Consider the following 109,683-nt stretch of genomic DNA (forward strand, 5'->3'; position numbering starts at 1 on the left):
GAAAGAGTACATAAAGTTCAAACTTTCAATTGTGACCCCAAAGTTTAAGCAAACTCCAAAAGTAATAATAGGAAATTTATTACTAATTTATTATTGAAAAGAGATCTTTTGCCAATAGCCATAACTCAATATATACTAGGAAAAAAAATGCAATTTCATAACCTAGAATGAAGTTACCCACTCAAAACAAAAAGTCTAATAAGTCCAAGCATCAAAATATTCCAACAAGTTGACAGAAGAGCTTGGATCAACATTTTCCTTAAAGCACCGTTTTGAATCTTATACAAAATTTTTTTATTGACAAAATTCTCCATGGACTTGGAGATGTGATCCTAGACAAGATCAAATAGCTATACCAACTTCAGAACAGATTTTCAACCTTTTTAACTTGTTCATTATTGAAAAAGCTTAATATAGAGAAGTATCTTGATATCTTCACATGCCTCACCTTGTTTTGAGGGTAAACTTTTTCCTTGTACCAAGCAGGTCTATTTTGAAGGTTCAAAGGAACCAATTTGATCTTGTCTTGCAATCCCTGCAACCCAACAAAAATCATGACAATTAATTACATGAAAAAGTGGGGACAGGAAAAAGTAATCAACAATTTCATGCACTAAGGCTATAAAAATCAGGGAAAAAAAGAATAATGTAAACAAAATCAAGGGAATTTGACAACCTTAGAATTCCTGGTGATCCACGCACGCTGTGCATAAGGGCAAGTGTAAGAAATGTACAACCTTTAAAAGAAGAGGAAAAATTATCAACTTTATCATGTGGCCAACAAACACAAGCGAACAAGATAGCAGTAAAAAACTATAAAAAGAAGATTCAAAAGAAAACCCAGAAAAGAAAGTGTGAAACCTGGTGGTTCCATCAAAGAGAGGGGGTTGCTCAGCAGCAGCATCCAACGGAGGAGGCAAAGACTCTACATATCTAAAATTAGAAACCAAAGAAAAAGACATGATTTTTAGAGAAACCTAGAAGCTAAACTCGACAGAGAAGCTATTCAAGATACTTACTCAGTAGCCATTGCTGTTGGGTAATTCTGGAGTGCTCAGCTTCAAAAGTTTAGCTCTTATTTTGTTTGTTGGTGTGATTGAATTTGGTGAACAATTGTGGCCACATGCAAAGAGGAAGTACTTACCATTATATAGCGTAAAGAAGTGTTCAGGTGATAGTCAGCAGTGACGAAATTGGAGTTTAGGTGGCAGGATCTAGAGGGAATGGTTTGCATTTTTTCCAAATCCTATCCGTCATTTTGCCTTTTTTCCTGGGTAGGTGAATTTTCCTCTCAGCTGTTCGGTCTGGAAACTGACCGTTTATCTTTTCTTACTTTGACCAAACAAAAGATAAAGAATTATGAAAGTCGTCAGCAACGACGGCATCATACCATCATTGGCTTTTGGAAATTTTGTGTTTTGCATGTAAAGTTTGGACTCTTCCTTATGTTTTGACTACCGAAAAAGCCGACCCTAGGTAAGGATTCTATCAAGTTGAAAGTTACGAACCATGAGAGCTTTTATTTGCCCTCTAGAAATGTTCTCCGCCTCCTTATTTTGTTATAAAAATATTCTGAAATAAAATTATTTAATTAATTTTCAACAATTACTTTTCAATCTTTTATACTTCCATTTTTATTTCTTCTATTTTAAGTTTTTAGATTTGTATTTTTTTAAAAAACGTTTAAATGTCTTTGAATTTATATTTTTAAAAACCTTTAACAATTTTTGGATATTTATTTTCGAAAGCTTTATTTGTATTTTTTAAAAAAAAATTTATATGCATTTCATTAACTTTTAAGAGCTTTTAAATTTACATTTGTGGATAGTTTGATAAACTTCTTGAAATACAAATATGAAAACTTTTAAAAACTATTGAAAATCCAAATCCGAAACTTAGGATTTCATGCACAATCCAAAAATGAAGGAGGAAAGAGAAGAAATGGTGTGAAGGTAATTTTAAAGAATAAAAAATATATGTATTAGGTGTAATAAGTAAATGGTTGGTTCTCTTTAGAAATTGAGTGTGAATAGCAAATATTAAAGTACATTTAGGCCGCATTTGGATTCAAACGTCTATCCAGTGAGGATACGTTTGTTTTGAAAAATCATACTCTACGCACCAAACATCCATTTTAATGTATAATTTGAGGTGCAAAAATCAGTTTTATTTTTACTAGAGGTTTTAGGTCCAGCCAACAAACCCACAATTGATTTTTTTTTTGTACTTTTTTATCCTTTTAATTTGACTCATTCTCCTTCTTTTTTATTTTAATTTTGAAAAAAAGTATAAAATAATTATACTTTAATATAATAAAAATACTATTTAACATATTATTTTTACTTTTTACTTTTTTATTTTATTAACAAAATTATTATTTATCATAAAAGACTATTTAATATATTTTTGTTATTTTTTATTTTTTTATTTTATTAACAAAATTATTATTTATCATAAAAATATTTTTAAAATTTTTTATTATTTATTAATTTTTATAAGTTAAATAATTTAAATTTTTATTACATATAAATTTTAAACTAATGTCCTTAATAGTTATTTTTTATCTTATTAAAATTCATCTCATCGTCACCATTGCTTTTGTATCATACACATATTTTATTATTGATTTTAATTTCATCACTATAGTAACTAATCACATCTCTACTATTGTTTTTAATCTTATTGAAACTAATCTCATCTCACTATTGTTTTTAATCTTACTGAAACTAATCTCACAATCTATCCAAATGAACCTTTAGAAGTTCTTGAATAATATTTATTTTTGATTCTTTCTTTTTCAAAAAATGAATGAAAACTTTTTTTTCATTTATGATACATGGGATTGTGTAGAATATCTACTTTCTCTTTTTGAAAGAGTATTAATATTTCCCTAAATAACACCAATGTAATTTTATCAGTCTCTGAATGTCTTAAATAATTTTAGTAATAAAGATTTACATCCAATCCCAAATTTTGTGCAATAAATCAGAACAAATTAATCATATAATTTTTGAAATATTAGTTGATCTGTAGATATAATCTTAGATGTAGTTTAAGGTTAACTCCATTAATTATTCTCATTTATTCTTTCCATATTGCACATATATGTTTATTATAAATATATTCAAGTACAACACTCTTTGTATTGAAAGAGAATAAATCCATAGAAGTGTTTTTAAACTTTTTTATAGTATCAAAGTTTTTGGAGAATTACTCTCCCATATTATCTTTCTTGTTAGCTTTCAATGGCATTTTCTAGGTCACCCACTTCCTTTACCATCCAAATCATAGCACAAATCTTTGCTATAGTCACTGAAAAATTGACTACCAAGAATTATGTGACTTGGCAAGACCAAGTACTTTTTCTAATAAAAGGAATTTTTATGGTAGATCATATTCTTGATTTCTTGTTAACTTAAAGGTTCTTATAGCCACCATCACATCTTTTAATTGCAAAAAAGAATTAAGTCCTGCATTCTCTATATGGCAGTGAGAAGATAAGCTTGTCAAAAGTTTTATCACAGCAACATTATAATTTGAAGTTCATTATTTCGTTATTAGGTTTTCTTTAACTAAAGAAATATGGAAAATCTTAGAGGAACACTTTGCAAACTCCTCAAAACAGAAAGCAAGAGATCTCATGTAAAAATTATAAAAAGTTTAGAGGGATGATCTTCTCACACTTCAGGCATATCTACAAGAAATGAAGATTGTTAGCAATGAACTTGTTGTAATCAACCATCATGTGGATGATAGTGACAAAGTGTATTAGTCATCTAATGGACATAGAGATAAGTATGAAATTTTTTTCACTGCTATGCATGTTCTTTTCCATTTCCTTCATTTAGTGAATTCACAAACTTATTATCTAATTATAAGAAATGACACAAGATCAAGTTTGTTAATGACAAACAAGTTTTTGTTGCAAATCGAGAACAAAGGTGTTCAAACAATAGTAATTTTCAAGGCCATTCCAATCTTAAAGGAAAATGATTTTCTTATGATTATAGAAGTAGCAATAAAGGTATGAACTTTAATGTTCCATAGTGAAATTTGCAAAAATCTAATTAGATTCAACGATCCACTATTGTCTGTTAAATATACAACAAAGTAAAACTAAAGCATTGTGATGTTACAAGAGATTCAATCATGCATATTAAGAAAAAGATGCCTCAAAAGCTTTTGTTGCATCATCTATACATGATGTTGATGATTTTGATTGGATTATAGACACTAGAGTAACCTTTTATCTCACAAATGATGTAGGTAATCTTACTACTATCAAATTTATAAAAAAAAATCTAGAATCATAGTGGGAGATGGCAAGAAACTTAACATTAGTTATACAAGAGATGTATCAATTCCTAAATCTTTAGATAATTTACTACTTAAACATGTGATAGACATTCTAGAAATTACTGTAAATTTAATTTATATTGGTCAACTACTTGATGACTTACCATGTGTATTTATTAATTTCTCACCCTTTGGTTTCATTATTAAGAACAAAAATACTTGGAAAATAGTGGCAAGTGGGGTTAAAAAATATGGTCTATATATTCTAAGGTAGGATATGATGGCTTTCTTTTCAATCAAACGGAGAAAGGAGACTCAATGAGTTTGGCATCAACGATTGGGTCATCCTCAAAAAATATTGAAATATCTAAGCAATAAAAATTATATTTCTATCTAAGAAGCAAATGAAGATTCTATTTGTTCAAATTATCAACTAGAAAAATTTTGCAAATTACTTTTTATGGCTAGAAATAAATGCAGTAGCTTTCTTTTTCAAAAATTACATTGTGATCTTTAAGATCCAGCCCTAGGCATCTTCACAAAGGTTCAAATATTTTGTTACATTCATGGATAATTTCTCTAAATATGTTAACATTTTCCTTTGAAACAAAAATCTAATTTCTTTCATTATTTTAAGAATTTTATGCATATGATTGATACATAATTTGAGAGGAAAATTAAAGTCTTTAAAAGTGATGGTTGGGGTAAGTTTAACAAGATTGAGTTTTTTTTTTTTTTTTTAGCTAACAATGTCATCATTTGACATATTTTTTATTCTCATACAATTGAGCAAAATGGCACAACAAAAAGAAAACATATGCATATCATCAAATGGGCTTTGACTTTATTATTATATAACCATGCACCTAAATGGTTATAGTTAAAAGCTACCCACACAAATGCATTTCTTATTCATTGAACTCTTACAACAACCTTAAATATTAATTCACCATACAAAATCCTTTCAAGAAAAATCCAAATTATTCATTCTTAAAAAGTTTTGGTTGTCATTGTTATCCTTAATTGAGAGATTTAGTTTTCTCTTATGAGCCTTCTATAAATTTTTATTGGTTACAGCCAAAATCATAAGGGATATAGATATCTCCATGTTTCTACTAGTCTTGTATGTATGTGTGTGTGTTTATATATATATATATATATATATTTCAAAGGCATGTTAATTTTTATGAAAGTGAATTTCATTACTTGGTAGATTTTACCATCGATCGTCTAACTAAATAGGAGCTTATGAATCTTAACACACAGATAAACCTCATTGATACCATGAAGATCAAAGCATGTTGGAATCTTCATCATATATGTCTTATACACTTCTATTGGGAACTTTCATGGAGCCATATCACTTCAGTAGCCACAACACAATAATAGGTTGTGTAAACTGAAGCTGAAAATCAAAACCATGAAAAAAGACTCTCTTCAATATCCATCATCTCAAGTAACAAAATTAAATGATAATAATTCTTCTTCTCTTGATCCAGGATATCATTTACAGCTCAACACCTATCCCATGACAAGTAGAAACACGTTAAAGGTAGGTCTTTACATCTTAATTTTGATCACTCATGTGACATACCTCAAGAACTGATAACTTTGAAGATTGCTCTTACTCATCAGGGTGGTACAAGAAAAAACAAGAAGAACTACAAGCTCTCTCTAAAAATCATACTTGGACTCTTATTTCTCGACAATCTTTAATGAATGTTATTGGTTCTAAATGTGTTTATAATACAAAATTGAATTCAAATGGCAGCTTGGAAAGACCCAAAGCTAGGTTGGTTGCCAATATTTCAACCAACAACCTGGCATTAATTATGTAGATAAATTCACTCCAGTTATTATACCTTAAACAATTTGCATTGTTTTTACTATTACATTAGTAAAATGTTGGTTAATCAAGCAACTCGATATCTAAAATGTATTTTTCATGGCTTTTAAAAAAAAAAAACCTATCTATATAAAGCAACCCTTTTGTTTTCAAGATTTTAAACATTTAAAATATGTATATAGACATAATCGAGCATTATCTGGTCTTAAGTAAGCTCTTTGCACATGGTTTGAAAAGGATTAGCTATTATTTACTACAGCTTTGTTTTCATAATAGCCATAGTGATAATTCTCTATTTATTCTCTAACATGAAGACAATATATTCCTATTATTATATGTGGATGACATTATCTTAACAGAAAGCAAATATGTTATGCTCAATAATTTCATCTCTCAACTCAGTACAAAATTTTCCATGAAGAATTCAGGTAATCTCAATTATTTTCTTGGTATTAAAGTGTTGTAATTTTCATGGGATGTTTTTATCTCAACAAAAATATGCTCATGAACTTCTCTAGCATGTTAAATTGTTTAATTGCAAACCTATAGCCATTCAAATTGTCAATAAGTCTTTAGTTTTATCACATATAGAACCATTATCAAATCATTTGCTTTTTCATAGCTTGGTTGGTGCATTACAAAATTTGACCATTACAATACCTAAGTTATGCTATGTAGTCAACATAATTTATCAAGTTATGCATTCACCTTCTGTTAAACACTTTTAGATTGTAAAAAAGATACTAAGATATGCCAATGGGACTTTAAACCATGGTTTACACATGCTTAAAGATTATAGTTTGGATTTGTATGCTTTTTCTTATGATGATTAGGTAAGTTGTTCAGTAACTCGTTAATCTATCACCGATTATGCAATACTTCTTGGTTCAAATTTGATTATTTTGTGAAGCCTTGAAACAACAAACTATAATTGTAGGATCCAATCTAAAAGCTGAATATAGGGCCATTGCTTCAACAACCATAGAACTTACTTGGCTTATTTGCCTCATACGTGATCTTAGAGTTCCCTTATTTCAGTGTGACACCTCAATCTTATAATGGAATATTTTAAGGATTTGTTATGATATATAAGTTAAAACTTAATCCTAAACTTGTGAGACGTTTTTTATGGGATAAAATTGTGAGACTTTCAAGTCAAAATGGATAATACCTCTAAATTGAGTGCGAGTCTTCACAAATGGTATCAAAGCTAAATTAGGTATGAATCTCTACAACTAGTATCAGAGCAGTCATCAGTTAGATGAGAGCTAAATGTTACGCTGAAAAATCCACCTTAGAATCTTGTTGGAGCTAAGTGCTATATGGTAAAAGCTACCTCTAAAATCCTAACGTCTGATGTGATCTGTAATATGTGTGTACTTTATGTTAGACTTGCCTAATGTTTGATGTGATTCAGTAGATTTATGTGTTTTGTATTGGGATTAATGAAGACGTAAAGCTTTAATATGAGGAGTTTGTAAAACATCAATCTTATATCAAAAGATTCTGTAGATCTATTATGATATATAAATTAAAATTTAATCTCAAATTTGTGAGCGCCTTTTATAAAACAAAACATGGTGGGCCCATATGGCAAAGAAAAGACTAGAGTCATAAGAAACTGAAATAAGAATCTAAATAAATCAAGGTTGAAACTTGCACCCTTATGAAAACTGAACTGACTATATAGTTCTAAATAATCAAATAATATGTGAGCTAAAATTTCAACTATACAAAATAGTAGACAAGTTCATATTGTGAAATAATGTCCTCCCATAAAACCACCTAGAGATTCACAGAAAAACAGTTGACATATGCCCAATTGATGGTGCTACAGGATAAAAGAGATATTTAGTGGAAACATGGTGGGCTCATAACTCATAGGTCCCATTTATGGAGATCCATATCCAACCTACAAAGTATTGTTTACTTTAACTTGAAGGTTTCATGGTTTTGTCCTACATAAGATGCCTCACAAATTCAGGTTTAAACCTTTACATATATATTATAGCAAATACTCCAAGTATCCTAATGTGGGATTAAGGCATTACAAATGGTATCAAAGCGATTACCAGTTGGATGAAAATTAAGTGTTACACCATAGGAGCCACTTCTAAAATCCTACGAAAACTAAGTGTTATACAGTAGGAACCACCTCTAGAATCTCAACATTGAATGTGATTATATGATTTGTGTGTACTTTATGTTAAACTTGCTCAACTTTTGGTGTAATTTAATAAATCTACGTGCTTTATGTTAGGCTTGACATGAGCTTTAACAAAGAAAGTTTGTTACATCTCAATCTTATATGAAAAGATTTTATGGATCTGCTATAATATAAAAGTTGAGACTTAATTCTAAATCTGTGAGACACTTTTTGTGAAAAAAAATTATGAAATCTTTGGATCAAAGTGAATAATATTTCAAAAGTTAGGTGCAAATCTCCACAAATAATATCAAAGCAATCACTAATTGGACGGGAGCTAAGTATTATACCGTAAGAGCCACTTCTAGAATTCTACGAGAGCTATGTGTTACATGATAGGAGCTACCTTTAGAATCTTAACATTTTGTGTGATATTGTGATCTGTGTATGCTTTGTGTTGAGCTTGCCTAACATTTGGTGTGATTCGATAGATTTGTATACTTTGTGTAAAGCTTAATAGGGATGTTAAACCTTAACAGAAGAGTTTGTAATATCTTAATTTTATATCAGAATATTTTAAAAATTTATTATGATATATAAGTTGAGACTTAATTTTAAACTTATGAGATATTTTTTATAAGATAAAACTGTGAGATCTTCGAATCATAATAAATAATATCTCTCAAACAGACTGTAAATCTCCACATCTAACCATCTATTTTATATTATAACAATATCAGTACTTTTTACATGTCTTATAATCCGTTGTTTCACACAAACAAAACACATTGAAATTAATTATCATTTTGTTCATGAAAAAGTTGCTCAAAGGCTTTTTGGTTACTCGTTACGTGCATTCTTCACATCAATTGGTAGATAGATATATTCACCAAAACTCTTTCTAGCAATCACTTTTAGATCTGCATGCCAGATTGGGTGTTTTTTCTCTCTCGCACCTCAACTTACGGAGAGTAACAAAGATTTACATTCCATCTCGAATTCTGTGCAATATATCAGAACAAATCAACTATATAAGTTCTATAATATTAGCAGATCTGTAGCATAATCTTAGCTGTAGTATAAGGTCAACTCCATTAATTGTTTTTCATTTATTGTTTTATTATTGTACATATCAATACAAATACATTAAAGTTGTCCCTAGCAAATTTAAAAGTCAGTTGGATTAATTAAAGCCTAATTGAAACGACATTTGTCATTCAACTAGAGAGTCATTAACATTTTTTTTATTATTTGGATTAAATTAAATATAAAATTTATTAAGTTGATACGTGTATTTAAGATATATTTAAAGCAACATGTGTAGCTTAGGTATTACATTTGATGTTAGAAAAAAAAAATCTATTAATTTATGTTTAAGATGTCTTAGCTGTTAATTCATATTTTATTGTTAAATTTTTTTTTTGAAATATTTATTTGGAAGTTGTATCACAGAGATGATGGAAATTCATGTTGATAATGTTTCATTCCGTTTTTGGACTTGAAAATCCTATTTCGTTCACATCTTTCATTTTTATTTATTAAATTATGAAAATTAGCATAAGACAGATGATATATTTATACCACACATGGAAAATTATTTTTTGGGTTGATTTTACTCAACTTGCTTTTTCTTTTCAGCATGATTAACTTTTCTAATTTATAAGTTTGATTATTTTGTTCTAGGAAAAAAAACGGCTACATTTTAAAAAAAAAACTTTGTTTTTTGTTTCTTTTCTTTTTAAAAGATACAAAAAGAATACAATTTTTAGTTCAGTTTTTAGGATAGATATCATAAATGTTAATCATAAATGTTTCTAAGCAAAGTGCGAACAACCTTCTAATATGTTTATTACAAATATTTTCAACAACACCCTCTGTATAGAGAGAGAGTAAATCCATAAAAATGTTTCCAAACCTATTTATTTAGAACATTCACTGCGGAGCCCGTCAAAAAGAACTTTCTGCATGATTATCTCAGGTAAACAGGGGGAAAAGGGAATAAAATATTAGATAATCCAACAACATTTTTTTTCCAGGAAACGCTTCTGGTAAAATTCAATTACTACCCTTGGATCGGTTACTTTATTCTGCTTATAGGCATCGATCTTGTTCATCTCCTGTAGAGGGATTTATTAGCAAAAATTATGTCGAACAAGAACCTTAAAACTTTGATTTCATACCCTCCTGGAAGCAGATATGGTCTTCCAATGTACCTCAATCAATTTTGCTAGACAAGGCCTCCCAGCTGCTATGTCATACTTAGACACTTCTGCTAAGAGATTTAGAATCTTTTAACAAATGGAATGGAAGCTAAGTCGGTCTGAATCTAAAGAGTATCAAAGATCCTAAACGTTGAGTTGAACAAAACCATGAAATCAATGCAATTTCAGGGAAGGTTTATAAGAATTGTTACAAAACCAACTTATAAGCGTAAAGTGGCCAAGGAAGAATGGTCCATCACCAAATCTCTGAAGAGCATTTCATAATGCAAGTTATAGCAGAATCCTGAAATGTTTTAATAACATTACTTGGTGTGCATAAACATTGGAAATGGAAAGGAAGCTGCTCTCAAGGACACAAATGACTGCAGAGCTTGCATGAGGGAAAAGAGAAGGCCCTTCTAAGTTGCTTTCCACGTATTTAATCAAATCAAGGCTCTCCCCTATGGTTTTGCCGTAGTGTTTCAATGATGGCACCTAAAGATTAAGTCAAGGAAGTAAGTCATAGATCCAATACTAACCCAAAAGCTTACATCATGAACATCAAGCAATTGGCTAAAATAACCTTAGCAGTAAAGTATACTTTCTCCTTCTACCATGGCTTGTTTTGAAGGTCAGCAACTAATTTGACCTTGTCTTGTTTTCACCTCAGACCAATGACTTCGAAAATGAGAAATGTGTATTAGTTGAATAAAATAATAACAGAATATACCTCGCACCGTCCATCAAATAGAATATTAATTAATTGAATAACAGAATATACCTAGCATCGTCCATCAAATAAAGAATCAATTAATTGAATAGTGATTAATTTACCTTGATGAGTTAATTCATTTAGTAATAATTTTTCTCTTTGTATATCTTCCTGGTGGTAGATCTTAAATCCCATTCATAATTCATGTCATCGTTTAAGCCTGATGGCTTTAAAGAGGTCTGAAAGTGAAGTTAGGGTCATTTAAGAACTGATGCTGAAAATTTTGGCTTCACCTTTCTATCTCAAACGATTAGCTATGGATCAAATTTAATACCTCAAACATTTATAAGGTGGCTTCAATTAAAAAATTCCTGCTTTTCTGAAATAAACAAGAGTAAAAGTCATTGTGAGGAAGGTGACATGCTGACCAACTATAACTGTGATCAATAACTAACAAATGCATCCCTGTTCCTTAGCTTTTTGTATGCTGATTTATGGCCAACAGACCTTGCTCGTAGCGCCATATTACAGAGGAAAAAATGCACCTTAATTTTGCATTTCTGATTTGGAAAAATAATCAAATCCATTACTGGCAAATCGAACATATAAAGTATAAACAGTACATATGTTGTCCCCAACTCCATGCTTGCTCAACAAACTCACACAACCAAACTTTTATGAAAACTGATTCAAAACAATTTACCAAGAAATTCTGGTTCAGATCTAACCCCATAAATCGCCACATATAGGAAAAAATGTGAGAAGGAAAGGAAAAGGGAGAAGAAGATGAGAGAGAAAACAGGATAGAATCGTTCTTTCATTTCCCCATTCCATTAACCACAATTAACAATGCAAATCTTGGTAAAATACAAACTTACAGATGTTAATAGACTATGAAACACAGAAAAATAATCTACTTTTATTCTTTTTGAGACATTCAACAACAAAAAACCAAAATTAATGAGAATCAAAGTCACATGGGGCATAACTGTAGTTTGGCCTTACAGGAAACAATCAGTCATTCAATTTCCTTCATGATGAAAATGACAGAACCTGAAAGAAGATTGGCGGTTCTTGATAACCTGATGCTTTGAATTAGGGCATCAACTTCCCAGCAAGAAGGTCTAAAAGGATCATTCACTAAGAGTTTCAAAGAAGCAGATTCTGACTCGAAACAGCTTTTTTAATCTGCAGTGTGATAGCTAATTTAATTCCTCAAGAAGAGCCCAAGTCCCCCTTACAAAAGTAAACTGCTTGAAACAATATGGCTGGCCCATAAATAACATTCCCTGCACTATATCCTATAATTATAGCAAAGACAATCCCAAATCCCAAATCTTGCCATCATATTCAATCTCTACAGTTTTTCAGCTTAAGCCCTTCATAGATACATTTTAATTCCTTAGAGCATTACTGGCAATAACATTCTCCTATAAATGGCAATCTTTTAATTATTTAAGCCCACTAACTTATTCTTATAAAGCTTTTTCTGAAAACATTCATTTCACCTCAAGCCAAGAACAGAAAATGAAGGGCAAGAAAAGAATGGAGGAATAAAACAGCTATAATTAATCTTCATTATTGATGGTTGAAGAGAGGTGAGAAACAAAGAATTAGCAGCAATTTTAGTGCTCGTCTAAACTGAAGAATAAACATACGGAATACAGACTCATCACCTGCTCTTGCACTTAACCTGATTTCAGCTAGTCAGCCCTTCTTTGCTAAACTCAACATCACTCCAGCACTAAGACTTATCGCTACAAAACCAAGTGACGCCTCTGTAGATATATGAAATCCTACATAAATGCAGTTAAAACTTAAATTTGTCTTTTTATTTCTTTTACAAAATAAAAGAGATATTGACTCATACAGATCCAAAGTACAAACCAAAGAAATCCAGAATCATTTTGCACCCAACGAAACCTAGAACAATTGCAATGGAAGGCTGCCAAAAGAAGGGAAAAGAAAAACCAGTATAAAAGTTGTCATTACGAATTTGCACTTCTTAACATACAACAAGAGTCTGTGAGAGAATTACAAATTGTCAACAGAACATTGACATGGACCAATTTGTATGAATTGCAACTTGCATGAATGTATTTCTCAAAGATCCAGATAATCTTTGATTATATATGATGATTCATCACATTCTCTTCAATGTACAACTTATATTTGAAGTTCAACATATTTAATTGCATCAAGTCTAAGGCACGCATAAGGAGGTCAAGTGAAGAGAGTAAAACTTTACCTGTAGGTATTCCAAATCTGACATACCCTCAGCAATGAGTGTGTAGAGTGACCTTAAACCTTAAAGGGACAGCAATTTAGTAAATTAATCCTCCTTTATGAGAAAAAGAGAGAAGTCTATGTTGAGATGACACAAAAAGAATTACCTAACACAGCGAAGAGATTAGATGAAAAAACTATGAAAGGATCCCGTGTAACACCAAAAACAGCCGGTATTGAGTCAACCTAAAGAAAATGAAAAAATAGCTTCATTATCCTCATTGCATCATTAATCAGCAAAGGCCATATGCCAGGCATGGAAGAGGAATCATGAGAACCTACAGCAAATGCTACATCACTGAGCTCAATAACTGCTACCGTGAGAAGCAAAGGAGTGGCCTGCCCAAAATGTTTGACACCTGTTAGAATGACGAATTCATAAAACTCAGTAAAGGAACTTAAACATGTTTCAGAATTAGAAAATTTTGCTAGTTCACACAACATATGATGTGATAAAGTTAGCAACAATAAAGAATGTGAAAACTGTTATAGGATGACTTACTTTCCAAATGCCATCCTGTTTTGTTATAAATCTATTGCCATCATAATTAGCTGCAATGACAAAAGCAAAAGAAATGAAAAAACTTAACCACAAGCATTAACCAATGCAAAAAAATTATATCAAATGATTCAACAAAGCATCAAAGATTGCAGTCTGCACATAAGTAGTCAACATGTAAAAAAAAATATACAAAATAAAATATACGAACTTAGACTGAAAGTAGAAGGCAATTTAACACAAAGGTAGAACATTACATGTGACAGGGATAAATCTTTGGCATGTCTTCACTATGAAGTTCTCAGACAGATCAGTGTCATCTTCCTCGTTGGCAAATAGCTATCACATGGTGATACAAAATTATGAGCCAATAGAATATGAAATCAGTGAAGCAACATAGCACATGCAGAACTGTCATAAATTAGGAAAATAAGATACCACCGCAATATAATAGATAAATAGCAATTTGATTGCCACACAAATAAGTAGAGATACAGCACCTTGAAAGACGAGAATAGGAGTATAGCAGCCAGTAGTAGGTTGACCGCCTCAAACCTCTAACACAGCATAGGAGACTTCATGAGCCCAGACAAGCAGTAAAGTATGGATCATGGGCAAACAGATGCAAACTTAATAAATGAACAATGATCTACCTGAAGGGTGGCTGTTCCAAGTAGTATCAACAACAAACGAAAGATGATTGCACCAGCTATACCATATGAAAGTACCCGATTCTACATTTTGAACATAACAAACTTACAATTACAAGGGGTTAACATGGAATGGCTCATCTTGTGTATGTCTTTTCCAGAGATGTTATGCTAAAACTTGACAGCGTTAGGCTCTATAGTTATATGGAATCATAGCATTGACTGAATCAGATAGATAAATGTATGGCACCTGATACATATGCGGCACTTTGAAGTACTTGAAAATCAGAACAAAAACAAACAAATTGTCTACTGACAAACTTTGCTCCAATATGTACCTGAAAGGAAATAATAACTAAAGCAATAGCAGAAAAGAACCCAAGCTCGAAAGTATAAAATTCATTGAAAAACAGGTAAAAAAAGGCACTGTATGACAAGTCAGATAGATATACTGGAACTGACTAACGGGTTAACTTTCAAAACTCAGATCCTACATACCCAGCAAAATATTCTGATGCTTTGCCGACTCCCTCCTTCAATCCCAAACCAACTCCAAAAGCCACTGCGGCGCACGCCTACACATGGGAATTGATACCCCAGATGTCTTCAATCCTTAGAAGGACTGAACCAATCCGTATTCAACAAAGGATAAATAACAATAATTTTGAGAGAACTAACCCAAAAAGCAACAGTTTTAACAGACGATGCATAAGTTTTATTTTCCAGAAGTTTCTCCTTTGAATCAGCATAAGAATACGAAGCTATCCTCTCCTCTTCTGCAGATTTATCCCATAAATCCATCATTTACTCCAACAACAATGAAATTCGAAACAAAACGAATACTTCCATTTTGGAGATTAATATAAATTCATAACGTTAATAACAAATAAATTACCTGTTAACAAATCATCCTCCTGCTCCATTCCCCTGGAGCGAGCAACTGGGAAACACATTCCACGACGGTTATGGCAAACTGTAAGTTTAATCACAAATTAAAATGGGAAAAGCAAAAACTTAAATCATCACAATTGAGTAGGTTAGTTAAATAATTAACACGTGAAAAATGAGTATGGCGGAGGAAGACCTGACTGGAAAGTGGAGAGACGAGGATGAAAGAACCGGAGTGTGGTCCATCTGGGAGATTGAACCGGAGGCGAGATTGGAGCAACCCTGAGATCAAAATTTAGAGAGATTCGAATACCACCGCCATGGCGGACGGCTGAAGCTAATTCCATGGAAATTTGAGTTCCGAGCTTCGCCGAGGAAGAGTTTAAAAAAAAAAAATAATAACAATACTATGGTGGTAGGAAATTTTTAACGTGTGGGGAAAGGGTTAAGGGAGCGGCCTAAAGAAATCTTATCCACCGAAATTGAATTATTATTGATTTTTTGTTGGTTCCCCACTTCTGGGCTTTGTTTTGTTTTTGTTCGCTGGTTTTTATGGTCAAGAAGTGATGGACTCTGGCTGCGGTCTGACAGTCCACTTCTTATGGTCCAGCTAGAATCGTTATGTTGTGTTGCAAAAACGATGAAAGCTGCTCGAAAACGAAGTCGTTTTTATCTTACTCTTACTCACAATATGAGTTTTTTATTTTGTAATTTATTATATAATTGGATTCTAAAATATAAATATACTCGTCAATGATATATTAAATATTAAATTTTTAGTTAACTATTTATTTTATTTCATATATTAAAAATAAAATTTTTTCCCTTTTAAATGTTTTATTTTTTAATATATTAATTTAAATAAAAATAAAATATGAAAAATTGTCATATCAATTTAAATTATTGCAACAGTAAAAATGTGGAGAGTGTTATTTTTAAGAATGAATAATTTCTTAAAAATAGATATAAAATCAAAACAACTTCTAAATTTATTTTATCATTTTAATTTTATTTTGGTTTTTTACATAAATTCACGAATTGAATCTCAATCAAAATCATCTATAACTATATATTTAAAGTAAACTCTTAAATCACGCTGTTCATTGCAGTATTTACTAAACTAACTTAATTTTATGCCATTTGTCATTTTTTATTGATTGTCTCTTAAGTTTTGTTAGCTGTCAATTGGAGAAAAAAGAAGCTTTCTGAGACTATAAAACTAAAACACATAGGGAGAAAGAAAAAGGAAAGGAAAAAGAAAGAGGGGAAACAAAAAGAAGAGAAAAGGATCTTAGAAAGTAAAAATAAAGAGGATTCCATAAACATCCAAATAAAAGATGAAATGGGGTTGTCATAATTCTTTTTTGGAGATGAATTTGAAGGACTGATAAAGTGGGCATTGAAAGCATAATATCCATGGCCTTACAATCGCATAATTTGCATTCTTTTACTCTTCGACTTAGGGTTCCAAGTTAATATATATATATATTTTTTTTGGTTCGATTTTTTATTCTTTATTTCATTGTTAAATCATAGATCTTGACTTATTTTTTTCAGTTATAACTGATCTTAGACCTGGGCCTTTGTTATTTAAAAATAAAAAAATAAAACACAAGCTTCTGGATCTAAAGGATTCACACCTTAAAAAACTAAAAACAAAGGAAAGGGAAGAAGAAAGAGAAGAGGGATAGCAACAATATGAGTTGGATTGATCCATCGCCTCTCCATCACGTTGCCTGTATCACCATGAACTTTAATGTTTATATTCTTATCACTTTAAACTTATAAGAATTGAAGCTTATTCATTCTTTTTGCATTTTTATTTGTTATAGCATCGACGTTAAATTAAGTAAAGGCCTTTACTTCTATCACTATGAACTTTAATGTTTATATTCTTTTTTATTTATTCATTGTGATTTTAAAAAAGAAGGAAATGTGACAATAGCAAAAACTTTGATCTAATTGATTATATGCTCAATTGCTTATTCGTCATTAATTTTATTGTTTATATATTTAATTGCTTATAGACTTTTATTCTATGCTTAATTGCCTCATTGGAAAATTTTCTTTAAGTTAGAATCAAGATTGGAGGGAAGATTGGTGCACTTTGTTAAACTGTAACTCTAGCCTAATAGATTATGGTTTATTTGTATTAAGATAGAATTATGTATTTTTCTACTATTATATAACTATTTGAGGCACGAGTGTTCTTTGTTTTTCTTATCGTACACTTTGTTGTTGTATAGAAACTTAAAAATATTGAAAAAGATAGTTGATTAATCTATTTGGTTTACATATACCCAAATTGAGGTTGGTAATGTGTTGATATTCCTACATTTGTAGAATGATAGTCTGATCCTTTCTGCCGAAAGCAATGGATCATTGATTGAAATTAAAGAGCTATTTATGTTTGAAAAATTATACTTATTTTTTTGTTTTGTGTAACAGTGTAAGTTTGTTTTGCTGGTTTTCCTAACATAAATTCATCTTTTTTTTGTTTATGTTTGTTCAGGTTTTCAGGTGAGACTTTATTTTCTATTGTTTGGTTTGCATGCATGAATTTCTTTGTATGCATTTGCAAAGAATTAGCTAGAAACAATTGGTATTTGCATGTCGCACATGTATCGTTAACTAATAAAAATAATAGTTTATTGAAAAAAAATGGCCATGTTTCGTTTTTTTAGTGGTTAAGTATCAATTTAAATAAAAAAATTAAAAATATCCAAAAAATGAGATTTATTTTTAAAAAATAAAAAAAAATCATTTCATTCTTTCTTACTATTTTAAATGCAGTTTAACAATAAAAAAAATAAGAAAATAGAAATTCAAAGTTCTGGTATTTTCTGCATAATTATTAAATTTTCAATTACTCAATATTAGTCTATACAAAAAAAAAATATATACCAATCAAATTATAATACCCATGAAATTAAAAAACCCATAGCTTTCTTCTTTTTTTTTTTTGCTGAGCCAAGGTTTTATTCATTTTGAAACTAGATGATTACAATAGCACATTAAGAACTATAGTAGCACATTCCATAATACACCACTTGCAGTACAACCAAACATAACCGGATGATTACAACAAACCCCCAAATACCACTTGCAGTACAGCCAAATACCCAAATCCCAAATCTTAACTAACAAAGTTGGATAGTTTACTCACCACCAGGCCATGAAATTCTCTAATCTGTCAACCCTAGCCTCAGTCTATGCATCTGCCATGCGATTTGCCTCTCTTGGTACTTTGGAAAACTTAACATTCTCCATTGCCTTCAATAGGAACTCAATTTCCATGAAATATGGTGCAGACTCCGAGGTTTTTCCTTATCATTCTTAATCCAACTTAGGACAACCATTGAGTCTGTTTCAACAACTAGACCATTTTTTACACTGCTATCAAATTTTGCAACCACCTTAAAAACCCACCACTAAACCACATAAATTTTTAGTTGTCCAGAAATTTTGAATAAAACATGTATGAAAAAAAAAAAAACTTAAACCAATGATCTAATATCATCCCAATTATAGAGCTTAAGGATCATAAACCCAATTTTAACAAAAAAATAGGCACACTTCATAACCCTCACCCCCTCTTAATTCATTTCTTTGAGACACCTTTTCCATTTCCAACTTATCAATGATAAAATTACGAAAAAGATTCTTCCAAAATTTCAAATTTGGCAAAGATTAAGCATGGACAAGCTTCTAGCAATTCAACAAGATACGGTTTAAAATTTTTAGTTTTTTTGTATTGTGAATAAAGGAGTTACATTTAATGAGAAAAGGTAAATACTAAGAGAGAAGAGTTGAATAGAGAAAAAAAAAAAAGAATAAAAATTGAATGAAGAAGAAAGATATCCTTCTACAAGAATAGAACGATGGGAGGCTTTATAAAGAAACAAGAGTTGAAGGGAGAAAAATCTGAAGTAGTTAGGACAAAAAAAAAAATCTGAAAAGAAAGAAGAAAGAAAAGTTGTTATGTTCTTATAAAACTAACATTTTTACTTTTTTTGTTTTTAATTTTAGGTATAAATCAATATCAAAGCACACTCATAGGAGACACGCACAGATTTTTATTCAAATATATCTTTAATTGTAAATTTTTCCTTATTTGTACAAAATAAATTGTTTAATCTTAAATTAAGTAATGTTTAATCCCAAATTAAGTATTTAGCCAATAAGATTAATCACCTTGGTTTTCTCTGCGGTCACTGACGCCTTTTGCTTTGTTTTTCTGTCTTTATAGTAAGGAAATCCATAGCTCTTCTAACAACTTCAGCAGCAATCTTTTAACTCCCCAAGCTTACTGACAGTGGCATCCTTACTTTCTTTTACCTTTCTAGCAGTATAATCTGTGTACTCTTTTATCTTTTCCACGATAGCATCTTTTCCTTCTTTAGCATTCTCTGTTACATATTCTGTGCTATGTTTCGCCATTTCTGTTGCTTTCTTTGCTTTCTCAACCATCATGTCCTTCGCCTGTTACTTAATACTAAATCCTATTACTCTTTTTTATTGTTAACAAAGACTGGCTGTTTAAGATATTAACAGTTAATATCTTATTTTCTTTTTTTTATTGTTTAGGATTCTTTTTATTCCTAACTTTAGAATACCTTGCTTTTAGTTAATGTCTAGTTTTACTTAAAACCCAAAGTCAAAGTAAAATAATGAAATATTAAGATATTTATGTTCTTATGTTTTTAATTAGTAACTATTTCACACTCGTTTAAAAAATATTTGCTTTTCGTAAAAAAAAAATTACTTACATTTTACACTCATTTAGAAATAACTATTAAATTGAACTGTTGCAATGAGGATTATATCATGTCATCAACTACAAAAGTGAATTTTATGCTTTAAAAACTTCAATTGTAAAGCAATGTTTAGTCCCTTAACCTTATGTATCAACTTGTACAATACAACTTATAATCTTCAAGCAAATTAAAAAAAAAAGTTTGATTTTTTTTTTTTTTAATGTATAAGCATTATATGAAGATTGATCTCATGAGTTTGGTTTCATCTTAATCAAAACCCCATGAATTTCAACAAATCAAATTTAAATTTTAATTATATTTACTTAAAAAAAGGATAAATTTAGATCAATAAAAAAAATCATCTTATCTTATTCTTAATTTTGCACATAATAAACATGTTGATAAATAAAAATCATCATATATTTTTAATTTTTTTAACCTAACATAAAATATGATGCTATTATCTAATTTAATTCTATACTATCATTATCTTACGCCAAATATTCCCTTAAGATGTCCTTGCATGCTAATTTGTTGAACTTTAAATAAAAATGACCTTATATCATCAAACTATGTCAAGTTAAGATAAAATATAAGTTTCATTAATGATAGACAAGGTAATATAAAATTCAAATTTTAATTTAATTAATTCATATAATTATTTTTAAAAAATATATCCAAAATGTTTGAGTTTCAAATGTTAACATTTATAACTCATTTTTTATCTCCAAACTATAATTTATTTTATATTAGAAAATGATAAGATAGTAACTTTATTATTTAATATCATATAAATTTCAATTTTGATTGCAAGTAAATGTGCACTCATTTTGGTAAAAAATTTACATCCAAAAAATTTAAAGTTTAAAATTTAATATTTATAATTCATTTTTTTTATGAATTATATATATGTTTTTTAACATAAAAAGATAAAGTAATAGTTTCATTATTTAATATTATAAAACTTTCAATTTTTAATTACAAGTAATTGTGCTCCTATCAATATAATTACTCTCTTACTCACTTTAAATTATTGAAATATTAAAAGAAAATATTCATATTTGAGTTAAAAAAACTAATGTGATGAATGAATTCTAATAGTAAAAAATTTAATAAAATGCTTGAATTTTAAAAATTTCTAATATGATATTTAAATTATAAATTTAATAATTAATATAATACTTATTTTTAATGTGACTAATTTCAAATGATATCATATAGCAAATAAAAAACTATTTAAATATCACATTAATTAACAAATTTTTAGTTCAGATACTATATGATGGATTTTAAAATTCAAAAATAATTTAATATTTTATTATAGTTTAAAGTAATTCATGGTATTAATCTAAAAAAAAAAAAAGAGCCACTACATGCATCCCATATTTTTTCTCTCTACATCCCTTTTTTTTTTAAATTTTTTTGTAAGTAAAATTATTTAAATATCATTCTTACATGTGTTTTGATAAGTTGTAGTATTTCTCGAAAATATATTTCTAAAAAGTCATAATACTTCTAAAAAATGCATTATTTCCGAGAGTAGAATGATTGAAAGTTTGTGAAAAATTACAAAAAAAAAAGAATTTTGTTAAAATTTTTTGAATTAGTGTAATAAAAAATTACCATTAAAAAATCATAAATTTTAAAATTAATAAAAAATTTATATATAATACTTTGATATTATAAAAAAAAAATAAAATCTTATGAGATCCAAATTAAATTAAAGATAAATAATAATTGTAATTTTTTTATAAATTTAAAATTTATTATTTTTTGATAAATTTTTGTATTGATTATAAAATTTTATAATAACTCTAACTAAATTAATCTTTTTTAAAAAGTCTTTTTATTTACTTATCACGATGAATTTTTTTAATTAACATATTAAATTTTAACAAAAATATGTAATATTTAATAATATTACTTATACAATTTTAAATAATTTAAGCTCTTATATGTTGATAAGATATGATATTTTTTTATCACCCTTTGTGATATTAAGAGTTAAAATATTTAATTAGGACCTTATATTTTTTTTTCTTTTTCTAAGATCAAAATAATAAAAGAAATTTTTTTTATTAATTTTAAATTTTATAATTTTTCTAATAATAATTTTTTTCATTATATTAATTTATAAAAATTTTAACAAAATTTTTTTGTAATTTATAAAAATTTATTAAAATACATTTTCAAAAAGTGTAATAACTTTTTTAAAATGCATTATGAAAAGTTATTACACTTTTCATAAATGTATTTTTAAAAAATTATATTTGAAACACTTGTGAAAAAAATATTTAAGTAATTTTATTTAAAAAATTAAAAAAAAAGGTGTAAAAAGAAAAACGAGATGATTTTCTCATAGTAAAAAATGCCAACAAAACAAGTATAGAAAAGAATTAAAAACAGGGCCGGGTTAGTGCTTTGGCCAACAAAAAAATCAACCCTCAAAAGAATCTTACAAAGAAAAATAAAAAAAACCTCCCAGCGCCTTCATATATGGGCCACCCTCTGGCCTTATTTTCTTTTGCTTTCCTTTCAAAAGCATTCACTAATCTAAAAATATTAGAAGAAAAAAGGAAAAGAAGAAGAGAGAACGCTTCTCACCGCCTTACGCTCTTAAGCCGCGGTTTGTACTCTTCACATAATCCTACCTAGATACCACTCCGATGGCAACCAACACCGAGAAGTCCGTCGCTACCGCAACCTCCATCACCACCACCACTCCAACACCCGTCGCATCCGCCGCCAATTCATCGGCAGAACCAAACCCTAAGAAGACTGTGGCCCCAGCCTCACATTCCACGGATAAGTCAGATCATCCTACCACTGGTACTCTTTCCGTTTCTGAAATATCTGTAAAGGAGAGCGAGGGTTCCAAGACCTCCGGGACTAGTGTGGGCTCGGTCGCTGGAGATAGCGGCGGTCCCGTTAACGATATTCAGAAGAAGATTCGCCGAGCTGAGCGGTTCGGCGTACCGGTCCAGTTGTCTGAGCAAGAGAAGCGTAATACTAGGGCTGAGAGGTAACTTCTTTTCTTTTCCCTTTTTCCTTTGTAAATATTTAGTGTTATAGGTTATTTAGGGTTTTTCTTTGTGGTTTACAATTAGTTGATGGGAATTTGTAAAGACGAGAGAAGAAATTGTTTATTTTATTTTGATTTATTTCTGGAACTATTCTGATGATTTTCTCTAAATGCTAATTTTTTATTCTTAATGTGCTGAGAACCATAGATGATAATGCTCTGAATTCATCTCTCAAGTTTATATTCTCGTTCTATATTGTCTAGAATCTCTTAACAGCTCATAATTTTCAAAATCATTGTGTCTTAATTAATCAATTGATCCGTTAGTTCTCAAGAAATGAGTCTAACCCCTTCATAAATTTACCTAGTTGCCTTACCAAGCATGCCTGCGCGTTTGGCATGGACAGCTTCGCATGATAGTGCGAATCTTACCTTAGATTTATCTTTTATATTATTAGAAGGAAATTCTATGGCTAATTATCAATTTGTACTGGAAGGGTTTTTGTTGATGGCAAAGCTGTAGTTGTGGGTGTTGAACCTCATTTCTTGACTTTTCCTTGTGTTTCTAACTTTTTGGCTGTGGACCAATCATATTGCAGGTTTGGCACTGCACCCAGCTCAAATGGATCAGAAGCATCTAAGCAATCAGAGGAGCTGAAGAGGAAGGCTAGAGCAGAGAGGTTTTTGTTCCTTACTGCCTTTATCCAGTGATAATATGATTGGAGTTGCATTTAGTCAGTTTTTTAGAGTTTTTTTTTTTTGGTTTCTCAGGTTTGGGCTTGCTGTACCCTCTACCGCTACCGATGAGGAGGCAAAAAAGAAAGCTCGTCTTGCCAGATTTGCACCATTTTCCAAATCTGATACAGTGGAAGAAGAAAAGAGAAAAGCAAGGGCAATCAGGTATGTTTCACTGCTAAAGAACTGTTTCATACATGTTAGAGATCTATAAATGCCTTCATATATCTTTATCGAAAACATTTATGTATGTTGAGATCAAAATTTGATTTTTTTTCTGGTCTTTCCAGGTTTTCGAATCCTCCATCAAATTCTTTATCCAAGGTGAATGGCAAGGGAAATATTGAACCAGTAAGGCTTTGATTGGTTGTTTCTCTGGCAGATTTCTTGGATAGGAGAAAACCAACTGTTTTAAATGTGCTGTCTGGGATATTGATCTTTATAAGCCCTTCTTTTCAGGAGGCTCCTATTGCTGGAAAGGCTGGTGGAGGACTTTAAATGGAAATTGCCCATGTAGTATAGCTTGCAAGGTATAATTGGAGATGTACAATGCTAAAATCTTGTGCATATATATATATATATATATATGCACACACACAACTATATACCCAAATATACTTGTTTAAATGGGCCTATTCATATTATTATCAATTACTTATATTTTGCATTATTCTCTTCTTTTCGTTGTCAGGTCTAGTTTTCTAACAGCTTGTGATTCCCTCAACGGCTTCTTTATTATGTTTTCTTTCCAACCTCGGAATTCTTAGATGCTGTACTCCTTCATCCCCAGATGAATTTCCAAAACAGTTAAGGGTTTCTTTGGGCAGTTTGGAAGGTGTTCTTTCTCATTTCAGTTACGGTTATGGTGTCTATTCACATGGTGAGGCCTAGAGGAATCAACAACCACCTGTAGTGTTTACCTATCTCAAATCTTACAGAGAGACTTAGAAATTCTGAAGTAATGGTTAGAAATTTTCAACTTTTCCCCTTGATATAATTGAGAAAGTATGGAGTGGTAAGTAGTTTCCTATTAAAAAAATTAGTTGAATAGGTTCTTTGCAGTGACTAAGTTTGGGCAGCATCTTATACTCTTCCAAGTTGCATAGTATGATCAAGTGTGAGACAGCAGTAGTAATTCATGTTGAGTCTGACATCTATTTCCATGGGTTAAAGTAGCAAACAATACATGCTTCATAGGAATTCTTGGGCTCTTCTTTTTTAGATAGCTTAAAGCAAGAGGAATTTCATTTCTTTTTCTGGTTTTTATACGTTGAAGTTTGTAGGTTTTCTTTTTGGGCAGGGGGGAGTGTTTGTGGTTTGGCGTTGGCTGTAGGACAAATGATAACTTAGATGCCTTTGATCTGAGCTAACATGGATACCTTTGTTTTCTGTATTTAGATTAAAAAATTATTAGTAAGAATGTAGTGTGGGAGTTTGTAAGGGGTCTTATCTTTAGATTGTTTTTATTCGCTCGATCTCTGGCAGTCATCTTGTTAGTTTTGTTACTTTTAAATAGATTTGACATTTTTCCTTTTATTTAAAAAAAAATGGAAATAAAACCATTTGTTAGGCATGTCATGTTTATTCACTTGCTTGTGTGCAGGCTTGCATGCATGCGTTTGCATGTTTGTATGCATATTTATGCTATGTGTAATGATACTAATGGCTCAAATGGCATTAATTTTTAACTTAATTAGTTAGTTCCTATTGCAATGTTGTTGTGGATATGTTACTACTGCTGTTCAGCATTTGATCATGAGGGAAATGTTGAAAATTGGGAATGGTTTTATAATCTGAAGATTTGTATTGGACTTTTCAAAAATGAGATTATGTGATCCAAAAGCTAAAACTTTTTCTGAGTCTCTTACTTAAGAATATCTGATTTTTCTGGTTTGTATTTGAGATGAGTGAACACTGCCCTTCAAGGTGATTGCTAGCTTCGCTTGGTCTCACCGGTTGAATTGGCTGATCTGCAAGGTAATTATACTGGGAGTGAAGGTTGTTTAATGTTTCCTCGGGTTGTTGTTTAGTCATGTAATATTTTTGTTTTTGTTTTTTTTTTTTAATTTCTTTCTTCATCTAAAGTTGAAGTGTTACAACAAATTAACAACACTTAGCTTTTTTGAAATTTGTCGTTTGGTTGGATGTTTTTGTATGGAAGACCGGTTAAACATGATTGGGGGAATCAGAAAATCAAACATTCTCTTTAAACTTCTTGTAATTATCTCTGTTCATATTTTAGTTGAGTTGATTGGTGTTTACTGAAAACAGAAGTTTATTAGGCTTTCTTGGTAGGAAAAGAGGAGAAGACAGAAGGATAGACAGTAAAAGTGGTAAAATTAAAAGTGAAAGTTATTTTCAGTGGATTGTATGATGGTAGGAAGTAGGAAATATGCATAATTGGAATTTGCAAGCGAGGATAGAGATGGTTTCCATGGTTAAGGCCCCATATAGATTCCACTGCTGCAGCGGTTGAGTGTGCGTGGCAAATGCAGGTTGCTTTCGATTGGATGCAATCGGTCAGTACTTAACGTCAGGTGATCACTGGCAAGGTTGCATCCGATTAGATGCAATCGGCCTCGGATGCAACCGGTCAGCACGTTTAACGTCAGTCGATCACTGGCAATTTGGGTTGTAGTGGTCAATCGGTCTTTATATATATATATATATATATATATATATATATATATATATATTGTGTTTTCACCTTTTAACCCTTATTATTTTTATTCTTATTATTTCTTATTTTGATTTTTTTTATTTTTTTAAAAATTTAACCTTTATTTACTCTTATTTTGATTTTGATTTTATTTTTTTACTTCTTTTTTGTTTTTATTATGATTTTTTTTAAAAAATTGTGAAATAGTTTTGTTAATTTAGTATAATTTTATAAATATTAAATAATTTAAAATTTTTATTGCATATAACTTTTAATTCAATGTATTTAATATATAATCTTTTTAATATAATTTATTTTATTGTCACTTTTACTTTTATATTTCATGTTCTAGTATTGATTTTAATTTTATTATTATAGTAATCAATTTTATTTTAATCTCACTTGGGTTAATTTTATCGAATCATAAGTTAGATAATTTTAAAGTGAGGCAAGAAAATATAATTCACTTATTCTCATGTTGCTTTTAAGTGAAAATAAATTTTGATAAATTATCTTCAATTTTTTCTTTTAAAATCCCTATTTTCTCTAGCATGAGAAATTATTATTTTCTCTTTTATTTTGCACTTCTTTTTTAGTTTTCTTTTTTTTATAAATGATGCAAATATATAATTGTACTATCTATTTATATTTTTTTTTTGCAATTTTATCATTTTATAACATTTTTATGTAATTCTAGTTGTCTAGTAATTAAAATAGAATATTTTATTTAATTTCTTTTTTTTTTTTATGTCATATTGGCATGGAAAATATTTATACTTATATTTTTAAAAATTTTCACATTATTATATATATTTTTAAAAAATGTCTCGATGATATAGATTAACAAAAAAGGAAATATGGTTTTTAGTAAAAACCTTTTTTAACTTATAAAAATTTGGAAAAATGTTTAAACTTAATTAAAAAATCAAAGTTTGGTACATCAAATTAAAATGGACAGACAAGATATATTAAATATCATGATCTGGGCTGCTTGGCTAGGAGATCCCTAAGAAGTTTCAGATGAACAATTTGTGGCATCCATTATCCATAGTGCATATTTTGCGACTTTTTTTTTTTTTATCAACACCATTTTCATTTTCTTTTGACTCAAATGATAACACAAATTTTTATAACCACTGATATATTAATATGTATAACAATAAAGATACTTATGACCATTTTCTAGAAAGAAGTTTAGTTATAGTTTTTAAAATTTTTGTAAGTTTAAATATTTTTTTTTATTAAAAACTTGTTTTTTTTTTCTCATATTTATTTTATTTTGTGACAATTTTTATAAATATAAATCCTTTTCATGTCAACATAAAAATTAAAAAAAAAAAGAAAAAAACGAAAGTTTGAATGAAATATTCTATTTTCAAGTGACTAGAATTGTATAAAAAAAAACCAAAAAAAAGTAATAGGGTATAATTACAATAGAGTAGCTTTTAGTATCTTTTGTAAGATTAATTTATTGAAGTGATCTTATTACTAAGGTGATTTTAACATTAATGATTTGAAATAATTTTGTTTAGTTAATAATAATTAATTCTTAAGAATTAATAATTATTATGATTGGTATTACTTAAAATAAAAAATATTATATTTAAAAGTATAAAAATAACCATGAATATTATAATAGTTACAAAAATTAATAATTTTATAGTTGTATAAAGATAATAATTTGTCAAATATTAATAATATTTATAAATTTTGTAATAAAATATAATTAAATTATTAAATTAATAAAATATTTCTTAATAAGTAAATTTACTTTTATAATATAAATTATGTAAAAAATATTTGAATTAAAAAATAAAACCAATATATTAAATTCATAACAAAAAAATAAAAAATTATATTATATATAAAATATTAAAAAAATAAAAAATACGTTTGATTTATAATAATGAATATTAATTTGAAAATATAAAAATTTATAATATAAAATAATTATAATTTTAAAGTATAAATTTTTAATTCATATATTAAATAAATAAAATTGACTATTATTAATTTTACATATCACTTTAATGATAAAAATTTTACACTCTTTTGTATGAGAATTATATCATCTTTCAAAACAGTAATATGATCATTTTTAATGATCTAAGATCATTATTACGTAAAATCATCAGATACTTATCAAATACAATAATTTAATTACCATAAGTAAATCACGATGATTTTTTAAATGATCACTTCATACTAAATGCTTCCTAAAAAAATTAGTGTGTATATATTAAGGCCCAATGTGGTACAATGATCAATTTTATTGTATTTTTTGTTTTTCACTCCAGTCTTTGTGTGGCAAGTGAGCAGAAGTTTACGAAATTTAACTCTTATCGCTAACGGCAGTCGCAGGGAGTCGTTTTCCACCTTTTATCGATAATAGAGAGTTGTAGAAGGAGTTCACATGGATCAAATGGTGATCTAGAAGCACAAGTACGACTGTGATATCATCATGAAAATGTCTCCTTACCCCTCTATCAATCTTTTTCAGGTCTGAGTATCTCATTTCTCTTTTCTTTGCTGCTTCCTTAAGTGCAGCTTTAACAAGTCTCCTGGCAATTCCCTGCATTCAAAGGGAATCAAAAGAAAAGACTAAAGCCGTGCTCAACAAGCTGGAGAGTAACATTATCAATCATATCATGCCACAGTTGTTTGGATACTTACATTTCGTGGACTAGTGTGGACGATTTTGACAGCCTTCTCGTTGCTAAGGTGTTCCCATAGACCATCAGAAGCAAATATGAGAAATTGATCGTGAGGGTGGAGTTTGTGTATTAAAAAATGATGGCTCTGCACTAAGTATCGGCTTTTGGAAGGATTCAGGCAGTCTAAATTTAGGCGGGAGAGGCTCTTTGTTGAACTCTGCCTTCTTCAGATATGCATCACCAATGGATATTGAAATCTGCAAAGATAAGGAGGCAGAAATTAAGAACAGACAAATGAATTCATTTTCAGTCAAGCTACGTCAACTTTTTCCAGAACAAAGAGGATGAAGAAAGAAAGAATAGAATATAACCTGTATCCTGCCCTTTACACGCCAAACTTTGCGTTTCATCACAACAATCTGTGGATCATGCGGATGCAATGACCGAAGCTCTTCTCTGACAGCATCTATACCTGCATTATGTTCTGTAGATAATTGCATTGCTATAACTTCCTTGGTTCGTCTTCCTGATCGGCCTAAGACTAATCTGGAATCACCAACGTTTGCAAAGTATAGCTGTCCATGGCAAATCACTCCTGTAAAACAGCATGATCCCACTGACGCCATTTGTCGCTTACCAACCCACTGTATCCTCACAAGGGAAAGAAAGTTCTCTTCTGTTACCCAGAAAGCCTTTCTGAGAACATTTATTGATATTTCTTGATGCTCAGACGCAAATGCTGCATAAGAAATGTCAAGGGAAACAGAATAAGCATTTGGCCATCAAATTTAAAATGACGAAAAAATATCACTGGCACCTATTGGAGTAAATTGTATCAACCACTACCAAAACCTATGCTTGGAGAAACTAGGATTGAACTCCCAGCACTCAGAGTAATCCCCGCCATTTTGGACATGATACTGCAGTTTTACTAATCTGATGATATTAATTTCATTGTAAGTGCCTAAAAGGGTCAAACTCAGAAAGAAATAGGGAAATGCATGAGGAAAAGTAATTGCCTAGTCCCAAATTCGAATTGAAGGAATAGAAAAAAGTTTAAGAGGAAACGTACACTTCAGATTGCAGAACAGGCTGTCATTGAGGAAGCGGGAAGCCTCTGCTCCACCAAGTCCATCATATACACCGATGAAAGTCCCATAGGGACCAGAACTACTCGAACTCAACGGCCCTGATTCGAGTTGGCTTGAATCACAGCCATTGAGAATTCCCCATAAACATGTTGCTCCAAATCTTTATACCACAACAAACCATCAACACCGCCGCGAGAATCACCCTCAACAGATGGCTTCCAACAGGATTTCACCATTTTCAAGTGATCAATATTTCACACGTATTCAAGTGAACCGGCACATAAAATATTCATAAAACACCGATAAAGAAGAAGTCCAAGACTCAATCTGGGCTCAAAGTTTTCTGTTTGTTCTACAATAATAGAACCCCCCATACTCGAACCTTACAACCAAAAATTAGACACCTTTAATCTGAGCATCTGACCAATTCTCAGACAAGGACCAAGTTGGGTATGGGCTAACTCAACTGCAAAGTGTGTACGTGAGAGTTGAGACAAGAAAGCAACACTTTTTATGTGTGTTCAGAGAATATGGATGTGTGCTAGTGGCTGTGTACCTTGAATCTGGGTTAAACGTTTTTGGTCCCTTCAGTTTGCACCATGTTTCAGCGGCAGACTCAGCTGGAAAAGCACCTTGGGATCTGATAGAGACAGGGTTTGGTCTGAGATCAAAGTGATCAAAAGAAGCAATGAATAAGAGGATAGTTTGGAGTATTTTGGCAGAAGATCTTGAATTTTGTTGTCAGAGGAGATCCAAGATGAGAGATAAAAGAGATTTAAATCACTGACTTCTGACATAGTTGTTTTTGTTATTGTAACATTGTCCTTTGTTCCCTTGGTTTTTAGTCTCGTGTTTTTCTATGTTCTTTTGCTCCAACGTGGTTGTCCTAAAGTTATGTGATTATTGCATGGCTAATATTTTAATTTTGTTAATATTTATTTGCAATAATCCAACGTTTTAGGCAATTTTCTCTCATTTAATTGTGTGATCTTTTATAATTACTTTAATCAACCATCATTTTTGGAGTTCCGTTCTGAGACAAATCAGGCTTCCATAACCCATTTCTTCATGGCTATTTTCATACTCGACCCTTTCCTAAACGCGTTAACAAGCATTTCAGGGGCAATCATTAATTTTTGAAATTCTTACCATATAAAGCTGCGAATAGTCATCATTTGCAAGAAATATTCGCAATGGAAATCTACTCGTATGATTCTGCACTTTGTCCATTAGTTCATTTCCTCAATCATTTCCCGTGTACCTGTTAAGAAATATCTATGAAAGGAGGGTAGGATTCCTTTCAATAGCAAAGTACAAGATTTGTGATTCAAACAGCTGCAAAACGGGGTCCATTTCCATGGTATTGGATTGACGGATGTATATTTGGTACATGCATTCCAGCTCTAACTTGTTCAGCAACTTGGACAGCAATCAGATCAATTTGGGTCACCGTCCGCCTGACCTCCAGGACCATTTACAACCATTAACACCATAATCTGACTGTAGAGTGTAGAACATTAATGAAGGAATGGCTACAGGAACTTCAATCAGCTTTTTGTACTTGTCAATCTAGTTTACTGGCCACTAGATACATTACTACGTCTTTTTAGGGAAGTTAGTAGGAAGGTAAACTTTACTTTATATGGATTTGTTCTTCTCTCACATTTTTCTATGCGTATTGAAAATTCAATGATGTCAAAGTTTCAGTAGTAAAAAATTAGGTGAAGGCTAGAAGCCAGGCTCTTTCATGGGGATCTTGCCTTCTGGGCTCTTGGTTCTTTGGGTTTAGCCCAATAAGAGTACATGGTTGGATTCTTTGGGCTGATTAGGACTTATGATTCAGTCTGTCTGAGCCCTTTTCAGTTTTGACCAGGCTCTTTGAGGTTCCCTCAGTCCCAAGGCAATGCCCTTAAAAGAATACAATAGACTCCATTTTTTAACATCAAATTTATAGAACAATAAAATTTTTTTAAAGATTTTCTTAAAGATAATTATTATTATTATTATCGTTTACATTCAAGATTAGCATATGGTACTTCATTTTCATTTTTCAAAGATGTTAAATCTCAACAAATTTTGTAACTTGAACACGTGATAAGCTGCATGTGATTCCAGGCACCGACCAAGCTGTCTAGATCAACCCAAGGAATATGTTTCAGTGCATGTTTATCCAACCAATGTTCTTTTGGCTAAACTTCGTTTAAGGAAAAACTTTATTAAGTATCAATTAAGCTGGCATGTTCCAGCTTTTCAAGAAAATTAAGGATTTGTAATAGTAAGATTTTCCAGCTAGTTTAGCCTTGATTGATTGAGTGATTCATTCATTCAAGGTTAAAGGCATGAGCCATCAATCGCTCACAAAATCACAATGAAATAGCTGATAGGAGTTAGATCTATGGTCCCAACCCTCTCAACCACGCAAAAGCAAGCTTAATCAGAAACACTTACTCTGGTCAAAAATCTTGCACTGCTTTGCTCTCTTGCTCTATACACATGGAGTATTGTTAAAAGACCTTTCTAACTTTCAACATGGAATTTTTTCTTTCCAAACTTTACAAGTAACATTTGTTTGGCCTAATTCAGAGCCATTGCTTAAACTATATACTTTTCATCACATTTACATCATTAATTTGAGAAAAAAACCAGTGTCAATTGATCAAGTTACTAGTATCTCAAAGTTAAATATTCGATGATTCTTAGGGGCTCAAGTCAATGTACCAAATGGAGGGTCACACTCACATCCCCACATCACATGCTAGTGAAGAACTTTTAATACCAACCGAACGATCTGATTAAGGCAATAAAATTGCAAGCGATATTATGCAACTTTCACATTATTTGTCTTACCATTTAGCTTCAATGCATGAAAAGAACATCTGTCACTTTCTGTTTTATTATCTAAATGGGACAATAATCACTGTTTACTTGTATGATTTCAAGATGGCCCAACTCTAATCATTTGTCTTCTTTCCATTGAGCTCTGAATTCTTTCCCTCGCATGCCTTAAAGTATCAAGAACTTCACCTATACTTTTGCTGACTATCTTTATCTCAGGGGCCAGCTTGGTTTCTGGTAGCTTCAGAGGAACCAATGCCATTGAGTTATCAACACAATCATCTTCCTCATGATTCTCATTTCTTTCATTCATATCAGACTCCATTGTTGAATCTTTCAAGCTTGAAGAACTGAAATCAATGGTAATAAAGTGATCAAATTAACTTAATTATATTATATTAGCAACAATTAAGCAAATGCAATAGGACAATCGGGGAAATGTGGGAATCAAAGGGTTAAGCAAATGCAATAGGACAATGTGGGAAATGTGGGAATCAAAGGGGGTACCTTGTATCATCAATCTTTGGATCTTGATGGCTTGAATCTTTTGTATCAGATTTTGTAGTCCTTGCAGAATTCGAATTTTCTTCACTAAAAGAAATTTCAAGGCTTTTTATAGAAGTAGTGGTGTCTGATAATGCATTTTCCTCCTTATCTTTTGAGGTTTCTGGAACTGCATTTTGAGACTTGGAAACAGATTCTTCTGGGACTTTAGTACCTGAACTACTTGTAGATGAATCACTAGAAACTGCACAGTGGTCGGAAGAACTTGACTGCTCTGATTCTTCAAAACTAGGCAATATTTTGAGGGCCTGCAGTTTTTTCCTCAGTAACGTGAGCCTCTTCTCAGCTTTGTTCCTTAATTTGGTCTCTTCTTTGAGTTTGTTCTCTAGTTCTATTAGCTGCAGTTCAAGAACAACAAAACAGAGCAAACAGAAATTTCAGATCTTTTTGTTTAACATAATGAAATTAATGGTTTAAAACCTAAATTGATAGAACAAAACCTGACCTTATTGCCCATAAGTTCAGCATCTTCTTTTGCAGTCTTTGAAGCTTGCCTCTCCGCAAGAAGCCTTCCTCTCAAGCACTCCACAGTCCTCAATCCATCATCTCCTTCCATCTTCTTTTCACTGAGATGAGAAAACAAAAAGAACCCATTTTACATTATGAAGTAGTGACAACAACAACTAGCGAAAAAAAGAGGAACCCACCTCCATTTGCTGTCTTCCTTGCGGCAAGGAATCATTTGCAATGATCTTGACTTTAACCTGTCACGGAAATTCTTGCAAAGACGAGCTTGATTCTTCAATGTCAGTGCACCAAAACACTAAAATCTTACCTCTACTTCAGTTACCCGTTTATGAACACAACAGATCAGAGCTCACTCACTAAGAAACTCCCACAAAAATGCCAACTTCTTCTTCCTTCATTTTTTTTTTTTGAATTTAATCTTCTTTTTCCCCTTGGGAAGAAGAATCTTTACTGATGAAAAAACAAAAGACTCACGTAGCTAGCGATGTTGGAAATCCAAGGTCAAGGCCTGAACTCTTTCTAATCTACTCAGGTGGCTTATATCTATCCTCCAAAATAAGAGTATGGCTGTTGTTTTTCTTCACTGCTACAACTTTGTGACACCACTTTTGTCATTATACAAATTGTGTATTTTTTTTCTTCTTATACGTAGAATACCTCCCAATTGGGGTTACTACAAAATAAGGATTGTGAGAATGAGAGCAAGCAATGTCATAAATTATAATCAACAGTTTTTCATATACATCAGTCAATGGAAATCTGTATCAACTAACCTAACATTTCTGTGATCCATTCTTTTGGAGTAAAGTTTTGTACTCCTCCATTAACACCCCATTTACAATTATAGAATATCTAGTCTATACTCATTCACTCTTAGCTGGGGGCAGGCATTTACATTTAAAATTCCAGTGTTGTACTAATTGTGGAGGAGTTAGAAGCCTTGATCTGCATTAATTGCAGACTTCCAATAATTAAATATAATAGCCAGTTAAGGCCATTAGAACCAGATAATAGTAATATTCACAATTCTTCATCTTATCTTTTCCACCACAACATCATGATCACAAACCAAATCATGATGTTTTGCACATATTCATCCTTAACATAATTCTTCATTCGATTTGTTTGATTTGTTTTAGTTTCCACACATTTTATCTGGTTATATACTTCCAAATTGACCAAAAAAAAAAAAAGATGATTAAACAAACCCCATCAGTAAAGACAAATTTCAGTTTTATTTACCACCACAAGATCAACAGATGTGGACAGACGGATGGAGAGGTATGTATGTAGCATTTATTGAATATGGCAAGTAGCCCGGGGAATATTTCAATGGTTTCAAATTTTGAAATAACATCACGAGTTGCCAATGCCACGCCTTTGCAGCGGAATCTGTCACGTGATGTCCCTGAAATTTCTTTCTCCTTCGACTGTGTTTTCTGTTCTCTTATTGTACATTTACCACTTTTTTTTTTTTTTTATTGCAAAGAAAAGCCATTTTGTAAGTCCTCTATCAGTTTTTTTTTTTAAATATAATTTTTCTTTTTTAAAAACTTACATATATATAATGACAATTTAGTATGTACACTTTTTTCTGCAGTGAAAATGAATGAAATTGGCCATCAATGGATTAACTTTATTGATTGAGCTCATTCAATCTCTTTGAATGCAATATCTGAATTCGAATCTCACTTATGATATGTCATTGGTGCTATCTTAAATGTAGTTTGAGGACAACACCATCTTAGCAATCCAATAACACATCTTCTTCTCCTATGAAAAACAACCTATTTATCCTCCAATTTTTTCAAACAAAAAACAATGAATACAATTGTCCTTTCAATTTACAATTCTTAGCAAATTATCAGAATTCATTATAGCTTAATGATATATTTAGAAGATGAATCAAACCTTTTCTTAATCAAACTTCTTCACTTTGAGCCAATAATATAATCCAAAAGATAAGCAAAGGCATGGTGACAAGTGAAGTTGGAAATGATTAATATATATATATATATATATATATATATATATATACACACTAAAATCATAAAAAATTATAGAAGTAAGGCATAATTACACGATTATGATTTTAGAGTATGGGAACATTGGCTTGCACTTCACTCAAAGAAACCCAATTTTTGCACCCTGGCACTTGATATTGCTCTAGCGTTGTTTCATTGTTTGACTAGTATTTTATTTGTTTATTTATTTCTAGTTTTCCGTACCCACCTTGCTTCCCTTTGTGATGAATATAATTATATAAATGGCCAAATGCTACGGCTTTAAGCACACTCATTGTCATGAAATGGACCACTGTTTTTCATTGTTTTCCTTTATTTGAGCCTTGATGAGTAGGGCCAATTATTTTAGGAAATGCATTCTTTCATCCCATAAAAATATGACTGTCCAATCTTAAGTTGAATTAGTTCTTCTCATGTATATTTAATTTTTTACTTACTTTTTGCATATTATATTATGTTCAAATATATAACACAATGACAGATTGATTATGAGATTGAACCCAAATCCAACTTATTTTTATATTATCTTATATTGGAAGTGTTCAATTTAATAATATGTAAATTAAGAGTTAAAATAAATTTATGATTTAGTTCGATTAGTTTATACATTCACTTTTAAGTATTATATTTGACAGGTTTAAAATTTAAATTACAATATTATAATTTTTTTTTATCTTTGATTATGATTTTTCATAAAGAAAAATTAAGAATTCAAAATCAGATTGAGTTACTAATGAAAAAAGTTTATATTATAGTAGGCAAATGGTAGCATTTAGAAATTGGAATAACTCAAAAAGAAATGTCACAAGGATTGGGTGACAGAGAGGTTTTATGGACTTTGAACAAAGAGAAGAAGGCCCAACCAATGCAGGCTAGTAGAGTCAAGTTTGGTACTTTTGAACATGTTCTAACCTTTGATCTGTACTGTGTAATACCAAGAGCTGAGTTGGGCCTTCCAGTTGTGGGCCAATTAATATTTATTGAGTTGATTTTGACCTTTTCCTACCCATCAATTAGTCCTAGCAGGGCCTGGTGGACCAGTTTGGTATGATATGTTCAAGCTGGCTTCACCGTAGGTGCTTGGAAAAATAATAAAAAATTCTGGGTAATTAGTGGCCAATATTGAAGCCTCAAGTTTTGCACGAACATCCTATTGACTTTGTCTCCTTGAGGCTGTTGAAGCCCATGAAACCTCTCCAGCCAACCAGATGGATTAGATATAAGCACACCAGGCAATTCTTAGAATTATTGCAACAATTATAGCTTTCCCTTCAAGTCTTGAACAAATAAATCTGGAATTTTATACAAATAGGATGATTGATTATTCCATATTTGCATGCCATCCATAATAAAAGCATACAAATGGCTTCCTTTCTCCTAAATGTTCTGCATAAACCAATGTTTGTAATTTGCTGCTAAACATAGAACAACAGAAATGCAATTTGACTAACAATAAATTTGATTATCAAAGATATTAGAATCTATTCACTTTCTCAATCAATCTCTTAATGTAAATATGAATACTAAGGGCTTGCTTTCTTCTAAATTTCAGCAAAATTCCAACGTTTATTCTGCTGCATACATAAAAAAGAAGAAGAATAAATTTTGATAATGAAAGATAATAACAGAATTAAAATCTGTAAGAGACTCTTATCTGAACCTAACCACATGTGTCTTTATCATGAAAACAAGTGATCATCTTCATCCAATTCATCTCAACCATTCACTGATAAAATCTCCCAACAAAATCTAATGTCTTCCATGTCCACCATATCCAGATTCTCCCATGTGTTATCATCATTCAATCATGTCCATTCTGCATTAGGACTTTTGCCACTCGTCTTGACCAGGACTCCCCACAGCCGTTGGATCTCACCGAATATATCGTCACAGGGAAGCTGAAACCTGCAGCAGGGGCACGTATTCCTCTTCTTCAACCAACGCAATATGCACATCCAGTGAAACAAGTGCTGACATGGCAACTGGCAGACGTCTCTTCCTTCTTTCATCTCCTCCTTGCATATCACACACTCAACTCCACCCCCTTTCACCTCCACTGCTGGTAGAGCCACCACCGCTGCAGGTGATGCCGCCACCTCCTTCCCTTCCTTCACACCACAACCCATTATTCCAACAAACCTTCTACACCTCGTTACCATTTCAATATATGGAATCAAAGCGGCACCATCAAAGATGCCAGTAATACTGGTGATCTTTAACATCGTATCGGAGCATAGGTTACTTAAAACTTTGCGCCATTCAGAATGAGGCCTCTCGAGGACATCTGGGTTATGTTGGTGTGTTTCACAAAGAAAGAGGAGGAGGAGCACAGCGTCAAGGTCACGGTTCTTCATGGCAACGGAAGGGTGTAGTGGCAGCAGTGGCGGAGGCTGAAAGTGGAGTGTGAGGTGGTGGAGGGAAAAGAGGAGGTGGCGGGCAATAAGAAGTGTTTTGTGTGGGAGGGAGAGAGAGTGGAGGTGATGGAGGGTAACAGAGAAAAGACAAGGGGAGGATAGGAGGAAGCAAAGGCGGCGTCGGTGGTGAAAAGAGATGGAGAGGATGGAGTAGCTGAGATCTGCGAGTTGAGAAGGGCGGAGGGTGGATAGTGCCGCCATCATGGTTGTCTCTTCTTCCATCATCATGGGATCGTGTGCTTCGCAAAATTTCACTTTAAAGTGCTTGGGAGTTTTGAGTGTTGCAGCTTTTTATGTGAAAAATTTGGCCGAAAGTTGAACATATTGGCCTTCTTTTTAATTCATTTCCATACAATATTAAGCCACCAAAATCGAGAAAGAGAAATATTTATATACAAATACATTTACCATTTTTGTGAATGATAACAAATATCTTGAGTATTTTGTAATTGGCTTAAATATTAAAAAATTCTCTGAATTATTTTATTTTTAAATAAATTTTTATATTTTTATTGTACACAAAGTATAATTGAAATATTGGGAATAAATAAAAAAATTGTCAGTAAAATACTTAACGTTTAATTTCAGTTTTTTTTAAACAATTTTAAATATTAAAAATAATAAAACTGTAATTCTAAATTTAGATTTTATATTTGCTTTTACTCTTAATCATTTATGAAGAATGTAATATAGAATATTACATATATTCATGTATGTTAGTAAATTACTTTTTAGGTTGATGAAATTTATATAACATCCTCTAGGGTGAAAGAAAAAGCTGAAAAAAGTCAATAATTGATATACCAGGACACCAAATTTTGGACAAAATTATATCTATACATATGGATTTGATTGAGCATTAATTGCTTTGAGAGGTTTGGGTAAACATGTGTGTGGATCCAATAGGGAAGTGTTGGTTGAGTAGCATTATAATGTAATGGCTGGGAATGTTGGTTTTTTGTCCTCAAGTTTATGTCCAGCTCAACTCCTTTGACACCCGATTTCTTTTCATTATCTCGACAAACTTGATGAGCAATAAAACAAGCAGAAGAGAAAAAGAAAAGCTTGACCCATATCCTCAAGCTCCATCCTATTGTCTGTTGAAAGCAAAATTATAGCTAGGGAAAACTTGGTAGAAGTGAGCAGCCATGAACAGGGCTAGGTTGTGCGCTCATCACGGTCAATTGTCACCTTTTACACTCACAAATTCTAATTCTTTCTCTTCTTGCATGGTAAATGAGCCCATTTCCCCATTCTCCAATGCCTCGGGGAAATAAATTTAGTGGATCGAAGCATATTTGTTAGGTCTTTTTTCCCATCCAAATGACAGAATCTGTTAAGGGTCTATAAATCAACATGTATTTACAGTAGTGATCCATGGTGAAACAATAAAAAAAGAACCAACAGAACAAATACTACTAGAAATATTAATCTTGGACGTTACCAACTGAAAAATGACTCAAAATAGTGACTCGTAAAAAAGTCATTAGAAGAGTAGCAGGAAATATTCCATAATTCCTAAAGGTGACATGAGGGACCCGGGAACGACCAAAGGAAAGATGTCAATAAAATACTATGTCAACAAATTTGCATGGTAGAATGCTTCAGGTGCAAGCAGAGGTTTTCCACTAGCATAAGAGAAAGCAAACCTCCAAAGACTACCAAGCAAACAAATAAAGATGATCCTGGAGACTTCCATGTCAGCAAGGTGTGATGATCAAAGGCTTAAATTGTTTTAAAGTAATGCTCAGATCAAGTTCAAAAGATAAATTTGCAACAGGAGAGAAAATAGAAAGCTTACATGTGACAGTATTTTAGTTGGAAAGTACTTCTTCACTTTAGCCTAGAAGTATCAATTTCAGCTAGAATTAAAAGAGAAATGCATTAAGGATCCAATGTCCTCAACATCTTAGCCAAGGTCATAATGAGTTGATCTCTTCACTGAGACACAACAATCTTTTTTTTTCTTGAACCATAAAAGCCTCAAGGGTGCATTTTAGTCCTTGAGTGTAATCCTAATTGCAATGATTATGCTGATGTGTAAATTCAAGGTTCAAACATAAACATTCTCCTCATCAAACTCATCATGCAAAGTATAACCTTCTTCCTTCATCAAACGAAGCAACCCTTCTAACAAAATGTATATCTCTTCAGTTCTTTCACTTGATCTACCCATTGCAATAAAGCTTTCAAATCCTCCACTAGTTTCAATCCAACTAGAGCCTGAGATCTTCTTCAACCCAACATTCCTCATTTTTTCCCTGATCATATCAGCTTCTTTCCATCTGCCAGCTTGTGAATATAAGTTTGCCATGATGATATAATTTCCAGTGTTCTCAGGCTCTATCTCAAACAAATGATCACAAATCAACTTCCCAAGTTCAGCATCACCACAAACTGAAGCCCCATGTAGCAATGCACCCCAAACCTTAGCATTTGGCTCAATTGGCATTTTAGAAATAAATTCTGTTGCTTCAGAAAGTCTCCCTGCTCGGCTTAGAGCCCCTACCATACAAGCATAATGCTCAACTGAATGTGAAACGCCATATCCTCTAAGCATGAAATCAAAGATCTTCTGAGCTTCATCTACCATTCCAGAATGAGCACAGGCAGACAGCAGTGCAGTGAATGTGACAGGATCTGGCTGCATTCCATTAGTAAGCATCTTATGAAAATAACCTAGAGCTGCATTAACATCTCCATGGGCAGCATATGCTGCAATTATTGCTGTCCAAACCATCAAGCTCCTACATTTTGATTGATCAAAAACCCTTTGTGCCCCTAGGAGATACCCTAGCTTTGCATAGGTATCAATAAGGGAAGTCACAACGTAGATGTTACAGTCAAAATTGTTTCTAACAGCATAAGCATGTATCTCTTTTCCTCCTTTCAGGTTTGAAAAATACAAAAAGGTAGGAAGAATGATTGAAAGCGTCACAGCATTGGGTCTAAAACCACTTGCTTGCATTTCTAAGACTAAATCCAAAATCCCATCATACTGTTTGTTCTGAAACAAACCTGAAATCAAAGAATTCCATGTACTCAATACAGGGTGTTTCAATTTGCGGAAAAGCTCCATAGCTTTGTTAGTGAACCCATGAAACATACAACCATAAATAAGTGAGCCATAAGTAACTTCATCTTTATCACTCATACCATCAAATAACTCACTAGCATAATCCAAACTCCCACATTTTGCGTACAATGCAATCAAAGCATTACAAACCATGACATCCATCTCGATCGAATTCTCAACTATAAACCGATGAACTTCCATTCCCAAAATAAGATCGTTTGACTGTCCACACGCTTGCAAAACACTAAGTACAGTCACCCGATTAGGCCTAAATTCTAAACTATCCACCATGTCTTTATACAAGGCCTTACATTCCTCATAAAATCCTCCTTGAGAATACCCAGAAATCATCGAATTCCATGACACAATATCTCTTTCACCCATTTTATCAAACACTTTCCTAGCCAATCCAAATTCCTCGCATTTTGAATAGTAAGTGATCAAACCATTGGAAACAAAAATATCTTCATTGAACCCACCTCGCAAAACAAAGCAATGAACCTCCTTAGCCAACCATTTCTCAGAAACTGAACCCGATAAGGCCTTTAATAAGCATGTAATGGTAAAATTATCCGACCTAATAACGTTAACAAAACTCGAAAACAATCTTATAGTATCGGCAAACATGTCATGTTGGGAATAAGCTATGAGCAAAGCGTTAAAAGAGAAGGTACTTTTTTGGGTAATTTTGTTGAACAAATGGTGAGCTTGGGGAAGACTGTTGGTTTTTGAATAAAAACAAATGAGTTTGGAAGCAAGGAAATTGTCGGGACTGACTGAAAAGAGAACAATGCGCGCATGAAGTTGCTTGACTTGGCGAGAGAAGTTGTGGTCGGTGAAGTGTTGGATGAGATGACCGTATGCACCATAGTTGAGATTGGAATTGGATGGGAATAAAGTTAGGAGGAATTCCTGAAATTTGGTTGACGGCCATGTAAATTTGTTTAACAATGGGTTTGCGGTCCTCATTCATTTCTTTGCTTTCCGTTATTTGTCTGATGCCGTTCATTTATGTTTTCGGCCTGGAGGGATCGAAGGAAAGAAGAAAAGGCCTAAAAAATAAAAAAAGGGCCTCAAACTTTTCAAGGCCCACTTCATGGCAATGACCTTAAATTATACTATTAAAGTAGGATGTCAATCTTACACAACGAAATTCAATTTTTTATTTGAATAAGGAAGAATACGTATATTACATTATAGATATAAATATAAAAAAAATATAATTTTAAATTTTTATTAATATGAATATAAGAATTAGTAATATAATATTTATTCTGTATTCGTATCTTATTATATATATTTATATATAATTAGTAAATAATTTTTTAAATAATATAAATTATTATTTTATATTAATTAAAATTAATATATTTTTATAAAAAATATATATCAATAATATTTTTAAAAATTACTTAAATATATAAATTAAAAATAAAAAATAAAAAAATAAAAAATTATTTTTATAGAGTTTTTAAAAACTACAATAGTAAATTACTTATATCTATTAAATATATATGAGAATAAAAATAAAAATAAATTTAAATTTAAAATATTAATTATAAAACAAATATAATATAACAATGAAAAATACTCTACCTCGTGCCCATATCGCAGGGACAGTATGCTCGATTAGAACTCATTCAGTTTCAGACTCTCATTCCTTTGGTCCATCAAGCAGTTAGGGTTTTATTTCTTCTTCACTATTTTTTTTAAGAGAGGGGAAAATCCCAAGAAAATTACAAAAGTCTCAGAATATTTTTGGTGAAATTTCGGATCCAACTACTAAATTTACTCATTCTTCTCTCAAATTAGTTTAAATTTTCAGTTTTCTGGATTAAGTCTGGTTGAAATGGAAAAGAAATCTATGGGAGCAGAATCAGAGTGTGGGGTATATGAGTTACCAGGAGAGCCAGCTGTTGTTATCAACGGGGTGCCTGAAGTAAACCCAAATTGCAATACCCTTGTCCTGTCTGATGTCAACAAGGAAGACGGTGAGTCCCAGAAAGATAAAGGGTGTGGTGAATGGTTAGAAGGAAGGGAAGTTCAAAAACTGTTTGGAGAAAAATATTATTATGGGAGTGTGATCCAGTTTGACAAGGAAACTGGGTGGTATAGGGTGGAGTATGAAGATGGTGATGCTGAGGATCTTGACTGGCACGAGTTGGAAGATGTGCTTCTGCCTGTAGACATTACGATTCCTCTGAAAACAGTGGCTTTGAAGCTGTTGAAGAAGAACCAGAAAGCTCCCATTCATAATACACCTGGGCAGTTGGTGCCTTCAGGGTCTGCAATTCAGAAGGCTAAACATGTGGGAAAGAAGGAAAAGACTTCTCAAGCACATGGAGAAGCTTGATTTAGACCTGGAATACTTGGAGTGCACTAGAAGTGGATAAGAAATTGGAATTGAAATTCAAAAAGGTTTACTAGTGCTTGAAGCTGGTAAGTAAATTTGAATGCAATAGTTTTAGTCTTAGTTTTAGTCATTACTTGAAGTCGGTTCTTATTAAGTACATTGTTATATGATCGTTGTAAGGAAAATTTTTATGCGAGTGACAAGTGGTACTAAAACATGTTTTTAGGCTTGCTATCTCAACTTTTTCCATGGCAGTGTAGTTTGAAAATTTGAACTCAAGGTTTCACTGCAGAGTTCGACTCTTGCATTAGTAGAATTTGCTTTGATGGCTTCCTTGGAACAGTTTGCAAGTCCGTTATCCATTTCATTCATGCATTATACCTTTGAGAGAAAATTCTGATCGGCTTGGTACTGGAAGTTAATTTTGATGATGACTTCAACCTAACTAAAAATAATACTCCATTTTTAACATGAAAACAATTTTTGAATCATTGCGGTTATGAGTGTACAATATATCAGACATATAGAACAAGCGAGAAGGCAATGATGTCAAGGGTAAGGACATTCTTTGTTAATATCTTATGTCTTTGTTATCTGTTATTTATGTTGTTGAGGTCGGTGTGAACTTATTTTGACAGTTATTAACTATAATAAAATAGAAATACTTTGTCTGCATCCTTTCAACACTCCCAACGCAATTTTCTTCACTTCAAGTTGTTATAAAAACCAATTTTCAGGGCTGCTAAATCGCAGGGACTGGTGACCAATTTCCATGGAGCTTGATAGAGTTTTCATTTTGAAGCAAGCGCCTCCATGGAACTCTCATTTGAGTTCTTCAAATGCATCCAATTTCCCAGTCAAGTGAAGGCACAAGAACATGAAATGAAGGAAAATGAAAAATTGGAGCTGGAGGAAGCGCATCAAAAACTGATGTAGATGTGGGAAGTAAAAGTAAGAACAAAATAAGGTCGGAAAAAAGCTAAGAGAAGAATTAGCTTTGATTCTGGTTCTTAAAATGAGCAATGCAATGATGAACATTTCGAAACGAAAGTGTTCTGGATGAGAGTGTTAATGGATTGATTACGAGTCCATTTTTTTTCTCAATCAAGGCAATGATTTTGGCTTTAGTTCACCATTCTTTAGTATGGATGATGACTGGTGTAGTCCCTAACAAATATTATGGTATTGCCATAATGAAATGCTTTGGTATGAAGTTGGGATCCGATTTTACAATCATTGAAGATTCATAAAGCCCTTTTCTTTTTCTTTTTTTTTTAAAGTAAAATGAAAAAAACAGCAAACGCCACATGTGTAGAAAAGATTCTTGTTTCAATCCTGTAACTCGGTTGGGAATTGGGATTGAGGTTCCAGGAAGTAGTACTACTTAACAACTAAAGACCCACGTTTTTATACTTCAGTTGTTGTAGCTGCATACATTCATGGGTTGCTCTCAACCATGAATGTGCTTCTACGTAAATCAGTTATCCAAAGGAATTCTTGCTTCACTTTGAAACCTGTTCTCTTCTGTTTATCTCAATCTAGTCCTTTCTCTTCTCACAGACTAAAACTGAATCCTCCAAGCAAGAAACTAAACAAGGCATTGAGAATCAGGGACATCATATACCCCAAAACCAACTCCTTCCTCTTCCTGCCAAAACCATCTACGTCTCATTCAAGACTTTTTACAAACAGATTCTGATCAATTTACTGCCTAAATTTTTTTCATTAAATTTGCTTATTCAGATTCACCAACGGATAATCTCCCAATTTTTTTCAACGAAATTCTAGAGCCTCCTGATATAAACAAAGAAGATTCAAAATTTAATCCAATTGTTCTGTCAAATGCTATAAGTTCATGTGGGTCAAGACGTAACCTCTGTGGGGTAATTCAGTATCATTGTTTAGCAATAAAAAATGGGTTTTTCCCAAACGTTTATGTGGAAGTTCTTTGGTTACTTTCTACCGAAAAAGCGGCGAGTTGGAGAAGGGTTATAAAGTGTTTGAAGAAATGCCTGTTAAAACTGAAGTTTCTTGGACTACTATAAGTGCTGGATTCGTACATGGATGGCAGATTGATCAGGCTGCAAGGCAATGGGATCAGGCAGCCAGAGTACGTAACCTGATGAATGATAAAGGACTGAAATTGAATCCTGGATACAGCTGGATTGAGGTTAAGAATGAAGTTTATAGGTTTAGAGCAGAAGACAAGTCAAATACTAAGGTAATTGATATTCTTGGTGAGTTGCTTGATAGATCATATGAGAATGTTAGATTATGCGACAGAAATACACAAGGAAGAGGTTGATGATGCTTTCTGTTCAACAATTTAGGTTCTGTATCGAAATCAGGATGTTGATATAAGCATCATTCAATTCTGGTTTTCTGGCTTTTCACTACTTAAGATTAGTCTCTTATTTTGTTGCCAGAGGATTATGCAATATGATGCAAAGGGTCATGACTCATGAACTCATGATTGTCTTTTCTAGTGTACAGAGCTCTGATGAGGATACTTAGTCAAGTCTTTCAAGACGTACTCATCTTTGCGGATAGAACCGCATGGAAATGACGATATTCATCACTGGCTTGCAGCAGTTAGAATCAATTTCTGGCGTCTAAGCAATAAGAATGGTGAAATTTGCACTTGAATCTCAGGGCAAGAGAGTGATCAACAGCTAGGTGATAAAATCAGCAACTTGACGAATTTGAACATAATACAGAGATGGTTTCCGTGATCCATAGCGAGCTTTGACATCCAACAAATCCAACAAGTCAATTTCTGGCATCTAAGCAATTTTTTTTTTTCTTGGGGGGGGCGGGGGTGGGGCTTCTTGTTGAGATTGTTTTTGGCAGAATAAAGCAGGAAGGATACATTTTAACCATACTGTCTATGAGACAAGGTGTTGGAAATTATATTTGATCAAATTGTAGCTAGATCAAGATTTTAAATGATGAACGAGATTGTTATGGGTATTTATCGAATTGAACATAAAACATTACCAATTCTTCTTAAGTATACATCAAGCTGTGAAATCAAAATATTAAAAATCACATGCATCCGGGATATAACCTATTAACCCTACTGATTTATCCGGACTAACGCAGGTCCTAACTTCCCTCCCAAATTTACCATCAAAATAAAACAACTTAAAATGCTGAAGCAGTATAAGTATTAACTTTGCTATTAGGATATAATATAAATAACTAAAATAGCAATTATGATATGACGATGGTATCACAAGAAAGAATCCCCATCAAGAAACAAAGATAATGAGAACCAACGAAACGAGATAAGCTGCAATCTTTCATTACTTCCTATTAATATGGTTTCATTAATCAACTTATTAAAATCTAATACCGCCAGCACTTATCCACTCAAATATATAGCTCCAACGCGTCTCATAATTAGCAAACAGGTAAATTTTTCACATAGTTCAATTTGGAGCCATGAAGTCTACCATCATGATCAATCTAAAAGCGATACCCCAAATAGACTGAGCTTTCTGAACTTTTAGTAGAGAACTCGTACTGAGACTTGACAAATGAGACAGAGGTTTCTGTTTTTCTTAATGTATGTATTCATTGCTTGGATTTGTGAGGGAAATTGAACGGTTGTCAATCTGACAAGGTTGGTGGATCTTAGTTTTGTAAATGTAATTGTCTGAATCGAGGACGAATCATGGTTACAACCAGAAAGGAAAGGCTCCACATCCTCTAAGAGTGCAGTTCGAGGGAGCCCTTGTAATACCACCTGAAAATTTTTAAAACATCGTTAGAGCAGTAAGCCCAAAGTCTTGAAAATATAAAAATGTTTTTAGCTGAAAACTTATGGATATTGTTTATATCCAATGATGGAAAGTATATGTAAAGGCTCTGAAATGATTAAGTTAGGAGCTATACCTAAAATCTTAAATGACTTATCTTAAAAAGAAGACAAGTCCAAATAAAAATATAAACCTTATGGTAGACCTATGATTTGTGTTATGTAAAATATTAAAATTTATATATTTATTTTATATTTTATACGAAAATTGCATGCAATAAATAAAAATTTGTTTTATAAAGATAATCCTAGATGCCACAATCACTACACCACTACATTATTGTAAAATACCAAAAAAATATTTTGGTCGGCAAGAAAACTATAATTTTTTTTCAAAAAGTCAAAATCTATTTAAAACTAGCCAACTATTTTTATATCATGTAGATAATAATATCATGTTGTAATCCTATGAATAACACCTCATATTAAGCTCAGTTAAAAAAAATTGTTGAGCATAGAGCTAATGAACAGCATAATAACAAACACAAATTCTCCAAAATATAAAACATTCAAAATTCAACTAAATATTGACAAGCATAAAATCACGAATCTATGACTTATAGTTTCACCATTATATAGTGTAACAATATCCCCATCCGAATTATCAATCTGATATATCCAATGAAACTACCTATAATGGGCATATAATGATCAAAAGGGCATAGTGATGTTTTTTCCTCTTTTAGTCTCCAACAAACAATTAAGGATATCTTGATTATTTGCATCGACTACCATTTCAGCTCAGTCCTATCCTAGTTGTCATCTTTTTGTCTCCCTTAACTTACCTATAAATATGGAAACTCAAGCAGCATGAAGATATGTTCATTTAATCTATATCTTTCTCTGATTCCTACTTTTTCACTTTCTTTTCGACCTGATTTTTGCACATCGAAATGCAAACGCAGGAAACCCTCTGCCTTTGTCTTTAACTGTCATTTTCTTCAGCATTTATAGAAAATATTCTCCGGTCAAAACTTGGCACTAACATTTGGTGTGCTAGGTAAAAGACTAGCATTTTCATATCAGGCAAGTACAAAACAATGCTAAAAAAAAAAAAGAATCCAAGAGGAAGGAGAGCACCCATTCCAGCAGAAATAGAAACTCACCAAAGCTAGCATTCTATCCATCCAACTCAACCACAGGGGAAGCCAACCATAGAGAAATTTCAAGCCCTAATCCAACAAATACAAGCCCTTAAACACATGCTATAAACTATAACCCGTCACAAATCCCCAAATTCCAAACTTGGTCACATCAGATCAAGAAGTTGTTGTCACCAAAGTCCTAAACTTAGTCACATCAAATCAAGAAGTTGTTGTCAGGGAACACACCAATCCAACTCCCTATTATCTCAGCCACAATTTTACATATGGCATAACCCAAAAGTCAAAACAAACAAACCATCAACCCTAATCAAACAAAAATTTGGAAGCTTAGATAAATGGAGAAAGAACTGAAAATGAAATCAACAACATTTGAGGATAAGCTCAAATTATTGGAGACCTCACCATTTACCGAAAAGATTAATAGAGTCATGTCTCTTAAAGGAATTAAAATACCAACTTTAGAGACATGTGACAATACTTCTGATCCCTTTAATCATTTGAAATTTTAAAAAAATATAAAGATAGCTTCATTTATATATTCTTTCTTATAAACATTTATTTTTATATTATAATTATAATATAAATGCATTAATTAATAGCGTGCAACATACATGCATAAAAAATTAATTTAAGCATATGCATTCACAAATAATATAATTTTGTGGTACTTATTATTTTCTCATTCATGGATGCTTCAACACAATTATGCTATAGTATTTGAAAAAAAATTACAATGAATTCAAGTTTAATAACGAAAAAAAATTATAGAAAAAAATTGTTTAATTACTTACGGTATTGGTGGAGTCTGATTTTTTAACAAATTAAAAAAATCATTAAATTCATCTTATGCAACGTCACAAATTTCGCACTTTTCATTGATATGTTGGAGGATAATTATTATTTTTTGTTTCCATAAAAATAATATGTAAGAAGTTTTTCTTAGTAAATAATATAGTTAATTATATATTTAAAAGTGTAATATCTTAAAGAATAAATTTTGTAAATTTTGTCTAAACACATCTTCTAAACATTATAAAAATATTGACTAAATTCAACACATCTCGAATGATGTATTTATGAGAGCTCAAATTAAATTAAAGATATTTTTATACAAAATTAACAAAAATCATCATAATATTTTAAGAACATATTTATTTATGAATTTATTATAATAATTTTTATAATAAACTAAACTTTATATATGATTTAATAAGTATTATACATTAATATTTTAAAATACAAATAAAAAATATATAATTCAAAATGTATAATATAAAATAATAAATAATAAATATATTTATATTTCTAATGAAAATAATCTTTTTACTGACATTATAGCATAAATAATTAAATTATAAAAAAATTTAACCAAAAAATAATTTATTTTTAAAAATAAATATTATTACTATCCTTATAATTTTAGCATATATATATATATATATATATGATGCTTGAAAGAAAACATGCCTATTTTTTACCATTGGCCGTTAAAAAAAGGTAATTTATTTTTATTTTTTTTAATGATGTCCTCAACTTTTAAACAAGTAAATAATTATCGTTATTAAATTGGAGCAGCTTTTGGTAAAATAAGATAATTTTGCATAATTAAAGTAATATAAATGGGTATTGCATTTACACTGTCATATTTATTTATGCTATAATTATCTAGTTCAAATCCTATGGATCGTAAATGCTTCACAAAGTTATCGTCAGAGCCAGAACGAGCCATTGAAAATTTTAAAATAAAAAATATAATTAGATGGAAATCAATAGATATTCAAGGAAATGAGAATAACAAAAGCTTGCAACTCTAAATAAAAGCTTGCAATTAAAAAGTAAAAACAATAAATGACATTGTGCAGAATAACATCACTTGCTACTTTAATAAAATCTTTTTTTTAAAAATAGGTCAAATAAATTAAACATAGTATTAGTTTATCCAGATAATAAACTAAGACAGGCAGGGAGCTTTCAGTTCTACTCCTTTCATGTCTTATCATAGATTTTATTGGTTTATGACTTATGATGATTTCATTTTTTTTTTTTCAAATTTTTTGTTTTTCTTTTTAAATTTTAAATTCATTTATCAAATCCAAAGCATTGTTTACTATTAGTAAAGCACCTTTTGCCACGCATACTACAGTGTTAATGCCACAAAATTAAATCCCTTAGTCTTGTTGATTTCACATTGGATTTAATGTAATAAAAATATAAGTTAAATAATGAAATTGTCTAGATTTTAATTTTATTCTTTCTAACGTGCTTATTTTGTGATTAAATATTTCATAATATTTTAATTATAATCTAATATTAGTATATTAAAATACACTTGTTGTAGATTATTGTAAATATAAATATAAATATAAATATAAATTTACTTAAAAATAAACAATATACAAATTATAAAAAAAATTATTTACAACCTTTTTATCTGAAACCGATGCAAATTATAAAAATTCTTTTTAAATAGACAAATTAGGAAAGAGTGCCTTGTTTAAACTATTCCTATCCCTCATAGTTTGAAAAATCAATATAGGTAAGAAATACTTTATAAATAAGCATGCATCTTTCACTCTTAAAAATCTAAGTCAGTAACCATTTTTAAATATGATAAGCAAGTATATACCCTTCACTTTTAAAAACTTAAGTCAGTAGCTATTTTTAAATATGATAAGCTCTTTAAGAGTTTAAGCTCCACTTAATACTTGACTATTTTAAATGAGAAAATTTAAATTTAAATTTCTGTTTATTCCAAGTTCAGATTGTGTTTCAGTCGCCTGTGCCATAGTAAAAACATGCATGGCATCTCTTATCTATATGTTTTTTTTTCAATCCTAAAGGAATTTCAATGTAAACTATTTCTCTAAGCTTTTCCGAATAAGCCATAAAATCACACAACCATTTACATCACTTCCAAGTCATTTTGGCCTTTTTTTTTTTTTTTTTCATTTTCTACCCAGCTGTTTATTGATTCCCAAATTATAATATTCTTTTTATGTGGAATAGATTCATTAATTTCAATCACATTATCCATTACAACCAAATATTCTTCCCTACTAATGGGTAGTTAGTCCAAATGATAAATTTTTTTTTTTTTTTTGTTGCTTGTCTATAAATCTGTTAAAAATTTATGAAAAAAATAATTTTTATAAATTTATTAAATTTAACGAAATAAATGTATTTAAATAAATCTGAAAGGCAAATGTAGTAAACGAAATTAAAAAATCCTTTGCAAGTTAAATAAAAAAAATAAAGCATAAAAAAAATTCCTCCATACTTTATTTATTTTTTTAAAGCATTGGGTTGCGGCCAGGAGCAAAGACAATGATCAGACGACACTAGTTTCATCTCGCCAGGTGAGAATTGAGCTACACTTGCTCTCAAATAAACCTAGGGGCTATACCATTATCTTAATGTTTTGTTTCTTTGGATAAGTGTTGTAAGTTTGAAGACAAGGCATTTAGATCTGTTATCACGTTTATTGTAGCAATAGTTAAGAATCTAATAAAATTTTAAGAATATATTAATAGTTGATTAAAATATTAAAAAAATCTTTGAATTATTATTTTTTTAAATAAATTGTTATATTTTTATTGTATCAAAATAAATATTTATTTTTGTATTTATAATTAAATAAATTATTATTTTAAATAAAAATTTAATTTATATTAAAATTTTATTTAGATATAAATTAAAAATTAAAGATCTATTTAAATATAAATTAAAAGTTAAAATTTTATTTGAGTGTAAATTAAAAATTAATAATTTATTTAAATACAATAAAAATATAAAAATTTATCTAAGTAATTTAATAAAATTTAAGTTTTTTTTGTTATTTTAACCATAATAGTTCTTTGGACATTATCATTTTCATTATATATGCCTTTTGTTTAAATTTAATAATTTTATATACGATAGAGTAACATAATATAAAAATAATATGAAAAAAATAATATAATTTAAAATTTTAAAAAAAATTTATATGAGTTTAATAAAAAAAATTTCATATTTAATTTATCTATATGAATTTTAATAAAATAATTTTAATATTTTATTAAAAATATAGATATGTGAATTTTACATAGACATATATGGAAACACAAATTTTCACAAATGATTATACTTTTGTTCCTTGTTGGTTTTATTATATTCATTCCAATAGTTAAAAAGAGATTTTGTATTTTATAAAATCAGTTGCTGTACTGTATTGGAAATTTGGAATAAAAAAATTCAAAACAACCCACTAACAAGTTGAAGTGGGGACAAACCGTCCTCGTTTCGTATCAATCGTACGTACGTTGCGCCAAAGCATATAAAAAGGAAAAGAAAGAATACCTTAAAAAATTAAAAAATCAATATCATTTATAGAATCATCTTTGACTAGCGGTTTTGACAACCTGCTGGAATAGTAACGCCACGAGATGTCTCATCAGACAAGCTTTCCCATTAGGGGAAGGTAGCTTCTTCCTTCTTCTTCAACCAGATAAACCGAAAAGCTAGCTACTGTTTCATTAACATCAACTTGGTGGATTTTCAGACACAGGATCAACTTTCAATGGATTGGGATTGGTTATTTGAGTTCCTAAAGGGGATGCTCAAGCCAGTGGCTGCCCTTGCGGTGGTTCTCATGGCGGTGCTCTTGTCTTTCATGCAAAAGCTGGGTTTGGAAAAAGAGATAATTTATTCTATTTTAAGAGCTTTTTTTCAGCTTTCCATTATTGGGTTTGTCCTTCAGTTCATTTTTAATCAGGAGAACAGTGCGTGGATCGTCCTCGCTTATCTTTTCATGGTTTGTCTTTTTAACTTTTCTCTTCTTTTTTTTTTATTTAACTAATTTGGATAACACTTTTATCTTTAAATTAATGTTTCTTTTGGTGTTGGTTTTCTCTTTTTTGACTTTGTTGTCCACATGAAGTAGAATTTTCATTCGGTTATATTCTTGGTTTTCTGGCTGCCACTTTTTTAGATTCTTCCCAATAATAATTAGACTTGTAACACAAAGATATATTACTACAAATAGTATGCTTATGGAGTGTTAAAACTTAAAAACATATCTGATGTACTTATTTTTGTACAACGAGGCCGTAACCCTATGAGTAAGGAAGGGATAGTAGATGTTGAGAGTTAAATTGCCAGACTTGCTATATTGTCACTTCTAATACCTAAACCAATTGGGTTAAGTCTCATGTTCCATTTTGGTACAGAGATTTTATGCTTCTACAGAATCATCTACAACCTAGTTGAAGAAAAATATTACAATAACTATTTCATAATATATATACCCTTCCTTACTTTTCTTCAATTTTCAACTTTAGGACATGTCTGAATTTAAATGGATCTTGGTTATCAATTCTCTTGATTGCCTCTGAGTTTCACCAGAATGATTGGACAATTTCCTCACAATTTGTCATTCATTCTTAGTAGTGCACAAATAATGGGTGGTTGGAAACATGGATTGCAGGTTTCTGTTGCTGGATATACAGCTGACCAACGTGCTAAACATGTGCCCCGCGGGAAGTATGTTGCTGGAATGTCTATCCTGGCTGGAACAGCAGTGACCATGTTTCTTATAGTTGTACTAAATGTTTTCCCTTTCACTCCGAGATATATTATCCCTGTTGCAGGAATGATGGTTGGAAATGCAATGGCAGTGACTGGAGTTACAATGAAAAGACTTCGAGATGATATCAAGATACAAATGAACCTGGTAAGTTCCAATATAGCAAATACCTTTCAATGGTTTTATGAAGTTGGGAGGAACTAGACATTTCTGCAATGTTGTTTCTCTCTTGTAGGAAAATTACCTGAGTTTCCGAATTCATGCTCAAGAATTTCGAATCTTTCATGATACTACTACTATTGCTAACACCCTGAATATGAACAAAAGCTTCTTGGTCTTAAAACCCTGCACTTTGGTCCTTTTGGAATCTCCCTCTGATTGATTGATAAGTCCTTCTAAACATCCGTGTTTAAAAAACATTTTCTATGTCTACAAGCCCTCATTCTGAAATTTTGCAACTCTGCTATTGACTTCATATGGCTTTGCTATTACTTTACAGGTAGAGACCGCTTTGGCTCTTGGGGCAACTCCGCGTCAAGCAACTCTAGAACAAGTGAAGAGAGCTTTAGTTATTGCACTCTCTCCTGTGTTGGACAATGCCAAAACAGTGGGTCTTATCTCACTTCCAGGGGCGATGACAGGCCTCATAATGGGAGGCGCTTCTCCCCTAGAGGCTATTCAACTGCAGATTGTTGTGATGAATATGCTAATTGGTGCCACTACCGTGAGCAGCATCACGTCAACATACCTTTGTTGGCCCGCCTTCTTCACTAAAGCATACCAGTTGGAAACAAAGGTGTTTTCTTCAGATTGAAGGTTTCCATAGTTTCATCTTTTTTTTCTTTTTGCAATGAGAAATTGTAAAAAAAATATAAATATAGGAATTTATCTTTGCTTTTTGCAATTATCAATTTCAGATGCATGAAAGCCAGATTGAATCCTGAAGATTATAGTGGGTCAGGGTTGCTGTGAAATCATGTCATTATGTTCTCTCTTTCTTTGACATTTTAGAGATATTGATATTGCAATCAGGATTAAAACCAAACTACAAAAACCAAATCCATGCATGCAAAGTGGCGCAGACAATCATAGAACAGAGTCGCATTAATTGTCAATTTCCACTCATGTTAAGTTGTTAATATTAAATAGCCAAAAAACCAGTACAGTAATTTGCATTCGGCTCTCAGATATCCCCGGATGAAACTGGAAACCCAACAATTAACAACCGTCTAGCAGTATAACTAAAAGTATAAACTTTTAATGCAACAGACAAGTAAAGACCACACGTCTTGCCATGTTATTCCCCTGCAAGCCGCTTTAGCCCAGCCATGATCAATTCAGTTTGAACTCCCAGAATATTATCCATTGACGGGAAGCTTTTTCTTTGAAGGCGGTTATGGCAAGGATGGTTTCTGCAAGGGTGGCAGTCAATTCTTCAACAAATTGCCACCATTAGCCAAGTTACCAAATGGGCCTTCATTGATATAATTGCCCAGTGGATCATAGTTACAAATGACGTACATGCCTTTATTATTATAACATATAACACGAACACCACCTACGCTGACCGTATCTTTCCAGACAATCTGGGTGTAATGTCCGCACATTTCGCCCAGAGCACAAGTGTTTGACTTTGGATCATAAAAAGTCATCTCGTCAGCCCAGGATTTGACCACCGCGCTAGGGCTCCAATTGATTCTGCCACCCCAAAACAGGTTCTCTCCATAAGGGCAATAAGAATGGATCAAGTTGCAATCACTTACATTCTTTAGAGCCCACTGTTTAGCGTAGTAGGCAAGGGTATAGTTCCATGTTAAGGGTGAATGTCCGATGGGGAGTCTTACCGAGTTGTGGGCAGAAACAAAATCGGTGAGAAATTTATCATCCTCTCTCTGTCCCGAAACAACGTTCGTCGACGTCGTCGTTTGTGGTTGGTTTTGGATTTGCATTGACATTATTGTTATAATAGTTGTTTATTGGCATGGGATTTTGTTGAGGAACCACGTTAGCGGAGACGGCGATGAAAAGAAGGGAGAAGATGATCAAGGCAGGGAGGGATTGTGCAAACAAATTAATCCTCGTTGCCATTTTTGAGTGACGCGGCCCTCTCTTGAGGCGAGAGAAGCGGCGAACGCCAAGCAGAAAGAAGATTGGAATGATTTTACTTCAAACTAAGGTCAAGATAAATAAGACTAAAACCGTTCGATCATGCCCGGAGGAGATATTTCCGGTTGACTATCGGTAAAAATATCAACGCTAGCTCATTGGCTCTTTCCTTGAAAAAAACTTTTGACTAATTCTTCAAACCAAATTGAGATTACCCTACCCGAACCCAATCACTTCCGATCTCGCCACGTAACTAATACTCCTTTTCTCCTATGACGTGGCGAGATCTTAAAAGCAGAGTGGTAATTGCGCACCCCGCCAACCAATGACGCTACGCCTCCAATTTCCCGCAGTGCGAACCGGTCAGCAACCGCTCTTTTTTTCGTTCTTCTGCCCTCTCCACGAAAAAGATAACTTTCGAAACCGCTATTTTTGTCATAATTTTCTTTATTCGTTCGTTGACCAAAGATTAAATAAAACAGAAAACCAGAGGAAGGAAAGGCGCGCAGTGCGCACTGTTCCTGATTTCTCTGATTAATTGTTTGCTCGAAAATTTGATTTTGTTTTAGCTCGCTATGTTGATTCGTCACCGGCTAAATTCTAGAATTTTCTTCCGTTTTCTCATTTGGTGGATCTTTTTCAGCTGTTTTTCAGGTAAACTAACTTTCCCGAGAAAAAAAAAACAAACGGAACATATGTAATAGTTTTGATGTTGACATGCTTTTAATACGTCGACTTTCTTAATTCTCCTTTTTCTTTTTTTGGGATTAACTTCAGGTTTTTGAGCTGGAAATTTGAAATTAAGATGCAATCTTTTCTATAATTTTTTTTCTTAGGATTAATTTCATCGGCAGTTGTTACATTGGATTCAATTGAAATATTTAACAAGCACGAGTGGATATTAAACCCGACGGTTTATTTCGTCTGCAAGGGAGAGAACAGGACGGTGTTGCCAGATGTTACCAAAACAGGCTTCGTCTATTCTTTCAAGGGTGAAGAATCTTGGCAGGTTTTTAAATAATTCACCCTGATTTTCAATCTTTTTTTATCTTTTTGATACCGTCTGCTGGTGTAAAATGAATTGATAAAATAAAAATCAGTACTCGATGTTTCACAACTTTTTCATTATCATGTAATTAGTAGAGAATTGATATTAAAACTTCAATTATGCCTATTTTTATGAAATATGCAATCCCGGTAGCTGAAAAAACGGGCCTTTTGGTGTTCTGTGTAGTTTTTTTCTTCTTTTTGGGTGGTTTTTAGGGAATTTTATTGTATAGCGACATGATACCCTCCTTTTTTGCTAATGGAAACTTAGCGAAAGTTATGATCTTTAAATTTTCTCTTTTGTATGGATGCTGACCTAATGTAGATGCTAATATTATGCATGCTGACTGCTGAACCAATGCGTTTTTAGGGACTTGGTTAAACTTAGCTCCGTATGATTCTGCTACATTGAGAGACGGATGAAGTAATTTACTAGGTTGCCCATGTGAGCTTTGTACAAGTTTGGACTTGGATAACTTGATGTTCTAGATAAGTGTGCCATTACATTTTACTTTGATTAAGCCCTTCACGAGTTGCGGCTGCAACATCAAATTTGCATGTATGACAATATTTGTGAAGAGTATGCAATAAAATTATAATCTTTGTGATTTCAGCCTCTTACCAAACTTGAAAGCAAGAAATGCAAGCGGTGTGGATTCTACGAGAAGGACACCATTAAATCAGATGATGTATATGATGAGTGGGAGTTCTGTGCTTCTGACTTTAAAGCTTCAGATGGGAAATATATATTGTTTAAAGAAAAGGAACTTAATGTTACTTTCCGCTGTCCAGAATGCACAACTCTTCCAGCTGGTAAGGATTTTGCCTTTTGTCTCCAATTTTATTCTTAGGAGCTGTTAAGCCATTTTAACAGGCTAGTTTAGGGCATGCTTGGTATCTCAGTACATTTTATGGATATTAATCATTCCATTTTGTGTCAATGTTCTTACATTAGATTTTTGGGTTAGTTATTCTAGAAGAAAAGCTAAAATATTGCTGAAATTAAATTGGCTTCTTTGGCCCCATTTAACTAGAAAATCCAAAGTTCCTTTGGTATCATTAAAAGAGCCAAATGAGCAATGTATCATGGCTGCAGTTAATTTTCACACTAAAATACTAGTAAAATATAAAATTGGTCTTGAAGGGCTAAGGTTTGCCATATCAACTGGACCTTGGAATTGCCTGCAAAGATTTAAGGTTGACAAGACAATTTATTCATCATATATTAATGTGGATTGTTTTCCCTTTCTTGTACAATTGTTCTGAAATTTTATGATTAAGCTCGCCCATTTTCAAGTGTACAGTTGCGTTTGTAATATCCCTGTTTAAATTCAAATGCACAAGGTCTTTTCAATGTATGTTGACAAATTTTTATTTGCCGTGTGTTAGTAGCTTCCAATACAGCCCCTAAAAAGAATGATGATGTGGATCGAATGCATGTTGCTGTAGTCATACTGATTAGTGTGCTGATTTCAACTGTAACAATAATTGCACTGGTGGTGGCTTATAAATGCTGGCAAAAGAAGAAGAGGCAACAAGATCAGGCTCGGTTCTTAAAACTGTTTGAAGAAGGGGATGAGATTGAGGATGAACTAGGGCTGGATAATGTAATATGATAAAATAACTTGGTTACCTCCTGTACAGTAAGTTGACCTTTCATAAATTTTGCTTCTTGTGGAGGGAAAAGAAATATACTGTCACTTCATTGTGCGAATTTTAACATACATTTCAACAACTGTGTACTCTAAGTTGGCCTTAGATATGTATATAGTTGAGCTTTGTGGCCCTTTTGGCACATTCTAGGTCCTAAGACTGCTAATGAAGAAAGATGCCTTTCGCTGTTAACTAGCACATAAAATGGAATCATTAGAAGCTGAGTATTTTACACAAATGATTACATTATGTGTGTGTGTGTGTGTGTGTGTGTGTGTGACAACTTTCAAGGTTATTGCAATTTTGGATACCATAGCAACAAATATATATTAAAACGAAGGATAACTTGAAGGAACAATCTTTTTATCTAATGATTGAATTCAAAAGGGATCTTCTAAGAAATTGCCTGGCTTATTTACCAAGAAAAAGAAAAGGAAAAAGAACTGACTGGCTTGTCTTCACTTTGTTGTGGAGTATGAAGATGCTGGAAACAGAGATCCCTCGACTGTTAACTGATTTCTGCTTACTGGTAAAGGTTCTGTGCTGTTCATAGGCTCATACTGCATATTGTAGTATTCTTTTTGCTCCCGGAGCAAACAAGGGAAGTAACCAAAGATGCCTTCACAAAGATGCACTCCATCCAGGCGATAGCCATATGTAGTTCTTGGTTTTACTCCGTTGTAGCTGTAAGAATCTTTATCTTCACAATACTGATGGTAAGACCAAGGATTACAATCACAGTCGGGCTGGCTAAACTCATCCTCACAATAACTGATATAACTTTGATACTAACTTTGATACTGCTCTTCACTTTGGTGGGGGTCTTCTGTCTTCACCATGGGGTCATTGCATCCATCATCATCATCATCATCATCATCATCCATGCTGTACCAACCAGAGAACAGATCGTCTCCCCAGTAGCCACCACAGCAAGAATCATATTTAGATAGCCAATACCTGCAATCATATTCAAATTGTCGCCCGTGTTGTACCTGACAAGCCGTCTCTTGCGGAGGAGATTGAGGATCAGAAACAGGATACAGATACCACATATCAAACAATGAAGCCGGTCCTTCACGAGCACCGGTAATACCATAATTGTTATTGAACCAAGAGGTATAATCAATGACTTGCGTTTCTCGCATCTCAGAACTCAAGTCGTTCATTGCAGTTTGGAATAATCCTACTATGGACTAGGTTGATTGTAAGACCAATCAGTTTGTTTTGAAAAGAAAACAAAGAGAAGTGGCGGTTCCGGAATACCACACTCGAGTTTGCCCAACGTATGAAACTATATTTAAAATTGTTGGTAGTCTGGAGATTCCTCATGACGAAGCGTCCTTGAATCGAATCTGTTTTTTGGAGGAAAAGCAGAGGATAAATTAGTCGCCTTTTTTTTTCTTTTTTCCTTTTTTTTTTTCTGGAAGATCAGGGTCGGTCGTCAGAGCATCTTATTGCAAAGCGAACCCACTTGCTAGGAAAGTGTCTTTCTTTTATTCTCGCCATGCCTGTGTTGTTACCACAACACGTCCACGAAGAGGAGACTCAATTATATTTAACAGAAAATCCAATTAGCAAGTTTCCCCCAGTTTCTAAGCAGAATTCAGTTTTGGTATTACAATTATTCTACAAAATTAATCGTGGGTTCCTTAATTCAGGATTCTCTTGGTTCTTAACCTTCATTGTGTTGATTCTTGATAACGACCTCATAGTATGAATAGTACATCAATTACGAGTTGAAAAAAGAGTGGCTAAAATGGGAATGTGATGACTAAAATTATTTGATGGAGGATGGCCATATCAAGAACCTGAACTGAATTTCACCTTGTATACATAAAGATAAGAGGAAGAAAAGAAAGGAGAGGACAACCCAACCCACCATATTGGCTCCAAGTTCCAACTTAGTTGAGGAACCCAAATGGGTTTGGATCCATCTAGTATATGCAGTCTCCTTTAGGCCTAAGACTATTAAATTTGATCCATTTAGAAGATTTCTAATGAAAGCATTTAGCATTTCCAAATGCAAACTCACAACACTATCAAACTACCGAATATTCATTTTTGTAGGTATTTACTAGCAAATGTAGTTTTATTGACCAATCAAAAGGAATAAAGATTGAGAATCGTTGTATCAATTCTTCTGATATTAATTCTCCTTTTCAATTTTTTTCAGAAACATCAAAGCGGCCACGCTAATAATAGCCCTTTTAAACGAGGATTTAAGTTCCACTCCAATTTGCTAGAGAACCTCGTGTATTATAATACACTTTTTCTTCCTTAAATAGGAAATTAGGAACAGAGGTAAGCAGAGTTTGGACTCTGAGCCTGTTAATGCAGTACGTACAAGCTGTTAGCTGAGGAAGATGGTCGAAAAGAGACTCATAGACGGACCAATTTATACTTGGTTTAATGAAAAGACAGAAGGAAAGGAAGAAGGTGAAAGGCCTCGAGAATTTCAGGCAGCTTAACCGGAACCAGAATCCTTAGTGGACCGGTTGAAGTTGTCCAACTCCTTCGAATGGGGCCCATAAATTGCCTTGATGGTGTCCCTACAGCAACTGCAAGCAAAACAAGTAAGACCTAGACAAGGCATTAAGAAAACAATGGCTCCCCAACCAATGTTTGCATAGAGCGGAAAGCCCCAGACTCTTAAAGATTAATGCATGAGAAAGAGCATGGTCGGACCTGCAAGCCTCCTTGTTGAACTTTCTATTCTCAATTCCATATAGCTTCTTGAATATATCAGGTTCCACGCGGCAAAAGTATGGACGATCTGAAAGAGAAAGGCCCTTAGCATACGAGGATTTGAAGGTAAAACTGCTAGGCATATCCTTAGAGATAATAAACAAATCCAAATAATAAAGGCTCACCAGAGTAAATGGAGCAAGTGCGTGTGCTTTTCTCATAATAGATGCACCATCCATCAGGACCTATTAAGCTTCTGTAAAGCTAATACCAAGAAAACATTTATTTTTTTGTTAAGATATGATGATGAGGATTATCTCTTTACAGACGGAGATTTATGATATTATTGGTTGATAATTCTAATTTCTAGAAACGAAACTACCAATGAAGGTATTGAAGCCAGGCTGCTAATATTTCTGTTTCTATTAGGTCCTAGTACCAATCATTTTATCAAACAAATGGTGCGCAAGATGTTATCCTAACGAGGCCAACCTCCACATCAGCAGGGTCACTGAAGATTTCTTCAGGCGTGGCAAAGGCAGGACCTTTGGCCAACTTACAGCATGCGCCGCAGTTTTCCACGCACCGCCATATCTCCTTCCTCCCTGCACCAAAGCCCATGGCGCTTTTGCTTGGCTTTGTTTTGGGCGTTGCTTTCGGGCCTTTCTGTTCAGGCTTGTGAGCCGAACTTACAATGCCGAAACGAGGCAGCGCAGTGACGTGGGACATTTTGTAAGTTAGAAATCGAACTGAGATGAGCTTTATAGATTGAAATTTTGGATTCTGAGAGTACACAAGATATTTAGCAGTATGAGACAAAACCAGAAAAGATCGCTTTCAGGGGGAGAGTCACGGTTGTGCAATTGCGTTGCATAATACATCTGCACGACATGTTTTACAACTGCGCACTGTAAAATGATGCAGGATTCAAAATTAATGAAGTTTCAGAAATTATAACATAGTCAACGAATCTTTTCACCTATGGTTTTTAAGTAACATGACAAATTGGAAAGAAATAAATCGGGGGTGGTATTACAAATGATATGGGAGGTGTGAGTAGATCATCATATTCATCAACGGGACTATTATAGTATCTTGGACTGGGACTTCAGCTGCCAACATTGGGCATCAGATGGGCTTTGGTACTGCCTTCTGACAGGGCTTGCATCTCTATCAGGACTAGCAGGGCTCCTACTCACTCCCCTGGGACTACCGCCGTAACTGGCCTTACCTTCATGAGCAGTCAATTTCCCATTTTGTGGAGAAGCTCTACCTCTTTTATGCAGACTACTGCCTCCACCAGGTGTTGGACTGCGCTTCCTCACCTTGTAGAGAGGAGGGCTGTTCTTGGGCTCAGGGCTCTGTAATCTATCTCCATGCTCAAAACTTTGCTCTTTCCTTGCTGGAGACCTTGAACGAGTAACATAAAAAAGTGAACAGTTGAAAGAAGATCAAATTATCAGTACATGAAGACAATTCTTAAAACCATAACAGTTAAAATAATGTGCACTTCTTTAGTTGTCAATCCATTTTCCCATTTCTCTATACCAACCATTCATGTTGAAAGAACCTCATTCATGATATATAATGCTTCAATTCTTTTTATTTTGTCACTTCATCAGAAAAAGTACAACTGATTAAAGGTAAAACCTTTATGAATTAATAAAGTTAAAACTTTTTTGCACAGATATCCTAACAACTGACTCTTTTTTTTCTTCACATTGGCTAAAATTTAACTTATGAGTAGCTCTGGCCTCGGCTGTAACTTAGACTCTGGCTTCTGCCATGGCGAGGAGAGTGTGATCTGATTGGTGATTGAGAATAACTACCCCAACGTCTGCTATAGGTATAAAACAACAAAACACAAGCATGAATGGAATAAAATTTTGCAAGTAATTTAACCCAAAAATAAAGAAGGGGGCATAAAATCAGGTTGTCATAGTGAGCAAGTCAGTGGAGAACAAATTACTTTAGCTTTCGGGGACTGTTCTTCCAGTTTTGTTCTATGTGATCTCTTTCTTCACAACGATAACATTTGTTCTTCCAGTCCCCAGGTTTACAATCTCGGGCCTGATGGCCATCAATACCACAATTAAAGCAGCCACCAGATCCAGGAGGGGGATCACTCCTAGATGTTCTCAAGGACCTGTTGGTACCTAACCAACATCAAACAAAAAGACAGATCAAATTCATTCAGGCATTTATAACAAAAAACCTTAAATCTAGCAGAAAAGTTCGATTCAAGAATGTTAAAAGAATAAGTTAATAAAAACTCAACCCCTTTGCAAACTCAACAATAATACGACTTCCATCAAAGTCCCGAGCATCCAAACTATACCTTGCATCATTAGCCTCTCAGGGATCACTAAATTCCTGTTTACAGAACGTGAGCCAAAAAACAAACAAAAACACCCATAAAAAGAGGGGAGTATCACTTACTACAAAGGCGAAGTCATCTTCATATCCACATCTCCTGTTCTGCTGAAATGGTTGCCAGAAACAGTAAGGCCATTATTACTTAAGTACTGCAAGTGAATAATACTTCACCCCTCATAGATGAACTAGATACCGGTTTGAGATTGTTGCCATTTCCACTGAAACGCAGAATAATACTACAGAAAGAATCACCAAAGTGTCCTACACAAAGTGCAAGAATTTCCACCAATTCCACCAAGGCTGATCCCATCACCATAGTCCCCCAGGTTTGGTAAACGCTCAGAAACCTTCAACAAGATCATCCAAGTCAAAACTACACAACACCTAGGGGCCGGCAGTTCCCACACATATAAGATAATGAACTTGGTGAAGACCTAAGCACCCCTATATCTCATTAAGAGACCATTGCCCTCACCAAACCCCCATACCGCTAATTCAAATAACCATGTCCCCATCTCAAAATTACATTAACAGATAAAGAGAGACCCGACTCATAGAAGTAATTACTGTAATGTCCTATACATTGCAAAATAGCCAAACCCCATACTACGGATAATTTAAATAAATATTAATGCATGTATATAGTTATTGTGGACTGTGACATCAAACTATGTTTCATATATACTGTATTAATTATGTAATCCAAAATCTGATAAACTTTATCCGCAAATTTCAGCTGGAAGATAAGTTTTGTAACAACTTTCGTAGCATTGAAACTCAGAAAACCATAACTACTTCCCGCCCGTATCGGCTGAAGAGACGTTCTAGATCATGTGCTCGCGTTCTTGAGGAGATACCGCCAACATACAGACGAGTACTACTGACGATCACCGTAGCAAGGCATTTTGAAACTGCAAGCGTAGATACAAAAATTAATAAGAGAAAACCATAAACGGAACCAAACCTGGCATCGTTTAATCACATTTGAAAAATTCCAACCAATTATAATTACATCAATCACGAACACTAACCTGTAAGAAAAACAACGTTAAACCCTAAAATTTAATTGTTCTAAATATGTATGTCAAGTTATCGTTTGAATTGGGGAAAATTCAAGAAATTCAGAGGCTGTCATCAATGAAATCAAGAGAGGGAAACAAATAAAATCGTTATGGAAACCTAAATTAGAGCTAGGGAGAAAAAATTGATCATTCATACCTGGAAGGTAAAAAAAAAATACAGGTAGCCTCGGTTAAACCCGAAAGTTTCATATAATATTTATATACATATATATACGGTTAGGATGTTTTTTGGTTTAATCCAAGGGTGAGGATTCAACAATACCATTGACTGTAGACTTGGGCTTAGACATAATTACTTGGGCCGAACCTTACCTAAATTGGGCTTTAGTTGTTTTTAGATTGGGATGATATTTTTAACGTGTAATTATTTTTTTGAAAAAAAAAATTAAATAATAGGATAATTTGATGGTTTTTATTTGATTTTTAAAAAAAAAAAAAAATTAGAAAGGTAAGTTGAAAAAAATACAAAAATAATACTGTCCAGAAAGAATGTAAGCTTGTTTAAATTTTTATTAGTTTTTGAAATTTATTAAGGCTTGAAAATTAATGGAATTCTTTTTAAAAGCATTTAAAACATCACGGTAAATCTAATGTTCACACACAATATAAGCTTATTTGCAGGTTGGAAGATAACCCTTCACTCATCGGCATGCGAAATTCTTGAAATAAATAATAAAATTTATTAAAAAAATTATCGTTTTAACTTTACAAATAAAATTAACGGAATGACATATATTTTTTAAAAAATAAAACATGTGTCGTCTAATTAATTATTCTGTCAGGTTAAAAAACTATTAAAAAAATTGTATTTAAATGTATTTACAGTTCAACGAAGACAAGAATTGAGGCTAAATTTAATGCTTTAAATAGCTAAAGAGATCAAAGGCCAAAGATGGCATCAGCAAATGGAGCTTGAAGGGCTGCCCTGGGAATCCGAATTCTCATCCTATACATTATGAGTCTTCATGAATCCGGAGGAAAACCAAGGAAAAAATGATGACGATGTGGTTCTAGAGATTCACGATGCCAACAGCTCCATTCCCATAACAGACCCATTTGTTCTTTCCTTCAAGAACTCACGATGTCAAGGTTCCTATGTTGTGGAAGGAACACGATTAATTCACCCAAGAATAATGCCAAGAGCTTGCTCAATGACATCTCAGGTGAAGCACTATACATGGTCCAAGTGGGGAGGGCAAATCGACCCTGATGGATGCTCTTGCAAACAGGATTGATAAGCATAGTCTGAAGGGGTCTGTCGCTTTGAACAGTGAAGTCCTAGAGTCAGGCCTGTTGAAAGTGATATCTGCCTGTGTTGTGCAAGATGATCTCTTGTTCCCAATGCTGACAGTGGAAGAGACACTCATGTTTTCAGCCGAGTTCAGGCTTCCTCGCCCACTTTCGAAAGAAAAGAAGAAAGCAAGGGTTCAAGCCTTGATTGATCAGCTAGGCTTGAAAAATGCAGCAAAGAGTGATATCCTTCTGAAGCTTTTTGACAAAATGAATTCCGTCCTTCAAAATGCTTTGCCAGGGGTGCACAAATGTTTGATCAATCACCACTTTCGGAAGTCTCAACATCCGTGAAGGATGATCTATTAACTAGCATGGGAAAAGCTTTGGGCATGAATGTTACAGCCTCAGTCAACCTGTACAACAACAGGGAAATTAGATGTATTAAAGGTGCAGGGGATTACTGAGATCAACAGATGGAACTGTATATGGGTTATTATAGCATGGGGCCTTTTCTTCAGGATTATATTCTACTTTGAGTTTGTGGTTTGGGAGCAAGAACAAGAGGAAGTGATCAGAATTCCTGTCAGGGAATGCTGTCCACCACTAGTGCAGCCATGGATGGAACTACTCGAAAAATATACCAGTGTAAAATAAACTATTTGAAGTTCAAATCTCTCCTTTTTTTCATTTTGGAGATTTTGAAATTTTGGTTGTGAGAGTTACATGGTGGTCTTGTATGATTTCATTACAAAATCCTTTTTTTAATTTAATGAAGTTTGAAAAATCCAAATTAAATATACATATAAAAGATATGTTGATATATGTAGCTTAATTTGCTAAGGAAACCAAAAATTGAAATTGAAGCTTTTTTAAAAGACAAGCTTGTGTTTTTTTTGCAAGCAATGGTGTTATAAACAATACAAATATAAGTTATGTTTGTGGATCCAATCACCCAAATCTTTATTTTGATTATTTTGATTTTGATTTTTCCTTTCTCCTGCTAATTTATTAGCTGATAATTGTTCCACCACCTAGAAGCCACACCATCATTAGCAAAGCAGTCTTAATCCAAATTTCCACACAGCTCAGGATCCTCAACTCAAATTTTGATTTCTTATAGCAATTTTTACCATTTTTGGAGGGCAGCAACTAAAAACTTGATTGCCAATTTCTTTTCAATTCAAAGTTTCTGAAAATAAAGTGGTGCTATTTTCAGAACAAACACCAAACTGATTGTTCCACAGAAATAACACTAACCATTCAAGAAATTTCATGTGGTTAAGTGGGGTGAGATAGAAAGGGGAAGATAAAGAGTTTAAAAAGAAAAACGGTAAAAGACCAAAAGAGAAGCTGCTCGGAAATTTCTACGTAATGCATAATTTGGTGTTATGAATGGGATTTCCATGAAAGGTATAGCACATAAATGTAAAACATCAAAACCTACAAAAGAGTCAACTATTTCTTTGTAAATTGTTAAGTCATCCTTCAGCCAAATGTGCTACGTGTATTAGATCAGTGTAAACCGAGCTTGCTCCTGAATCACCTCAAGTACTATTCCCCGTGCAACACGTTTAAACAAGGTCAGGCCAAAGTTTTAAATTCTTTGACGAGAGAGGCCAAAAAACCAAAAATGGAAATTGAAGAATTCCCCTCAGAAGAACATCATCAGGTCCTAGACCCTCTCATTGCCAGCAGTTCCACCTCCATTTTGGACCCATTTGTTCTTTCGTTCAACAACTTATCTTATGATGTCAAAGTTGGCTCCAAAACAGGGTTCCCCTTTTTTGGGAAGAACACAAATGTGTCCTCAGAAAATAACACAAAGAAATTGCTCAAAGATATCTCAGGTGAAGCAAGAGAAGGCGAAATCATGGCGATTCTAGGTGCAAGTGGGTCGGGTAAATCTACCCTGATAGATGCACTTGCAAACAGGATTGCAAAGCATAGCCTGAAGGGGTCAATCACTTTGAATGGGGAAGTTTTGGATTCAAGCCTCTTGAAGGTTATTTCTGCTTATGTTATGCAGGATGATCTTTTGTTTCCAATGTTAACAGTAGAAGAGACTCTCATGTTTTCAGCCGAGTTCAGGCTTCCTCGTTCACTTTCAAAGTCAAAGAAGAAAGAAAGGGTGCAAGCTCTGATTGATCAACTAGGATTGAGAAGTGCAGCAAAGACTGTGATTGGAGATGAAGGGCATAGAGGTGTCTCTGGAGGAGAACGCAGGCGAGTTTCCATTGGAATTGATATAATTCATGATCCAATACTCTTGTTTCTCGATGAACCAACTTCTGGGCTAGACTCAACCAGTGCATTCACGGTTGTTAAGGTCTTGCAACAAATTGCACAGACTGGAAGCATTGTGATCATGTCCATTCATCAACCAAGTTCCAGGATTTTGGGCTTACTCGATCGCTTGATAGTATTGTCACATGGACAAACATTGTACAGTGGTTCACCGGTAACTCTCCCACAATTCTTCAGTAATTTCGGGCATCCAATTCCTAAAAACGAAAATCCGTCCGAGTTTGCTCTCGATTTTATCTTCGAACTCGAAGGAACTCCTTCTGGTACCCAAAATTTAGTTGAATTCAACAAGTCCTGGCAAGAATTAACGAATGTTAATGAAAATATTGTTTCCAACAGGCCAAATCTTGCACTTAAAGATGCAATAAGCAGAAGCATTTCTCGAGGAAAGCTAGTCTCTGGTGCCACTGCCACAGGTGATTATGTCAATGATTCATCTTCAATTCCATCTTTTGCTAATCCAATTTGGATTGAAATGCTGGTATTGTCCAAAAGGTTATTAACAAATTCAAGAAGAATGCCAGCGAAGTTTGCTGTCCGCTTAGGTACAATAATGGTCACTGGGATTGTTCTAGCCACCATGTTTTGGCAACTTGAGAATTCCCCCAGTGGTGTACAAGAGCGACTAGGATGTATAGCTATTTCCATAGCCACAATCTTCTTTAACTGTATAACCGAAGTCCCTACTTTCATTCAAGAACGATACATTTTCATGAGGGAAACTGCTTACAATGCTTACCGCCGTTCTTCGTACGTTCTTGCCCGATCTCTAATCCACATCCCATTATTGTACATCCTCTCCCTCTCTTTTTCTATGATAACCTTTTGGGCTGTTGGCCTTGCTGGTGGAGTCTCCGGATATTTGTTCTTTTTCTTCACAATCTTTGCCTCGTTTTGGGCTGGAAGTTCATTTGCAGCATTTCTTTCAGGGCTTATCCCTGATGTGTTTCTTGCCTTTGTTACTGGCATTGCCATAGTCTCCTACTTTCTTTTCCTATGTGGATTCCTTATTTCTCGTGATCGACTACCGAAATATTGGTTATGGCTGCATTATACGTCTTTGGTTAAATATCCATATGAAGCTCTTTTACAAAATGAATTCCTTGATCCAACAAAATGCTTTGCTCGGGGTGTACAACTCTTTGATCAATCAGCACTTGGGACACTGCCAACATCGATGAAGAATGATCTATTAGCGAGCATGGGAAATGTTTTGGGCAGGAACATTACTAGTTCAACCTGTTTAACAACAGGGAAGGATGTACTACTGCAACAAGGAATCACTGAGTTAAACAAATGGAACTGCGTTTGTGTTATTATAGCATGGGGCTTTTTCTTTAGGATTCTGTTCTACTTAACTTTGTTGTTTGGGAGCAAGAACAAGAGGAAGTAAAAATTCATGTAAGAATGTATTGACCATCTAATTTGGTAATCTCTTTTCTGTTTTAATTTAAAGAAAATGTATCAATTAATTCATATGATCTTTTTTTTAATCTTTAAGATTTCAATGTTTTAATTTGTATGGCTAAATGTCCATTTGGGAGACCGAAATGGAAAGCCTAATCCGAGGGCTCCCACTGCGGGCTACCAAATGGACCCTAAGTAATGTAACTTCATAAAGCTAGCTTGAGGTTGAAGTCAAACCCCAAAGCTATGAGTTAAGGCAGAAGGAAAGGGAAGAAACTTCGGAGAAGGTGGCAAACAAACAACACCAACTTGAAATCGGGATGCAACTATATCTCCTTACTCTAGCCTGTTCAAATATACAGAAAGGATAATATTTCTGGCTATTTCTAACAATATTGGTCGAATATTAATGACATGTTTTGTCATTAACTCCAGTTAGTTCCAACTTTTTTTGCAGTTGGTGCCATGACAGTAGGATAGTACTATATAGTAATGGGAGGTTAAGAATTGATGAAAATTTCATCTAACTAAAGCTAAAAGTTCAATTCCAGGGCCCAGGCTGCCTCAATCCCTACGTTTTCTATTATTTAACTTGTTTATATCTTTGTTTATCTTTTTCTTTCATTGAATCCTTAGCTCTTTCCATAAAACTACAACCTGAATCACCCAATTCGTCTCTTACTGGCAATTTGGTTTTTCTGTATTTAGTGTACAGTAATATACTCTGCGAACAGAAGGATCGGCAAAGTTTCTCTTCAATCACATATTGCCAAAATTTTGGTTATGAAATTATGAGTCTAAAATGTCCCTAATGTGGAATTCGTTCAAATATTCTTTAAAACCCAGCCTGGGTACCTTTGAAAATCAGGATTCAAGAAAATCAGAGAAGCATCCCCTTTGACTATTGAAACTTGGGGAAAAAAAGTACGTTTACGACGTGAAATATGACAAATACTGGTGACTTGAACAACAAATGAGCCAAACACAAAAGCTACAGCACATTTTTTTATGAAGAATAATTAAACTGTTTAACAAGAATATTGAAATCCTTGACTGCCACAATCTTCTTACCAGCTTATTTACCTTCTCTTGTTCTTGCTTCCCAACAACAACGTAAAGTAAAATAGAATTCTAAATAAAAATCCCCAGGCAATAATAATCCACAGGCAGTTCCATTTGCTTATATCAGTTATACCCTGCTGCACCAGAACATCCCTACCGGTTGTCACACAGGTTGAACTTGTGATGTTCACGCCCAAAACACTGCTCATACTTTGCAACAGCTTCAACTTTATTGAAATTGGCACAGCCCCAAGAGGTGTGTTGTCAAACATTTGTACACCTCTAACGAAGCATTTTGTTGGATCATCGAATTCGTTCTGCAGAACGCCTTCATAAGGATATTTCACTAGAGAGATGTAGTGAAACCATATCCAATATAAGGGTATTCTATCTCGAGAAATGAAGAATCCGCTGAAGAGCAGGAAATAGGCCAAGATGGCCACAACGACAGTGAAACCTAACATGACGTGGGAAACGATGCCTGAAAGGAATGTCACAAAAGAGCTTCCAGCCCAAAACGAAGCAAAGATTGTTAAGAAGAAGAAAAAGAACCCGGAAAGGCCACCAGCAAGGCCTACTGCCCAAAAGGTTATTGCAGCAAAGGAGATGGAGAGGATGACCAGAGAAGGAATAGAGATTAGAGAGTGAGCTAATACATATGATGACCGGCGATAAGCATTATAAGCTGTTTCCCTCATGAAAATGTATCTTTCTTGGAGGAAGACGGGGATTGCTTCAGCGCAAGTGTAGAAGGTGGTGGACATGGCAAAAGCAAAGAATCCTAAACGTTCTTGGATACCTTTAGGTGAATTGTCTAGCTTCCAAAACATGGTAGCTAAGATGATCCCAGTGACAACAACTGCACCCAAGCGAATTCCAAATAATTCAGGCATTCTTCTTGAGTTTGTAACCGATCTTTTGGCAATAACTATCATTTCTATCCAAATTGGATTAGCAAAAGTTGGCACTGAAGATTTTAAATTGGAATCAGTTGTTGCACCAGAGACTAGCTTTCCTCGAGAAATGCTTGCGCTGATTGCATCTTTAAGTGAAAGATTTGGTTTGCTGGAGAAGCCATTTCTAGAATTCTTTCTAGCTTGCCATGATTTGTTGAATTCAACTAAGCTTTTGGTTCCACCAGGAGTTTCTTCGTGCTCACGAATCAAATCAAGAGCGAACTCAGTCCTGTTCTCGTTCTCCGGAATAGGATGACCAAATTCAGCAAAGAAATGAGGTAGGCTAGCTGGAGAGCCACTATACACAGTGTGTCCATGTGAAAGGAAAATCAAACGGTCAAGTAAGCTCATAATTCTGTAACTTGGCTGATGAATGGACATGATCACAATGCTTCCACTCTGCGCAATTCGCTGCAAGACCTTGACAACCATGAATGCGCTTGTTGAGTCCAACCCCGAAGTTGGTTCATCAAGAAACAGGACAATTGGATCATGAATTATGTCGGTTCCAATAGAAACTCGCCTGCGTTCACCTCCAGAGACTCCTCTATGTCCTTCATCTCCAATCACAGTTTTTGCTGCACTTCTCAGGCCTAGTTGATCAATCAAAGCTTGAACTCTGGCCTTCTTCTTCTTCTTTGAAAGCGAGCGAGGAAGCCTGAACTCAGCCGAGAACATGAGCGTCTCTTCGACAGTAAGCATAGGAAACAGAAGATCATCTTGCATAACATAAGCAGAAATCACCCTCAAAAGTCTTGACTCCAAAACCTCACCATTCAAAGTTAAAGAACCCTTTAAGCTCTCTTTTGCAATCCGGTTCGCAAGTGCATCAATCAAAGTGGATTTACCAGACCCACTTGCACCAAGAACAGCCATGATTTCACCTTCCCTTGCTTCACCCGAAATATCATTCAACAATACTTTGGTGTTAATCTCATGAGACTCAATATTGCCCTTCCCACAAAACGGCAATGCCAACTTCTTCCGAACTTTGACACTGTAAGTTAAGTTGTTAAAAGAAAGAACAAATGGATACGACGATGGGAGTGAGCTACAAGCATAACTAAGCTCAGGGACTCGATGATCAACCGGAGTATTATTACCAGAGACATCATTTTGGGCATCATCTACACGTATCAGTAGCTCAGCTAGTGTAGGAGAGACTGTTGGTTTAGCTGTTTTGGGGTACTTTTGGAGTTCCATTTTTTTGGAACTGTTAAAAAGTGGGAGGTTATTGCCGGTCACTGGCTTCTCCGGCAACTTCTTTGTACTTTCTACAAATGACATACTTTTTTTGTGTTTCTGATTTTAGTTTCTGGTTGCAAAAAAAGCTTTAAGTGAAGGGTTTATAACAAGCAAAAGAGAGAAAAGGAATGGTCAAGAGGTTTGGTAATTCCAATTATCTAACCCCTTGCGTAAAGCGTGTAGTAGGTGAAAGAAGTTGCCCAGCTTTGTTAAAGATCCTACACTTTATATCGAATTAATCTTCGTTGTTAAAAGAATAAATGTGTAGTGAGGTATCCTCTATACTATTGAAAATAGTAGTACATAGTACATATATAGTTACTTAAGAGCGATGAGAAAATTGAAAAACAAAAACTCCAAATTCAACATAAATGTTAAGCATCCAATCTAAGTTCAATTGTTAGTAAAGGGGTACATCACCTATAGGCATAATTATCAAGTGCTTGGATTGAGTATAAAGTAGGAATCAAATAATAAAAATTAGGTTCTGATATCATATTAAGTATTTATTCAAAATTAATAGAAAATAGATTAAAACACCTAATTTAAATAAAAAATTTTAAAAAAACTCAATGTTTATCAGATGTGGAGTAATAATTTTAAGTCAATAGAAGATATCTAAATTTAAAGTTGCATAATTGTGAGTATATATGATCAAAAGCAAATGTTTGCACCTAATTCATTAATGAGATTACTCTATAATGACATTTTTTTATCAGGCTTAAGCTTTGCATAACTGTTTAGACGATTTTTATTAAGTTTTTGGGATGTTTGAATGGGTCAATATTAATAAAGCATAATCCATGATTTTTTTTTTTTTGGGGGGGGGTGGGGGGGTGGGCGGGGCGGTGTGATTCGGGACTATCTTGTATTGTTACATACCCTGGTATATAAGTTTTTAGGATTTCTTCACCGCAATTTCATCCCTGAATAGAGGACTGGGGAAGGTTGATGGGGGTTTGGTTTGGAGAAACATTGCTTAGGTAATGATTTCAGATATTTTTAATGTTCAAGTCCAATGTTTTCTTTAAAAGCCAAAATATAATTTAAGAACAAAAATTACTTTATGATTTAGTCCTTAACAATTCTCAACGATATTCACTTGTTTCAGGTAAAGGATTAGAACAAAGAACATAGAATTTTCTGATGCTGTTTTCATCTTTTATTGAAAAAAAGTAAAAAAGCAGAAGGAGCCTAAATAATTAATTAGTGAGACTTTTTGATTTTTTTGCATTGCATTGCATTTGCAAATGAATTAAAAAAGCTTGGCTTGATGTCAAAATCAATGGAAATCGCTTTCACCCATATATCAAATCCTTGCCAATTATCTTGTCTTTTATAGAAGTTGCAAATAGGTTGGGTTGGTTTACAAGAAAACTAGGGAAACAAAGGGACCCCAAAGGCAAAAGCTCATATAAAAGTCTTAACAAACTAAGCGTGTCGTCTGTAGCCATTGAAATCAACTAGTCGTCCTTAATCTGATCATTTAATATTTGTATGGCTTGAGAGAGGGGTGACCTAAACCTCCTAATTTAGCTTTTGCACGCCTTCTTTTCTTCACGAAAACCTCCAATGTAAGACATGTGATGTTGTAATTGAATATATTTGCTTGGCAAAATTAAAAATGTGAAAAATATTAATGTTTGGTGTGGGTGTTATATCTGCTGAGGACTGACTTCTCTGGGCGTTCATCTGCTCTCTGGACAGTGTGGCTGTCCAAGAAATGTGGAATTTGGGTTTGGAAGGTAAGAAAAAGTGGAAAGCTAGAATTACTCAAGGAAAGCCATATTTGAAGAATGACAAGAAGGTTCGATGCTTTACTTCCTCGTACCTTGATAAGCACCTCAAACACACCCGAGTGATATTTCAAATCGGCAATTCATTCCCAGTTAAGTAGTTGATTCGGGCAGATGTGGGCAACCAATTTCAAAAGCATTGGCTAATATTTCATTTGTTTCTGGGTGGTTAGACATTTATAGGATTGAATCTGCTTTTGCTTAAAGATGCTGTGGCTGTAGTTGTTTCACTTTTAACTTTGTTATTTTAGTTGTCATTACATGAATGAAATTAAATTCTCATTATTTGTATATGCCATATGACTATTGCAACAAAATGAGTATATAATTACATTGCTTTATCAAAAAAAAAAAAAAAAAAGAGAGAAAATGTAAAACGTTATCTATATTTGGTAATACAATTAAGTAGCATTTGGTATTTTATATAAGAACACTATTGTAATATAATTATTAAAGTGATCTTATTATCAAAATGATTTTAATACTCGTGATTTAAAATTATTTTGTCTGATTAACAATAATTGATTTTTAGGAATTAAAGATCAATGTGTTTTGTATTACTAAAACCAAATATTATTTTGTTTAAAAATATGAAAATAACCATTTATATTGTAATAATTACACAAATTAATAATTTTAAGATTATTTAAAGATAATAATTTGTAAAATCTTAGTAATATTTATTTATTTTATAATAAAATATTATTAAATTATTAAATTAATAAATATATCTATTAATAAGTAAATTGATTTTTATAATATAAATTACATAAAAAAATATTTGAACTAGAAAATAAAAATAATCTATTAAATTTATTATCAAAGAAAATTAAAAAAATTATATTAATTTATATTAAAAAAATAAAAAAAATGAAAATTATTTCGAACTTATTATAATATATATTAGCTTAAAAATATAAAAATTTACATTGTTAATTTTATATATATCATTCATCTGGTGATAAAAACTTTTCATCTTTTTGTATGAAAATTAAATCACCTTTCGAAATAACAATTTGATCACTCTTGATAATCTAAGATTACCACCACCTAAGATCGTTGAATGCTTATCATATATAGTGATCTAATCATCATGTGTGAATTACCATGATTTTTGAAGTGATCACTTCACACTAAATACTATCTTAGTAATAATGTAAAAGTAAATAGGAAATTAGGTTTTGCGTTGTATACAAACTCTTCCATGATTAGGGAGATTAAGGCCCCTTTTGGCAGTAACGAGAGCTTTTTCACCATATCACAACTGTGTTTTATGATTCAACTCTTAAGAGAGCCTAATAATAAAAAGATAAAATAATAATTTACCCGATATTATGGTTGGTTGGGGTAGGCAAGAAAAACCAGAGGAGAAGTTACTGTTTCATCACCTTCATCTTACACGGCCAATTGAACCTGAGTACAATACAAACTACTTGATGGGTGCTCAAGGAGACTTGAGGAATTATAGAAAAGATATTAAAGAAAGTTGACTTGATGAATACATCGCATAAGATTCAGTAATATATTGTTGATGGTTTCTGATGCAATAAACCTACAACTACTATTTGTAATAGCAGTCAGCATTGATCAGTCAACACCTTACCCAACTAAAAGCTCATGGCTTTGCAAGGTAAAAGTGGAACCTCTTATATATAAGCTTGGCGCAGGCCAGATGGATCATGACTTAATGACTTGTCCTACCCTTGAAACAAAACGTTGATTGTTTCCAACCCTTCTTCAACCTTCACCAGTTTCAGCTTAGGCTTTACTTGATTCCCCCATCAACGACGGTGGTGCAGAGGAATGGGGAATCAAAGGGTGAGAAAAACAAATAAATTACTTGTTATGATACGCTTGAATGTTCCAAGTTCCAACATCTTGTTCTTGCTTTAATTTCCATATCTGGTTGGGGGATATAAGAGAAACTAAAGGACAGTAACTTTTAAATTTAATGGATGGTTAGGCATCAATCATTTACACACCACATTTTACGTTTTCTAACAGTTTTTTTTTTTTGGTCAATTCATTTTCTGACAGTTAAAAAATGAGTTTTAATAAGAGTTAATTATATTTTTAATATTTAAATTTTAAAATTATGTACAAATTGATACCTAAAAAAACAAAATATATAATTTGTAATTTAAATTTTTAAATAATATATTATTTTAATCAAAATTCTAATAATATTAACTTAGCTTGCATATAAGATATCTAATCAATATAATTGTGTTACATATCTATCATTTGTTAAATAAAAGCGTTATTTTAAGTGTCGTGTGAATATTATTTGAAAAACAATAATTGATCATTTTCTAAGCAAATATTTTAAAAGTTAAGATAAAAAATATATTTTGATATATATTAGAAAATGTTAGTAGTATATAAGATAAATATATAACCTGCTAATATTATCAAATACTATATATATATATATAAGTTAATGTGGTTAATGGAATTAGAATTTGAATTGAAATGATACATAATTTAAAATTTTAAAGTGCAAATTATATATTTTATTTATTGAGGTATCACTTTATACATTATCTTAAAGTTCATGTATAAAAAAGTGTAATTAACTCTTTTGACAAAACCTAGAAAACAGATAGTTTAGCTAGTTCTTTGAGGCCCAATCCACTCCTTTTTTTACCATTAACAGAACTCAGAGGGTAAAAACAGTGTTAGGGAGGGTTCCCAAGAATTTCTTCTGTGTAGAGGCAGTGTCAAGAACCATCCAACTTCTCGAATTTCTACGAAGCTGTTTCAATCTGATTTAGGCTTTAAAGGTCGTTGAGTGGATGATCTAGTCCCACTTGTAGACCTCCCTATGAACTTCAAGATCTCATCGATCAAAATCACGGGCAATGCAACAACCAGAACCAGCAGCCATTCATTAAAGCTTAAAGGCACGATACCAAATACTTGAGCAAGGAATGGCACATAGAGGATCAAGAAGTGCAGGCCAAATGACACAGACATGGCCACAAGGAGCCAAGGGTTGACCCATGGAGGCATTGTCAAAAGGCTTCCATCCTCAGAAAGGGCATTAAGGGAGTTGAACATTTCAATGGCAACCAAAACGGAAAGGGAAAGGGTCGTGGCTTTTACCTTGCCACCCTTGAAGTAATCACAGGGATTATTTTCAAAGTAGAAGACCTGGTTCCCAGCTGTGAAAGGTGAAACAGTGAAATTATTCCAGGATGAGCACTGGCCCCAGTTGGCAAGCTGGTAATATGTGACAAGGGTGTGGCCATCCCCACTAAGATCTACGCCGAAGAAGGAACCATGCGTGTACCAAATGATGAAGACACCAACAGTTGCTATTCCAACATATAGTCCAATGAACTGTGCAAAGCAATTAAGTATGATAAAGAATTCAATCCCTCAAAAATCAATGAGAAAAACATACTCAACAAAATCAAGTAAAGGTCTAAACTAAAAATTTTCATATTAAAAGTGACCAAAGGAGACTAGCTACCAGATAGCGGAATAAAATCCAAGCAGTGATGAGTGAGTCATCACTTCTCCGAGGATGCTTCTTCATGATGTACTTATCCGGAGGATTGAACCCCAAAGCTGTTGCAGGTGGTCCATCCGTTACAAGATTAACCCAGAGAAGCTGGACTGGAATCAGGCCCTCGGGTATGCCTAATGCTGCTGTTAGAAATATGGAAGCAACCTCACCAATATTTGACGAGATCATGTACCTGAAATAGGATTAAAATAGAAGAAATAAAATAATGTCTCAGCATCCAAAGAATTCCAAAAAAAAAAAAAATTATAGGCAATAATCAATATTCGAGCAAATCGAGTAAGGATGCATTTCCAAGCATTATTGCCCATGCCCTTTAAACTCTGTAAGTATGATAAAAGCTTACAGCCAACCTGATAAAAGCTTTCATGTTGGTGTAAATGGATCTGCCTTCACCAACAGCAGCAACAATTGTACTAAAATTGTCATCTGCCAAAACCATGTCAGAAGCTTCCTTTGCAACCTGGCAGATGGAAAGAATTAAAACCATTTGAGGAAAAAATGGTATGGGATGGTAAAAAGAGAAACAGAACATCATGAATAATAACAAATCACGATCCTCTGTCCCAATTAATTGGATGAGAAAAACATAGGTCCATTTTCAAGCGCCCATCAACATCAATCCAATTGAAGAACGTGAAATATTAGTTTTAAGCTGTAAACATCACCTTAGTGATCTTCATGTAGGACTTGCTTTTCATTTTTGTTTTTAAATAATTAGCCTTTCACCAACACTTTCTCCTGTACTTTTAAACGTGATACGGAAGTGCACTTCAAAAAGACAATATGAAATCAGTGAAGAACAAAAATGAAAAAATACCTCTGTTCCAGCAATGCCCATAGCAATCCCTATATCAGCCAGTTTCAAGGCAGGTGCATCATTTACTCCATCACCGGTCATAGCAACCACCTCTCCATCTTCCTTTAGCAATCTCACTATCTCCTGCTTGTGTCCTGGTTCAGCTCTAGAAAATAGAAGCCCGCCACTTTGTCTCAAATGAGCTTTCTTATCCAACAGCTCCATAAACTCCTTTCCAATTAAACTTTTTGAACTGATGTCTTCCATGGGCCCGAAGACACCTATTTCACGGCATATAGCTTCTGCTGTATTCTTGTTATCTCCAGTTATAACCATAACACGAATACCAGCTGCTTTACAGTCCTCAATTGCTTGATGGACCTCTTCACGTGGGGGGTCCTGCAAACATTTAATGGCACCACCAAGCAAAGTTAGTTTACCAGGGAAACACATAGTTAAAAAATTGTAAGACAGTGATCGAAACTTTGTAACTCACCCTCAGTCCAACCAAGCCAACAAAAGTGAGATTGCTCTCAATTGATGAATAGTTGGATGGGTCAAGTAATAGGTCATGAGCTGGGTGATCATCACTGCCATCATAGGTTTCAAACTCAGGGAGCTCATCTTTATATGCAAAACCCAAGCAGCGCAATGCACTGCTTGACATATAATGAAGAGCATCGGAAATTAGGTTCCTTGAATTCTGATCCAGTGGTATAACAGAACCATCAAGCAACTGCATCTTTGAGCTTCTCTCCAGTAAGTTTTCTACAGCTCCCTGCCAAAGTATGTAATTCAAGTTAGGAGGCTTAGAGTGAAAGAGAAACAAACATGGAGATCAAATTTACAGTAGATGTAAGAAAAAAAATTCCATAAACAATGTGGATGCTAAACAGCAGCAATAAGTACCATAAATTACTCAAAACACTATCACGCATGTCTTTTTAAACTTAACAGGGCAAAAAAATTCAAATCTCAACAGAGGAAAAAGAGACATGAGCAGGGCAATCTGCGAATCAAAACAAGCACTTGCTGGAGGATCACAAGATAATCAAATGCCTAAAAATAAAATTTTTTGCTTTTATGTAAGAAAATCACGAGTGAGATAGAGATAGCACCTTCACTAACAATGCCCTTTTTCCTGATTTGGAATTAACAATAACGCCCATGGACTTCCTATCACGATCGAACTCAAGGGTCGCAATCCGACACTCGTACTTATTCCACCATTGGCAACAACCTTTAGAGCACGTTAGGTAACATATCTAAGTTTACAAGTCTTAATGCTATAAAGGAAGTGACAAACGTTCCAAAAAAAAAAAAAGCATGTGAATATCCAACATACGTAGAACGTCACTGACAGCTGATCCACCACTACAGGATCCTTTTGGGCGGCCCATTTTCTCAACAAGAACCTGTAGCATGAAGAAATAGAGATGAATCAGAAATTAAAGTCACTATAACGCATACTTCACAGCAGTTATAGATCAACAAAAATATACATCAGCCACATTGGTGAAAGCTTCACTTAACATCGACCTCATGCTCTAAACGTAATAATCACGAATTATAAACAAGTTAGGAAAGCATCCAAAAGTGCCTAGCTAACCTTTAGTGCTGCCTCTGTAGGCATTCCATGAGCTAAAAACTTATGGTCAGAGTGCGTCACACCAGCATCGTTACATATAGCAGCAATCTTCGCAATCATTTCAAGATTAGCATCCATTCCATCACTAGGCCAATCATGTATTTTCCCATCAGAAGGATTATATGTAGTGCCATCAACCCTGAAACTCCGCAAACTACTCGGATCATCTCCCATAGCCACAAGCTTAGCCACAGCCATCTGATTGGTCGTCAAGGTCCCTGTTTTATCAGAGCAAATCACAGTAGTACACCCTAACGTCTCAACACTGGGTAACTTCCTCACCAGCGCGTTCTTTTGAGCCATTTTTCGTGTCCCAAGTGCTAGACAAGTAGTTATAACTGCCGGCAACCCTTCAGGAATCGCAGCAACAGCCAATGCCACCACAATTTCAAAATAATACGCACATTTCTCAAATGAAAGCTTAAAATTACTTGGCCAACCATCAATATATTCCCAACTGAGAAAGTATTTAACACTAATTAACCAAACACACACACAAATTGCCCCGATTATCATAGTTAGAACCTCTCCGAACTCGTTCAACTTCTTCTTTAACGGCGTATCTTCTTCACTCTGTCCCGCCACGTGGATTTGAGTATGAACCTTACCGATCTCTGTTTCCATCCCAATCTGCGTAACCAAACAGAAACAATTTCCATTAACCACCGTTGTTCCCGCAAAAACCATGCTTCGTTTCCCTTGAATATCAGCAGCTTCGCTAACTAACTTGTTAGTTTTATTAACTGCCTCGCTCTCTCCCGTTAGGGAACCTTGCTCGACTCTGAAAGTTGAACTAACTAGCTCCAAAACTCTCATATCGGCGGGGACTTTATCCCCTACTTTCAGTTCCACGATATCACCAGGAACGAGCTCTTTAGCCGGCAAATTAGGGATTTTGACTCCATCTCGAATCACCGTGGCTTGTTCCGATTGGATCTCTTTCAAAGCTTCCAATGCTTTCTCCGCATTATTCTCTTGCCACACACCGACGATCGCGTTCAAGATCAAGATCAAAAATATTACCAACGGTTCAACGAACGCAGTAATTTCCATTTTACCGCTTCCCTCACCTTCGTGCCAAGCGAGTACAAAAGAAACTAGTGCAGCCACGAGTAAGATTCGAACCAACATGTCGTTGAACTGTTCCAGGATTAAACTCCATATTGATTGCCCTTCATGCTTTTCCAACTCGTTGTAGCCGCAGACCTTGCGCCGATTTTCGACTTCCGCCGATGATAATCCCGATTTTCTGTTAACTCTATAATGCTTCTCGCATTCTTGGATATCTTTGGCCCAAGCGGGGAATACATTCAGAACGGTTGGTTTAGAGGTGATAATTTCTGGTTTTCCATAATCTTCTCCACCTTTTCCCATTCTTTTGAATCGGTTACGATACGAAAATCGAACTTAAGAAACCCGGTAGGGGGAAGATTAAGGTTGTTTGGTTATCCAGAAAAGGGCGAAAGAGCGGATAGAAAACTTCAATGATTCGTTGATTTTGGTTTCACTCGAATCAAAGTTTTATGCTGTTTCCCACTGTCTCTTTGTTTTGCTTGTCTGCTTGATACTCGTCTCTCTCTGTCTCTTCTTTTATATATGCGATGGTCGCACAACTAGTTGCGATTTAGGAATAAGATATTCTTTTTATTTTATGATTAACGAAACTTCGCAGAACCATCGACAGTTTCGGGAAGGTAAAACATTACGTCTGTAGTAGATGTGACAGTTTGCAAAATCTGAGATTTTTAATTTTTTATTCTTTAGCAGATTTCTATTGGACAGGTTTTAATTCATCTGTGTTCCGTTGGCGAGGGTCATGCTGTTTCAGGTTCTTTCATTCCTTTGTTTTTGCCTTGTAGATAAAGATTGTAGACTAGGTAAGTCGAAAGAAAAAAAAAAAAAACAGTAAATAAAATTTTATTTGGTAATATGTTTTAGCATTTCAATAATCGGACGAAGAAAAGATTATTATTTAAGATACATATGGACATGTTACATACTGCGTAACGTATTCAACATTATAAAAAAATTTTTTAAAAAAGTTAAAAGTAACGTAAGAATTTATTACTCTTAAAACTCGTTAAAAAATAAGATTAGAAATGTAGATGAATTGCTGGTTAAACTTGAGAAATATTTGAGTTTGATTTATTTATTATTGTGTTAAGTTTGAATTTAAATTGTTCAAATAATAAATCAAATCAAATTTAAATATTTTAACATCTTATTCAAGAGATTCACAAATTTAATTAAAATTTTAAATATATTTAATATATATACAAAATAATCTGACATAAATATAATTTTTAATGCTTATATTTACTATTTTATCAAATCAAATGAAATTTATTGAATAAAACTTGAAACTATTTAAAAAAAATTGCAAGTCATGTTCCAGTATAGAAAAATAAATTACAAATTTTAAATTATTAATTTGAATTAAACTTAAATATGATATTTAATTAATTTAATTTAATTCGATTACATAACTTTGATAAGGCATCCCATGAAAAAGTTAAATCTTCTGTAGGGCTAAAGGATTTTAATGGAGATTTAAACTCCAATTAGAGTCTCGGCAGTAATCATAGGATCAGCAAAGATTTAGAATCCAATTTAAGTTTCGAAGCAGTAAAAAAGTGGTCAATTTATTGGCATAAAAAGTCACATACGGGAAAGCTTCAAGACAATAGGATAAAAGGTCCAGACATTCATTACTTTTTGTCATTTGGCCATCTTTGAGTTTGACCACTTTTGTGGCTGTACTTATGATGAAGAAACTTAGGCCAAAGGGAAAGCATCTCAAGATGCCACCAAATTTGGGCAGGTACCACCTAGGAAACTCATTATAATGTTCACCCAATCATTTAAAAAAAAAAAATATGCAAACCCCATGATTTGTCTTGTTTAAAAAAAAGCTTTTTTTGTCATTTTCAATGACTTCAGGAATACTTATTTGCCACGCTTTGTGATTTTATTTTTAATTGAAAATGAGAACTATTTGCACTTTCGAATGAGGTTAAGCTTTTTTTTTTTTTTTGCAAACGTTGACATTAAGGTTTTTTTCTTTTTAATAGAGTTCAAGATTTCGATAGTCCAAGCATGGGAACATATGCCATTGCCATTATCACTTATCAGCAAAGAATTTTGCTTGAATGTATTGGAGACTTATATTAATTGGTTCACATAATTATTTTTTAAGAATAATTTTAATAATTTTAAATGTAATACGAAAATGATATGATTTAAAATTTTAATAAAAATTATATATAAATTTTATAAAAATAAAAAAAAATATTTTATATTTAATGTATCGAAATAAATTTAACACTAATAAATTTTTATATTTTTTATATATTGATATAAAAAAATACGATATAAATATACGAATTATTAAATTTATTAAAAATAATTTTTAATAAATTTAAATTTTTAATTTTAATGTTTATAATTTTAAAACTCATAAAATAATCCGCTAACAAAAAATTAAATATTATAATTTGATTAATTAATTTGTTTCATTAGAATTTAAAAACATAATTTAACATAAATCATCCACAAGTCCACTATCAAAACAATTATTTATTGTTCACCTATAGCTTGTTTTTTCAATATTTATTTATGAATAAAAAAATTATATGTACATGTCAAAATTTGTCAGTTTGGAAGTAGTATACATTCATGGCAAATGAAAATAGAAATTGAAAACGAGTTCAGCTTTTATTTATTTTTTTTATTATATAAGTGAATGCTAGGAAGTTTCTCAGAATGTTCTTAAGTTTCAATCCAAAAGTCCACCCTAAAGCTGTCATTTTTTTTTTCGAAATCTGTCAGTGTCTAAGGCACATCTGCCAGTGCTCAGTCTCATCCATCCCCAGATTTTCTTTCTTCTAAGAAACATAATACTACTATTACGTTATTATTATATTATTATTATTATCGTTATTAAGAAATGATCCGGAGAAGGTTTGACCTTGTTCACAATCAAATTTGAAATAATATTTTTTTACAACATGGCCTCAGATAAATTTTCTTTTTTTAAATTGTCAAATTCCTTTGATGTCTTTTCATTGATTTTTTATTCAAGTTTTTATTATAGTTGATTTTTTTTTTGGTTTACACAACGTAATGAAAAGGTAAATTACACACCTTTTACAAAGTTAATAATTAACTGATCAAATTGCCTAAAAAATATTTTTTTAATAAGAAAAAAATCGAAGATAAATTATTTAATTTTTTATGTAAAAATAAAATGTGTCGTATTAAATAATTTAAGAGAAGTGACTATAAATAATATATTCAAAATAATCCTAATAAATAATCATTGACAAGATTTAAATTCAAGATCTTTTCATCGTCAAAAATAAATTTTAATAGATTAAATTAATCATTTATTGATTAAAAAACAATTAATTGATCAAATGAATAATTCACCCTAATCAAAAGGTTTAATTTTTAAGTTTAGCTGATAAATTTTATTTTTTATATTTAAAATTATCAAAAATAAAATTCAAATTATTAAAATTAAAAATCAAATATCTATCAACCAATCACAAAATTCTAAAAACCATAATCACTTACTAATTTAATTGATTAAGCAAAGTGATTTAGATGTAAATTGGAAAACTCGAAATATGAAAATATTAGAACGTAAAGTTTAACTAATTAGTTTATATAAATATCTTTAAGAGGTGAATTTGAATTTTATCATTTACAAATTTTTTTTATTTTTAAATTACAATTTTTGTATAAAAATAAAATATTATTAGCACACTTATAGAAATAACTAAAATAAGATTATGACTTCTTATATAAAAAGATAAAATATTAGTGATAAACTTGAAGCAAGTGAAATTAAAATGCCCAAACTACTTTCAGTCGAAGTGTTATCAAATATGAAAATAGGACAACGTTGTAAACCAAATAATTACTAACACTGACAAATATATGCCTGTTGCGGTAGGTCAAAAAAATTTTCTTTATTTTTATTTGTCGTAAATTTTTTAAAAAATTTATTTAATAAAAAATAAAAAAAGATAAAAGATAAAAAAAATGAGAATAACACGTTATACCTTAATTTGTTTTTTTTTTATCATAACATTAAATAATGTATTTATTTATATAATACAAATATATAAATATAAAACTAAATAAATAATTAAAATAGAGTTTAATGTACATACATATATATATATATATATATATAGTCAAGGGAAGATGGATGCGAAAAATCTACCTTTGACTCAATTTTAATTTTTTAAAAAAATTTAATTCGATCTCAAATAGAAAAACACACTTATCAAATATGAAGGAATCAAAATCTATCAAATATAGATTGTTTTATTATTTATTTCTCTATTAATATTTTTTTAAAATATGTATTTATCAAATTATTTTGTTGTAAATTATATGATTAAAAAACAAAAAAAATTGAAAAGGCAAAAAAGCAAAATTGAGTAGCACATGTACACATTTGTTGGCTTTTGTCAATAAAATTATCTAATCAAAAAAATAAATAAAGGAAAAAATAAAAATAAAAAGATGAAAAAACAAAAAAAAAGAAAAGAAAATCAAGTTGTCATGCGATATTAGCAATAATAAAATTTTCTTTATATCCATTTCTTAAAAAAAAAAATAAAAAATAAAATAATTTTTTAATTAAAAATATCAAATGAGCTCCACATAAAAAGCCAAAATATTTTTTAAATTATGAATATTCAAAAAGGAAAAAAGTAAGTAGAAAAAATAATAAATATAAAAAATGAGAAAAAAATGATGAAAATGACTTGAAATATGACATACCTTTGGTTTCAAGTTAGCATGACCAAAAAAATTTAAAATTAAAAAATTTTATAAATATATAAAAAGAAAAAAGAAAAGGAAAAAATTTATGATCTCATAAAAATATATTTAAAATCTTTTTAAAAAGAAAAAAGAAAAAAAAAAAAGAAAACTTGATATAAAGTGAGGCTCACATTTAACAAATAGAATCTTTAAAAAATAATTATTAAATATAAAAAAATTTTGGCAAAAAATTAATAAAAAAGAATGAAAAGCAAAATAACAAAAACAATGCAACAAAAAAAAAAGTGCCACTTGAAATAAATTTTGGTCGTGTACTATTAACTATATATAACCAAATTTTATGTTATGGATTTAACGACTCAAATGTTAATTTATGCTCGAGAGACATGAGAAGTGGAATGGGAATTTTTTACATTGGGATGCTATAGCAAACCTTATTAATTCTTGTTTGAATTCAAAATTTTGTCCAATTTACTCGAGTCATAATTCGACTTAATCCAATTTGATCATAAAAAGTTAATAATTTAAATTTGTCCAATCCAAAACTAAAAGCAACTTGAATCCAAATAAACTTGAATCCGAATTAATTCAGATCCGAAAACTTAAATTGAAATGGCCCGAAAAATTAACCTAATACTATTTAAGTGTAATTTTATTTAAAAAAATATTAATTTAATAAATATAATAAACATAACACAAATGAAAACTTATTAAAATTATTGAAAATATTATATATTTTTATATCAAACTAATATAAATTATATATATGTTATATTACTTATAGAATTTCTTATAATTTATAATATAATCTAAAATAAATTATTTGTTTTTAATTATCATGGGTTTACATATATATATATCATTTAGAATAAATTATATAATCTCTAATGATTAATTATACATGGGTATCTATTATTATTATTATAATGTATAGATTTATGAACCTACCGTTAGACATAGACTTTAGAAGTTACCACAATTATTTTTTGTTTAGATACGATTGGTCACCTAACTAAATTTGTCCCATTTAAAGAGTAGTCTTAAGATTAAATTAGATATCTTTAAATAATAGATTTTGATTCACAAAGTCAGATTTTAAGTTCAGAAGTACAATTACGTATAAGAAAAGTTATAGCACACTTACAACGTCCATCTAAATAATAGTATCAGTTTAATTTCAAATTATCTAAGCCTTAAAAAATTATTATAATTTTATCAAATAATTTAATTATTAAAAATTAATCTTAAATTTACTCTAATAGTTTAGTAGTAATTTAAGATAATTTTTTCACATTAGGAGTATTCATAAAAGACTAATATCTTACTCTGAATAGGCTTCGTCATCAGGTTCATTAATATATTTTATTAATTTATCATAATAAAAGCTAAAAAAAAAAAAAACTAAAATTACCAACTAAAGTTACAAAATTTAAACTTGAAAAAATTACATTGAACTTAATCTTATAAAAAAAAGGATAACTGAAAAATAAAAAAGTCTATAAATTAAATTAGCCATATATTAATGCCACTTTATACAAAAAAGAAAAAAAAGGAAAAAGTAAAAAGTAAAAACTCTTTTACTATTAACCTAAATAAAAAAACCCATTACATTTTAGTCCAATTTCAAACAACAATGCAAACTTTATATAAAACCTAACCATTTTTTAGTCCAATCTTAAAAAACTATAACCCACCAATTTTTTCAGTAAAAAAAATCAAATAAAAAAAATCACAGCCTTTAAAACCAAAGATGAAAACTCGTTATCTCTTCATTTCTTAACTGACTAACCAAAGGTTAACAACTTTCAATAGTCTTAAAAAATCTTAAAACGTCAACCATTTAACTCTTCACATTTTGTAAATATATATATATATATATATATATATATATATATATATATATTGTAGCATGGAGGGCCAACATGGACACCAAGATGTTTCGGCCAAAAGAAATACCATACTGAAAATTTTCAAAATCATGGTGAAATGAGCCTTTTCTAGCGATTGTGTGGTGAGTTTTTGTCAAAGTCTCCAACTTTCTCAAAACATACAAACAATAGCCATATGCAGATTATATAAATGTTCCAATAACACAATCTTTTCTCTTTTATTTTTAGTTTTCAATCTTTCAAAGTAAAAATGAAGAAGGGTAATTTGTTTCTTCTGTTCTTAGCTCGCAGAAAGAACCAATTTTTATCTTTTGTTCTTAGTAAGAAAATTTTCTTTTAAAAATGAAAAAATCCACAAAAAGAAGTATCTACTTCTAAACATTACCATTTGATTTGACTTCTTTTAAAGAAATTTGATATATAAACCCTAAAAAAATACTTTTCCTTCTTTATTTTTAAATAAATTTTACACACAAAATTTTAAAAAACCCTTTTTTTTATGATGCAAGAACAAAGTTTTATCAGTTTAAGGCTAACCCAATTTGCATGTTCTTGCCCAATTATTTTTTTATTCTTTACTATACAATTGGAAAAATTTTATAAGTAATTTGCTTATATCAATTTCATTTACTTACATATTTTAAATTTTTTACTTCTTTATTTTGCATACTAAATCTACAACCAATTTAGATTCCCATAATTATTTAGAAGTTTCAATTGATTTTTGCACACTAATCAAACACAAAATTTTATCCCATTACAGCTCAACAATTTTAATATCTTCTATTTTATCTTATTAAACTAGAACTGGATTAATCAACTTCAACATTGAAATTAATACTAACTTTCTTCAAATAAATTTTCTATTATCAACTATTCATATTTAACTTATAATAGCCTTATGTTTTATTTACTCAAATAAGAATATTTTTATATATTTTATTTAAGTAAATGTTTTTTTTTTATTGATACGATCAATTAAATTTAAACTTTCAATGTCTACCAAAAAAAATCATCAGCCACTACATAAAGGATGTTCAAATACCCAAAACAACCTATCTTAAAAAACTTATTCCAACTACATTTAAAGTGAGAATGGTTCTAATCAACAACAATATCTATTTTTGTGATGGATGGTGACAATTTCTGAATGGTAACAATGCTGAATTTGGAGATTTCCTTATGTTCAAGATAAACCATGTCTAGTTTTATGATAAAAGTGTTATTTTGATGACAATTGATGATGTCTAAATTAAGAAAGATAACATTTTATTTCTCTATATAAAATATATTTGAAATAAAAAATTAAATACACAATATTTATTCATGTAGATAAAAAACAACAGAATCAGCAACAATAACTTCCTGAAATCATCGAAATTGAAAATTCAAGTTCAAATTCTGATTCAAACAATGATCTCTCACTTTTCTAATGCACAATGACTGTAACCAATGTCCGAACATCTTACATTTTGGTAAAAAAATCTTTTATAATAGTTCAATTATAAATTATTATGCTCTTTATCTATTATTTTTTTACATTATATGCATTTTTAATTTATTCTTCAATTTACAATCTGTCAAATCCATTTTTTTATCTTATTTTAATTTTATAATTGCTTCAGTTTTTTCAATATCTACTTTAATATGTTTTGATTTACTTCACTTTACATAAATATTCTCTCGATTGTTAGCCATACATGAATGTCCAAATACACAAAAATATTCTCTTAGTTGTTGGCTATATTGTTTGACATGATATATTTCTACCCAAGTATGAAGTACCTATGCTGACACATATGACCTTTGTGCTGCTTTAATATATTTCTATTAAAGTATGAATCACTTATGCTTCATAATATGAATTTGATTATTGAACCCTAACATTTTATAATGAAATTATAAACTTTTATTATCAAAATCTGTTTTATCATAACAACATTTCATTTATTCCTCCAATACCAGTAAGTTTCAAAATTCAAGTTTCATTGCTTGAATTAACTTCTACTTAATATAATAATCTAATCACAATAACTTTATCATAACAGTAATATCTAAACTACCAATGATTATCATAAATATTTGTTATCTATCTTATCATTCCTGATTCTTTATCTTAATGTTAACTCCTAATTGAACAACTTTTATTATAATTCTAATCAAAATTGTTTTTACTTTTCATATAGCATGTTCCTCCAGCATTTGTTAAGCAATTTCTACCACCTCATCCAATGAAGTTAACCCTTTTAATTTTAAAAGAAAAAGCATAAACATCTACACAAAATATTGGTGGCAACAACAATCAACAACAAATAGAATGGACTGTTAAGTACATTTACACCCAAAAAAATAAAAAGCTTCTCAGGTGGATGGCACTATTTTGCAATTAACAATGGTTTGAATCCCGGAGATCAATGCATATTTCAAAAAACTCAACCGAACAAGTTTAATGTTTTTATTTACCATATCAGTTGATCAAAGACTCATGTTAATGTCGATGCTATCACTTTTTTAAGTATTAGCCTTAACCTTCTAATATTTTCAGTTGCTTGAACAATAGCTGACCTCTTTATTTTGCTAAATAGCTGCTAATGTTTTGTTTTTGTTGACAAAACATGTAAGGTTTAGTTTGCTACACAGAACATCTTCTTTTTGTTAACATATAACAGCTGTAAATAACATTTTTACAAATAGTGAAAAGGATTTTAAAAACTATTAGTAACAATGAAATATCTACTTCTCTATATTATTCACTAAAATAGGATCCATAATATATTGAAATTAGGATTTAGCTTATGCTTAAACTACACATACTCTCGTAGTGAATCTTAATAATTTGTTGAGTGATGCCATATTTGTTACATCTATTATTGTAAAGACTGTTTTCCTTTATGTATTAGAGAAATCTATTTCTTTATCTTTACATCAATGTCATTTACAATGATATTCATAATTAATAACAAAAATGTTGAAAATGCCATTACATTTGTAATGATATATATATATATATATATAAATTGAAGAACCTTTTACAATTTTAAATGTTTCATTATAGTGTTAACACCATATGAATTAAACTTTTATTTCATTCGTACTTTTATTCCTTAACTATTTTCTCATTACTTCATCTATTTTAGTCATAGGCTATTATACTTAATAACACATATTAACAGTAGAAAACCCACTAACTATCCACATAAAGTGTTAATATATGGGTTTTTAATCCAAAATAAATCACAACAATTCGTTATTGCCCACACAATTATATCTATTAATAAAAAAAAAACCACCATTAACAGATACTCATACTATAATTATAACTTCCTTTATAAAAAAAATTATCACTTTATAATAAATAAAAAAAATTTCACTTCTCTTAAAATTATATTTAAACACTTATAGAATAAAATCTTTTATCACCACACACAAATAACAATTTTTTATATAAAAGATAATATTTTCTTTAAAAAATTCTTAAATTATATAAAATATCCAATAAAAAAATAACATATTTATCTAAAACAACATATACATAATAATTAAATACAACACATTATAAATTATTATATGACCTTTTTTTAAAAAAAATTTAAATATTACAATTTTTATAACAAATTTTGAATTATCTATTACACAACAATGACCTACATACACAAACACTCAACAAAAAGACAATGGTGTTGCAACGGTTTTGAGACTGCCAAACGTAAAAAAATTTTAAAATAAAAAAAATTGAGAGTCGCCACCAATCTTTGTTAGGATATGATTGTCCACCCAAAAGATTATCTTTTTAATAAAACTATAAAAGCGGGTTTAAAGTTTATCAAAAAAATAAATTTTGATCTACGAAAATAAGGTTGGGTCTGAAAGTCGATTACGTGTAGAGAAGGATTAGCACCCCCACAACGCCCATAAATTGGTATCATTTAATTATGTGCTACTTTCGGTGTTGGATAAAAATGGTTTCAATTTGAAATTTCACACTAATTCCCTTCATTTAAAAAAAATAAATTTTGGTTAAAATTCTTTTTTTAGGAATATTGAAGAAATATTTAAGTTAAAGAATTATCTTAAAATTCTCTAACATTTAGGCAGAATTTAAAATAACTCTTTTCGCTTAAGATTTAACATAATATTCCTTAAAATAAAAAAATAATACTATTTGTGAAAGATAATTGTTAGTGACTCTTTAACATCTAGGCAGAATACCAAGAATTATTTCCTTTGAAATATTATTTTTGTTTTATTTTATAACATCACAACTTTTAAAAATAAAGATATATATATATATATATATCTTTGTCTTGTAAAATATTTTATAAGAGAAAGTAAATAATTGTATTGTCAGGTAACAAATAAAAATTAAAGATAGAGAAATATGAAATGAGCATCAACAATAATATAATAATGCATATATATGCCAATGGATATTATGCAAGATGAAATGCAATTTTAAGGTTGGGCTTTTAAGTATAATGAGACCATCCCGACTCTCTAACATCTAGGCAGAGCTTAGGTGCGACTGTTTATATTTAAGATTCTAATTTACTATTATACTTTTTATTTATTAACCCCATTATTAATGTAAATTAAGGATTTGTATGAAAAACTTAATGAAATAAAGTTTCTTAAATACCCCATCATCTAGGTAGCATTCGAGAACAAATCATTTCATGTTATATTTTTATACGTATCCTTAAAGTTTCAAAATTTATTTAGAGTTTTAGGGGTTTTGGAGTTTGAACGATCTTTTTCGGTGATGGTTTGGAGTTGCGTACCAAATTTGGGATTTTTGGATTTGAATTTTAAGGTTTTTAGATTTTAGGGTTTGACATTTTGGATTTTATGGTTAGGTTTTCGAGTTTCAGATTTTGGGGTTTAGGTTTTCGATTTTAGGGTTTGGATGTTTAGGGTTTTAATTTTAAGACTTTGAGGGTTTAGGATTTAGTTTTAGGGTTTAGGGATTTGTTTTATGGTTTTGAGGGTTTAGGGATTTGATTTTAGGATTTGAAAGGTTTTAGGTTTGCAGGATTTAAGGTTTAGCTTTTGGGTTTGGAGAGTTTAGGATTTTGTTTTTAAGTTTTTGATTTTAGGGTTTAGGTTTTTTAATTGAAGAAAATGCGAACATCTCTAAAAATTTTCAACATCTAGGTGGACTTTCGGAGCAAGTTCAATTTTAGTGATTTTTGAAAATTAATTAAAGCTTTTCATATATTTCTTTTTATGAAAATTTATTATTATTATTATTATTGTTGTAACGGTTTTGCGTTCGTCCGACGAATTTGGAAACAAAATAAAAAAAAAAATGGAGTCACCACCAATTTTTTTTGGCTAGGTACGATTGGTCACCTATTAAAACATATCCTTTTAATGAAATCTTAAAATTAATTAAAATTTATTAAAAAGATAATTTTACGATCTGCAAAACAGTCTGGGTTTGGGAGTCGATTACGTATGGGGAAGGATTAGCACCCCCACAACACCCGTTAAAAACGGTACCAATTAACAACGTGTTATCCTTTGATTTTGATACAAACAGTCTTATTTTCAATATTCGAAAAATAATTTCTTTGATTTTTTATTTATTAAAAAAATTATTCTCGAGAAAAATAAATCAAAACTTTTTTATTGAAATAATTCTTAAAATGTTCCAGTACGTTGGTAACATTAAAAGGACTTTTTCTCACCTAGAAATTTCTTAAAGCATCTCTATTCGGAATACTTTTAGAATCTCATCTTTGGAGGCTCGAATTTATTTTTCGTAAGAAAATGTCATGTTAAAAAAATTATTCTCGAGAAAAATAAATTAAAACTTTTTTTATTGAAATAATTTTTAAAATGTTTCAGTACGTTGGTAACATTAAAAGAATTCTTTCTCACCTAGAGATTTCTTAAAGCATCTCTACTCGGAATACTTTTAGAATCCCATCATTGGATTAAATTTCTTTTCTTCCTATTTTTATTACTTATATTTTTTAATTTATTAATCAATTTTTATTTATTATTTAAAAAAAAAAATCCGTATTGTATTGAAAATTTTTTATAAATATTCCAATACGCTGGTAGTACTAAAAAAAATCTTCTCACCTAGAGATTTCATAAGCATCACTACTCGGAATACCTTTGAATCTTATCATCGGATAAAAATTTTATTTTCTTTTATTTTTTATTAGTTTAGTATTATTATTAAATTTATTCTTATATTATTGTTTTTAAAGTTTATTAACATAATCACATAAAAAAAATTTAATCACAATTTCATCATTTAATCTAACAAATATAAATATTTTAATATACATAAATATTAATAAAAAATAAGAAAAATTTTCAAAAAAAAAAAATTTTTTTACCTGAACCGGACCGGTCAACGGTCCGGTCAACGCGTGGTTCGGTTCGACGGTTCGGTTCGGTCCGGTGGTTCGGTTCGGTCTGGGCGGTTCAATATCGGTTCGGTTCGGTCTGGGCGGTTCGGTTCCGGTCCAGTCAGACCGGTCTGAGCTGATGAAGGAAGCGGGTCGTGGGTCGGGTGCGCGGATCTCGGATCGAGTCGCAGGTTGAAGCGCGGATCCTGTGCTCAAAACGGCGTCGTTTTGGGCCTTTAATGAAACGACGTCGTTTTGGTTCTGAGCATTTATATAAAAGGTTCAAAAAAAATTTTTTTCACTCATTCTTTCCTTCCTTCGAAAAAAAAACTTTTCTTCCTTTTTTTTTTTTTTTTCAGGCAACCTGGGTCCGGTGGCCGTCCGTCGTGACGACCGCCGTGGTCCTTGCCGGCGGCGAACTCCGACCATCGTCAGCAGTGCCGAAAAATTCCAAAAAAATTCTCACGAACTCCTCTCGACCTCCTGAGTACAGATCTGACCTCCTTTTCACCAAAAAAAATCATCACTTCCCTAGATCTGCTCTCAAAGTTTCGATGAAAAAAAAGAAAAAAAACACCCCTTTTTTGTGTTTTCTGGTTTGTTTTTGTTGAGTGTCTTTGTAGGTGTAGTTTGGTGCTGGGTTCCCCGTTTCAGGGGACTGCTTTTGCTTTTTTTTGTGTTTCTATAAAAAAAAAATTTCCAGCAGAATCTCTCTTTTTTTTTTTGTTGCCTCTTGCTTCTCCTTCCCCCTTTTTTGGTCTGGTTTGCAAGCTCTATTTATAGAGCTTGTTGGGATTCAAATCTCAGATTTTCTGAGATTCGAATCCCATTTTTCAACTGAAAAATCACACCTACCGTCCGCGATTGGTGGCTTGTCGGTCGTTGGCAGCTATCGGTGGTGCTTTTGACTTTAGAGATTGTGTACCAGATTTGAACCAGATAAAGATGAAGAAAAAAGAAAAAGAAAGGAAGAAGAAGACAAATGCAGAAATGGAGAAAAATAATAATAAAAAAATTTAAATAATAAAAAATAAAAATTTTAAAAAAAATGGTGTTTACAATTATTATTATTATTATTATTATTATTATTATTATTATTATTATTATTATTGTTATGCTTTTTTTTTCTATATAATTCTCCGATATTTAGGCGAAATTATATTTTAGGGTTTGAGATTTTTATTTCCTCCAACATTTAGGCAGGGAAAATAAAAAATATTATTTTATTATTATCACTTTTTTAGATTGTTATTATTATTATTTTTAGCATTTTTAGTATTTTTTATTTATTATCCTACTTTGTTTTTTATTTTATTATTATTAAAAACAACCAAATATTTATTCTAATAAATTTAAAAAAATTATCATGCATAAATATTAAAGAAAAACTCAAAATAACAAAAATAATTATATATAAAAAAATAAAAAATTAAAAAAAAATTGAACTGGATCTGTCAACGGTCTGGTCAACGTCGCTCTGTGGTTCAGTCCGGTTGAATCTAATGGGGGCAGTTCGCGAGCGATTTGGTCGAACTGGTTCAAGTTTGAAGGGCATTGGGTTGTCGGGTCGATTTGCGTTGATCTCGATTTAGATCCGGGTTGACGCACGAATCTTCTTTGGTCTAAACAGAATCATTTTTGGGCGTTGGCTTTTTATATAAAATGCTCTTTTTTTAGCTCATTTCCCCCCTTCTTAAAAAAAAAAAAAAAACTCTTTTTTTCTCTCTCAACCAAAGAAACAGAAGGTTGATTGACTGTCAGAAGTCAGTCACAGACGGTTGCATCGATCGCAGTGTGTCACCGCTAGTCACCAATCATCGACGCTGAAAAAGCCTCCAAAACACCCCAAAGCTTCTTTACTTCGTCCTCTTTCCAAATTCGGTGTCTCTTTCACTGAAAACAGCTTCGATCGTCATAGATCGATGCTTGAAGTTTTTGATTTCCTTTTTTAAAAAAAAAAACTAAAACTAAATTTTTTTTAATAAAACGAAATTGATGATGATTTCTTATGTTTACAGGTGGCTCGATGCTGGGTTCCTCCCTGTAGAGAAGACTGTTGTTTTTTTTTTATTATTTGATTTTGGGTTTTTAGCTTTTCAATGGATGAAGGGTTTGTTAGAGGTTGATGTGATGGTTTCAGGTGCAGGGAATGGATATGTGGCACTAGGTTTGGATTTTTGGTAGGATGCAGTGAAGTTTGATCCATGGGTTTTAAGAGTGCTATGGTGGTGTTGGGCACTGAGCATTGGGGTTTTGGATATGGGAAACTTGGTTTGAATGCAGGTGCTAGAAGGTTTTTAGGTGTCTATGTTCAAAAGCTGGGTGTCCGGTATCCAAAGGTGTGTCTGAGAGGTCTGTTTAAAGGGAAAGTCTTCTGAAAGGGGAAGATGCTAAGGCTTTAAGGAGATGGGGTGTTAGTATGGGTACTGAACTTGTTAAAAGGAGGTCGGGTAGTGATGAAAGGTAAGCTCTTGGTGTCTTTGAAGATGTATGTGCACAGGGCTTAGGCAAGGTAATTGGTGCGAGAGGGTGCTTGTTCATGGGGTGGGTCTTCCAGTTGAGAGTGGGGTTATTTTTTGGCAGAGGCTAGATGAGGTGGCCAAGGTTAAGTTTCTAGAGCTTGGGAGTTTTTGGTATGTTCTGATAGGTGGAGGGCAGGGTATCTAATCTTAGGAGTTTCTGGTAGGGGTAGAATGAATGGGTTCTTAAACGTCCGAAGATGTGTCCAAGAAGAGAGTGTCTGGTGGAAAAGCCTCCTGGCACAAAGGAGAAAGCTGGGTGTTTTATAGGGCTAGCCTACTTGGGATAATGAGTAGAGTAAATAGTGGCTGTAGGGTGGCTATAGGTTAGGCTAGGGCAGGTTGTAAGGTTGCTAGTGAGGGGATTGGATCGGAGGTGGTTGGTCGGGAAACTTTAGGGCAGTTGGTGCTAGGCATCAGCCCCCTGCTCGCTTTCTGTTTGTTTTTTTTTTATATTAATTAATTAGTTAATTTTTAATAAATTATTATTAATATCTAAAAAAGGAAAAACAATAACAATGGGCTCAGGCCCGAATAAGAAATCAAGTCTTAGCCCATGAGTGGGCTCGGGCCCAAAAAAGAAATCGGGCCTTGGCCTATGAGTTCGATAAAGCTCAAAATTTAAACCAATATCTAGACAAAATTGGTGTCTACAAATGGTAACTTTTTTAACCACAATGCTAGCTTTCTCAACCATAACAACCCATATACACAAATCTTCCACAACTTTATTAACCATAAAAACCCATATACTAACCCATAAAAACCTCACAGACACCAAAAATCCTTATAGATATTCCTACCACAACTGATCCTTTACCAAAAAGACAATGATGGCTCAAAGTTCCTCTATAATGCAAAACACAATGAACCTACAACAATTACCATAATTCCTAAAGTTTTTGACCCACGAAGACATCATTCAAGATATAACGGTAAAATCGTTTTCAATACAACCTTTTTTCTTTAAATCACAAACTATTCATTCTTTTATATTTCCCTTTACATTTGATTTGGGGTTCTAAACTATATTCAAATTAGGATACAACTTACGATAGAATCAAAATCTATTTTAGTTTAAAACAAACTAATTTCCAACCATAACAAAGTACTCATATCTAAAAATCTTTTGAAAATAAACATAAAAAATATACCACCAGCACAATAAACCCTCGACCACAATTACAATCCCTAAAATAGGATCCACGTTATACTAATATTAGGATCTAGCTTATGGTTAAACTACACATACACCTACTATTTTTCTCACATCTGTTGTTATAGAGACTCTCTCTCTCTTCCTGTAGCAAAGAAGAAAATCCAGATTAATAAAACATGGTTCATTAAGGACATCTGTTTCTTCCACTTTATATTAATGTCACTTACAATGATATTCATAATTGGTAAAACAAGTATTGAACATGCCATCACATTTGTCATGATAAATGTAATATATGCATTTTCTGTTACTACAATATAAATTTCAAGTAAACATGCGAAAATCTTGAAATTGAATATTGTTTCATTGTTCCTTCTTGTCTTCCCTTTTTCAAAAGTAATACACTATTATAATAGTATTTAAAACAATCCACATTATGCTAAAATTGACATCCAACTTATGCTCAAACTAAACTTAAATTTATCATACAATTTCTTATATTTATAGATATACTATTAAAAATCTACACTTAGTCATCAACTATATATCACCTAACTAAAAAAAATAAATTGAACAACCTTTTACAACTTTAAATGCTTGATTACAGTATTAATATCATATGCATTAAACTCTTGTTTCATTCATACATTTATTTCTTAGCTATTTTCTAGTTACTTTATCTATATTTGTTACAATCAATTATAATCTTTTATTACTGTATCAAAACCCTATATAATTATAGGAACTTCCAAAAAATTTCACTCAACAACACATATTGACACTGGAAAGCCTAAGAACTATCCACATAAAGGGTTTTCTCCCAAATTCAATCAAGATGGAATTGACAAAAATCAATAGCAAAATATATCTTCAAAACGAATGGCATGAATTTGTTACTACACATCAGTTTGCATATCAAAATATCATGTTTTTTACATACAATAATCCAAACAATTTCCAAGTGTTCCTGCATCCTTAATCACTAACACTATTACAACAAATGCTCTGCAACAAGAACAAGGTAAAAGCTTCATTTTACCAACATTATGTTCCATTTCAATTCATTTAAATTACAATTACTATATTTTGTATTTCAAATTATAACACTCAATTTAACTTTGCAAAATATGAAAATGATGGCTACTTTGACAATCCTACTTTTCATTGCTTGATGATCAGTGCAAACATCAATGATCATCCCATCTTGGTAAACAATCATGCATATACTATAACAATATTACATAACAAAGCACACATTCGAAATACCTATTAACAATTTCCCATTACATTTTTTCTACAGCATATTCTCAGGAGTTTCCACTAACATCTATTAGATAGAAATTCTTCTATAACTCTATTAATTCCTCAAAGAGATAAATCTTAAACCAATAATAACAGAAACAAAACATTTTTAGAATGATAAAAAAAATTTATCATTGATAATCACTTAAAGATCAACTACTGCTGCTTATTTACTATGATTGTATATAATACTTTTTGAGTAGTTATCTATCTTGACTATGAATAAGATATTCGGTTGTACATTTTCTCTAAAATTGATTACCTTTATATTTGCTATAACAATGAATATTTTTTATTTAATTTTATATTAAAATTTTGTTACTAAATTTAGAATAAATTATTTTTAACACATAAAATACTAAAAATTAACTTAACACATCGAACAAAATCAGGTTCACTCACTAGTAAAGAGAAAAAATGTCCCCACTAATTAATTAAAAGGGGCAAATTGGAAAGGACCAAGAAACTTAGAACACAACAAAAGATCTACAATATCTAGTGTTGACGTCGGATGTTGTGTTTTGGGTTTCCAAATTTCTCAACAAATGCCTTTTGTTGATGTAGGAGAGAATAAAAAAAAAGGGCAGTTAGAAATTACTTAGAGCATAACCTTTTTGATTTGGTTAATTAATGCAAATGATACAAAGTATTATTAAAAACTCAAAATCACAAGAAATTGAACAAAGAAATAAAAGAGCATGTTAAATCAGCAAAAAGTCAGGCTGACGTACAGTGTTTGAGAAAAAAACCAAGAAATAGAAAAGACAGGGAAGAAAAACTGAAAAAGATGTTGGGGTTCACAAATTTAAAATGCGTAATAACAGAGCTTAACTTGGGATGCTTCTGTAGGGTCAATGTCATCAAAACATGGGGTGATCATTGAATGCTGTTGGGGCCCCATTAATTACATCTTCTTGCCTATTTTGGGTGCTTCCAGGAAAAAATTTATGGACTTAGGCTTGGGCTTCAACTTTTAGAAATGAAAGGATTCTCCTTGTAATTCAGGCCTTCTTTTATAGGCCTTAGTTGTGCTGAATCAATTAGGTCTTAACTCCTAAGGCATTTCGGCTACATCAGTTCTATAAAAAGAGAAATGGGCCAAATGGTTGTTCAAATGGCTTGAAGTTGTCAATTTTTTTTTTAAAGAATTTAAAGCATAATTGTTTTGGTAGACGATAGTGTGCATTTTAAAAATCGTCTGAAAATGGATTAGTTTCGACTATATTTTAAAGATGCCTTGACTGTGTTAAAAAAAAAATATATTAGCAATTGTCAAAGCTGTATCTAATTTGAAATAATTTATTTCTTTCTTTAATAAATTATTTTCATTTGCTCATAAAAGAAAGATAAAAAAAAAAAAAAAAAACAAGACAAACTATTAGAAACAAATTGATCCAACTCTGATTCATGGATGAACATAAAACTAGCCTTGTATAGGCATTGGAGAGTAAATTCCAAACTCCAGCACATGACAAAAATTTTAGTAGACATCAAAAGGATACAAAATAATATGCCTGGAAGATGAAGAATGCATAATTAATTAAGAAAACATGATATTTGGGTTTTCAAGCTAGTAATTGAATATATTTAAAAAACTAGTTTATTACACATGAAAATTAAACGTCAATCATGTTTATAGAGTTTTTATTAATCAATTGTGAGGCATATGTAAATGGATAATAATAGTTTAATTTAAAATTTATTTTAATTAATTTATATAATTATCTTTAATATTTAATAAACTTAAAGTTTAAATTTTAGTACGTATAAAGGTTTTTTTTTCATCATCTTGTTATGGTTTCTTATGAAAAAAAAAAAGAAAGAATAATAACGGTTGTGTATAATTTTGGAAGAGAGTCGGACCAACAAACTTGTAGTAGTTTAATCACTTTCACCGTTATGAATATGAAACTGACTAATGATAAATTAGGTTGATTTCGACATCAAAGATCCTCTGCCATATGAATGAATCAAAGTGTGAAAATTTTGTTAGTAGTTAAGTATTTAATTACAAGGGTATTTGATTTTATTCTTTGTTGACTCAGTTAAGTCCTTTTGGTTTTACATATTTACCCCCCAACGCCTTATTGAAACTCCTACTTATACTCCAACCATAAATCTACTGCATGGCGGCCCTTTTTGGTCAATAAAATAAACATCATTAGCCTATCCACTCTTTGCCTAACAGCCCACGCCATTGCTGAAAAAACACCTTCATTGCTGCTAATTATGTTAAATCATGGCATGAAGCCATGAATAAGTCCCACTTGGAACCAACTCCATTTTCCCCATCATCTCTTCCTTGCTTACCTCCTTTTTCTTTCTTTTCATTATACCATATATCTTTTCTTGCAATATAAGCTTTGATCAAGCTTAAAACTCCAAAAACCGAGTTCATAAATTTGATCTACTTTATACCCAGACCCCTCCAAAAAAAGAAAAAATCCGGTGAAGAAATGAGTTCTGTTTGCATTTCTAGTTGTTTGAATGATGCTAGAGACCCCAGGATGCCTGTCAGGGCAACCTATGTGAATCTTTACAAGTGGCCAGAGTCGGACGCAGAGTTTGTGAGGTCAAGGAGGTCAGGCTTGCATGGAGATCCTAGAGTTGTTGACATTATCTCCTGTAGGCAGATGTATCTGAGGAGCTATAGGTTTTCCAGGAAAGAAACTGTGCCTGAAAAGACTGTGAAATGCTTTGGGAGAGTTAAAGAGAAGGTGGGCGCGGCTCATGGGAGGAGGAAAAGCAGCCAAAAGAGACGTACCCTAAGGAAGTGTTTGGTTTGGAGGAAAGTGAAGGTTGTATTGTTTAGGTTTTTTAATAGGTTGCTTTCTTGCTCTGCTAGCGTAGACGTTGTGGATCAAAGAAATAATGTTTTCTTCTGAAACTTTTTTGTGTGATTATTTGATTTTGTTTTCTTACTTATGCCTGTTTAAGAAAAGGGTTTTGGGTTTATTCAATTTGTTCTTTTCATTTGTTCAAAATGTTCAAAGCTGAGTAGCTTCTTTTTACAGGAAATTCTGAGGATGTGAGAATTTGACAGCAAAAAGTCATATAGTATCATCTGTTAAAAAAAGTTAAAGCAGTAGTTCAGCTGATTTGTATACTTTCCCTAAATTCTTTTTGACCATCCACCTTCAAATGAATTCCTTTATGTAAAAGTATTTTACCTGCTGCCAGCTGCTCGTAAGCAATTAAATATAGGATAAAATTTATATGAACTTATATAGATCAAATTGGTGAAAGTTTTTTTTAAAAAATAATTTAATAAAAATTTTAATAAAAAATTAAATAAATAAAATTTAATGTAAAAATTAATAATATATAAAAATATTATTAAAAATATTATTTATAATTTAAATTTGATTAATATTTATTCAATGATAAAAATTTTATTCATATTTTTATTAAAAAATATTTATTTAATAAATATATCAAAATTTATTAAAATTTATTAAAAAATTTATATTTAATTTATGCAATAAAACCTTTTAATTTATTAATTTTTATTTTAATTTATTCATTTTTAATTAAAAATTTTATAAACTTCACATATAAAATTTTATATAAATTTTTCCTATAAATAAATATATGATTCATGCATGTGACAGCATAGTATTCCTCGCAACTACCAAGTTTCTGGTGGAAGGTTGAGAATAGCCTGGGCTTGTTAGATATTTTGGCATTCGACTCCGATGAAAATGACAAAGCTAATCAGGTCAAATTGACAGAGACACGCATGCATTGGATACCCTTTCATTAAGAAAAACAAGATTTCACTCCACTGACCAAGCCCCGAGAACAGGAATATATATATATTTATATAATCCGTCCATCTGCTCAAAATAATTTTGCCAAAGCCTATTGTTGCGGCGAAATTCTTCACCACAATTTCTTTCCATAGCTGCTGTAAGCCACTGTTCTTTGCATTGAAAACAAAGTAAGGAGGATTAAACCAATAATAAATTTCTTTTTTTCTTATCGCTAAATGCATACCTTTTCAAAATTCATCGGTATTCCTTTCATTTTTTAATAGGTTTAAAGTATTTGCATTATCATTCAAAATAAAATGCATCATTTAAATATAAGCTGCTGTTAACAATCAAAATTGAGACTTAGAAATTATTATTATTATTTTTTTTTTTTATAAAGGAGGCTTTACTCTAAGATAAAAAAAAATTATAAATTTTAAGATTGAATGTCATTTTTAAAATTAATTATATGAATTAATTAAATTAAGTTTTGAATTAATTAAATTTAAGGTTTGAGACTTAAAAGTTCTCTTTGTCACATTTTAGATCAAGATACAATATGATTATATTACCTTAAAAAAAAATCTCAAAATAATACGAAATCTTTTTTTTTTCAATCATTCTAAAATTTTTTAATAAATTAACAATAAATCTTCATATATCTAAATGCAAATTAATAAAAATATAAAATTGTTATGTAAAATCTCATTGGTAACAATATCTCCGACTTTTTAATTTGATTTTTTAGCTTTTCACAAAATAAAGCAAACTTATCACTTACTCATTTGTAAAGAAAAAATAAAAAGAAAATGAATAAATCATAACTCAGCAAGTACAAACTCATATACCTTACTAAATTAAGTATAATTTTCATATATACATATAGATCATTCAAAAATATTATTCAAATTATGCTTCCAAAATATTTAGTTAAACATTCAAAGAATTGATATGATATCAAACATTTTATTTCATCAGTTATAAATCGTAAATCATGGTCAAATATAACTTCATGCATATCATAGATCAATTTGCAAAATCCTAAATTCATCATCATTATAATTAGTTAATCATTAGTTACGATTACTATTATAACCTGTGACAATAACTATATCGATAATTCATCCTTATGATTATTGCTAACTATTATAACCCATTAGTCAAGGTCTTATGCTAACTATTATAAGTTAGAGCTTATAATCCTGGCTATACTAATTATTATAACTCGTTAGCTATGGTCGTAAAACTAGTCCTGATGTCGATGATTCCACTTCTCAGGAATGCAAATTCGTAACTATTATAAAATCATTCTTTAAACATAATCTAATTCATAAGCGTGATCCATAATTTTTATAGCAAAAGGTAAAATAATTATATGTTTGATCATATTTTCATATATAAAAAATAAATAAATAAAATCTTCACTTTTTTAGAAACATATATATATACATAAATTCGAAAACAAATAAAGTGTATGAGATTAGGGGTACAAACTAATAGAGCTTTCAAAAAACTATTCATGAACATGTTCGATTTTTATTAGTTTATATTCGTTTATTAAGATTAATAAATAATTTTGAATAGTATTTTTTTTGTTAGTTTATTAAACGAACCAAATATGAACAGATGTCTATTCGGTTTATTTATGTTCGTGAATAAACTCGTTTATTTATTGTTCGTTTGTTTTCGTTTGCTATTTGTTTATAATAATACTAATAAAATTATATTTTTATCCTTTATTCTAATCCTATTTTAAAGTTCGTTTACATTCGTTTGGGTTCATTTATGTTCATTTAGAGTTTGTTTGTTTAAATTTATTTGGTTATGATTTGTTTATTGTTTATGAACATGTTCATTTATATTTTTGTGAACATGTTCACTTAATATTCACTATGTTCACGAATATGCTCGTTTAACTTGATTGAACTGAACCCAAACTAAACACGAATCGAACGTGAATATCTTATCATTTAAATGAATCGAGTAATTTTTTTATTGAACACAAACTGAGCCCCAACACTTCTAAAAATAAATGAACAAACCATAAACATACGTTCGTTCATTCATATTCGATTTGTTTACAACCTTATGTGAGATTCTATTTTTCTCTTTTCGATTCCACCACTTAATTTTTCCCCAAAAATAATTAACGACCTAGTTAAGATCATTTCAACATACCAGAAATTAATTAACTTTTTTTTAGACCATTATACTAAAAAAGAACTAAGTTATATAAGGGTTAACTCAATTAATTAATACTGGCAACGTATGTTCCTTTCATTAAAATGACCTTATCTAAAGTGATACAGCTTAGAATAAGATATTTTTGGTGCAATAGAAACTAGACTTGATAAACTTTTTAACCATATATGACCCATCTTGTAATTTCGTGTAGATTAATTATAATAATTTTTACAATCCATGTCATATGTTGTTGCCAAATATCTTGTATACTTTTTAATAAAAATTAAATATTTATTCGTAGGAGACTCAGAATTCAATCTACTTATTTCATTGAAAAATAAACTCTATAAGCTTTCTAAATATATATGGTTCAATTCGTAATTCATTGTATAAAAATACAAAATTTTCGTAAATTTTCTTTGTTGTTGTTGTTGTTGTTGGGCAGCCTACACATCTTTAAGTAAAAATTAAACAATTCTTCATAGAAAACTCAGAATTAATTTCTGTTTTGTTTTGTTGAAAATTAGATTCAACAAGTTTTCCAAAGACATGTAATAATTATAGGAATAATTTATCTATTCATGCAGAATTTTATTTTAATTCATTGTTGTAGATAATAACATTTTATCCAAAAACAAAATTTCTTCTTCAATCTTTAAAAACCTAAATCCCCATTTTTAACCTTTAAAATCCACTCAATAATTATCATTAAATCTTAATAAACTAAAGAAAACAAAGACTAATAATTTATCCAAATAGACAATGAAGAATAACGAGAGATTTTATAAATTTTTTAAGTTTTTCTCTCATAAACTTGACTTCAAATAATAGCAATCAATATGATACTTTTCTTAAATAAAAAGAGGGCGAATACTCACATTTAGGAGATTAATCTAATTATAGCCTTTGATTTTATGTCCCTAACTTAGTTTTTCAAGCTCTTTAATCCTAAGGAAAATAAGGAAGAAAAGCTCTCATTTTTTTTTTCTATTTCATTATTAAATAAAGATGGTTAGGTTTTCTTTCATAAAAGACCTTAGCCCATTTTTCTATAGTTAATCTTTTAAATAAATTAAGAGCTCTAATAATAATCTAGCCCAATTATCATTTGAGTAAGAGCCATTACATTCTCCTCACCGTATAAAAAGTTTCATCCTCAAAACTTGATTTACCTTCACGTTTTATTCTTTCATTTCTTAAATTACTTCTCTTATTGATCATTATTCGATTGAATTTTTTAATGGGGTATTTAGTTCACAGAATTTTAGATTTCAGGGGAAAGTGTGATTCCCAAGGAAGTATGATTTTTCATTGCATCCCATTTTTAGATTTCTGTGTTTGGTTTGGGAGAATTTGAGATTATTGAATCATAAATTTTTACTCTAATGTCTTTCACTACATAACAAACGCAACAATACATCAATTACTATGTTAATTTCATTAAAGAAATGCATGAAATGTAGTATTCAAGTGACCAATTATAAAAAAAATAGTTATCAATTACTGCATTAATTTCATTCAAGAAATGCATAAAATACAGTAATTGAACAAATATAATGAAGAATTATTGCGTTTAGCTTAAAAAAACACAATAATTGACAAACCCATGATAAACACTCATTAAATCAAAAGCCATCAAGTCAAACAGATAAAAAAAATTAAATGACAAATACTATGTTTTTGTTAAAAAAAAAAACAGTAATTGTCATACCCATAATAAATACTTATTAGATAAAAAGTCATACAGTTAAACAAATAAAAAAAAAGTCAAATACTGTATTTTTGTTAAAAAAAACACAATAATTGCCATACCTATAATAAAAGAAACACAATTATTGTCATACTTATAATAAATACTAATTAAATTAAAAGCCATTGAGTTAAACGTAAAAAATAAATAATTAAATAAATATTGTGTTTTTATTTAAAGAAGCACAATAATTGCTATACACATAATAAACACTCATTAAATCAAAAGCCATAAAGTCAAACACAAAAAAAAATGTCAAACACTACGTTTACCTTTAAAGAAATACAGTAATTGTCGTACTCATAATAAATGTTCATTAAATCAAAAGCTATCAAGTCAAACAGATAAAAAAATTAAATGCCAAATATTATGTTTTTGTTCAAAACATGCAGTAATTGTCATACCTATAATAAATACTCATTAAATCAAAAGCCATCAAGTCAAATATTGTGTTTATATTCAAAGAAACGTGCTAAATAATCACAATTGTTGCATTTCAAGACCTACAAATGTAGTATTTGAGTGAGAAACTATAAAAACAAAAGTATTCAATTAACAAAATTAAAAAAAAAAAAACAATCCAAAATTACTTAATTTTCAGATGTTGATTTTCACAGGAGTAAAATAAAAAGAAAATATTTTTTTATTAAGGTCAAATGTGGGATAAAAGTCACTTTCTTCTCAAAATCTTAAAAAAACCACAAAGTGAGGTGGATTTCTAATTCTAAGACTTTAGGTATTGTTGGAAATCTAAGATTACCTCCAAGAACTTGATACCCTTATACCAAACGTGAGAATTTGAATACTCAATAGTAACATTTTTGAGAAAATTTTCAGATTCTCCCTAACCAAACACTCCTTAAAAATAATAATTCTATCTTAAAGTTTATTTTTTCCATTCAACCATTCGAATTTTGATATGTTAAACCTTATATCATTTTGAATTTATAAATGCTCATATTCAACCAAACAGCTTGGATCCAAGCTTATAATCTCGTAACATAGATATATAACATATTGTGTAAAAAAAATTAACTAAGGTGGTAAGGTTTTTTATATTGAACTTTTTTAACTTTGTCAAAAACTTCAAATGTCCTTACATAATGTAGACTTAACATTCTTTACTTCATAATCCTTGTAACACTTTTAATAATGACATATTTAAGTATAAATGGTTACTCACTTGAAACTACAAATCTTACATCCAAATTCTGACATAATTCTTTTGCTTACTTTAAACCATTCTTAATGAACTAAAATTTATCAATAATTTGTTCTATAAATTTCAAGAAATAAAAGTTTTTATCCTAGTAAGTTTGAGACTTAGATGTATTTTAATATAAAACCTCAAAATAAGTTATTGAATGTTTGTCTTAT

At 31.6% G+C, this 109,683-nt stretch overlaps 13 protein-coding genes and 5 pseudogenes across 41 annotated transcripts in view; 7 read left to right on the plus strand and 11 right to left on the minus strand.

The window, feature by feature from the left end:
* The window catches only part of LOC111311887 (glutathione S-transferase L3-like), a 2,991-nt gene extending 1,870 nt beyond the window's left edge, over positions 1-1,121 (minus strand). For both annotated transcript variants that reach the window (XM_022911711.2, XM_089761062.1), the window contains exons 1-4: positions 1,020-1,121; positions 862-933; positions 677-737; positions 449-535 (exon numbers count right to left, since the gene is read on the minus strand). In XM_022911711.2, coding sequence (XP_022767446.1) covers positions 449-535; positions 677-737; positions 862-933; positions 1,020-1,030 — 231 coding nt within the window. In that variant the 5' untranslated portion in view covers positions 1,031-1,121. The remainder of the gene's footprint in view (positions 1-448; positions 536-676; positions 738-861; positions 934-1,019) is intronic.
* A 9,524-nt stretch (positions 1,122-10,645) lies between these two features.
* Positions 10,646-16,052, minus strand: PDE149 (integral membrane TerC family protein). Of its 11 annotated transcripts, XR_016342297.1 has the most exons (16): positions 15,721-16,049; positions 15,532-15,609; positions 15,315-15,412; positions 15,135-15,211; positions 14,887-14,974; positions 14,640-14,720; positions 14,487-14,543; positions 14,244-14,325; positions 13,990-14,039; positions 13,770-13,826; positions 13,595-13,673; positions 13,450-13,508; positions 13,089-13,146; positions 12,878-12,997; positions 11,073-11,167; positions 10,646-10,984 (listed from the first exon to the last, which is right to left on the minus strand). XR_016342297.1 is itself a non-coding variant. In XM_089761076.1 (15 exons), the coding sequence occupies exons 1-14, from the start codon at positions 15,869-15,871 to the stop codon at positions 12,909-12,911; spliced, it is 1,104 nt and encodes a 367-aa protein (XP_089617202.1). In that variant the 5' UTR covers positions 15,872-16,049; the 3' UTR covers positions 10,646-10,984; positions 12,878-12,908. The 11 variants fall into 11 exon arrangements, 6 of the variants coding, with proteins under 6 accessions (XP_089617202.1, XP_022767448.2, XP_022767447.2 ...); XR_016342301.1 differs by lacking the exon at positions 13,089-13,146 and having other exon boundaries at positions 15,721-16,052; XM_089761076.1 differs by lacking the exon at positions 11,073-11,167.
* Positions 16,053-22,807: 6,755 nt separating this feature from the next.
* LOC111311890 (protein MODIFIER OF SNC1 11-like) lies at positions 22,808-26,249 on the plus strand. Its single transcript, XM_022911717.2, has 6 exons — positions 22,808-23,303; positions 23,903-23,983; positions 24,075-24,203; positions 24,329-24,389; positions 24,498-24,568; positions 24,730-26,249. Exons 1-5 carry the CDS (start codon positions 22,948-22,950, stop codon positions 24,534-24,536), a joined length of 666 nt encoding a protein of 221 aa, XP_022767452.2. The 5' UTR covers positions 22,808-22,947; the 3' UTR covers positions 24,537-24,568; positions 24,730-26,249.
* A 2,572-nt stretch (positions 26,250-28,821) lies between these two features.
* On the minus strand, positions 28,822-32,362 carry LOC111311889 (putative protein phosphatase 2C 38; annotated as a pseudogene). The gene is made up of 4 exons (XR_016342312.1): positions 30,424-32,362; positions 29,723-30,090; positions 29,371-29,608; positions 28,822-29,269 (listed from the first exon to the last, which is right to left on the minus strand). The product of XR_016342312.1 is annotated as a putative protein phosphatase 2C 38 (transcript).
* Positions 32,363-33,237: 875 nt separating this feature from the next.
* LOC149520306 (uncharacterized) lies at positions 33,238-34,819 on the minus strand. The gene is made up of 4 exons (XM_089759689.1): positions 34,489-34,819; positions 34,287-34,407; positions 33,785-34,179; positions 33,238-33,627 (listed from the first exon to the last, which is right to left on the minus strand). Exons 1-4 carry the CDS (start codon positions 34,521-34,523, stop codon positions 33,378-33,380), a joined length of 801 nt encoding a protein of 266 aa, XP_089615815.1. The 5' UTR covers positions 34,524-34,819; the 3' UTR covers positions 33,238-33,377.
* Positions 34,820-37,844: 3,025 nt separating this feature from the next.
* Positions 37,845-39,147, minus strand: LOC111311052 (E3 ubiquitin-protein ligase SGR9, amyloplastic-like). The gene has a single exon (XM_022910430.2). It carries the CDS (start codon positions 38,973-38,975, stop codon positions 38,139-38,141), a length of 837 nt encoding a protein of 278 aa, XP_022766165.2. The 5' UTR covers positions 38,976-39,147; the 3' UTR covers positions 37,845-38,138.
* Positions 39,148-40,461: 1,314 nt separating this feature from the next.
* Positions 40,462-42,839, minus strand: LOC111311892 (Pentatricopeptide repeat (PPR) superfamily protein). The gene has a single exon (XM_022911718.2). The coding sequence runs from the start codon at positions 42,790-42,792 to the stop codon at positions 40,801-40,803; it is 1,992 nt and encodes a 663-aa protein (XP_022767453.2). The 5' UTR covers positions 42,793-42,839; the 3' UTR covers positions 40,462-40,800.
* A 588-nt stretch (positions 42,840-43,427) lies between these two features.
* Positions 43,428-45,412, plus strand: LOC111311894 (dirigent protein 17 pseudogene; annotated as a pseudogene). 2 transcript variants are annotated; one of them, XR_016342319.1, is made up of 2 exons: positions 43,428-44,262; positions 44,914-45,412. The product of XR_016342319.1 is annotated as a dirigent protein 17 pseudogene, transcript variant X1 (transcript). The 2 variants fall into 2 exon arrangements; XR_016342321.1 differs by having other exon boundaries at positions 44,930-45,280.
* Positions 45,413-45,549: 137 nt separating this feature from the next.
* On the plus strand, positions 45,550-47,189 carry LOC111311893 (pentatricopeptide repeat-containing protein At2g37320-like; annotated as a pseudogene).
* A 6,279-nt stretch (positions 47,190-53,468) lies between these two features.
* On the plus strand, positions 53,469-55,607 carry LOC111311053 (protein ALUMINUM SENSITIVE 3). The gene is made up of 3 exons (XM_022910432.2): positions 53,469-53,891; positions 54,564-54,809; positions 55,162-55,607. The coding sequence occupies exons 1-3, from the start codon at positions 53,658-53,660 to the stop codon at positions 55,474-55,476; spliced, it is 795 nt and encodes a 264-aa protein (XP_022766167.1). The 5' UTR covers positions 53,469-53,657; the 3' UTR covers positions 55,477-55,607.
* Positions 55,608-56,089: 482 nt separating this feature from the next.
* On the minus strand, positions 56,090-56,617 carry LOC111311896 (pathogenesis-related protein PRB1-3-like). The gene has a single exon (XM_089741808.1). It carries the CDS (start codon positions 56,615-56,617, stop codon positions 56,090-56,092), a length of 528 nt encoding a protein of 175 aa, XP_089597934.1.
* A 15-nt stretch (positions 56,618-56,632) lies between these two features.
* Positions 56,633-59,550, plus strand: LOC111311897 (uncharacterized). 2 transcript variants are annotated; one of them, XM_022911722.2, is made up of 4 exons: positions 56,633-57,422; positions 57,605-57,777; positions 58,430-58,628; positions 59,205-59,550. In XM_022911722.2, exons 1-4 carry the CDS (start codon positions 57,344-57,346, stop codon positions 59,429-59,431), a joined length of 678 nt encoding a protein of 225 aa, XP_022767457.1. In that variant the 5' UTR covers positions 56,633-57,343; the 3' UTR covers positions 59,432-59,550. The 2 variants fall into 2 exon arrangements, with proteins under 2 accessions (XP_022767457.1, XP_022767458.1); XM_022911723.2 differs by having other exon boundaries at positions 56,652-57,422; positions 59,208-59,550.
* Positions 59,551-59,816: 266 nt separating this feature from the next.
* LOC149520307 (zinc/iron-chelating domain protein) lies at positions 59,817-62,915 on the minus strand. Its single transcript, XM_089761175.1, has 4 exons — positions 62,646-62,915; positions 62,339-62,417; positions 62,154-62,241; positions 59,817-62,026 (listed from the first exon to the last, which is right to left on the minus strand). The coding sequence occupies exons 1-4, from the start codon at positions 62,880-62,882 to the stop codon at positions 61,933-61,935; spliced, it is 498 nt and encodes a 165-aa protein (XP_089617301.1). The 5' UTR covers positions 62,883-62,915; the 3' UTR covers positions 59,817-61,932.
* A 147-nt stretch (positions 62,916-63,062) lies between these two features.
* LOC111311898 (uncharacterized) lies at positions 63,063-65,779 on the minus strand. 13 transcript variants are annotated; one of them, XM_089761154.1, is made up of 5 exons: positions 65,748-65,779; positions 64,593-65,440; positions 64,432-64,526; positions 64,123-64,309; positions 63,063-63,563 (listed from the first exon to the last, which is right to left on the minus strand). In XM_089761154.1, the coding sequence occupies exons 3-5, from the start codon at positions 64,499-64,501 to the stop codon at positions 63,239-63,241; spliced, it is 582 nt and encodes a 193-aa protein (XP_089617280.1). In that variant the 5' UTR covers positions 64,502-64,526; positions 64,593-65,440; positions 65,748-65,779; the 3' UTR covers positions 63,063-63,238. The 13 variants fall into 13 exon arrangements, 11 of the variants coding, with proteins under 11 accessions (XP_089617280.1, XP_089617278.1, XP_089617292.1 ...); XM_089761152.1 differs by having other exon boundaries at positions 65,561-65,779; XM_089761166.1 differs by having other exon boundaries at positions 64,492-64,526; positions 64,593-64,631; positions 64,723-65,779.
* A 2,393-nt stretch (positions 65,780-68,172) lies between these two features.
* On the plus strand, positions 68,173-71,202 carry LOC111311895 (ABC transporter G family member 20 pseudogene; annotated as a pseudogene).
* A 163-nt stretch (positions 71,203-71,365) lies between these two features.
* Positions 71,366-73,970, minus strand: LOC111311054 (ABC transporter G family member 20 pseudogene; annotated as a pseudogene). Its single transcript, XR_016342349.1, has one exon. The product of XR_016342349.1 is annotated as an ABC transporter G family member 20 pseudogene (transcript).
* Positions 73,971-78,097: 4,127 nt separating this feature from the next.
* Positions 78,098-83,200, minus strand: LOC111311055 (calcium-transporting ATPase 1, endoplasmic reticulum-type-like). The gene is made up of 8 exons (XM_022910434.2): positions 81,552-83,200; positions 81,288-81,357; positions 81,061-81,182; positions 80,439-80,720; positions 79,964-80,341; positions 79,497-79,606; positions 79,090-79,318; positions 78,098-78,956 (listed from the first exon to the last, which is right to left on the minus strand). The coding sequence occupies exons 1-8, from the start codon at positions 82,962-82,964 to the stop codon at positions 78,375-78,377; spliced, it is 3,186 nt and encodes a 1,061-aa protein (XP_022766169.2). The 5' UTR covers positions 82,965-83,200; the 3' UTR covers positions 78,098-78,374.
* A 19,557-nt stretch (positions 83,201-102,757) lies between these two features.
* Positions 102,758-103,507, plus strand: LOC111311056 (uncharacterized). The gene has a single exon (XM_022910435.2). It carries the CDS (start codon positions 103,077-103,079, stop codon positions 103,503-103,505), a length of 429 nt encoding a protein of 142 aa, XP_022766170.1. The 5' UTR covers positions 102,758-103,076; the 3' UTR covers positions 103,506-103,507.
* The last annotated feature ends 6,176 nt before the right edge of the window (positions 103,508-109,683 follow it).

The sequence above is a fragment of the Durio zibethinus genome, chromosome 1 (genome assembly GCF_047325235.1).
Source record: "Durio zibethinus cultivar Kanyao isolate XHJ-2024 chromosome 1, ASM4732523v1, whole genome shotgun sequence".
Lineage (NCBI taxonomy): Eukaryota > Viridiplantae > Streptophyta > Magnoliopsida > Malvales > Malvaceae > Durio > Durio zibethinus.

Bases quoted from the DNA above. Each gene is read 5' to 3' on its own strand.
- LOC111311056 (XM_022910435.2), top strand. From the start codon at position 103,077: ATGAGTTCTGTTTGCATTTCTAGTTGTTTGAATGATGCTAGAGACCCC.
- LOC111311055 (XM_022910434.2), bottom strand. From the start codon at position 82,964: ATGGGAAAAGGTGGAGAAGATTATGGAAAACCAGAAATTATCACCTCT. The intron at 81,183-81,287 runs GTATGTTGGATA...CGTGCTCTAAAG, and splicing joins AGCTGTCAGTGACGTTCTAC to GTTGTTGCCAATGGTGGAAT. The intron at 79,607-79,963 runs GTATTTTTTCAT...TCCATCTGCCAG, and splicing joins TGGGCATTGCTGGAACAGAG to GTTGCAAAGGAAGCTTCTGA.
- LOC149520307 (XM_089761175.1), bottom strand. From the start codon at position 62,882: ATGTCCCACGTCACTGCGCTGCCTCGTTTCGGCATTGTAAGTTCGGCT. The intron at 62,242-62,338 runs GTGAGCCTTTAT...TTTCTCTTTCAG, and splicing joins CACTTGCTCCATTTACTCTG to ATCGTCCATACTTTTGCCGC. The intron at 62,027-62,153 runs GTCCGACCATGC...TTTTGCTTGCAG, and splicing joins TTCAACAAGGAGGCTTGCAG to TTGCTGTAGGGACACCATCA.
- LOC111311892 (XM_022911718.2), bottom strand. From the start codon at position 42,792: ATGAGGACCGCAAACCCATTGTTAAACAAATTTACATGGCCGTCAACC.
- LOC111311897 (XM_022911722.2), top strand. From the start codon at position 57,344: ATGTTGATTCGTCACCGGCTAAATTCTAGAATTTTCTTCCGTTTTCTC. The intron at 57,778-58,429 runs GTTTTTAAATAA...TTGTGATTTCAG, and splicing joins AGGGTGAAGAATCTTGGCAG to CCTCTTACCAAACTTGAAAG. The intron at 58,629-59,204 runs GTAAGGATTTTG...GCCGTGTGTTAG, and splicing joins ATGCACAACTCTTCCAGCTG to TAGCTTCCAATACAGCCCCT.
- LOC111311052 (XM_022910430.2), bottom strand. From the start codon at position 38,975: ATGATGATGGAAGAAGAGACAACCATGATGGCGGCACTATCCACCCTC.
- LOC149520306 (XM_089759689.1), bottom strand. From the start codon at position 34,523: ATGATTCCTTGCCGCAAGGAAGACAGCAAATGGAG. The intron at 34,408-34,488 runs GTGGGTTCCTCT...TTCTCATCTCAG, and splicing joins AAGGAAGACAGCAAATGGAG to TGAAAAGAAGATGGAAGGAG. The intron at 33,628-33,784 runs GTACCCCCTTTG...CATTGATTTCAG, and splicing joins CCAAAGATTGATGATACAAG to TTCTTCAAGCTTGAAAGATT.
- LOC111311053 (XM_022910432.2), top strand. From the start codon at position 53,658: ATGGATTGGGATTGGTTATTTGAGTTCCTAAAGGGGATGCTCAAGCCA. The intron at 53,892-54,563 runs GTTTGTCTTTTT...CATGGATTGCAG, and splicing joins TCCTCGCTTATCTTTTCATG to GTTTCTGTTGCTGGATATAC. The intron at 54,810-55,161 runs GTAAGTTCCAAT...ATTACTTTACAG, and splicing joins TCAAGATACAAATGAACCTG to GTAGAGACCGCTTTGGCTCT.
- PDE149 (XM_089761076.1), bottom strand. From the start codon at position 15,871: ATGGAATTAGCTTCAGCCGTCCGCCATGGCGGTGGTATTCGAATCTCT. The intron at 14,326-14,486 runs GTGCTGTATCTC...ACCATGTGATAG, and splicing joins TCCTATTCTCGTCTTTCAAG to CTATTTGCCAACGAGGAAGA. The intron at 13,147-13,449 runs GTAAAGTTTTAC...TTCTTTTGGCAG, and splicing joins CAGATTTGGAATACCTACAG to CCTTCCATTGCAATTGTTCT.
- LOC111311890 (XM_022911717.2), top strand. From the start codon at position 22,948: ATGGCAACCAACACCGAGAAGTCCGTCGCTACCGCAACCTCCATCACC. The intron at 23,984-24,074 runs GTTTTTGTTCCT...TTGGTTTCTCAG, and splicing joins AGGAAGGCTAGAGCAGAGAG to GTTTGGGCTTGCTGTACCCT. The intron at 24,390-24,497 runs GTAAGGCTTTGA...CCTTCTTTTCAG, and splicing joins GCAAGGGAAATATTGAACCA to GAGGCTCCTATTGCTGGAAA.
- LOC111311898 (XM_089761154.1), bottom strand. From the start codon at position 64,501: ATGATGCAAGGTATAGTTTGGATGCTCGGGACTTTGATGGAAGTCGTA. The intron at 64,310-64,431 runs GTTGAGTTTTTA...GATGTTGGTTAG, and splicing joins ATTGTTGAGTTTGCAAAGGG to GTACCAACAGGTCCTTGAGA. The intron at 63,564-64,122 runs GTAATTTGTTCT...TACTCGTTCAAG, and splicing joins AACAGTCCCCGAAAGCTAAA to GTCTCCAGCAAGGAAAGAGC.
- LOC111311896 (XM_089741808.1), bottom strand. From the start codon at position 56,617: ATGTCAATGCAAATCCAAAACCAACCACAAACGACGACGTCGACGAAC.